Source organism: Erpetoichthys calabaricus, chromosome 9 (assembly GCF_900747795.2).
Source record: "Erpetoichthys calabaricus chromosome 9, fErpCal1.3, whole genome shotgun sequence".
NCBI classification, from domain to species: Eukaryota; Metazoa; Chordata; class Cladistia; order Polypteriformes; family Polypteridae; genus Erpetoichthys; species Erpetoichthys calabaricus.
The window spans coordinates 151,312,185-151,456,363 of NC_041402.2; the positions used below are offsets into that span (position 1 = coordinate 151,312,185).

Here is a 144,179-nt window from a genome sequence, read left to right on the forward strand (position 1 = left end):
TTGCAGAAGCACTTTCGGATATGTTTACACATATTGGTATCCCTCGCAAGGTTCTCACTGATCAGGTTACAGCCTTTATGTCTCACATCATGAAGCAGTTATGCATAAGTTTCAGAATTAAGCAGTTACACTCCACAGTTTATCATCCACAAATGAATGGCCTGACTGAACAATTTAATAAAACCCTAAAACAGATGATTTGGCAGGTAGCCCATGATGATCCAACTTCATGGGATACTATGGTAACTTTCCTCCTGTTGGCTGTTCACAAGCGCCCATTTGGATGAGTCCTTTCAAACTATAATTTGGCTGACAACCACACGGAGCATTGGACATTTTGGGAGGACTCACGAAACACCCCCTGGGGAAGGTCTGTTGACCAAGTCATTTCGCTGCAAGAGCAGGTTGCCAGATTGTCCTCTATTGTGGTGGAACATTAGAAGCGCGAGCAGGAGGCACAAAAACGTAATTATGACAAAATGAATAAAGTCCACGTGTTTAAGAAGGCGGATCGCGTGCTGGTGTTGCTGAATGGCAAGGGCTGGCAGTTATAGAAGAGCATATGTCCCCAGTGAATTATAAAGTCATAATTCCTCGGCGGCAAACACCCATACAAATTTTGGATGTTAATCTTTTAAAGGAGTAGCACGACCGTCACAAAGTCCTAGTCATGGCCGCAGCGGTCCCCCAGACTGAGGTCACTATTGGGGATGATTTAACTGACACCTAGAAAGTGGAATTGCTATTGCTGATCAAGGGGAACTCGGACGTCTTCTTGGCAACACCTGGCCGGACGATGATTTCAGAACACAAGATTGCCACTCCACCAAGTGTTACTATACAGGTGCCCCCGTATCACCTACCAGAGGCAACAAGGAAGGTGATACACAAGGAAGTCCAACAGATGCTCCAAGTAGGCGTTATTCGGCCGAGCAAAAGTGAATGGTGAAGCCCAATCAAACTTGTCTCAAAGTCCAATGGTTCAGTTCTGTGCTGATTTTAGGCATTTGAATAAGATTTCCAAGTTTGATGCATACCCAATGCCGCATGTAGATGAACTGTTAAAAAAGCTTGGGCAGGCTTCACATATCTCCACCCTTGATCTCATGAAGGGCTATTGGCAGGTCCCCTTTGAGGAGACTACTTATGAAAAGACCGTATTCACCACTCCACATGGGTTGTTTGAGTTTACAGCACTCCCTTTTGGTCTCCATGGCACACCGCTGACCTTTCAGCGAATGATGGACCAGATCCTGCGTCTCCAATCTGCTTACGCGGGTGCCTATCTTGACGATGTGGTCATTTTCAGTAATGACTGGGAATCTCATCTCATCCACCTTCGGGCGGTGCTTGACAGATTATGGCTGGCGGGGTTGACGGGCAACCCTAAGAAGTGCAAGCTGATCTAATAACCATGCTGTTCCTGTTTCATGTTGAATAAAGCTGGTTTTGCTAAAGTACTGAGCCTCAGCCTCGTGTTTTGGGGTGCAAGACAGGGACTCACACGTCACAATATATATGAGCTTTTGAAAATTTTAATTTCTCCTTTTGGGCAAACAAAATATTATCTAATCTAATCTAATTTGCAGTTCCCACTTAACATAACCTGCTAATCTGCAAATCTTTGGGGTGTGGAAGAAAAACAAATTACAAATACAATGATCAGGTGTGTGACCAACAAAGGATGCTCGATGTTATTACAGCATATAATTTGAGTGACAGTCAAACAGGATTTTCTGAAACAGCCCTCTCTATGAGCTCCAATTTAGGCATCAATACTCAGAATACTCATTCTTCTAAAATGTTTACTTACTTCTTGGAAGTTTTCACACTTTCTTGCTATACAACACTGATTTACAGTGTATTTAATCCTACTTTTTTGATGCTGATCAACAGAAAAACACACCTTAATACTAATCTGAAAACAGTTCTCTTCATAGTGGTCTAAATTAGTTACAAATGTAAAACACAAAAAAAATTAATCGCATAAGTGTTTACCCGCATTAATATAACACCCCTAAATCAATCACTGGTGTAGCCAATTGATTTTCAAAGTCAAAGAATTAGTTTAATGGAGTCCTCCTGTCTGTAGTCAAGGGGTTTCAGTTGATCATAGTTTAAATGCATCTTATCTGGAAGGTCCAACATGAGTCAGTATGGTGGCCTAATCTATGTAAAGGAGAGAAAAAGAAGTCTAGTGCTCTGTTCATCATCAACACCTTTCATGACAAAATAATACTTTAAATAACTGATTGGAAAAAACATCTAGAATACAATTCCTGTATGAAAACAATGCAATTGGTACAGGGAACATAGTTTAAGATCCCTCTAAATTAAATTATACTTGAAATGAATCATCAATTCATTATTGACTAAACATAAAGAACCTGCAGCCAAAGGTTCATGCATTGACCCTACTAAGCACCACATACCTCTACTGCCCCTTCCTGGTGCCACCCAAGTTTAATCACCTCTACAGCTTCATGCCCCATATTAGAACCGGACACTGTATATACATCCATCCAGCCATTTTCCAACCCGCTGAATCCGAACACAGGCTCACGGGAGTCTGCTGGAGCCAATCCCAGCCAACACAGGGCATAAGGCAGGAACCAATCCCGGGCAGGGTGCCAACCCACCGCAGGACACACACAAACACACACACACACCAAGCATACACTACGGCCAATTTAGAATCGCCAATCCACCTAACCTGCATGTCTTTGGACTGTGGGAGGAAACCGGAGCGCCCGGAGGAAACCCACGCAGACACGGGGAGAACATGCAAACTCCATGCAGGGAGGACCCGGGAAGCAAACCCAACTGTATATACAATGTGTCCAAAATATGAGTACTCCTGAAAAAACAAATAAAAATAAAAACTTGAACATCCATCCATCCATCCATTTTCCAACCCGCTGAATCCGAACACAGGGTCACGGGGGTCTGCTGGAGCCAATCCCAGCCAACACAGGGCACAAGGCAGGGAACCAATCCTGGGCAGGGTGCCAACCCACCGCAGGACACACACAAACACACCCACACACCAAGGCCAATTTAGAATCACCAATCCACCTAACCTGCATGTCTTTGGACTGTGGGAGGAAACCGGAGCGCCCGGAGGAAACCCACGCAGACACGGGGAGAACATGCAAACTCCTCGCAGGGAGGACCCGGGAAGCGAACCCAGGTCCCCAGATCTCCCAACTGCGAGGCAGCAGCGCTACCCACTGCGCCACCATGCCGCCCAAACTTGAACATAAACTTTGAATTTATTGTCGGGCAACATAATTGCTACAAAGGAACTGAAAAACAAACTCATTAAAATAAACACCTCCAATAATCATCCAATAATGTAAGTCACTACATCCATGTAATTAGGATCATAAATGGCAAGTCTTCTTTAAAACTGCTGTTTCATTGTAGAATGTGTTTTGCAGCAAACAAATGTGCCCTTATTTTTCCTGCATTATAGCTGGAAGTACTTGCCTAAATAGTAGGGTGGCTTATTTACTTGGCCACAGATCTGTTACCAACAGTAATTTGGATTTGGTCATACTCGCATAGTTGTAGGTAACCAGTCTAGTGCATGCCTAAAATAGAAATTGTCTCAAAAATGCAGATACACCAAGTGGTGATGCAGTAAATGGCTGTAGTTAATCAAACAGATGGATTCTGGCAACTTTTAAATATGTAATATGGGTCACTGACACTTTGACCTTGTTAGGCTGGTGCAAGTGGGCACCTCTGTTGACATACAGTGGTGTGAAAAACTATTTGCCCCCTTCCTGATTTCTTATTCTTTTGCATGTTTGTCACACAAAATGTTTCTGATCATCAAACACATTTAACCATTAGTCAAATATAACACAAGTAAACACAAAATGCAGTTTTTAAATGATGGTTTTTATTATTTAGGGAGAAAAAAAATCCAAACCTACATGGCCCTGTGTGAAAAAGTAATTGCCCCCTTGTTAAAAAATAACCTAACTGTGGTGTATCACACCTGAGTTCAATTTCCGTAGCCACCCCCAGGCCTGATTACTGCCACACCTGTTTCAATCAAGAAATCACTTAAATAGGAGCTGCCTGACACAGAGAAGTAGACCAAAAGCACCTCAAAAGCTAGACATCATGCCAAGATCCAAAGAAATTCAGGAACAAATGAGAACAGAAGTAATTGAGATCTATCAGTCTGGTAAAGGTTATAAAGCCATTTCTAAAGCTTTGGGACTCCAGCGAACCACAGTGAGAGCCATTATCCACAAATGGCAAAAACATGGAACAGTGGTGAACCTTCCCAGGAGTGGCCGGCCGACCAAAATTACCCCAAGAGCGCAGAGACGACTCATCCGAGAGATCACAAAAGACCCCAGGACAACGTCTAAAGAACTGCAGGCCTCACTTGCCTCAATTAAGGTCAGTGTTCATGACTCCACCATAAGAAAGAGACTGGGCAAAAACGGCCTGCATGGCAGATTTCCAAGACGCAAACCACTGTTAAGCAAAAAGAACATTAGGGCTCGTCTCAATTTTGCTAAGAAACATCTCAATGATTGCCAAGACTTTTGGGAAAATACCTTGTGGACTGATGAGACAAAAGTTGAACTTTTTGGAAGGCAAATGTCCCGTTACATCTGGCGTAAAAGGAACACAGCATTTCAGAAAAAGAACATCATACCAACAGTAAAATATGGTGGTGGTAGTGTGATGGTCTGGGGTTGTTTTGCTGCTTCAGGACCTGGAAGGCTTGCTGTGATAGATGGAACCATGAATTCTACTGTCTACCAAAAAATCCTGAAGGAGAATGTCCGGCCATCTGTTCGTCAACTCAAGCTGAAGCGATCTTTTCACAAAATTACTTTTTCACACAGGACCGTGTAGGTTTGGATTTTTTTTTCTCCCTAAATAATAAAAACCACCATTTACAAACTGCATTTTGTGTTTACTTGTGTTATATTTGACTAATGGTTAAATATGTTTGATGATCAGAAACATTTTGTGTGACAAACATGCAAAAGAATAAGAAATCAGGAAGGGGGCAAAAAGTTTTTCACACCACTGTAAATGGAAGCAGAAGCCACATAGCAGCTGTGTTTATTATGAAGTATATAAAGTGACGTAAAATAGTTAGATACTATTAGATACCCTTGGATGCCTGTGATCACTGAAAAGAACCATGCCAATGGGTCAGGGTTTCATTTTGCTAAATGCCAAGCTTACGATGAGCTGCAACAGCATTTCAGAAAAAAAAAAATGAAAAAGGTCATTACAGGAATTAGATTGACTTAGAAATGGCCCGACTAAATTATCTATCCATCCATTATCCAACCTGCTATATCCTAACTACAGGGTCATGGGGGTCTGCTGGAGCCAATCCCAGGGCGCAAGGCAGGAAACAAACCCTGGGCAGGGGACCAGCCCACCGCAGGGCACACACACACACTACGGACAAGTTAGGATCGCCAATGCACCTAACCTGCATGTCATTGGACTGTGGGAGAAAACCGGAGTACCCAGAAGAAACCCACGCAGACACAGGGAGAACATGCAAACTCCACGCAGGGAGGACCCAGGAAGCGAACCTGGGTCACCTAACTGCGAGGCAGCAGCACTACCCACTGCGCCACCATGCCGCCCCCGACTAAATTATGACTTTCCAAAATGAAACACTGCAAGTTCATCAGCTGCTCTGAGACAGGAGATTGCTCTTCCTTAAAAATCTTATTCACTGAAAATCAGATAGTAAAGTAACACCAGTCAGGCACTGCTGAAAGGGCACATTTTTGCAAAAACAATTAGTGTCTCAAATGCAAGTAGTTAAAAATAACTGTTACATGAGTGTCATCATTTACATGAAATGTATGTTCTTCATTAAAGTGAAGGCAGACTTCAACTTGCTGTTTATGCAGTGTGACAGATTGAGGTCTCCATGACCCCTTGAACCCTCAGACTAGACGTCAGACACCAGGTAAAAGTCCAAATAATGGTTTATTAATAATAATAATAATAATAATAATAATAATTGTGCACAAAGCACCCTCCTCTCCACAATACTCAATAATAATAATAATAATAACAACAATAAACAATAATCCTCCACACTCCCAGACGCGTTGCCACCCTTCCACCCAGCTCAGCTCAGCGTCTGGGATTTCCCATCGTCCTTTTATATTCCCTGACCCGGAAGAGTTTCTGCCCAATCAGTCCACAGTTCCTTATTCCTTCCGGCTCAGGGCAGACAGTCCTTTTCTTCAACCCGGGAGCACATCGTATCTTCCTGTCACGTGACCATGATGTACTCCCGGGTTATAGGGCACATAAGAGCCTCCGAGTCCTCCTACAGCGACTCCTGGTGGCCCCCAAGGTATCCAGTAGGGCTGCGTATAAAAACTACATAGTCAATGAGGCCCTGCTGGAACTCGGGGGACGTTCACGCTGTTGGGAGAGCTCCTCCTGGCGGCCTGGGGGTGAGAACCGGAATTGAAAACCGGCAATCCACCACAATTCCCCCCCCCCCTTAGCGAAGCCAACTGGGGCGAAGCGACCAGCCCCGCGAGGGACGTCCTCCTCCAGGAGGACGCGTTAGCCGGACCTTGGCTACGTTGTCTAGGCTCCCCAGCGAACCTTGGGGGAACGGTGTATCTTCTGTCCCACCGCTCCCCTGTCCTCTGGGGACAACTTCGCCACACGTGGCCCGGCCGACGACAGTTGTAACACCGACGATGTCCTCCTGGTTGTCCCCCTCTGCGAGACCAGAAACATCTCGGGAACTCCGTCAATGTTTGCTCCGCCCTTTCCTCCGCCAAGGAGGGTTTTACGGCCACTTTGCTGCTCTCAGCCCTTCTCTCTGTCTTGTCAGGGGACCCGTGTTTCAGTTTGTGGATCTCCTGCTTATTATGGGGCTTGTGCACAGCGTGAGGTTCTCTGTGGAGAAGAGAGAGCCTCTTTGCTGTTTGCACGCCCGTTGTTCTACGCATTATAGGAGGCGGCGTCATTAGTACCACCTCGTCCCGGGTAACAGCACTTTTCAGCTGCCCCGGTTTGATTGGCACTTCCTCCGCCCCTCCAGTAACGAGCGACAACTCCCTCATCACGCGGGTCGGGGTCTCGAGGTCCGTATCGCTCCGGGAAGCCGTCTCATACCGCTGTCCCAGTTCGATCGGACCTTCACCTGACCACTCAGTCACCATTCCACAATCTATTGTCGGGTTCACAGTGCTTTGACACCCGCTACTAATTAAACGCGGTGCCGGATCACACTGTGTCCCTTTATGCTGTACGGCACAGATTTTATTTCCCTGAACCGCCCTTTTAATCTGGGGTATATCCACAGTTTGGGTCTCTCTATTAGTAAAAGAGAGCCCTTTTTCTGTCTGAACACCCTTTGATTTTTTATTAGAAGGAGGCGGCGTCTTCAGCACCTTATCGCCCCGAGAGACAGTACCTTCCAACTGCTCCGGTTTGATTGGCGCTTCCCCTGCCCCTTCTGTCATTATCCCACACTCTCGTGTAGGGCTCGCAGTGGTTTGGCACCCGCTACTTATCAAACGCGGACCCATTTCATACTGCGTCCCTATTTCATTATATACGGTACCGGCATTTCCCACCTGTACCGCCAAATCATATAACACGGGACGCTCTCGACCAAACCGCAGTAGGTATTCATCCAGCTTTTTTAACGCGCTTCAGCTGCTGCTCCCAACTCTCCAACAATCTTCTGTATTGTTGCCACAATCTGTAAGAAACTGTGCACGGGCTGAAGCAACTTCTCCAGCTCGCGCACATCAAAAAAGTTATTTAATTCAGCCGGAGGCATGCTCAAGAGATCACTAGCCTTACCCTCCGGCTGGGAGCCAATGAGCACGCCCGCTGTCGGCACATGCTCTGACGGGCTTTGTGGAGGCTTCTGGGATTTGGAGTTTTTTTCGTCTGAGGGCCGGGTTGCCTTCTTTGGCAAACTGCCGTCTGTCTTTATTAATTTGTCGACAGATCGATCAGCTACATCCCGGCCCTCCTTACCTTCTTGCGGGTTGAGCGGTGCTTCGCTCGCCTCCCCCTTCCTTTTCGGAAAAACCAAGTCCGTCTTTTCCGGGTTGAAGACGTAAACAGCTGGACACGGACCTTCTCCTTCGGGGTGGGTCACGTGTCCGTTGCCAGCACCCGACATGCGGAAGTCTTTCTCGCTCGACTGCTCCACTGATGTGAGTGCACTACTGCCTTCTGCATTCTCTCCTGCCTCCCGCAGAACCTCCGGATGGACCCTTGGGAGGTATGCGCACGGGACAAAATGCGTTATTTTAAATAAGTTTTCAAATTCGCTCCCGGCACATACCTCATTTCCATCATCCTCTTCCGTATGCTTCTCCCGAAGCACGTAGCCGCTCCGTGGCTCATCATGAAAGCAGGCAATGTTGAGCCTTAGACCTCCGCTGTTGCTGGCGCTCTGCTTTGTCTTCTTCTTTCCCATGACGTCCCTGGTAAAGGTGAGGTTTGGCGATTTTTCTGCGTGTCTGGACGCTGCCTTCTCCGGGTTCTCTGCCCACAGTAAAATTTATTTATGTACAGGTCCTCTGCCAAAATCGACGGCCAGAGACTCCTGCCGACTACGCCAACTGTGACAGATTGAGGTCTCCGTGACCCCTTGAACCCTCAGACTAGACGTCAGACACCAGGTAAAAGTCCAAATAATGGTTTATTAATAATAATAATAATAATAATAATAATAATTGTGCACAAAGCACCCTCCTCTCCACAATACTCAATAATAATAATAATAATAACAACAATAAACAATAATCCTCCACACTCCCAGACGCGTTGCCACCCTTCCACCCAGCTCAGCTCAGCGTCTGGGATTTCCCATCGTCCTTTTATATTCCCTGACCCAGAAGAGTTTCTGCCCAATCAGTCCACAGTTCCTTATTCCTTCCGGGTCAGGGCAAACAGTCCTTTTCTTCAACCCGGGAGCACATCGTATCTTCCTGTCACGTGACCATGACGTACTCCCGGGTTATAGGGCACATAAGAGCCTCTGAGTCCTCCTACAGCGACTCCTGGTGGCCCCCAAGGTATCCAGCAGGGCTGCGTATAAAAACTACATAGTCCATGAGGCCCTGCTGGAACTCGGGGGACGTTCACGCTGTTGGGAGAGCTCCTCCTGGCGGCCTGGGGGTGAGAACCGGAATCGAAAGCCGGCAATCCACCACAGCAGTCACCTCATCAAGTACTATAACCTGATTTTCTGGTATAAGCTTCCAATATAAATGGAAAGTATGAAATTACTGGGTGTAATGCTATAGGAGAATTGTGCTTTTGCAGTATGCTAAATATTTGTGCATCTTGTTTTATTATAGTTTATTTTAGTATTATTAAATAATGGCTCTTAAACTATATGACCATGACTAAAACTATGTCTTAGAGCTCATAATCTGATATTCTGTAATCAATATGTTCTGTAACGGAAATAGCGAGCACATACACATGACCTTGTTTGATTACTACTATCCATAAGGTTGTTTTTCAGGAGTGTTGAATTTTGGAAGTAGAAAAAATTCTAGGGTGTATGCAAAATAGACATAGACAAGAATTATAGTAAATATAAATTGTTAAGGATTGTGATTGTTTATTAGAATGTATATGATTTAGTTTAGATAAAGTAACCAGTATTTGTATGCTTGTAAGAATATGTGAAATGGAGGCTTGGGACTTTAAGAATAACACGTTTGATATTTAGCCAAAAGTAACTTAATTAAAAATCAACCAGACCATGGGAACTTATTGGTTGTCCCAAAGTTTTGTCTGATGCAATAACTTACATAAGGTGATTAGCAAGACACTATAAATTCAAAAGACTTTAAAAGGCATTATAACTGCCAGGAAGAGAGAAGACATCTGTTGTTTTTGCTATCTACTGTCCCAACGCTTACCAGCATCACAGCTGAAGAAGTCAAATACTATAAAAGCTAAAGTGGCCATCCGATTTGAATCTTGCAAGTTGTATGTCTTCATATCTAACATTTATGCCTGGTTTTTCTGCAAATAAATATAAGCAATGATTAGAATAAAAGTCTGGGTATCACCTCTCTGAAGTTGTCTCGTTGTTTACTGACGTCTAGCAATAACTGATGACTGGTAATATAAAGCCATGTTTATTCATGGTAAGTTCTTTCAGAAGTAGTGATGTGACCCAACAAGTGAAGGCTTTCAAACAAGCTCTTGGTTTCAGATAAGATGGTGTAGCCCCTTTCAAAGAAAAGCTCAGCAGAAGTAGCCTTTGCAGCGGCTCCTTGCTTTTGCTATGATATTCTAGAGTGTAACTGTTTTGGAGGAAGTAATGAGAAGACGGACTGACACATCTACAAATTCTAGTAGGCACCCCTCATGAGCAAGCTGCTTCTTGCCCCTGCTAAGGTGTCAATGCTGCTTTGCTTTGTATTTGAGGTTGTCTGTGCTGATTAAGTGTAAAATAGACACGTATTGCAGGACATCCATGTGAATAAAGGTTAACAATTTAGGCATTTCCAGTATTGACTTGTCCACCAATATAAAAAGAACCTCATAGGTTAAACTGCCTGTTGTAAACACTTTTCACAATAAAACACTGGGTTAACTATATTATATAAGGAATTTTGCTGGATATGCTCATTCGCAATTACCACAGTGACCCATTCATTTTCCAGGTTAATAGAATTCAAACACATTACAGTTGAAAATAAGTGGCTAAGTATTCTTGATGCTGCGTATAAAGTTATCACTCATTGATGTTACTGTTTATGTTTCTATTTAAAAAAATGAAAAATAGCTGGGAGGCAACAATACTGAAATGCTACATTTATACTCAACACAAATCAATTTTTAAGCAATTAACTCAAATAACAGATTGTTTGCAAGAGCTTTTGTCTCACTGTAGTATGTATTGTAAGGTTTCAAAACTCTTTTGGGGCTCCCCACAATGGGACGACATGTTAAAGAGCGTCCCAAAGTGCAATCACCGCGTCTATGGAAGACAACCTATTGGTTGCTGGGGCAAACACGGCTCCCAGCGCTGGAACAGTTCGCTGTGAAAACAAATTCGAAAAGATCTTGGTCGAGCTATGAGCATCTGCCGTCGATGGGTGATGCAAGGAACATTATAAATACAGGGAACGGTATTACTTGGCCACTAACATGACCACGACCCTGCCTAATTGCTGTGTCTGTGTATAGGAGAGTGGCAGATCCCGCTAGAATAAATAACTGTGTTGTTCCTGTTTCAAGCTGAATAAAGTTGAGACTCAGCCTCGTGTTTTAGTGTGCAAGACAGGAACTCACACGTCACAGTATGTAGTGTATTTCGATAAGATACTACATCATCTTTTGTGGTTCCTAGAACTCCCATAAAATCTCCTTCTTAGTTCAAGTTCAAGTTCAGATTCATTTACATTCTGATTTATAGGAGCTTGTTTTTCACAATTTTTTTCCCAATTTCTAGACATATTTTTAAGGACCATCAAAAACAGGCTTTCTTAATATAATAATATTAATATTATTTATTGAAGTTGTAGAACAAAACTGGCTGAATTTCCTTCACCTCAAGTTTAGCAAATTCTCTGTGCTGTTCAGGAACGTTGCCAAACTCCGCAAAATGTATTGAAGTCAATGGGAAAAGATAAACTAAACTAGTTCTGAGTGGATTAAAATGGTGCAATAGTCTTTTAAGTTCCCCTCATGTGCTAGAGAAATGTTTGTGAACTATGCTGGACTGATTCACTAGTTAACAAGCATTTTGCTACTGGGATTCTTTTACCTTTACTTTAACAAATTTCACTTGCTGACTCCAAATCTGAAAACCGTTTTCATCCAGCATGTCCCGTTTTTTAGTTATGATGTTCCAGGTCTTGAACAACTAGGGTGACTGGACAGTAAAGGCGATGCATTTCAGCATTTAAGAAATAAGTTTGGTGTCGAGAAAAGTGAAGCCAAAATTAAGGAAGGTGTTTTTGTTGGCCCTGAAATCCGTGAACTGATGCTTGACGAGGAGTTCAAAAGGAAACTGAAGCCAACTGACTCAGCACCCTCATTCATGCAGGTTGTCCAGAATTTCCTTGACAGTCACAGAGAAGAGAATAATGCTGAGCTTGTGGAGAATATGTTGAAAGTATATTAGCTTACGGGAGCCAGAATGTCAGTGAAGATGCATTTTTTTACATTCTCATCTTGACTTTTTTCCACCAAATCTAAGCAATGTCAGAGATGAGCATGGGGAAAGATTTCATCGAGATATAAAGGTGATGAAAAACTGATATTGGGGAAAATTCACTCCGAGCATGATGGGTGACTGCTGTTAGTTCTTGCAAAGAGTGACAGATGTGCAGTACAAGTGCAAAAGCGAGTGCCTCCAACATTTTTGGGCACACTGACCTCACTTTTATATTGAGGTAAATTGACATAAATATGCTTTAACGTGTCTCTGGTATCCTCTTCTGGTTTGTTTTCAGAATAAACACATCAAAACAATTTTGGTGGGACAGAGTCCAAACTCCAGATATCGTGTTGATGTATTACATTGATATTCAAAAGTGTCAAAACGTCAATGATGTGGATTTCAAAAACCTGATGTGCTAGCTTAATTCCAATTTCATATATCAAATCAGTGTAAAAAACTTAATAAAGAGCTGCTCTGAAGTTCCCAGTAGCAAACAAAAAATATATTTTGTAGACCAGTGTATTGTGGCCACAAATGTGGCCCTAACTCTAACCACTGTGCCACTATTCCTCCTTGAGATAAAATTAATAGAATTAAATATCAGAACAGTACAATTTCTTGCAAATAATAGCAGACAGGAATATGAATTCGCAGATACTTGCTCCCCACAGATTCGATAGCAGGTACCCACCTCTGTCAAACCGAAAAGAACAGTTTATTTTTTCTCCCCAATACATATTAAATACAGGTCACATAAAGTCCATACAAAAATACTTCACCTTTAGGACATATTTTCAATTTCCTTCTGTTTGCATGTTTTCTGTTTAAACATATTTGAAAGATTTGCAGTAATTTTTGGCCCATGACTAGGATCAGCATTATATACTCTTTAGGAGGAGGCAGGGTCCCATCCAACATTGGCTGCTACAGTTTTGTGATGTCACCCTGGCCTTGCAAAGAATCATGGGGCTTTGGGGAGAAAATGGTAACTTGGTCACACTGCAAATTTCCAGGAAAATATTTGGTAAACAAGGTCAATAGCAAATAAATCATATTTACTTTGGTGTATTCACTGATCAACGCTAGTTATTGGTTACAAAAACCTAGAAAAGCCATTATCAAGCATACATTTATCAAATAAGATAAGCCTTAAACAAATTGAGCAATTCAGAGGTTCGAATGGAAGCGAGTAACTTGTTCCACCTCCAAGGAGAGACACATGAAAAAAGTCTGGATTGAGATTTGATACCATGCAGAGGTAACAAAAAATGGTATCAAGAAGACCAAAAATTTACAAAGGGTGTTACAGACTCTGATTGGACTTCTGTGCTTGTCACGGATTGTCCATAAAAAACACCATGTTCAAGCATAGGGGTGTTCATATGTGCACTTAGCACCAGGACACCCTAGGCCTCAGTTCGATGATCGACTTTGTGGTCGTGTCGTCGGACTTGCGGCCACATGTCTTGGACACTCGGGTGAAGAGAGGGGCGGAGCTGTCAACTGATCACCACCTGGTGGTGAGTTGGCTCCGATGGTGGAGGAGGATGCCGGTCAAGCCTGGTAGGCCCAAACGTGTTGTGAGGGTCTGCTGGGAACGTCTGGCAGAGCCCCCTGTCAGAAGTAGCTTCAACTCCCACCTCCAGCAGAACTTCGACCATGTCCCGAGGGAGGTGGGGGACATTGAGTCCGAATGGGCCATGTTCCGTACCTCTATTGTTGAGGCGGCTGACCAGAGCTGTGGCCGTAAGGTAGTCGGTGCCTGTCGTGGCAGCAATCCTCTAACCCGTTGGTGGACACCGGCGGTGAGGGATGCTGTCAAGCTGAAGAAGGAGTCCTACCGGTCCCTTTTGTCCTGTGGGACTCTGGAGGCAGCTGATAGGTACCAGCAGGCCAAGCGGAATGCGGCTTTGGTGGTTGCTGAGGCAAAAACTCGGGCATGGGAGGAGTTTGGGGAGGCCATGGAGAAAGACTTTCGGAGGAGATTCTGGTCCACCGTCCGGCGTCTCAGGAGGGAGAAGCAGTGCAGTGTCAACACTGTGTATGGTGGGGATGGTGCGCTGCTGACATCGACTCGGGACGTTGTGGGTTGGTGGGGGGAGTACTTCGAAGACCTCTTCAATCCCACTGACATGCCTTCCAATGAGGAAGCAGAGCCTGGGGACTCGGAGGTGGGCTCCCCCATCTCTGGGACTGAGGTCACTGAGGTGGTCAAAAAACTCCTTGGTGGCAGGGCCCCGGGGGTGGATGAGATACGCCCGGAGTTCCTCAAGGCTCTGGATGTTGTAGGACTGTCTTGGTTGACACGTCTCTGCAACATCGCATGGACATCAGGGACAGTGCCTTTGGATTGGCAGACCGGGGTGGTGGTCCCCCTCTTTAAGAAGGGGACCAGAGGGTGTGTTCCAACATGACTAAAACTATGTCTTAGAGCTCATAATCTGATATTCTGTAATCAATATGTTCTGTAACGGAAATAGCGAGCACATACACATGACCTTGTTTGATTACTACTATCCATAAGGTTGTTTTTCAGGAGTGTTGAATTTTGGAAGTAGAAAAAATTCTAGGGTGTATGCAAAATAGACATAGACAAGAATTATAGTAAATATAAATTGTTAAGGATTGTGATTGTTTATTAGAATGTATATGATTTAGTTTAGATAAAGTAACCAGTATTTGTATGCTTGTAAGAATATGTGAAATGGAGGCTTGGGACTTTAAGAATAACACGTTTGATATTTAGCCAAAAGTAACTTAATTAAAAATCAACCAGACCATGGGAACTTATTGGTTGTCCCAAAGTTTTGTCTGATGCAATAACTTACATAAGGTGATTAGCAAGACACTATAAATTCAAAAGACTTTAAAAGGCATTATAACTGCCAGGAAGAGAGAAGACATCTGTTGTTTTTGCTATCTACTGTCCCAACGCTTACCAGCATCACAGCTGAAGAAGTCAAATACTATAAAAGCTAAAGTGGCCATCCGATTTGAATCTTGCAAGTTGTATGTCTTCATATCTAACATTTATGCCTGGTTTTTCTGCAAATAAATATAAGCAATGATTAGAATAAAAGTCTGGGTATCACCTCTCTGAAGTTGTCTCGTTGTTTACTGACGTCTAGCAATAACTGATGACTGGTAATATAAAGCCATGTTTATTCATGGTAAGTTCTTTCAGAAGTAGTGATGTGACCCAACAAGTGAAGGCTTTCAAACAAGCTCTTGGTTTCAGATAAGATGGTGTAGCCCCTTTCAAAGAAAAGCTCAGCAGAAGTAGCCTTTGCAGCGGCTCCTTGCTTTTGCTATGATATTCTAGAGTGTAACTGTTTTGGAGGAAGTAATGAGAAGACGGACTGACACATCTACAAATTCTAGTAGGCACCCCTCATGAGCAAGCTGCTTCTTGCCCCTGCTAAGGTGTCAATGCTGCTTTGCTTTGTATTTGAGGTTGTCTGTGCTGATTAAGTGTAAAATAGACACGTATTGCAGGACATCCATGTGAATAAAGGTTAACAATTTAGGCATTTCCAGTATTGACTTGTCCACCAATATAAAAAGAACCTCATAGGTTAAACTGCCTGTTGTAAACACTTTTCACAATAAAACACTGGGTTAACTATATTATATAAGGAATTTTGCTGGATATGCTCATTCGCAATTACCACAGTGACCCATTCATTTTCCAGGTTAATAGAATTCAAACACATTACAGTTGAAAATAAGTGGCTAAGTATTCTTGATGCTGCGTATAAAGTTATCACTCATTGATGTTACTGTTTATGTTTCTATTTAAAAAAATGAAAAATAGCTGGGAGGCAACAATACTGAAATGCTACATTTATACTCAACACAAATCAATTTTTAAGCAATTAACTCAAATAACAGATTGTTTGCAAGAGCTTTTGTCTCACTGTAGTATGTATTGTAAGGTTTCAAAACTCTTTTGGGGCTCCCCACAATGGGACGACATGTTAAAGAGCGTCCCAAAGTGCAATCACCGCGTCTATGGAAGACAACCTATTGGTTGCTGGGGCAAACACGGCTCCCAGCGCTGGAACAGTTCGCTGTGAAAACAAATTCGAAAAGATCTTGGTCGAGCTATGAGCATCTGCCGTCGATGGGTGATGCAAGGAACATTATAAATACAGGGAACGGTATTACTTGGCCACTAACATGACCACGACCCTGCCTAATTGCTGTGTCTGTGTATAGGAGAGTGGCAGATCCCGCTAGAATAAATAACTGTGTTGTTCCTGTTTCAAGCTGAATAAAGTTGAGACTCAGCCTCGTGTTTTAGTGTGCAAGACAGGAACTCACACGTCACAGTATGTAGTGTATTTCGATAAGATACTACATCATCTTTTGTGGTTCCTAGAACTCCCATAAAATCTCCTTCTTAGTTCAAGTTCAAGTTCAGATTCATTTACATTCTGATTTATAGGAGCTTGTTTTTCACAATTTTTTTCCCAATTTCTAGACATATTTTTAAGGACCATCAAAAACAGGCTTTCTTAATATAATAATATTAATATTATTTATTGAAGTTGTAGAACAAAACTGGCTGAATTTCCTTCACCTCAAGTTTAGCAAATTCTCTGTGCTGTTCAGGAACGTTGCCAAACTCCGCAAAATGTATTGAAGTCAATGGGAAAAGATAAACTAAACTAGTTCTGAGTGGATTAAAATGGTGCAATAGTCTTTTAAGTTCCCCTCATGTGCTAGAGAAATGTTTGTGAACTATGCTGGACTGATTCACTAGTTAACAAGCATTTTGCTACTGGGATTCTTTTACCTTTACTTTAACAAATTTCACTTGCTGACTCCAAATCTGAAAACCGTTTTCATCCAGCATGTCCCGTTTTTTAGTTATGATGTTCCAGGTCTTGAACAACTAGGGTGACTGGACAGTAAAGGCGATGCATTTCAGCATTTAAGAAATAAGTTTGGTGTCGAGAAAAGTGAAGCCAAAATTAAGGAAGGTGTTTTTGTTGGCCCTGAAATCCGTGAACTGATGCTTGACGAGGAGTTCAAAAGGAAACTGAAGCCAACTGACTCAGCACCCTCATTCATGCAGGTTGTCCAGAATTTCCTTGACAGTCACAGAGAAGAGAATAATGCTGAGCTTGTGGAGAATATGTTGAAAGTATATTAGCTTACGGGAGCCAGAATGTCAGTGAAGATGCATTTTTTTACATTCTCATCTTGACTTTTTTCCACCAAATCTAAGCAATGTCAGAGATGAGCATGGGGAAAGATTTCATCGAGATATAAAGGTGATGAAAAACTGATATTGGGGAAAATTCACTCCGAGCATGATGGGTGACTGCTGTTAGTTCTTGCAAAGAGTGACAGATGTGCAGTACAAGTGCAAAAGCGAGTGCCTCCAACATTTTTGGGCACACTGACCTCACTTTTATATTGAGGTAAATTGACATAAATATGCTTTAACGTGTCTCTGGTATCCTCTTCTGGTTTGTTTTCAGAATAAACACATCAAAACAATTTTGGTGGGACAGAGTCCAAACTCCAGATATCGTGTTGATGTATTACATTGATATTCAAAAGTGTCAAAACGTCAATGATGTGGATTTCAAAAACCTGATGTGCTAGCTTAATTCCAATTTCATATATCAAATCAGTGTAAAAAACTTAATAAAGAGCTGCTCTGAAGTTCCCAGTAGCAAACAAAAAATATATTTTGTAGACCAGTGTATTGTGGCCACAAATGTGGCCCTAACTCTAACCACTGTGCCACTATTCCTCCTTGAGATAAAATTAATAGAATTAAATATCAGAACAGTACAATTTCTTGCAAATAATAGCAGACAGGAATATGAATTCGCAGATACTTGCTCCCCACAGATTCGATAGCAGGTACCCACCTCTGTCAAACCGAAAAGAACAGTTTATTTTTTCTCCCCAATACATATTAAATACAGGTCACATAAAGTCCATACAAAAATACTTCACCTTTAGGACATATTTTCAATTTCCTTCTGTTTGCATGTTTTCTGTTTAAACATATTTGAAAGATTTGCAGTAATTTTTGGCCCATGACTAGGATCAGCATTATATACTCTTTAGGAGGAGGCAGGGTCCCATCCAACATTGGCTGCTACAGTTTTGTGATGTCACCCTGGCCTTGCAAAGAATCATGGGGCTTTGGGGAGAAAATGGTAACTTGGTCACACTGCAAATTTCCAGGAAAATATTTGGTAAACAAGGTCAATAGCAAATAAATCATATTTACTTTGGTGTATTCACTGATCAACGCTAGTTATTGGTTACAAAAACCTAGAAAAGCCATTATCAAGCATACATTTATCAAATAAGATAAGCCTTAAACAAATTGAGCAATTCAGAGGTTCGAATGGAAGCGAGTAACTTGTTCCACCTCCAAGGAGAGACACATGAAAAAAGTCTGGATTGAGATTTGATACCATGCAGAGGTAACAAAAAATGGTATCAAGAAGACCAAAAATTTACAAAGGGTGTTACAGACTCTGATTGGACTTCTGTGCTTGTCACGGATTGTCCATAAAAAACACCATGTTCAAGCATAGGGGTGTTCATATGTGCACTTAGCACCAGGACACCCTAGGCCTCAGTTCGATGATCGACTTTGTGGTCGTGTCGTCGGACTTGCGGCCACATGTCTTGGACACTCGGGTGAAGAGAGGGGCGGAGCTGTCAACTGATCACCACCTGGTGGTGAGTTGGCTCCGATGGTGGAGGAGGATGCCGGTCAAGCCTGGTAGGCCCAAACGTGTTGTGAGGGTCTGCTGGGAACGTCTGGCAGAGCCCCCTGTCAGAAGTAGCTTCAACTCCCACCTCCAGCAGAACTTCGACCATGTCCCGAGGGAGGTGGGGGACATTGAGTCCGAATGGGCCATGTTCCGTACCTCTATTGTTGAGGCGGCTGACCAGAGCTGTGGCCGTAAGGTAGTCGGTGCCTGTCGTGGCAGCAATCCTCTAACCCGTTGGTGGACACCGGCGGTGAGGGATGCTGTCAAGCTGAAGAAGGAGTCCTACCGGTCCCTTTTGTCCTGTGGGACTCTGGAGGCAGCTGATAGGTACCAGCAGGCCAAGCGGAATGCGGCTTTGGTGGTTGCTGAGGCAAAAACTCGGGCATGGGAGGAGTTTGGGGAGGCCATGGAGAAAGACTTTCGGAGGAGATTCTGGTCCACCGTCCGGCGTCTCAGGAGGGAGAAGCAGTGCAGTGTCAACACTGTGTATGGTGGGGATGGTGCGCTGCTGACATCGACTCGGGACGTTGTGGGTTGGTGGGGGGAGTACTTCGAAGACCTCTTCAATCCCACTGACATGCCTTCCAATGAGGAAGCAGAGCCTGGGGACTCGGAGGTGGGCTCCCCCATCTCTGGGACTGAGGTCACTGAGGTGGTCAAAAAACTCCTTGGTGGCAGGGCCCCGGGGGTGGATGAGATACGCCCGGAGTTCCTCAAGGCTCTGGATGTTGTAGGACTGTCTTGGTTGACACGTCTCTGCAACATCGCATGGACATCAGGGACAGTGCCTTTGGATTGGCAGACCGGGGTGGTGGTCCCCCTCTTTAAGAAGGGGACCAGAGGGTGTGTTCCAACTACAGAGGGATCACACTCCTCAGCCTCCCTGGAAAAGTCTATTAGGGGGTTCTGGAGAGGAGGGTCCGTCGGATAGTTGAACCTCGGATTCAGGAGGAACAGTGTGGTTTTCGTCCTGGTTGCAGAACGGTGGACCAGCTCTACACCCTTAGCAGGGTCCTAGAGGGTGCATGGGAGTTCACCCAACCAGTCTACATGTGTTTTGTGGACTTGGAAAAGGTGTTTGAAAGTGACCCTCGGGGAATCCTGTGGGGGGTGCTCCGAGAGTATGGGGTACCGGACCCCTGATAAGAGCTGTTCGGTCCCTGTACGATCGGAGTAAGTTGAACCCGCTTCCAGTGAGAGTTGGACTCCGCCAGGGCTGCCCTTTGTCACCGATTCTGTTCATAACTTTTATGGACAGAATTTCTAGGTGCAGCCAGGGTGTTGAGGGGGTCCGGTTTGGTGGACTCAGGATTGGGTCACTGCTTTTTGCAGATGATGTTGTCCTGTTTGCTTCATCAGGCCATGATCTTCAGCTCTCTCTGGATCGGTTCGCAGCTGAGTGTGAATCGGCTGGGATGGGAATCAGCACCTCCAAATCCGAGACCATGGTCCTCAGCCGGAAAAGGGTGGAGTGCCCTCTCAGGGTTGGGAGCGAGATCCTGCCCCAGGTGGAGGAGTTCAAGTATCTCGGGTCTTGTTCATGAGTGAGGGAAGAATGGAGCGTGAGATCGACAGGCGGATGGGTGCAGCGTCCACAGTGATGCGGGCTCTGCATTGGTCTGTCGTGGTGAAAAAGGAGTTGAGCCGTAAGGCAAAGCTCTCAGTTTACCAGTCGATATATGTTCCTACCCTCACCTATGGTCATGAGCTATGGGTAGTGACCGAAAGAACGAGATTGCAAATACAAGCGGCTGAATTGAGTTTCCTCTGCAGGGTGTCTGGGCTTTCCCTTAAACATAGGGTGAGAAGCTCAGTCATCCGTGAGGGGCTCAGAGTAGAGCCGCTGCTCCTCCGCATCGAGAAGAGTCAGATGAGGTGGCTCGGGCATCTGATCAGGATGCCTCCTGGACGCCTCCTTGGTGATGTCTTCCGGGCTCATCTAACCAGGAGGAGGCCCAGGGGAAGACCCAGGACACGCTGGAGGGACTATGTCTCCCGGCTGGCCTAGGAACGCCTCAGGATTCTCCCGGAAGAGCTAGAAGAAGTGGCCGGGGAGAGGGAAGTCTGGGCATCTCTGCTCAAGCTGCTGCCCCCGCGACCCGACCTCGGATAAGCGGAAGAGGATGGATGGATGGATGGATGTTACAGACTCAAATCAAATGTATGTTTTTATTATATAGTAGTAATAATAACAATATCTCACTACTCAAAGGAAAATGTGGGGAAGACCTGGAATCGAACCAACAACCTTTTGATTTGAAAGCAGCTGTTCTTACCTCTAACCTAGCCATGCAATTGACAAATGGGATTCGGTTTTTACTCATTGACAGCATAATGTAAATTGAACAATTTCCTTTTCTTTGGTTATATTCTTGAATAAAGGTGTACTTGTTTTATTATACCTTTTGTCTTCACACATTATACACTTCACGCCAACATTTTATTTATTTCTATAACATGAAAAAGCTTCTGTTTTAGTTATGTGTTCAACATTTTTGCATCGCATTTCCTGTCATTCTACATTTCCCCAGATCATTGTAGACATGGAACACATATGAAATGTATGTATTCCAAATAATGCCATATTTTTTACCCTATAAAACTCCAGGCACACCCAGATAAACAGACCATCTGGGAGAACATCAGCAGTGTCGGTGGTGGATGGGATAGCAGGTTGCTTGAAGCTTGTGCTGATTGACACATTTGCAAAACAAAGACGACGATGAAGTGGTGCGAAGGAATTTAAGGTGGTCCGGCATTACAACTTTTTTCGTAGGCTTAAGGAATTCTGGTGTTAAATATAAATACTGACTGACTGAGAAAATATTAGCAAATTGGATGATAATCTTTTGAGAGCTTTATGTGTGAACTAAGGAGTAACCACCATGCATTCTCTAAGCATACTTATTCAGAGCAGTTTTAGAGGGAAGATGGAGACTCATTCAGCATTAATCGGGCACATGGCAGGAACAATCTCTGGATAACAGGCCAGTCCATCACAGAGTTAACTCACTCGCACACAAATACTCACTAGCTACACCAATTCAGCTAACCTGCATGTCTTTGGACTGTGGGAGGAAACCCTTGTGGACACAGGGAGAATATGCAAACTCCACACAGGACACACCCAGGATGTGAACCCCAGTCTCCTTGTTCTATGCAGCAGCGCTACCACTGTGGCACTGTGCTACCCTAAGGAGTAACATAAAATGTAAAGTGTTGATAATGTTGGCTGATAATGTGCATCAAATCCATTCCAATATATTTTCATGATCAGAATAACAATATGTTAATAAATGCAAAGTGCATGTGTGTATTTGAGAGAGATGTTACAGGAGGCATAAAAGACATTGAACCATAAAATCAATTTTCATTCCACCTAAATCTAAATATTTTTCCACACACAACAGGGCCATCTGACAGACTACGCCAGCGCATTGCAATGAATCTGCATAAATATCTACATTTGATAACACTAACCCAACTTCACTTTATATAATTGCCATGATTGAAGATTAGTTTCAGTATGAAAAACAATTTTTGCTTCCTGACCTCCACAGCTCCTTTTCTAATATAATAGGTAAATTCTTTTTTTATGGCAAGAATCACCAAACACAAGGTGACTTTGTTATAATTAATTTATTGTAGGAAACAGCGTATGAAAAAGATGTTATTGCTTGTTTCTGCATCATCATCAAAATAACTATCACTGAACATGGTCATTAATCATTCTAAGTAACAGACTAAATGCTGCTTATCTGAAAATGTATACAAAATGACATCTAATCTAAACATTTCATTGACTGCATAGAACATATTGTATGGAAATATCCAAACTACGTAGACTAAGAATTTAATACAAAGGCTAACAGGCTAAATTCAGTCCTTTAAAAGGCACATTTGCCTTTTCTCTTATTAGTTCTCTTCTTTTCATTTTCTCTATGTTACTCTTTCCATTTCAGTTCTTGCACTGTGTATAATATGTTAAGTGATTAATGGCGGGAGATAATAGGGGGATCTACAACGTGTAACAATAGACAGTGCTTTCCTCGTGTACTTCCACAAATGGAATAATGTCAAAGCGTTCAAAATTATTCATAGACTATTGTTCGTTACATATATAAAATGAGGCACAGATTTTATAAGTTCAAAAATATTTTAAATGGCCCAAATACACAAAAAGTCTTCTTTTATGGGAGAGGATAATCCTAAACCTCTGACTTGAGAAGTTAAAAGTGACTGAATAACCTTTAGAAATAAAAAAAATGTATTTAGATAAGCTAAAGTCACAGAATGACAACCAAGGGGAACAAAAAACAAAACTAGGCAAAAAGGGTTTGCCTAAAAATTCTTCCAAGACTAATAAAACAAAATCTGCAATCCAGTAATCAGAATCCAAGAACAAAGCAAACATTAACCACAAACCACAAAAATCCAAGAAAATACAACGACAATCCATAACCTAAAACTAGAAATGATGGAACCAACCTCCTCAGACTCAGTTTAAAGGCTGAATTTGGTCCCTTAGAAGTGACATCAGGGTGGATCTGCTGAGAGAACACAAGGAACATATTCAAAACTGTATAAACATGATAATTACAAATAGCAATGTCAAAGATAAACAATGACGAAACAAAACCAAAAAATAATTAATATCAAAAGATGAAACCATATTTTTAAACAAAAAAGATATAAACTTAGGATAGGGCAATAACCCTGACTGAACCACAGCACTAGTGACCCTAACCTTTGCTCTGAAGGAGCTTTAGGAAATTATATGGAATTACTTAAAGACAGAATACAGAACCTCTTTTAGAATCTGTGGTGATACCTCTTTGAATAAGTGGAAGCATGGCTATAAATCCCCCTGTGTTCTTATGGTTTCACTGATCCTCCGAATGTTCAGGAGTCAATAATAGACTAGTTTTCCTTCCTTAAAAGGGCAATATGGTCCACTTCTTTGAATGAGGGACCGTGCACTGGCACCTAATTTACTGGAGGTTATAAATGGCATTTTTCTGGTATTCTCAGATGCCACCTCTAAAACAGAAGCAAGATCCCAATTCTTCCACCTGGAAGCATGTACTGCCCTCTGTCATTGTTGATTTTTGGTACTAAAGATTTCTGTTTAGCATTTTGGCTTTAGTGATTCTCTTAATGAATGTCTGGTTGTGATTCTTTTTTTTGACAATTTTCACTTAAAATCCATCTCCTGATTTCTTCTTGTCAGCTGTTTTCTAACAGTGAAAAGTAGGGTTAACAAAGCAGATGGGCTTGCCTATGTTGCCATTCGGCTGATCTGTTAGGTCTTTGGTCTGACATGTATTAGTTATCACATTCTTTATTCCATTCCCACCTTTTTGCTATGGCAGTACACTTAGCTTAACTGTATGCATGATACGATGTTCTAGTAGGAAACTGTGAACAAAAGTATGCAATTAGGGTAAAAAAAAAAGATAAGACTATAGGTGGGCTATGTTTCCATAGCATCCTACTTATGAAAGAACAAACAAATAGCACCACAGGAAGCCAGCTGCCAGGGGTTATGAACAACATTACATTTAAATAGTCATTGACCCCTTGTTATATTGGAGATTATCATGTCACGAATACACCATGGAACACATATTTTCCTTGATGATTCTGCCAAAAATAGGCCCTTGTATGTTGTTGTCCTCATCTGTGTAATTGGAGGTGTATGTTGAGGTTGTATTTCCACTTGGGGCCAATAAATTGAAGCACTTTGATCTGGTAGCTAAATCCTTGATGTAGTATGTGTCTAGTTAGCTATATGGGCTGTGATTAGAGGGTCCACACATAAATGGTCAGCTCTGGGCTGAGAGAACAAGACTAACGAAATACAAGATGACTAGTATGTTATCACACTGGAGAGACTGAAGAAGCTTTATTTTAGTGTTCATAGAATGCACAGTTTAACACCTTTCTCTGGAAAACTTGGCAAAGTATTCTCCTAGGTAGATCATAAGCCTGTTGTGTGAAAATAAGTGTTTATTTTTGGTATTTCTGCTTTTTTTCATGAATTTCATCTTCCCTTAAATCTTCATTTTGATACATAAAAAGCCAGTTTTTACACAATAACAGGCATCAAGTCTCTTAAGGATGTCATCATAAATACTCTAGTAATATTCTTTTCAATTCCTGCTTAAATATGTGCACTATTTCCTTCAAGTATAGCCTTTTGGAATTGATAGCATTATCAGTCAGGACCCAGTAACAAAGAATACCTAAAACAACTTTGGGACTAACTTGCCATTATGTCTTTTGAGTCCCAAAGAAAACAGAAATCTTTGCCCTTACTCAGGCTTTGGTGGTTTCTTAGTTGTACGTTTAGACTATAGACAGTTATTGGTGCCACCAGAATATGAGCTCATAAGCTGTTCCTGAAATTGGCAAAGCAAGCTGGGGTCCTGACTTTGCCCAACTGCATGGAACATTCTCTCGATATACAGAGCCACCTGAAGGGTGTGGCCAGAGAAGGGCAGCAGCACAAAGAAAGTGCTGCTGGAGGCGGAGAACATTAGAACACTCTAGACGAGAACAGGCCATTCGGCCCAACAAAGCTCGCCAGTCCTATCCACTTATTTCTTCCAAAAAAACATCAAGTCGAGTGCAAAATTGGCTGAAACACAGGAAGCAAAGGATTATGGTGAGAGGAACCTTTTCAGAATTAGGTAGTGTCAAAAGTGAAGACCATCATGGATCTGTGCAGGTCTCCATATTACAAAAAAGGACATGGTAGCACCATAGAAATTCCTGAGATCAGCAACTAAGCTGATGCCGGGAATACAATGTATTAACTATGAGAAAAGAGTGAAGGAGTTGAATCTTTACAGAGAGGACATGACTGAAGTGTTTAAACTTATAAAGAGGATTAGTATGTTATGTTAAAAAGGGCTGATCAATGAGAACAAGGGTACACAGATGGAGACTTGTTAAGAGGAAACATATCCCAAATATTAGAAAGTTCTTCATTACACAGGGGCCACAAACACATGGAATAAGTTACCATGCATTGTGAATGGTAGTAATACTTTGGGGTCTTTAAAACATGTATTGTTATTATAGAAAAATTAGGTCATTAGGATTCACTTTGTTAGGATGATTTGCTTCCTCTTGTCAAAATTGTTCAAGTGCTCTAATGTTTTAAGTTTGGGAGCTACTTCTGTAAATGTGTAAGGTTGGAGCCATTAGAGGATGGACAATCCAAGCCCTACAATAGTGGGTCTGATGAGGAGAGCCCACAGATGGTCTCTTCATTACCACTCCACATATGTGTGAGTGCAATAATGATTTAAACTGTTCTAGTGTAAAGTTTATTCTTTCACTTTAAATATGGCTTGTAGAATATGCTGTAGGGGCCAGAAGCTGTTGAAATTTTTGAAATATACTCAATTATAAAAAAACAGGTACATGTCTGTTACATGTATGGTTGACAAGAAAAGCAGCCAAGGTGGCTTACAGAAGGTGAAAGAGATAAAACAGTTCCATTGATATACTGTATTGTACATATCCTGACAAGTTCACACAAGGCAGTTGGCTAGGCTTCATTAGTTTCATTGTAGTATTTAATGCATTTTCTCGGATCCCTTTTCTTCATTCATCTGCCTGAAACCACTACCATACAATTAGAATAATATGTACACTATCAGTAACTATCGATCAAGTCATTCACTTTTCCATTACCGTATGATGGGGAGTCCATGTAAATCCTGAAAGCACTGGATACAAGATAGTAACCAATGATAAATGGAGTGCCAGTCTTATGAAGAACACACTGAATTATTTCGTATTCTTACTATATGTTAATGTGCATGCACAGGCACATGGATTGAAGGAACCATTGGATTGGTTGCCCAACTTACAGTTGTGAGATCAAATCAGTACAGAACCTTTTTTCTGCTCAGTAGTCAGGTGTTGTTTAATAGTTGTAGGGATGTGCAAGATGCGCTCCCAAAAGTTTAAACCCACACATATTTAAAGGTAAAAATACAAAACTTTGACAAGTGTCAAAAATTCTAATTGCTACTTGCTGATGGCAAACTCTAATTAATGGCACCTCTTTCAATCAGATTTGATTGTAGGGATTTTACCTGCGGGGCGGCACGGTGGCGCAGTGGGTAGCGCTGCTGCCTCGCAGTTGGGAGATCTGGGGACCTGGGTTCACTTCCCGGGACCTCCCTGTGTGGAGTTTGCATGTTCTCCCTATGTCTGCGTGGGTTTCCTCCCACAGTCCAAAGACATGCAGGTTAGGTGGATTGGCGATACTAAATTGGCCCTAGTGTGTGCTTGGTGTGTTTGTGTGTGTCCTGCGGTGGGTTGGCACCCTGCCCAGGATTGGTTCCTGTGTTGGCTGGGATTGGCTCCAGCAGACCCCTGTGACCCTGTGTTCGGATTCAGCGGGTTGGAAAATGGATGGATGGATGGATGGATTTTACCTGCATATCTGTGTGCTAATGATACTCACTTTCCAAGTGATGACAGCTGAAGGTCACAGTGGACAATACGTTTTCAAACAGTATTGACACTGCCAGTTTATGATTGAGAGCATTGCTAGGTCTAGAAACACCAGCATGATTTGCAAATGACATTTCTTGCATATTTTATGCTATTGTCTACCTAACAATGAAAGAGTACATAAATAGCTGTACCATTTGTGCCAGATAATCCAAAGCCTGCAGCCACTTTTGAGAGTTTAACAAGGAGTGTCCATCATATAGTGTATATATACAGTATATCACTCTGCAAATATAAAAAAGGAATACATTATCTGGAATATTTTATCTTAAAGGCTGGAACAGAAGTACTGCTGAGCAAAAATATTATTATTAGTTGACAAAATCATAGATGAAAGTGATCTCTTATCCTTGTAAAGAGACTCCACGATCAAAAATCTACTCAGTGCGATTTCCAGGACCCCTATTGAATTATCTGAATATATTTCCATTTCTAGATGTACATTGGCTCACCATTTTGCCAGGGAAATATTAGAAGAGACAGTAATAGTGATAAAATAAGTTAAAAAATCACAAATAATGATTGTAAATGGAGAATGCTTTTCCCTTTAATTTTTACATCATATATTGTAAAAAATATTCAACAGGTCGAAGAAGATGAGTCCCATGTGAACTTTCAGAAATCCAACCCTAGCTTAGAGAATAACAGAGATGATATGGTGACCATTGGCCCCAAGTTATTTAGTAAAAGTCATCAAGGTTTTTGCATGCTTTGTTGTACTTGCAAGACAAATGGCAGGTAGTTTTGATTCAGAGAAATACTGGCTGTTAAGATGGTTCATCTGTAAGAAAAATCAAGATTTGAAATATATCATGCATACTGTATTTGACAGGAGTACCTAGTTTCATTAGGAGAACATACTCAATTGAAATGAAGACGTTAAGCTCCACTTTCATTTTCTGCTTTTGAAATAATAATAATATAATATTAATAATAATAATAATAATATAATAATAATGCATTTTATTTATAGGGCACTTTACATTAATAGTAAATCTCAAAGTGCTACATAAAAAAGTTTAAATAAAGGCAAAGCAAGATAAAAACAGAGATAAAATCACAATAATTAGTAGCATTCTTGTAAATCACATCCAAATCACATCCAGTTCAGCAAACTATAGACCAAGTTCAAGCCAAATGCATATCCATCCATCCATTTTCCAACCCGCTGAATCCGAACACAGGGTCACGGGGGTCTGCTGGAGCCAATCCCAGCCAACACAGGGCACAAGGCAGGAACCAATCCCAGGCAGGGTGCCAGCCCACCGCAGCCAAATGCATATCTCCTTTGTAAATCTTAATTCTGCAACAGATCACTCTCCATTAGTGATGAGTCAAGCAATTTACGTGAAATTGAATTTGCAGATAAACTCAGGCCTTCGTTTTGCAAAACAACTCACAAAATAAATTGAATTTTGCTTTCAAATGAAATTCATGCCATTCACAAACAAAGAAAGGCATTTAGTTCCTGTCCGGAAATATGTCCATGCATTCATTTTGCATATGTCTGTCTGTTATTTAGTATTTAAATAAAGTTCTCTATTAGAAAAAAAAAGGAGTCAACACAAGTATAAATGTCTTCAACTAGAAATAGGCAGTTCCTAGATTATCAATGGTGATTTTCCATGCTGCGGGTTTTCCTGTGGCGGAACATCACCAGAGAGGATACTCAGTACTTAGTGATGTCTATGAATTGCAGACTTTAAGCAGTCATTGCATGCAAGGGATATGTGACAAAGGACTAAATATGACTGCTTTAACAGGCCTGCCATTGCTATGTCCCAAACATTTTGGTTCCCTGAAATGGAGGACCATGTAGATAAAGTGTTGTAATATCATCATGCTTTGTTCAAAATGTATGAAAAATACCCTTAAAGTCTACAATGTACACTTCAATCACGTCCGATTTGTTTGATTTGTAATTTTAAACTGTGGAGCAGAGAGGTAAATCAATTTGTCCCAAACATTATGAAAGTTACTGTATTCAAAGTACCGTACAGTCGAATTCTTACTTGCATGTCCAACAAACTTTAAATCTGTCACCACCCTCTAGTGCCATGATAAACACAAATGTATTAAAATACATACTTTCACTTTATTTACTAGGAAACACAAATCAGCTTACCTTTACCTTTAGATTGCCCGACTAAATACCTCCAAGTTGTTGTGTAATCAATGAATCCATTCCAAAAATAGTACATACAGCAAGCATGATAAATATACAAATAGATGGATATAAATAACTAAAAAGTCAAGAGCAAATGACAAATTTTTCATAAATAAAAAGTAAATATAGTGATAATTATCATATACCTATGCCTTAATAATGGATTTCCTAATTATAGTAGGAGAATAAAAGCCACACTGGCATGTTGTAGACATGCAATCTGTTCTTGCCTCAGGTGTGGCACCTGCAGATTCACACATTTAAAATCCATTTTAGACAAGAGCTCACATTGTTTTTAGTGTTGTGTAAAATGTTATAGTTTGTTGCATTTTGTGTCTAGAGATCTTTACTTATTGAATTGAATCATGAACACTGCCTCTAAGCTTTGAATAAAACAAAGAAAAAAGTTCAGGAACTATCTGGCTCCTGATTTATTTTTATACCATTGGCCACTCTCTGGCACCTGCTGAAAATCCTGTTGTTGGTTCTTCCTCTCCTAGTTTTCTTGCTTTTGGTTGGACAGGCTGTGTGTCATACTTTCTGTGACTACTGCACTATGTCAGGTGAACCAATTTACAAGCAGACTCGTAGCTTAGGGTTTAGTGCTCTCATGAGCTAATGGCTCCTGTTTCTCTTTAGAGGAAGCAAACTGGCGACCAGATTCAGCTCCATATTTCATCACTTAGAATTTAGAAATTTAGTTCCCATAAAATCAGAATAAAGATCATCTCTCTTTACACAATGAAAAATGGAATTACAAAAGAACTAAAGTGTACATATTAGTAGAATGTGCAGAACACTAAATCAAAAAATTAAAATACAAAATCGGGCAAAGATAATATAGGACCTTATGATGACAATCTACATTTTTAATTATTCTAACTTTGATAAAGACTTTGAAAAGAGATTAAAAGAAAAGCAATAGTGTCCTCAGCAACATGCTTACTAAAAAATAAAAACAGCTGCACATCTTATAATTAATTCAAAGCTTATTTAACAGCTGCTCCAAAAAATAATAAATGGAGCCCCAAGTCATGTCTGATAAGCTCCTTGGCACAGCCTTATGCTTCTCCCAAAGTTAAATTCTACATTTATGACAACATTATCAGCAGTACAATTTTACTCATACCCTAAATATGGTTACTTAAGATTTCAATGGCAACAATAGATTTTGTGATTCTTTAAAGCAGGCTAACCTTGAACTACAAAACAAACAATTGGCAATATTCCATTTGGGTGGATGGATGGAGTTAGTCCTTGAGTTCTTAAACCCTGTGCTGAACAACTTTCTGTCATCCTCTGTCACTTCTTTAGCCTATCACTAAGGCTTCAGAAAGTACTGTGCTTATGGAAAAGAACCTGTATTGTTCTAGATCAAAAAAGGCAGATGCCTCTTCACCTAACGAATACTCACTAGTTGTACATCTCACATCATTAAGACCTTCGAGAGTCTGTTCCTGAACTATATGAGTTCTCTTGTGAAAGACCACTTGGACCCACTGCAGTTTGCCTATAGGACAAAGATTGGATTGGAAGATTTAGTCTATGCATCTATGTATCTGTTGCAATACATGAGTTGTTGTCTTGCACCCCAAACACGAGGATGAGTTTCAGTACATTAGCAAAACCAACTTTATTCCACTCAAAACATGAACAGCTAGGTTATTTATTGTAGCGAGATCTACCATCCTACTATATACAGACACAGCAAACAGGCAGGGTTAGGGCCAGGTCAGCGGCCAAGTTATAATGATCCTTGCATCACCCATCAAGCGACCGGCGCTTTGCATGTGGTGGCAGTCAGCTTATAGTTGTTTCTGTGGAGCTGTAAATCTGCATTTGCCTCAGAGACAGACAAGTAACCCTCAACAGATGCGGCAGACGCGCTTCTGCATGTCAATCCATTAGGGAGAGACTCAAAAGAGTGCAGAAGCAGAAGTCTCACTCTATAAATATACTCTATATGCACTTTTAAAAATATATAATAGTTTGTTCTCAGGTATTGTCTAACCAAAAAGTTCTCTTGTTCCTGCATATGGCCCGAGCAAAACTGTTGGAGAGCTAAGCAGATGCAAATTTTTCCATCATGTAGCACCATATGAAGGTGATGTACCGTTTTAAAAAAAGACCAGTGGAACTACTTGCAGAGGAACTAAGAGCAAAAGAGATCTGGTTACTGAGGAAAGGTTTTGACAACTAGTTGGACTTCTTATAAAAATCATAAACCATAAATGAAGTGTTAGCTGGAGCCATCAGAAGCCAGTAATGTAACATCTCAAGGGTCTTAAGGGCAAACCCTAACTCGGTTGTCTGCTCCCCTTCATCAACTGGCATAAAATGATATCCTGTGCCATTGCCTAGACAGTGAAGAGCAGTAAGTGTAGTTGAACACATTCTATATGCCAGAATTATTTTGCTTTATTCTTTTCTAATTTTAATGATGTAAGATGAGGATAAATGGGATATATTTTGTAAAAAAGTTCATGTTTAAAACAACAATGCTTTAATTTGTTAATTACACCGTATCTGTGAAGCATCTTTGCTGACTGATAAATATCAAATTTAAAATGGATATAGGCAAGTTTTTCATAAGTCTCCAGGTAGCTTGTATAATTCACCCTGGATATGCTGAGTATGCCTTTTCAAAATGCTGGGGTTGCTCCCTTGGAATCAAGAATGGAAATGTTTTGGTGGGTTCAACAATTTATCTCTATATATAAAATCCAACATGTGTCTGTCTGTCTGTATGTCTGTCCGCTTTTCACAAGAAAACTATTTAATGGATTTAGATGGGTTTTTTTTCTATAATTTGTTTGTTGAAAATTAACAATTTAATTGTTAACAAGAACAATAAAAAATGTGTTTCTTCTTTCTAATCCTTTTTACAGATTATTTCTATCACATATACGTACAAAGTTACAACTATTTTAAATTGCACATGGACCTTATGGACACCCTGTATTAAGCTAAATTTGTTGAAATATTCCATATGTCCATGGTAAGAAATAATAATACAGCAGTTTGAGGAAACTACTGGCATATCACTAACAGCCTTCAGCTAGGTGGAATGTGACTGGCTCCAACTGGTTAGAAAAAGTACCAGAAAGACTTCAGCCTATAACCTTGATAGGGCCAATAGACCTGTATAGAATTTGAGACCAAAATAACAATAATGGCTATTTTCAGTCCTAAAATGCCAAAGTTCTGTTTCATTGATCGGTCCCTTCTGGGAATATTGTTGAGAGTCTGTTATGGAATAGAGCAGAGAGTTAGTTGTTCATAGTAAGTTCACAAGGACTACACTGGAATTGTTTGTGCAACAGAAATAAGAGAAAGGCTAAGAATGTACTATACATGTATATGTTAGTTATGACTTTATACATTTTTTAATTTTGATTTATGTATTCTGTACCCACATTAACCTGAAATTGCTACAATACTGTACTGTTGTGACAGACACCCCTACTTTTGAAAATGAGTTCCGTCGAGTTCAGATAAAATGTGAACCATTAACATTAGGAAAATTTGTTGACAACTACTGGCAAGCAGGAAAGTTTTCCAAAGGACATGAAGTGCAGTTTATAGGCTATATTAAGAAAATATTATCAATGTGGAAGACTACTGTATATAATTCTTCCCAAGGTCATTCAGGGCTATTAAGTGGGCCATTAAACACAGGGAGTCCAGGAGTGAATTTTTCCATTAATGAGACAGGCAGTTCAGGTTTGTTCTGTTACTACTTGGCCCCTACACATGACTTTCACATTTTTGCTGGATCTCTGCCAGGTACAAAAGTTCTGTGTTTACTCTGTCTGTGTCAAGGCATCATCAGGGTGTATTTGGGAAAGCAGCGTGGGATTCGCATTTGTCATTCTAGTTGGTAAGCACATTCTTTACCCTAACTCTACTGTCTTAGGAGGTCCACTAAAGGCAACCTTGTCTGATGGAGTTGAGAATCTGGGTGAAAGCAGAATCTTACTGTGAGTCATAGTCACTCCAAAATGAACAAAACTTTAGAGTCTAGGGTCAGAACAATGTTTCATTGAAGAGTTGGTAGGATAATGCAAAAATACCATCACAAAATGAGCTGGAAACTGTGAAATCTCATTAGCTAGGAACTGATGACAGCAGAGTACCGATGAAATTCTGGTGTCAGTTCTCAAAATAAAAGCATGATCACTGAAAAACACATATATCATTGTTCAGTGTAGTGGCCGTGCTGAGCAGAAGGTGTGGGATGAGTGAGAGTGAGTTCAGCAGACTTCACCAGAAAGTGCTCCAGTTGCAGCTCATACAGGCAAACCCTGCACACCTGAGGACAGGAGCCAAGGAGCTACTTCTCAGGAACTTTGTAATCCAGACATTGCAGGTTCATGGCTGACCATTGTGAGTTATCAAAGTGCAAAATGTGCAAACTGGGAAAAGTCATGTGGGGTGGTCATGTACTATGGATTGATGGTATTTTGTACCTATTTTTGTATGGCCACGGCCATATTATTTATTGTTGCTATGTCACATTGTCAGTCCTGTTACTTGAAGATCATGTGACTTGATGCTCTGAGTATTGGATTGAATTCAAGAATTTACAATTAATAGTGCAAGTTAGGGGAAAATAAGCCAAGCTAGGGTTAGGGATTTGTGCAAAATTCTTGGTACTGATGGTCCTTTTGGTGTTTTAGATGACTTCAACCTTGTGCTATTTTTTCCACCAGAGAGTTTTCCTCTTATCTGTACTCCTTTCCCCTGATCAATTAACCAACTTAAAATCTAGTATTGGAAAAGGGAAAAGTTTTTAGTTTCAAAATTAATCTTGGTCAATCAATGGTCAAAGTCAAACAGATGTGTTTGGCATGATCTTCCTCCCGTTAAAACAGAGATTAGATTTTGTACAATTCTGAACAGTAAAGAGCTTTGATTTATTGGTGCAGCATGGATTTTGAACTAGGAAGAGTAATCTTGAATTTTGTTTGCCACATTTGTAGGCCCTTCATTTTGCTGGGGGCAAGCACTCCCTGCTGACCCCGCCACTGCCTGTTATTATTGGGGATGTATTTTTCTCTCTTCTTGTGTGCAGGTATCACATTGTCAGTTTTTGAACATCACACACCCCTCCCAACTGCCCAAAGATGTTCGGTAAATTTTATAAATAATATTTTTATCACTTCAGGTAAAATCCCACTGGCTCTTAGAAGCAAAGTCGTTAGGTTTAGGAAACAGTCCATTATATGCATGCTTGCATAATGCTCATACAGTATAACTACTGTATATTGCCACTTGTAAAGACTGAATATAAAATCATGTTGTTGAATTCAGCTATAAAGATATTTAAAAGCTACAGGTAAACCACAAAAAGTAGAGTGACCACATATACAGTAATCAAACAATGTAAGGAACTTGTTCAGCCAATTTACTCTTTCCCAGTTTTATTCCACCAAGATAGCTCAAGAAACAACTCTAACTAAACTGGAATAAAGCAGCATTTGTGTTCTCTATGGCTATTCTCAATTAGAGTAACTACAGTATTTTTATTTAGGATGCTGCCAGATATGGCTGCCATATTTGCACAGTGGTTAACACGGCTATGTCAAGATGATTTCAAATCTTTCACAATTCATGTGGAGTTTGCATAATCTCGCCAGGCTTGGATGGGTCTTATTTCACAATAGAATATCAATTTCTTTTCACATAACATATATAGGCAGGTTAGTTTGAGTGTTAAGTCAAAATTTGCCTAGTCGTGCCAAGTTAATGATGTGGTAATGAGTGGGCTCTGTAATAGGCTGTCTTGTCCTCTGTAATGATGGGATAGGCTCTGGCTAACCTACAACACTGTATTGAAATGAGTGGATTTCAAAAATAACTGAAAATGTTATTGCAAGTAACAGAGTTTTAGTTAATAAGAAATTACAGATATATTATTGTTTTAAATACCTTAAATGAATGGCAAACAATTACAGAAATTATGTATCTATAGTGTATTACAAGTTTAGAAGGGCTGCTTGTGCATTTTAATATTTATGATATAACAGAAGTACAGAACGTACCCAGTAAGAAATTTACTGAACATTGACATAACTAAATCAGTTTGATCTGTATACCTTTTTTTTAGGAAGTCTTACCAACAATTTGTTAAATTTCGGCTCCCCATGCAGTTTGGACAGCACCACAGGGTAAAGAAGACATGCAACATCAAGCAAAAACTGAGTAGCAACTGTGAGGCTGATGCAATAGTCAAAGGCACTATCTGTTTTCCCACCTGCGTTTCCCATTATTGGTGCACTGAGCCGTTGCCTGCTGGTCCCAGGTTAAACCACTAGAGAAATGTTTTTTTTTTCCTTTACCCTGTGATGCACATGAGGATTCTTAAAAAAAATTTCAACTCTGACAAATGCATTTTAATGTCGGGGAAAACAGTCTTGTTGCCATATTTGTTTAAATGTCATAGATTTAGAAAACGTAATCAGCTCTGGATTGAAAAAAATGCTGTGGATTCTGTTCTTTTTACAATTGCACATTTCTAAAATTGCACGCTTGACTTTTACTAAAGGAAACTTCTCAATCAATGGTTTATAAAAGAGATCAGTCTTTTTTAGGGTGTATAACAGGTAGACATTTTAGATAAGAGCACCATTTTCCAAAAAGTGCTTTGGTAAAGCATTTTCTGGCAGAATAAGACTTGACATAATCATGTCAGGAACCAAAAGTATATCTGAACATCATGCTTTAATTGGAACACTCAACAAAATAAATCTTTATAATGGTTACAACGTATGAAATAATGAATATCAATGTGCAAAATATAGCACTAAAGTGTAAACTGTTAACTGTTAAATTCCACTGTTCTGTGATGTTACAGGAGCAGACACCTTATCCTTATCTGTGAGCACGTTATTTTAGATGGAACCTGCAAGTTATTATTGATTCAGTTTGGAAATGTGAAGGAGGTGTTAGAGGTGTGTCTGGCTCTAATGATTTTTCATAGTAATAAATTGCCTGTAGTGTATTTCTATTCATTATACAGAGATTCTACCAGACTGAAACATGTTGCACTTCAGTGTTTTGTATATTAAAGATTACTAATGTGCAGGAGCATATTGACAGGAAAAGATGAAGAGACAAATGCAGTCTAATAAAAGCTACTATATATTCTCCTTTTGAAAATAGATAATAAAATAGAATTGGATAGAAATAATCTATTTTATTTTGATATATCTTGTCTGGTTTCCTTATATATTTAATCTAGATTGTCTGCCTTGACAAAAAAACTGCTAAAAGCTGAAATTCAGAATAACATTTATACAGAGTCATTGAAATTACTGTATTACTAGTATATCAAATAAAAATATAAAAAACAGAAAATAACTACAGTATGTTCATCCACATACAACTTTAATTTGTGATGGGCTCTTTGATCAACATTTAGCTTGCAGTTAGCTAATTATATCCATTCTATTAGATAGATAGATAGATAGATAGATAGATAGATAGATAGATAGATAGATAGATAGATAGATAGATAGATAGATAGATAGATAGATAGATAGATAGATAGATAGATAGATAGATAGATAGATAGATAGATAGATAGATAGATACTTTATTAATCCCAAGGGGAAATTCACATCACATATTATGTGTTAAATATATTTTATGTAAAGGGCAATGTACTAGAGATATTCAATCTTACTCTCTTCCACTGGATAAAGAGAAACACATAAAAAGGATCCAACTCTTTGGGGAGATTAATAAACTAGTGTAGTTTAAGAGAAAATGCAAGGTAGTCTAGCTGCAGGACAGAATGTAATGTATCCATCATTATTCTGAACCATCTTAATACAAGTAAGGGTCACAATAAATCTGGAGCCCACCCCAGCATGATTGGTAGTGCAAGTGATCTTAATATGAAAATTGCTGCAGGGGCATTGTACAATGGCTGACCCTGCGCTCTGATCCCCAAAGGTCATGCAAAAAGACAAATTTTCCTCTCGGTATACCAAATCAAAGTATACCTAATCTAATGGGTTTAACTTTTTTTTTTATTAATCACTAATTTTGGCTTCTTCTCAAGATCAAGATTCCTGAAACTGCTTACAATAAAGTGAATCTGAACATATCATGAATTACTTAGTAGATTGTTAATGAGTCCAAAGTAGAGGAAAAAATATACGGTGAATGTTATGATGAGTCATTTGGACAGACAGATGATTGAAATAGCTAGTTACAGAACCAGTTTCAGCTTTAGAAAATTGTCAATATATGGAAAGCACTAGCAGGAAGTGAACCAGACCATTCTTAGCAGAAGCAGAGTTAGAAGCTGGGACCCTGATGACTGAACAATGTTTCTGCTATTGGCATGCCCTACTGAGAGAGAGTCATGTAGTAGATATGAGGATCTTCTGCTCTTTAAGGTCATTTGAATTTTTTTTCTTGTTATGTTTTCTTGAAAATAATTTTTTAAAACTTTTTCATGTTATTTTGGTTGTACCCTTCATGGTGTTATTCAGTGGTACCATTTTACTGCACGGTGTTTAAATTGTAGACATAATGTTATTTAATGATGAGTATTTGTGGATGCTCCACAGCGCTTTAAGTAACATTCAAGAGAAGACAAGGGCAGCACATCGGCATATTGGTAAGCAGTTCTGCCTCACAGTAAGGAGATCAAGGTTCATGTCCTTGGTTATCACTGAGTGGAATTTGTATTTTCTCCCCATCTCTGTGTGGGTTTGCTACAGATGCTTAAATTTCTGCACACAGTCAAAAGACATGCAGGTCAGGTAGATTGTCAATGCTAAATTGGCCCTATATTATGCGTATGTGTTCCCCTGCAGTGGACTGGAACCCTGTCCAGGGAATTACTCTTGCCTTGCACCCAGTGTTTGCTGGGGTCAGCTCCAGCTTCCAGTGACCTTCCTCAGGATTAATCAGACTTTAAAAATGGTACATCTTGGTATTTAAAAAAAAAAATTTCAGGTTTCTAGCTTAGTTGGTTTCTAAATCTGATTTTTGGTTTACGCTTTCAAGAAAAATTCCCCTGACTGTTTTACATTTCTGATTTTTGGTTTGGCAATTTCAAATCCCTGCCTTTTAGCTTTCTTATTAGTTATTTTATTGTATAATCAGATCACCTGTGACATGCACCTAACACAAAACATACCAACTAACCTCTTAGGGTCATTTTAGATGAGAGATAGGAAGAAATGTCAAAACCATCTGTCTGACTGTTACCTGTAACCTCTTATCTGTCTCACTGTCCATGCTGTATCCCCCTCAGGACTGCTATGGCATGCTGATTGCTAACTGGGCCTCTCTTTATTTTCAAAACTTTTCTTCAGCCTAGTATATTATCACTAGAGGACTTCACAAATGCATCCCCATGTGCATCTCCATTTTAGGCAACAAATGAACAATCTAACCTCCTGGCCAATTAGTAACTAATAGTCCAAGAGACTGACTTTAAGCTTTCACTCACAAAACTAATTTATTTGTGTCAAAACCAATAACAGTAAGTTTAAAGTGAAACTTAGAATCATACAGCCTGGGTGGGTTAAAAGTCCATCCCATTAATAACAGCAAGACAGTGGTAAACATTCCCAGGTAGATTCTTTGAAGATTATGTGTTCTCAAACAAAGCAAAAGACATTACTATCACACACACACACACACGCACACTCACACACACACACACACACACACACACACACACACACACACACACACACACACATTTTGCACAATAAGCACATAAAACAGGACAGCATGGCTCACATGTTCTCATATTTGCTAGAAGGGCATGCTGACATTTTACAGTTCCTCAAAATGCATGTAAAGTATGTGAAAAAACAAAATGAAGGAAAATGTTACAAACATCATTATCATTCAAGTTTGTAAGCAAAAAACTCATCCCACACCCAGCTTAAGGTTAGTTCCCTGGGATTTAAAGCTCATAAATAACCTAACTACACAAAAAACACTCTGAATTCCTACTTTGCATTCATATCTCTCCCAGAATACACTGTACTCCTATTCAGCTTAACCAAATTAAAGGCCTATCACCTGACATACAGTATGTCAGCTGAAAAGGTTAAAGTATCCATTATACATTAGTGAATACATTTTTTATGTTAAACCTACTCATTGGAAACAGTAGAGCAGATATTTATTGGAAGTAATATGTTGGGCATGTGAAGGCAGAGAACAAAGATAAAAAAGACTAAAAGCTTGTATGGGAGGAGCAAAGTTTTCCAGAATAAAAAAAAAATGATAAAACTTACAGCAATATCATTTTAGTCACCTTCAAACTACTCGCCTTGAAATGTAATATACTTGTCCAAGCATTCTTCCATTCCTGTGAACATTTCCTGTACAGTAATAATAATAATAATAATTCATTACATTTATATAGCGTATCCCTCGCTATATCGTGCTTCACTCCATTTTATATGTAAGCATATTTAAATATATATCGCGGATGTTTTGCTGGTTCGCGGATTTCTGCGGACAATGGGTCTTTTAATTTCTGGTACATGCTTCCTCAGTTGGTTTGCCCAGTTGATTTCATACAAGGGACGCTATTGGCAGATGGCTGAGAAGCTACCCAACTTACTTTTCTCTCTCTCTTGCGCTGACTTTCTCTGATCCTGACGTAGGGGGATTGAGCAGGGGGGCTGTTCGCACACCTAGACGATACGGACGCTCATCTAAAAATGCTGAAAGATTATCTTCACGTTGCTACCTTCTGTGCAGCTGCTTCCTGAAGCGACATGCTGCACGGTGCTTCGCATACTTAAAAGCTCGAAGGGCACGTATTGATTTGTGCTTCTTTGTTTTTCTCTGTCTCTCTCTCTCTCTCTATCTCTCTCTCTCTTTCTCTGCTCCTGACGGAGGGGGTGTGAGCTGCCACCTTCAACAGCTTTGTGCCGCGGTGCTTCGCATACTTAAAAGCCAAACAGCCCTATTGATTTGTTTGCTTTTCTCTATCTCTCTGACAGTCTGTGCTCCTGACGCGCACTCCTTTGAAGAGGAAGATATGTTTGCATTCTTTTAATTGTGAGACAGAACTGTCATCTCTGTCTTGTCATGGAGCACAGTTTAAACTTTTGAAAAAGAGACAAATGTTTGTTTGCAGTGTTTGAATAAAGCTCCTGTCTCTCTACAACCTCCTGTGTTTCTGCGCAAATCTGTGACCCAAGCATGACAATATAAAAATAACCATATAAACATATGGTTTCTACTTCGCGGATTTTCTTATTTCGCGGGTGGCTCTGGAACGCAACCCCCACGATGGAGGAGGGATTACTGTAGTCCTCTTTTGGTGCAACCCTTGTGTTTTTTCTTGGATTTCTTTCACAGTAGCAAATCTTATTCACTCACTCTCAGTTTTAATCTCAGGAACAATTTTAATTTTGGGTGGTTGTGCAAAGCAACAACCATATTGTTTTCTGTCAAAACTTTTTTGTAATTTGCAAATGCATTGTAATGCAGCAAAATTATATATTATTTTGTCATTGACTAACAGTTTGTCCACAAGAAACAAACTCTATGTGAATAAGTTTGTCAATGTTAAAAATGAATTCATCATTGTTCCTTGAAAATCTTCCATGCAGATAAACAATTGCTGAAGTCTCCTGAATACTGTAGAATAAGCACCAGAAATCCACACTCAATCAATTCAGTATGATGCCATTCGGCAGACTGATTAACCAGATTGTAGGCATATATTACCTAGCGGCACACTCGATAACTATACCCTATGCCCATGCTATTTACCTGTTCCAGCAATTTTTGTATCCCTCGTAATATGTGTCTTTTTGGCATAATTCCATACATTTTGGAAATATACTGTAGATATTCAATTACAAGTTGAGTGAGGAGTTACAATAAGAATCATTCATGGGTGGGTTTGCTAGTTTATTGCAGGGACAAGTTACACAATTTATAATTGCCAATCAAAGAAACTTTCACATCATGCGAGAATATCCGAGTAACCAAAGATACAAAAACAGGATCTAAATCTAGACCCCTGGAAATGCAAGGAAACAGTGCTAACCACTCTGGCACAATGTCACATTTGTTTTTATTAAGTTTTCAAAATCTGTTAATTTGCATTGAATAGGTGATTGTTAAAGGGGATAATAGGAAAAACAATGTGTTATTTTATAAGCAAAAACTTCAAAAGACTTTTATGAATTTTTTTAGCTAACCTACTCATTTCAAGTTTTTAAATTAAATCCATATTTTCAATCTAGCTGTGGTTTTTATATTTGACTCTAAAACTCTTCAAAATGATTTTAGAGTGGATTCAAACTAGATATTTTAAGACCATTTTCCCCCTCAGGAACAAACCCTTTATTACTATACAAGAAAAGCAAATAACTTCCAAAGAAAATAAACCATATTTCAGAAGATGTTTTGCCTACTTAGGAATGCATTATTTTCTCTCATTATATTGGAATATCCGCAAGTTCAGAAAAATCCTGTCTTTCATATACCCCAGGGTGTCACTGCCACATTAACCTATGTTATTTGAGAAATTGTTTGAGCTATGCATCTTACTTTATTCATAGTCTCCTGTTGTTTGTCACACATAGCCATCCATGACTTGAACAGCTTATATTATCTTTATAAAAGAACGCTTTTAGTTGCTTCAGACCTTTTGTCTTTTTATGTTCAGATGTATTAGTCACAGTAGACTGGAAAAATGCTATTTTCTCTTTTGCCCATAGCTTAAAAGAATGACAGAAAGTGATATATTACATATTGTCATTTTTTAATCAAACATTTTTATTGATAAAGAGCAACAGCATCAGAAAACATAGCCACATTTGATTCTGAATAGAAGCAAAATGAAACAGTTGTAATAGCAATAATAATAAGCAATAGGAATAACTCCACTCAGCAAACACTATATCAACCCTGTCCACACACCACCTCAGCCATGTAAGAAAGTGTAACTGATACTGAGGAGAAAATGAGACATCCGCGCATATTGATATTTACATTTTCCCCATGACACATATTCAGAGGCTATCCCATATTGACACAGAGAATTTAGCTTTAATATCTCAAATAAAATGTAGCTGTAAAATTTATCATTTTTACATTATTCATTTAAAATAATGTTTTGCAATTTTTTATTTAAATAACAACATATGATAACTAAACACAATTAAGAAAGAAAAACATAGCAAGTACAATAATATGTTCTGAAGACATTCCATAAAATAATAAGCAGCATGACACCATCACCCAAATCAGAGTGCTATACAATAACAGAGCCACATCTAAACTGCTTTCACATATAAAATTAAATAGCAAATAAAACTGGGAGATTCATGCCAAGATTTTACATTCTTACTTTACTATAACATAAATGAGTTGTTGCCAAATTGTAAGAAAGATCTGATTTTGGTAAGGAAAATTTGGTATCATTTTAGGTGTCTACTATATGCATTTGTTTGTCATGATAGAGTCGGAGGTGACCCTATTTTCCCATTTTTTACTCTTTACTAGCCATGGTGTCTGTCAAAGACAGGTAATAGAAGAATTAAAAAATATTTTCTAGCTCTTTCCCTATGTGTACTTTGCGTGCCTTTCCTTTGTGTTCACATGTGTATGAACCTCTCTGCAAAGGCACTCCCTCTCTCGAGCTCATTCCTGTAATGCTTGCACCTTTATTATTATTATTATTTTTAAAATTTTTATTTATTTATTTTTATTTATTATTTTTGAGGTGCCTTTTTCACTTCCTGTCTACTTTGATACTAGTCTGTTTTTGAAGACAGCCCTCTCAGAATGCCTCCTACGCCTATACTCCTCCTTGTGCGTCTGAAATTCGCACTTCCTCTTTCATCGTGTCACCAAAGCCAAACTGACCAATCAGATTGCTCTGACAGACTGGACACACAGATCTTAGTGTGTTATTATATAGTAGATTATGTAAACTTTACCAGAAAACACAAATTCCAAAGTCCTTATATGTTACACAACCTTTTATACAGTACCTATGCCCTCAGACAACAGATGAGGGAAAATTACATACAGTGTTTTATTTATGTATTATAAATAATTTGCCCACAATATAAGGAAGCAGATTATAAATGATTGTTGATAAATTAATATTAATACGACCTGGATTAAATATTATCAGGTGGCATGCTGTCTCATCTTATTTTTCCTCTGCATGGAGTGGCAGAAATTATATCTCTTCTACATTGGTGATACTGAGAGGGAAGACAGATGAGAAACAAGACTGAGGGTGAGCCTTGTCTTTATAATGGTCCAGATTCCTTGGTATACCTCTGGACCAGTTGGTGTAAAGTGACTCCCCTGGTTCATCCAACCCTGTTTCAGCATGACAAGGACAAATCGGTTCAAAACAACTCTCTTGTTTCATCCAATCCTATTGAGAACTTCTTCGAAAAGGTGCACAAACTGCTTTTTCAAACCTGCCCGCCAATCTAGGCTTCCCTCAGGGACGATACATTTGTAACCTTATTCAAACTAAAAGAATATAAATTGCCACTACACACACCTGGTCCACTTTGGTTAACTCAACAAAATGTTACCTGATCTGGTAAGGTCATAAATGTGTTAAAGACAAAACTGGTTAAACACTTTCTTCCTTTTTAAATATTATACAAGTATAAGACGTTTTACAAATAAAGGCATGGACAATATTTATCAACCTATATGCTAGATCACTGGTCTACAAAATATATTTTTTGTTTGCTACTGGGAACTTCAGAGCAGCTCTTTATTAAGTTTTTTACACTGATTTCATATATGAAATGGGAATTAAGCTAGCACATCAGGTTTTTGAAATACACATCATTGATGTTTTGACACTTTTGAATATCAATATAATATATCAACACGATATCTGGAGTTTGGACTCTGTCCCACCAAAATTGTTTTAATGTGTTTGTTCTTAAAACAGACCAGAAGACAATACCAGAGACACATTAAAGCATGTTTATGTCAATTTACCTCAATATAAAAGTGAGGTCAGCATGCCCAAAAATGTTGGAGGCACTCACTTTTGCGCTTATACTGCACATTCGTCTCTCTTTGCAAAAACCAACAGTAGTCACCCATCAAGCTCGGAGTGAATTTTCCACAATATCAGTTTTACATCACCTTTATATCTTGATGAAATATTTCCCCATTCTCATCTCTGACATCGCTTAGATTTGGTGGAAAAAAGTCAAGATGAGAATGTCAAAAATGCATCTTCAGTGACATTCTGGCTCCAGTAAGCTAATATACTTTCAGCATATTCTCCACAAGCTCAGCATTATTCTCTGCTCTGTGACTGTCAAGAAAATTCTGGACAACCTGCACGAATGAGGGTGCTGAGTCAGTTGGCTTCAGTTTCCTTTTGAGCTCATCGTCAAAAATCAGTTCACGGATTTCAGGGCCAACAAAAACACCTTCCTTAATTTTGGCTTCACTTTTCTTGAGACGAAACTTTTTTCTTAAATGCTGAAATGCATCGCCTTTACTGTCCAGTCACCCTAGTTGTCCAAGACCTGGAACATCATAACTAAAAAAATGGGACATGCTGGTTTTCAGATTTGGAGTCAGAAAGTGAAATTTGTTAAAGTACAAGTGAAAAAAATCCCAGTAGTAAAAAGCTTGTTGACCAGTGATATTATTTCCATTTTTATACTCTACCACAGCATTATAGGTATCTATTATTCATTAACACTCTGAATGTTGAAAAACAATGAAAAATAGCAATAACATACTTCCAGAGACCTATTTTTCTAAACGATGATATATTGTTAATTACATAATCGGTAAAATGTTTATAGCCTGTTAATAGCTACTGTAATTTATAATGGCTGCCTAAAGGGTGACTGAAAATGTGATTATTTCCGGTATAAGAAAGCACAGAACAAAACAGTCTCATTGAGTTCTGGGATGACTGAATCATTCAAGTTTCTGGGCTCAAAACCTTAAGTGGGACAATAACATCACATGCATTATTAAAGAAAAGTGTCAGCTGAGGAAATTCAATCTCCCTCAAGCAATACTGGTCCATTTCTACACAGCTATCATCAAGTCCATTCTGACCTCATCTATAACTATCTAGTTTGGTGCTTCTTCTGTTCAGGCTCAGGCCATCTGCAATGCATTTTCAAAGCCTGTGAAAGGATCATAACTTACTGCACATTGAAGTTCTACATGAGTCCAGGGTAAGGAAAAAGCCTGCATTGCTGATCCAGCTCACCTAGGGCATCATCTGCTCCAAAGACTTCCCTCTGGCAGATATCTTCGTGCAGTGCAATTTAAAACAACACGTCACCTAGACAGTTTTTTTCCATGTGCAATTATCCTTACTAATCAGGTCTGAGCTTCTTCTCAGTATTTATGTATACCTCTTCACTAGACTGCCTGGACAGTTCCATCCTACTATTTCTTTATTTTTTTGTATTGGCCTTGTATGTTGCATGATATTTTATCATTTTATATTTTATCTTATAATATTTATCTTTTGAATTCTGTTACTATTGTATTTTGTATTCTTTTGTATTCTTATATGTTGCACCAATAATATCAAAACAAATTCCTAGTGCACTAGTGAATTCTGATTCTGATTCTAAGTAGTGTGATATACAGTGCATCCGGAAAGTATTCACAGCGCATCACTTTTTCCACATTTTGTTATGTTACAGCCTTATTCCAAAAAGGATTAAATTCATTTTTTTCCTCAGAATTCTACACTCAACACCCCATAATGACAACGTGAAAAAAGTTTACTTGAGGTTTTTGCAAATTTATTAAAAATAAAAAAAACTGAGAAATCGCATGTACATAAGTATTCACAGCCTTTGCTCAATACTTTGTCGATGCACCTTTGGCAGCAATTACAGCCTCAAGTCTTTTTGAATATGATGCCACAAGCTTGGCACACCTATCCTTGGCCAGTTTCGCCCATTCCTCTTTGCAGCACCTCTCAAGCTCCATCAGGTTGGATGGGAAGAGTCGGTGCACAGCCATTTTAAGATCTCTCTAGAGATGTTCAATCGGATTCAAGTCTGGGCTCTGGCTGGGCCACTCAAGGACATTCACAGAGTTGTCCTGAAGCCACTCCTTTGATATCTTGGCTGTGTGCTTAGGGTCGTTGTCCTGCTGAAAGATGAACTGTCGCCCCAGTCTGAGGTCAAGAGCGCTCTGGAGCAGGTTTTCATCCAGGATGTCTCTGTACATTGTTGCAGTCATCTTTCCCTTTATCCCGACTAGTCTTCCAGTTCCTGCTGCTGAAAAACATCCCCACAGCATGATGCTGCCACCATCATGCTGCACTGTAGGGATGGTGCCAGGTTTCCTCCAAACGTGACGCCTGGCATTCACACCAAAGAGTTCAATCTTTGTCTCATCAGACCAGAGAATTTTCTTTCTCATGGTCTGAGAGTCCTTCAGGTGCCTTTTGGCAAACTCCAGGCGGGCTGCCATGTGCCTTTTACTAAGGAGTGGCTTCCTTCTGGCCACTCTACCATACAGGCCTGATTTGTGGATTGCTGCAGAGATGGTTATCCTTCTGGAAGGTTCTCCTCTCTCCACAGAGGACCTCTGGAGCTCTGACAGTGACCATTGGGTTCTTGGTCACCTCCCTGACTAAGGCCCTTCTCCCCCGATCGCTCAGTTTAGTTGGCCGGCCAGCTCTAGGAAGAGCCCTGGTGGTTTCGAACTTCTTCCACTTACGGATGATGGAGGCCATTGTGCTCATTGGGACCTACAAAGCAGCAGAAATTTTTCTGTAACCTTCCTCAGATTTGTGCCTCGAGACAATCCTGTCTCGGAGGTCTACAGACAATTCCTTTGACTTCATGCTTGGTTTGTGCTCTGACATGAACTGTCAACAGAGGGACCTTATATAGACAGGTGTGTGCCTTTCCAAATCAGGTCCAGTCAACTGAATTTACCACAGGTGGACTCCAATTAAGCTGCAGAAACATCTCAAGGATGATCAGGGGAAACAGGATGCACCTGAGCTCAATTTCGAGCTTCACGGCAAAGGCTGTGAATACTTATGTACATGTGCTTTCTCAATTTTTTTATTTTTAATAAATTTGCAAGAATCTCAAGTAAACTTTTTTCATGTTGTCATTATGGGGTGTTGTGTGTAGAATTCTGAAGAAAAAAATGAATTTAATCCATTTTGGAATAAGGCTGTAACATAAAAAAATGTGGAAAAAGTGATGCGCTGTGAATACTTTCCGGATGCACAGTATGTTACAATGGATTTTTCTTAGTATAGTGGTGTCCCAACTGGTATTATTCCACATTCAGCTGGTAAACTGTTAGCAGTGAATTTTGATCTAGGGTATTTAAGAGAGATATAAATATTTTCCCCAAAGTGGTTCGAGTGTAGATCATTTCCAAAACATGTAGAGTAGCAGATGAACATTACTGAAAGGCTGAATCTTCCCAGAGCACATTTTAACAAGTTTAAACAATTATTTAAAAATGAATGATGAACAATTTTAGTTGAATCATGGCATGTTTTCCACATATTAAACAAAACTGTATTTTGTGAATGGCATCCCTTTATTGAATTTTTCATTGAAAGACCTATTTGCCATTGTTCCCTGGGACCATGAAGAGGTAAATTCCTTGAAATGTGTTGACATACTGTAGACATGGTATCTAGATCTTCTTTCAAACTAGCCATTATCCCCTCAGGGATGCATACATATACAGTAGATGTGAAAGCTTAGTTAGTCTGGATAAGGTTGCTTTTGATTAAGTTTCTAAATGGTATATAGAAGAAAAATTGTGTAGCTGAAAGATTAAACTTGTATCATAACAAAGAAAGTGAATACATTATAAATATAGGGATCTCTACATGTAATATGTGGCCTCCATAGCGATATGCTTACCTTAAAATTCAAAACATTGAATTTCTTTCAACAAGAAAGAATTTTATGTGTAACGGAAACATGTAAATACCAAAATTTCAACATAAATACAGTAGAAAAAGTATGTCTAGTGTCCAGTGCTGTAGTGATGCAGATTTAGTAGATGTCCATTTTGTGATATGTTCTGAGATAGTTAGAAAAAAAAGATTAAACAATAAATAACTAATTTAATTTATAATCATGAATCATAGTTGAAACATTCTTTTTTCACAATTTATCTTACCATATTTTTCTTGTAAAACAGAACTTGAATCACTAGAAATATTGATCTAACAGAAATCCCTCATGTACAAAGGTTGATTTTAGTTTTTTAATAAAATCAGCTAAAGCTCTAATGAATGAATGGCTGCTATTGACATAACTGTGCAAATGTAAATCAACAAACTGGAAAAGAGACTTGGAAATAAAACCATTACCTTAAACAATATCGTAGGTCTACCTAGAGAATTATGTATTTTGGAGAAAAGACAAAGAATTGTAGTATCTGCATAGGGGAGGTGACTTTGATACTCATTTATTACAAATTGAAGCCTGGATCTTCAAGTGTAATACATCAACGCGCCAAGGCCTTAATGAGACCCATGAATTAGCCTGTTACTTTTAAATAGGTTGAAAAAGCAGCTGATGCTCTGTATATGATGATGATTCAGTTCACAGAACATCTTGTCTTGCCTTTAGCGATGTTTTTTCAATATTACTTGAGGTAGTACTCTCCTTCACTTTAGCTTCTATTGTTATCCGGTTATTGGACTTAAATCTATTTGTTTATTTGCAGGTGTTTATACACCTCTAAATGTGGTATTTCCAGTGATTCTAGCAATCGTTTTTGTTCAATAAAGGTATGAAAAACAAGACAAATTATGATGAAAGTCAATATTATAGATTTTAAAAGTATTATTCATCATTTAGCCTTTTTTAAATCTTTTATATTTTTACTTGGTTGTTTATTGATTTGGAGCATCACACTTCTTGGCTTTTATGTCAGTGATATTCTTCTGTTGGTTAGAAATGTCTTAGAGGATTTACCATTTGGCCGGCACGGTGGCGCAGTGGGTAGCACTGCTGCCTCGCAGTTGGGACACCTGGGGACCTGGGTTCGCTTCCTGGGTCCTCCCTGCGTGGTGTTTGCATGTTCTCCCCGTGTCTGCGTGGGTTTCCTCCGGGCGCTCCGGTTTCCTCCCACAGTCCAAAGACATGCAGGTTAGCTGGATTGGTGATTCTAAATTGGCCCTAGTGTGTGCTTGGTGTGTAGGTGTGTTTGTGTGTGTCCTACGGTTGGTTGGCACCCTGCCCAGGATTGGTTCCCTGCCTTGTGCCCTGTGTTGGCTGGGATTGGCTCCAGCAGACCCCCGTGACCCTGTGTTCGGATTCAGCGGGTTGGACAATGGATGGATGGATGGATGGATTTACCATTTATTTTTCTTACATATGAGGAATTGTCCAGATATAAAATTAACTGGAGTAAATCAGCCTTTCTTCCCTTAAATTTTTCCAAGGAATCATTATCTATCCACTCCAGTCCCTGTTGTAAGGTCTTTTAGATATCTTGATGTCACTATGAACCCCATGTTAAAAGATATCACTATATTAAATTTTCTCTGAGTTTTGGAAGATGTTAAACAAACACTTGTTTCTTGGAATAATCTTGCCCTTTCATTTTAGTCAAATCTATCTATAATTAAGATGAAAATCTTACTGTGTTTGAGTTAAGTGAGTGCAATGCTAGCTGCTTCTCACTCATCCTGATTTTGGACCGATTTACTTTTTTATGGACTTCACATAACCCAAGGATTAACCATTAGGTTCTCATCAGGGCTAGGGTTACATTAAACCTTTATTTTGTATCCCTTATCTCATCCTGTCATGGTTTTCCTCCAAATCCAGTCTAGCTGTCTCCTTGTCTGTTTAATTTTTTTTAGTCCCCACCCAATGAAGTCTAGCTAAAACAAATAACATTTTACTATTTCATATACACCTCACATTTTTAGGAATGTTAAGGCACAATTGCATTTTGCACAGACATGGTGTTAGCAGACCGTTGTCTTTCATAATAAGGCTCTTAATGTTGGTTGGCATCCCATTTCTTTTTCATGTTTGTCTGCTTTGGATATTCATATTCCTCCCCTCTTATCTCATCCTTGATTTATTTCTTCAATCAGTTTTCAATTCAAACCGGTCTCATCTCCATGGTATCTGTACCCCTCTTCTGCCTTAAGCTGGGATTCCATTTTTAAAGAAGTCAAAAATTGCTCTAAACTTCTAATCACCAATTTATTCATTATAAAATTGTCTTAAGGATTTATGTGTTTTAGCAACTGACCCAGATTGTAATTTATGCTCTCTTTAAGTGCGTGGATCCTATTTTTATATTTTTGGTCCTGTCCTCCTGCTTCATCATTGTGGTCCTCCATTTCTACTTCTCACACTCATTTTGGAAATTTATATTCCTTGTACTTCTTCTCGTCCATTACTAAGAAATTGATTTCACTAAGTTCTTTTGCTGCTACGATTCTCCTGGTATTTTGATGGAAAAACTAAGACTAATGTTCTATAAACACCTGTGGGAACTTATTTTATAACTTAATTCTTTTACACCTTATATCTGCTGCCATTATTTTCTCTAGTCCATCTACTATTTCATCTTTAGAAATAATATCGAACTAAGACCTCCACAGGTCCCTGAATGATTTCATAAATAGAACCCTCCAACAGAGAGTTGAAATTACAATTTATTTCAGTGTATGGACTCCCAGTTGTTTCAGGTTGCATGCCTGTTCCCACTCTTGATTTTGTCACACGAACACTCCATCACTAATCCCTGCTGACTTTGTTATTTCTGTATGGGGACACTTGATTGTTTTGTTGAAAGAGGGTGTGGAAGCTCCTTTGTTAAATCTTTATTTTGATTAATCAGGATGCAGCTGCATTTTACCAAAATTACCAAAGTTCAGCAGCTCTAACATAAAAAATGGGATTCACCAAAAGCCTGACATGCCGAAATGATTCCACAGATAAAATATCTTAATTTTTAAAAGTTTTAGTTAAAATTCAAAGTAAAACAGTTCACACAAAAAAGAAAACATTTAAATAGCAAACACAAGAAAAGTTCTTATTTAAGAGAAGTTCTGTTCAAAGCTTAAATCTTGTTACATTTCTAATCATTACAAAGTCACTTCTAAATGTTTCTGAACCATTTCAGCAACATATCCTCAATTACTTTCTCTGTTCACTGGAATGGAGACCTGCATGAAGACCTTTGGCAAATCAATATATTCATCATCATTGAGACCACAGACTTGCAAATCTGATAAGACAAAACTTCTCTTAAATAAGAACTTTTCCTATTTTTGCTATTTTCATTTTTTCTTTTTTGCATATTTTTTGTGTGAATCCCATTTTTTATGTTAGAACTGCTGAACTTTGGTAAGTTTGGGAAAACGCAGCTACATTTTTGTCAGAAAACTGTATGCCTATCCCATTTCTATGTTGAAAATGGGTCTTTTAAGTCCCTGAGTACTGGAACCTGTTCTAAACAACAACTGACTCAATTGTCACGCTGTATCTTAATTATTGCAATAAAGTTCTATCTCTTACTAATTTACAGGGAGAAAAGACCATTTCTATGGCTATGAAAGAAATTTATATTCTATTGAAATTAAGCTTTAACTTAACCTAAAGCATTACTTTCACAGATTGGCTCTTACTCAGGATGAATAGGGAAGCCTGCTACTAGAACAGCATTTTTTTTTTCTATTTTCTCTATTTCTTTCTTTAGTTATCTCTGTGTGGCGTGGGGTGTATGCTAGTGGGTTGACGACTTTACTCTCTTTGCTCTTTTTTGGTTGTTCCTTTTTCTGTTCTTTAAAAATTAACAAAAACTTGTTGAAGAAGGGAATGCTGGTCCCAAAAAACATAAGTGATTCCACTTTAGTGGTTACCTTCTTCTCAAGCTCCATTTCTTTGAGACTTTAGTTGACAAGTTGCTAGCCCGACATCTGGCATCTCAGAAAAAGCTACTGTATTAAGATGGACTTCTACTTTAACGTTTTGATGCTTGATGATTGATACAAAGTTTTTCAACTGTTACTGTCTGTAATTTAAATACTTTGAACTACACTGCTCAAAAAAAAAATCAAAGAAATACACATTGGATCTTGATGAACGAATTAATCAAGTGTTAAATCTTTAGTGAGTAATACTGTGCAATTCGTTCACAATAAAAATGATGTAACAACGGTCAGTGGAAACCAAAATCACCAACCCATTGATAGCTGGATTCAACATCACACCGAATATCAAAGACAAAAACTGAAAACACCAGCTGATCCAACTTGTTTGAATTTCATCAAGGCCACTCATAACGTGACTCAGTAGCATGTATGGCCTGGTTATGCTCCTGATGAGAAGGCGGATGGTATCATATGAGATATCCTCCCAGACCTGGATCAGGGCATCAGTGAGCTCCTGGACAGTCTATGGTGCTACCTGGTGGCATTTGATGCACTAATACACTGTGTGGGACAGTCAATGGCATCAATTCCTTCATCATCCAGGAACTTCCTACACACTCTGACATGAGGCTAGGCATTCTCCTACACCAGGAGAAACCCAGCGCCTACTGCACCAAAGTAAGGTCTGACAATGGTTCTGAGTGTTTCATCCCTTTACCTAACAGCAACAGTCAGGGTACCATTGCTTAACATGTGGAGGTCTACATGACCTTTCAAGTATATGCCTCCCCAGACCATCACTGACCCACCATCAAACCAGTCAAGCTGGATGATGTTGAAAGCTGCATAACATTCACCACAGCATCTCCAAACTCTTTTGCATCTGTCACATGTGATTAGTTTGAACTTGCTGTCATCTGTGAAGAAAATGGTGTGTCAGTGGTGGAGCTGCTAATTGCGGTACTGTCTGGCAAATGCCAATTGATCAGCACGGTGATGGGCTGTGAACACAGGTCCCACTAGATAATGTCAAGCCCTTATGCCTCCATCATGGAGTCTATTTCTGACAGTTTGGTCAGAAACATACACACTAGTAACCAGCTGGTAATTTTGCATGGCTCTGGCAGTGCTCCTCCTGGTCTTCCTTGCACAAAGGAGCAGATACTGGGTGGTGCCCTTCTACAGCCCTGCTCAGCTCTTCTCATGTAATGACCCATCTCCTGGTATTTCCTCCATGATCTTGGGACTGTGCTGGGAGACACAGCCAACCTTCCTGTGGTGGTGGAGAAGCTGGACTACCTGTGTAACCTGAATTGTCTGCAGCTACCTCCTCATGCTACAAGTAGTAACAAGGACACTGGCAAAAAACAAAAGTAGAGAAGAATCAGTGAAGAAGGATAAGGAGAGAGCAACTGTCTGTGGACACCACCTGTAGAATTATTTCCTTTTTGGGGGTTGTCTTGCTGTTGCCTCTCCAGTGCACCTGTTGTCACTTTCATTTGCACCAAAGTAGGTGAATTTGATTCACAATCTCTTATGCTTCCTAACTGGACATCTCTGAAGCTTAGCTGACTTGGTGTTAGACTGTGATGATTAAGTGTTTACTTAAGGAACAGGAACATCTCGAAATACCCTTTTGATATCTTAAAATGCACAAGTAATCAATATGAGATTTTTTTGCATAATATACACATTTCAGAATTTTCTCTTCTATGTAAACAGCCCAAACGAAACAGGATACTTCAATCAAAATTGAACTACTCAATGGTAGGTAAATCTCACTTTTAGTTTAATTATGAGTCTTCAAATCCTACCTGTGTGAAGTTTTCAAATCTGATTCTGAAAGCTAAAATGTTTTTATTCAAAGTCTATCTCTGCTTGATATAGTTAGCATCATCTCCTTGAGCTGTACTGTATCTCTAATGCAAGCAACAATGAATGAGATTTGAAAATTAATGTCGCTAAGGCTATGTGGATATGTGATATTCAATTTCAGTCATGAAAGGCATAGGCAAAGTGCTTGTTACAGAAATGAGACTGTATTTGAATACAGTCAAGTAGCTTTATGTACAGAGGTGAAACAAAAACTGACAAAAATATGCTTTCTTGATTAATTGTTATCTCCTTTGTTTAAATAGAGGTTGCACTATTGGTGTAAGCATAATACCACATGTCTGAATTTATGTCTGTTTGTACATGCTGGTTGCTGAGTTTTATACATTTTATTTTTATATTCCTTGCCTAGAATTTATAGCCATAGCATTATAATAAAATGATTTAGAGCATCCTCTGCAATTCTTGTAAATATGGCACCTCATATACTGTATATGAATTTTTGACTTTTGGGAACATTTCTCCTTAAAGTATAAACCCCTTTTCAAAAACAGCAAATTCTTTTTAATATTGACCCACAATATAATGTGTAATTTTCTGTCACTACTTTACTTTGCATATTGTTAAACTTGCCAGATTTTGGGTACATACTGCAGATCACAGTTGCAATGCACTTGCACCCAGGACTAAGGTCATCTACCTTCTGTTAATAGCTCTACCAGATTTCACCAAGGTGTGAGAGTTCTTGTAGCGTTCCTATTGGGCCTCACTCCTGATTGACCTAGCTGAGAAAGGAAATCGAATAGAATACAACAAATGTGCAGGCAGGAAAATAAAGTTAACAAACTTTAATCATATTATTCAAAAACCTAGTTTTATAAACAAAAGCAAGTACAGTGTGGCAATTCACGATACAACCTAGATTGTCCTATAGTTCTTTAAGAAGGCAAAAGTCAGTAACACACCTATCTAGGTGGTACATGTGTTCAGCTTCAGCTGTTTAAAAACTATGGTAGTAATTCAAGGCATTCCTAGTTTGACGGCGCCCCCCCACCCTCTCTCCTCTTCTCTGATTAGCTCATTTATCAAATCTTATATAACTGCACCTAGGCACAATTCTGTTACCAATTTCGAAATTCAGCCACATTGGAGCTCAAAAGCGTCTGATATACCATCAATAGGCTATAGTGAGGCATGCTTGTATAACTTAGAAATGAGAATTATAAAAATTTTACTTGTGCAATTATAAACTTCATAAGTGCAAGTTATTCTGTTTCAACCATGTTCATTTTCATGGCAACTTGCCTATAGCATATTTTGCCTTTTTCCGCCATTTCTTCTGTACTTTTCTTATCATGCATGAACTTTTAAGACCAATTTCTTTCTCCTTTCTTTTTTTATTCTTTCAACTATCTTTGCTAGGTTTCCAGTACGCTTGCTGTTTTTTCCCTCTAGGAGTGGCACCAAACTGGAGATGTCCCATTCACGAGAAGCAACTTTTTAGGATTGACCACCCCAGTCCAGCCGTATTTAATAAGTTTTACATCTCAGTGTTTGCTGTGATGCAGTTTTGTTTGGGGATTTGTTCCTGTCTGTTTTATATCTGACAGATTTCCTCATTGGAGGTTGTCTGTGGAATGATGAACAGGTGTTTGGGAATGGTGGTCTTCAATGGGCCAAGGGGTGATCCTGGTATTGCAGAGCTTCCAGGAGTAGTGCTAAGTAAAGATTTCCCTACTCTACATTAACTAAGGAAAAGGTAGCTAGGAAGGTAGACATGGTAATCACTAACACTGGTGTCCAATCACAGATATCACTCCCAGTGCCAGCCAATAATAAATCATTTTCAATTGCTAAAAGTGTTGGCCAATCACTTTAAGTCACTGCCAGTTCCAGGCAATCAGAGATCACTTTAATAAGTTTATGCAAATAAGGTGTTGCCTTTAGTGAATTTTTAAGAACTATTTCTTTCTCCTGTCTTTCTTTTGTTTCTTCATTCAGACACCTTTGCTGGCTTTCCAGTACGCTTGCTGCTTTTATTCCCCTATGAGTGCCTCCAACCAGAAGAAGTCCCATTCACGAGAAGTGACTTTTTACGAGTGACCAGCGTTGCATCATGGTGTGTTATTTCTTTATATTTGATATTTGACAGACTTTCTCAATGGGAGGTTTGTGTGAGCTGTGTGTTTCTTATGTTGAATGATGAACAGATGTTTGAGAATGGTGTTCTAGATATGTGGGGTGTGCTTCAATAAGCCAGTGCCTGATTTTAGTTTTACAGAGCTCACAGGAGTAGTTTTATATAAAGATTTCCCCACTCTTCATTAGCTATGGAAAAGGTAGGAAAGTATGAAGAAATGGTAATCACTAGCACTGGTGGCCAATCACAGATATCACTCCCAGTCCCAGCAAATCACAGATTATTTTCAATTGCAAAACAGTGTTGGCCAATCACAGATCACTTTAAGTCACTGCCAGTTTTAGCCAATCACAGATCATTTTAATAAGCTTATGCAAATGAGGTTTGATTTCAGTGAATTGCTAAGACCCATTTCTTTCTCCTGTCTTTCTTTTTTGTTTTCTTCTTTCAACCACCTTTTCTAGCTTTCCAGTACGCTTGCTGTTTTTTTTCCCCTATGAGTGCCACCATCCTGGAGAAGTTCCATCCGCAAAAAGTGACTTTTTACGAGTGACCCCTCCCCTAGTCTGGGCATATCTAATAAGCATTGTATCTTGGTGTTTTCTGGTTTGCAAGTTTCTGTGCTGTCCAATTTCTATCTGTCTGTCTGTCTGTCTTTCTGTTTGCTATCTGACAGACTATCCTGTCTGAGTTTCTTTACTGGATGATGAACAGATGTTTGGGAATGGTAGTGTAGAAATGTAGGGTGTACTTCACTGGGCCAAGGCCTGGTCCTGTTATGCATATTTGATGAGCAAGTATACAGAAGAATTGGCTTTTAAAAAAAATGTAAGGCGCTGTTTTAATTAAAAAAAATTTATGTCTTCATTTTATTTTAAATTTATTATCTTGAGTACTCACTACAATGACATTTCTGTTTGCTTGCAAGAACCACCATGCTGTCACTCTTCTTGTATGGCACTGAGTCTCGCTCCATAGATTATGTGAAATATAAAATTACAAAATTTTGTAATAGCACTGGCAAGTTGTATCAGCCTGGGGATCGGTTACCATCAGTATAAGCTTACATTTCATCATATAAATGATCAGCTTCAGAACCAGCTGCAGGAGAGGCTTGAAAAATGGCAATTCTTCCAGAATCACATAAGAATTCCAACTACTGGTTCAATAGTCCTTTTAAAGACAACGAGTTAACTGAAACAGCATTGAAAACAGCAAAGAATTAATATTGGCATTCACCACTGGGAAGCACCGCAGTAACGCTGTGCTATACTATAATAGGCAGTAATGAGCAAATGAGCCAATTTTCACTTTGCATGCAATTTTGCAAATCTGGGATGTACAATTTGTTTCAGATGCAATTTTTTCACAAAAAACACTAAAAAGAGTTTTTTGGCGTTTATATATGAATTTTGGATAGTGGAAACAAAGAAACATTGCTCCTTATGGGTTTGGCAATGCTGTACTCAAATGTTGAACCTGTCAATTTCACAGAAAATAGTTTCAGATGCGGCACGGTGGCGCAGTGGGTAGCGCTGCTGCCTCGCAGTTGGGAGACCTGGGGACCTGGGTTCGCTTCCCGGGTCCTCCCTGCGTGGAGTTTGCATGTTCTCCCCGTGTCTGCGTGGGTTTCCTCCGGGCGCTCCGGTTTCCTCCCACAGTCCAAAGACATGCTGGTTAGGTGGATTGGTGATTCTAAATTGGCCCTAGTGTGTGCTTGGTGTGTGGGTGTGTTTGTGTGTGTCCTGTGGTGGGTTGGCACCCTGCCCAGGATTGATTCCCTGCCTTGTGCCCTGTGTTGGCTGGGATTGGCTCCAGCAGACCCCCGTGACCCTGTGTTCGGATTCAGCGGGTTGGAAAATGGATGGATGGATGGATAGTTTCAGATGAAACTAAATGGGGAAAAGACGTGTTTTGTTAATGCGATATGGCTAAAGACAACCCACAATGAGACAAAACAACATTCAGTTAAACAAAAGCTGTAATACAGTCAGAAAATGAAGTTGTTGTAGAAAGTAGCTAACGGAAAAAAGACTACTCTCAGTCTTCCCATTCAAACTATGTGTGCAGCTTGCCTCCCATCAGCCACAGTGCACTCCTGCTGCCTGATGGGAAGTGTAGCCCTGTCATCAGCTACAATGTTGCAGATCAACCAAAATTATAGGGAGGTAAAAAGACTTTAGTTGTATTAAACAACATTCTTCCTAGCTCAATGGTGCAGATTTGGTCATTTAACAACATTGTATCACAATTCTTTTTGCAAAGCAAAACAAAACAAAACAAATTCAATTTTGCTCAAATTGCTGGCTAATCAGTAACATCAGGCTAAAAGTAGCCGAGGCCCTGTTGGGCCCCCTGATGTCTGTGTTAACTGAACAAGTAGCCTGGTTGGTTGAATAAGTAAAATGGGTTTATAAATTAAAGTTGAACATGAAACTATACATTTGGACATGCATGTTCTACCTTAAGTTTTTTTGGTGATTCCAAAAAGTCACTAAATCATTTTGTGCCATTAGAATATTTTTTACAGTTCATGTTGTTTTATTTTTGGGTGTTCACCAAGACAGGAGTTTTGTACAATAAACACTGATTAATTTAGTTTGCTTCTCTGGAGATACACTGAATGTATGCCATGACTCAGCCAAGGTTTTATCCCTGGCTCAAGAGTGTTTTTCTTGTATTTAATATTTTTGTTGTTTTGAATTATTGTTTTTATGTTGTGTTATTGATTGTTTTTGGTTTTGTTGATTGAATATTGTATTATTTATTAACTATTTTGCATTTAATATATGTGTTAGCATTCTCTGTCTTCTGACCTGCCTTCCTGATGTGGTGCCTTAGAGGGCAGGGCCACCTAACGTTGCAGATGATGTAGCATTTACCATGGAAGCTTAGGCACTCAGATTGTTTCCTGACTTTTTGTTTGTGCTTTTCTTTTTGGGATTATATTTACTGGTTTTCATCACCAGTCTCTTAATTTAAGGTACTGTTTCTGTTTTTTGCTTCTAGGATTTGTTTGCTTTTAGGTTGGTAAACATATTTTTTGCTTTCTTTTTCAGAACCTGCTTTAGTTTATGTATAATCATTTTTTTTAATTTCTAAAAATATATGTATTTATTAAAGAGTGTTTGTTTTGTTTTCTTGGGCCAAAGGTTTTTTTTTAATGATGTTTCTCTCTCTTCATTTGGCTATTTGTGACTTTTAGTCTTTGACCCAATTTCTGGGCCTGTGCAGGCCATAAGCGTTTCTCTTAAGTTTGTGAGAAGGCTACCCTGTGTGGATATACTGAGCAAGCTGAATCAAAAAAAGCTGGGAAAACAAGAAAAACTCAACTTGCATACATTGCCCAAGTAAAGTCTCTGAGGCTACATGTTGCCTTCTTTTGCATCTGTCATCTTAGCATGATTTAAAATTCAATTTTGTTCTTCTCAGGGAGAAAACTTCAAGACAAGGCAACATTTTTTATACTTACAGAATCATAAACACATGCATACATATAGAGGGGATCATGCTGGTGCAGTGGATTGTGTTTTGAACCCCATGACTAGGACTGTAGTAGGCTGTGTGAAGTCTGTACATTTTTCAATATCAATACAAGTACTCTGATATTGCTCCCATAGCCCAAAGACGTGTAAGATAGGGTGTCAGGCATTTCCAAACTGGACCTGTGTGAGATTGGATTCAAGGTTGGTTCCAGCCTTACACTCAGGGCTACTATGACCCTAAATTGTAGTAAGCTTCTTTATAAATGTTATGTCATTTTTTAATGTCATTGAAAATATTTTATACATGGAATAATATATGGTAGATGCTTAATATGAGCATATACTGTTAAGGAATATTCAGCTTTAGTGTGGTCAGATTCAGTGTATTAATGTACAATACTGTGACAGCAGCTTTCTAGGAGGATTGCTCTTAATCCCATCGTAAACTGATTTTTAGATGAGTGCTTCTCCTAGAGATTCATCATAAAAACCAAGAAAGCAATTCAAACAAAGGCACACAACACTTACATGTTGTTAAAATAAAAGGTTTTGAAGCTAGGCCATTTAATATAAGAGCCAGATGGTGTGAAAGATTTAAAGCACTCACAGATTTTATAATGTGAAAGTGTACAGCTTCAAATAACAAGGCCTACCAAAGACATCCCTGTAGTTCAATCGGTAACTGTTTAGGACATAGTGTATAATTTAATAATTGCCAATTTTTATATTGATCATGCCACATTTCAATCTAGTGTTGGGGTCTGTTTACCTCACAAGCTTGTCTGTCAAACTCTCCTCCCTCCTCTTTCTTTTACATGTCTTTGCTGTCTGTGTTTTCATTTAGAATTAGATGGGGGAAATACATATATTTTCGTGCCACAGAAACTAAAGCTCTCCACAAAGTGTCAATGGGATTGTCTCACATACTACCACAATTAATAGTACACTAAATAGCGGGACCCCCTTCCCATGGGCTCACCACCTATGGGAGTGGCCAAGGAGGTCGGGTGCAGTGTGAGTTGGGTGGTGGCCGAAGGTGGGGACCTTGGCGGTCCGATCCTCGGCTACAGAAGCTGGCTCTTGGGATGTGGAATGTCACCTCTCTGAAGGGGAAGGAGCCTGAGCTAGTGCACGAGGTTGAGAGGCTCTGCCTAGATATAGTCGGGCTCACCTCGACGCACAGCTTGGACTCTGGAACCAATCTCCTTGAGAGGGGCTGGACTCACTACCACTCTGGAGTTGCCCCCGGTGAGAGGTCTCCAAGCAGGTGTGGGCATATTTATTGGAGCCTGTACATTGGGGTTTACCCCGGTGGATGAGAGGGTAGCCTCCCTCCACCTTCGGGTGGGGGGACGGGTGCTAACTGTTGTTTGTGCGTATGCACCGAACAGCAGTTCGGAGTACCCACCCTTTTTGGAGTCCCTGGAGGGGGTGCTAAAGGGCATACCTTCTGGGGACCCCTCGTACTGCTGGGAGACTTCAATGCTCACGTGGGCAATGGCAGTGAGACCTGGAAGGGTGTGATTGGGAGGAATGGCCCCCCCGATCTGAACCTGAGTGGTGTTTTGTTATTGGACTTCTGTACTTGTCACGGATTGTCCATAACGAACACCATGTTCAAGCATAAGGGTGTTCATATGTGCACTTGGCACCAGGACACCCTAGGCCTCAGTTCGATGATCGACTTTGTGGTCATGTCATCGGACCTGCGGCCACATGTCTTAGACACTCGGGTGAAGAGAGGGGCGGAGCTGTCAACTGATCACCACCTGGTGGTGAGTTGGCTTCGATGGTGGGGGAGGATGCCGGTCAGGCCTGGTAGGCCCAAACGTGTTGTGAGGGTCTGCTGGGAACGTCTGGCAGAGCCTCCTGTCAGAAGTAGCTTCAATTCCCACCTCCGGCAGAACTTCGACCACGTCCCAAGGGAGGTGGGGGACATTGAGTCCGAATGAGCCATGTTCCGTGCCTCTATTGTTGAGGCGGCTGACCGGAGCTGTGGCCGTAAGGTAGTCGGTGCCTGTTGTGGCGGCAATCCCCGAACCCATTGGTGGACACCGGTGGTGAGGGATGCTGTCAAGCTGAAGAAGGAGTCCTACCGGTCCCTTTTGTCCTGTGGGACTCTGGAGGCAGCTAATAGGTACCGGCAGGCCAAGTGGAATGCGGCTTCAGTGGTTGCTGAGGCAAAAACTCGGGCATGGGAGGAGTTTGGGGAGGCCATGGAGAACGACTTTCGGACGGCTTCGAGGAGATTCTAGTCCATCGTCCGGTGTCTCAGGAGGGGGAAGCAGTGCAGTGTCAACACTGTATATGGTGGGGATGGTGCACTGCTGACCTCGACTCGGGACGTTGTGGGTCGGTGGGGGGAGTACTTCGAAGACCTCCTCAATCCCACTAACGTGCCTTCCAATGAGGAAGCAGAGCCTGGGGACTTGGAGGTGGGCTCCCCCATCTCTGGGACTGAGGTCACCGAGGTGGTCAAAAAACTCCTTGGTGGCAGGGCCCCGGGGGTGGATGAGATACGGCTGGAGTTCCTCAAGGCTCTGGATGTTGTAGGGCTGTCTTGGTTGACACGTTTCTGCAACATCGCATGGACATCAAGGACAGTGCCTCTGGATTGGCAGACCGGGATGGTTGTCCCCCTCTTTCAGAAGGGTGACCGGAGGGTGTGTTCCAACTACAGAGGGATCACACTCCTCAGCCTCCCTGGAAAAGTCTATTCTGGGGTTCTGGAGAGGAGGGTCCGTCGGATAGTCGAACCTCGGATTCAGGAGGAACAGTGTGGTTTTCGTCCTGTTCGTGGAACAGTGGACCAGCTCTACACCCTTAGCAGAGTCCTGGAGGGTGCATGGGAGTTTGCCCAACCAGTCTACATGTGTTTTGTGGACTTGGAAAAGGCGTTTGACCATGTCCCTCGGTTGCTCCGGGAGTATGGGGTACCGGACCCCCTGATAAGGGCTGTTCGGTCCCTGTACAACCAGTGTCAGAGCTTGGTCCACATTGCAGGCAGTAAGTCAAACCCGTTTTCAGTGAGAGTTGGACTCCGCCAGGGCTGCCCTTTGTCACCGATTCTGTTCATAACTTTTATGGACAGAATTTCTAGGCGCAGCCAGGGTGTTGAGGGGGTCCGGTTTGGTGGACTCAGGATTGGGTCACTGCTTTTTGCAGATGATGTTGTCCTGTTTGCTTCATCAGGCAGTGATCTTCAGCTCTCTCTGGATTGGTTCGCAGCTGAGTGTGAATCGGCTGGGATGGGAAAGAGCACCTCCAAATCCGAGACCATGGTCCTCAGCCGGAAAAGGGTGGAGTGCCCTCTCAGGGTTGGGAGCGAGATCCTGCCTCAAGTGGAGGAGTTCAAGTATCTCGGGGTCTTGTTCACGAGTGAGGGAAGAATGGAGCGTGAGATCGACAGGCGGATCTGTGTCCGCAGTGATGCAGGCTCTGCATCGGTCTGTCGTGGTGAAAAAGGAGTTGAGCCATAAGGCAAAGCTCTCAATTTACCAGTCGATCTATGTTCCTACCCTCACCTATGGTCATGAGCTATGGGTAGTGACCTAAAGAACGAGATCGCGAATACAAGCGGCTGAAATGAGTTTCCTCCGCAGGGTGTCTGGGCTCTCCCTTAAAGATAGGGTGAGAAGCTCAGTCATCCGGGAGGGGCTCAGAGTAGAGCCACTGCTCCTCCGCATTGAGAGGAGTCAGATGAGGTGGCTCGTGCATCTGATCAGGATGCCTCCTGGAAGCCTCCCTGGTGAGGTGTTCTAGGCCTGTTGCTCTGACATCACATGTGATGAAGACCATGGAGAGGCTGCTGCTTCACCACCTTAGGCCACAGGTTCAACACGCCCTTGACCCTCTGCAGTTTGCATATCAGGAGAAGGTGGGAGCGGAAGATGCCATCATCTATATGCTACACCGATCCCTCTCTCACTTGGACAGAGGCAGTGGTGCTGTAAGAATTATGTTTCTAGACTTCTCTAGCGCCTTCAACACAATCCAACCTCTGCTCCTTAGGGACAAGCTGACAGAGATGGGATTAGATTCATACCTAGTGGCATGGATCGTGGACTATCTTAAAGACAGACCTCAGTATGTGCGTCTTGGGAACTGCACATCTGACATTGTGGTCAGCAACACAGGAGCGCCACAAGGGACTGTACTTTCTCCGGTCCTGTTCAGCCTATATACATCGGACTTCCAATACAACTCGGAGTCCTGCCATGTGCAAAAGTTCGCTGATGACACTGCTATCGTGGGCTGTATCAGGAATGGGCTGGAGGAGGAGTATAGGGACCTAATCAATGACTTTGTTAAATGGTCCGACTCAAACCACCTACACCTGAACACCAGCAAAACCAAGGAGCTGGTGGTGGATTTTAGGAGGCCCAGACCCCTCATAGACCCAGTGATCATCAAAGGTGACTGTGTGCAGATGGTGCAGACCTATAAATATCTGGGAGTGCAGCTGGATGATAAATTAGACTGGACTGCCAATACTGATGCTCTGTGCAAGAAAGGACAAAGCCGGTTATACTTCCTCAGAAGGCTGGCTTCCTTCAACATCTGCAATAAGATGCTGCAGATGTTCTATCGAACAGTTGTGGCGAGCGCCCTCTTCTACGCAGTGGTGTGCTGGGGAGGCAGCATTAAGAGGAAAGACGCCTCACGCCTGGACAAAACTGGTGAGGAAGGCAGGCTCTATTGTTGGCATGGAGCTGGACAGTTTAACATCTGTGGCAGAGCGAAGGGCGCTCAGCAGGCTCCTATCAATTATGGAGAATCCACTGCATCCATTAAATAATGTCATCTCCAGACAGAAGAGCAGCTTCAGCGACAGACTGCTGTCACTGTCCTGCTCCACTGACAGACTGAGGAGATCGTTCCTCCCCCAAACTATGCGACTCTTTAATTCCACCAGGGGGGGTAAACGTTAATATTTAACATTATACATAGTTATTGTCTGTTTTTTTCACCTGTATTATTATCATTCTTTAATTTAATATTATTTATTGTATCAGTATGCTGCTGCTGAAAAATGTGAATTTCCCATTGGGATTAATAAAGTATCTATCTATCTATCTATCTATCTATCTATCTATCTATCTAGGCACGTCCAACCGGGAGGAGGCCCCGGGGAAGACCCAGGACATGCTGGAGGGACTATGTCTCCTGGCTGGCCTAGGAACGCCTTGGGATTCTCCCGGAAGAGCTAGAAGAAGTCTCTGCTTAAGCTGCTGCCCCCGCGACCTGACCTCAGATAAGCAGAAGAGGATGGATGGATGGATAAATAGCGGGAACAGTCCTTGTCTAGGAAAGATGTGGTAGGCCAAGAAAAATATCTGAAAGGCACAGCCAAAAGCTGGTTAGAATGATCACAGACAAACAACAGAGCACCTTCAGAGAGCTACAAGAACATCTGGCTGCTGATGGTGTCCTTGTACATCATTCCACAGTCCAGTGCACTTTGCACTGGGAACAGCTCGGTGGAAAGGTGATGCGCAAAAATCCTTTTCTGAGTACTCACCACAAGAAGAGTCACATGAGGTATGCAAAATCGCATCTGGACAAGCCAGAAACATTTTGGAAAAAAATACTGTGGACAGACTAAGGTAGAGTTATTTGGTCACAACCAGAGGCGCTATGTATGGCAAAAAAAAACAAAAAAAAACACACAGCATTCCATGAGAAGAACTTGCTGCCTACTGTAAAATTTGGTGGAGGGTCCATACTGTTATGGGGCTGTGTGGCTAGCACAGGTAATGGAAACCTAGTTAAAGTTGAGGTCCACATGAATTACTCCCAGTATCAGGAGATCCTTGACAAGAATGTTCAAGAGTCAGTCACAAAGTTGAAGTTAACATCAGGGTTAGACGTTTCAGCATGACAATGATCCAAAGCACCGTTCAAAACCTACCAAGGAATTCATGCAGTGGCATAAGTACAATGTTCTAGAATGGCCATCCCATTCCCCAGACATGAACATCATTGAAAATGTGTAGATTGATTTGAAGAAGGCTGACCATGCTCGAAGCCATCAAACCTGAACCTTTACTGGAGGCATTTTGTATAGAGAATGGTCCAGAATACCACCGGCCAGAATTCAGGGACTTGTCAGTGGCTATAGGAGGCATCTACAGGCTGTTATTTCAGGAAAAGGAGCCTATACTAAATATTGATGGGATTATTCCTTTGTGGTGCCCAAATTTATGCACCTGCCTAATTTTGTTTAAATGCACATTAAATTGGTTCTGTTGGTCCAACAACAAATATTTCACAACTGAAATGTTGCTGTTTCCATAAGGTATAAAATATGTTAAAATGAAGTTGCTGCCTTTTACATGCACTGTATATATCATCCATCCATCCATTATCCAACCCGCTGAATCCGAACACAGGGTCATGGGGGTCTGCTGGAGCCAATCCCAGCCAACACAGGGCACAAGGCAGGAAACAATCCTGGGCAGGGTGCCAACCCACCGCAGTGTATATATCATTTGACCCAGAATTCACACTTGGATGAACGGGCCAGTTATACTACACATTTATATGGTGATCCAATATGTCCTCAGGCTTATTTGGGTTTGCATCCACAGTTTATGAAACACTGATTTAGAGTATAGGAAAAAGGATTGGACTTGCTAGCCTTGGGTGGCCTGTTTAAGCAAATTGTTTTTGTGCTTTTTTTGTTTATATAAATTCTATATTTCTAAAGATTAATCATTTACTTTGTCTCTTAAGCCAGAAATTTTATGTTTTACTATATCCTCTGAATGACATTTTTGTGCATTTTGAACATTTAGAGTATTTTTTGAACTTGATAAGCCAGTTCCTCATTTTGAGCCTTTGCAGACCGAGGCCTGTCTGTGCAGTTGGGAGAAGGGTGTCTGGGATGAAGCCTGTATCTAGGCAAGCCAGGGAAGACTTTGATTTGGTTTGTGGATCTTTTTAGAGGTCTTTCACCCTTTTTACCATATTTGTGTCACCAGTTCACTAAACCTATCTTTAAGTGGCCTCATTACTTCCCACATGTCGTCAGCTACTCTAAACTGGTCCAATGTAGATGAGTATGTGTGTATACATGGCGATGGACTGGCACTTTGTTCAGGGTTCTTTCTTTCACTATCCCTAATGCTTCGAGAATAGAGTCTGTAAATTATAAACCTTACATTAGAATATACTGTATTTATCCATAAAAATGAATGCATAAGTGAATGGATAAAAACTGTCCTCATCTGGAAAGATTCCTCCAGGCATAATATGGTGAGGCCACCAGAAGCAGCTAGTGAGCAGGTGAAAAGCCTAACAGGCCCATGGAGGCCTTTTTCAACTTCTTACTACTTTCTACTTTCACTAGACTTTGGCCTAGAAAGTCCTAGACAAGGAGAGCTAGCAAAAACAATAGTAATGTTTCAAAAAATACCACAAATGGAAGGATGACTGTGAAACTTTGAGTTACTGCCAATACAGTAATCGAAAGAGAGTAGTAAAAAATTAGAGCAAAAGGGTTGAAATCCAGTAATCATAAGGTAAAGTAAATGCAAAATACAAGAGTGAACTTACCAACATCAAGCTTTAGCAATGTATCCCATTTATTTATGATATCCCAATTATTTATCAGGCTGGGGTCAGTTCTTAAATGGAGATGGACAGTTGGCCCCGCCTCTTGGGGAACCATCCACAAAACACAAGAAACGGAACACATATTTCCACATAGAAACATAATACGCAGAACTAAAATATTAGGCACTTAAAATAAACAACTATTATCTATATATATAAAAGCCAAATACCACTGACTCACTCATCATGAAATCTCCCATTACCCTTGGCCTATAGGAGCTCGCTAAGAAACGATTTTAAAAATTTCATGGTCCGAGAGTGTTCTGTCTGTATGTCTGTCTACTCTTCATGAGAGAATTACTTAATGGATTTAGATCTGGTTGTTTTCTCTAATTTGCTTGAACTTTCCAGTTGATTTTGTGACTTCTCTCATCGCACTAGTGCCATAGTTCGCTTGCAGTACTGGTGGCTGTGGGCTGAGAACAGGGGGAGTGGCCTTCCTCATTCACTCACCAGCCTCTGTTCGAGTTGGTCTACGTCTCGCCACATGTAGAGTGCACCTTGCCTCCGCTTAGCTAGTGATACCTGTTTATTCAACAGACATTATCATCTACAGATTGTTAAGGAGTAACGTTTGATGTTTTTGAGAGAGAGATCAGAGCTAAATGTGTTTTATAGGGTAGCTGCTGATTGCCAGAGACATCACGGCCATGTGCCTTTGTCCCCATGCGGGGAACGCTTTCCCGTCAGAGCTGAACACGATCAGATATAGTGCCAACGTCTATTGATTTTTAAAGTTTGTCCTGTTTCATTACTATGTGGGCGAAGCCATGGAGTACAGCTTGTAAACATATAAAAATCACTTTAAGTTAAACAAAAAGGACATAAAAAAGAAACATAAACAGAAAATACAGAAGCTGAACTGGTAGACACATAACAAATATGTTATTTCTAAGAATATGTTCTTTTGTAGTAGATACCAAATGAATTTCCTCTTCTGGGCAGCAGTTTTCTTTTATCTTAGAGAAATATTGCCATAAACCCTAAACATGTTTGGTGCTTTTCAAGGATAGTATGCTTTCAGTATGACTATGTAATATTTTTGAAATATACCAAATAAACTTCAAAGAAAATGACTGCCAATAACTGTGGTATTCATTCATTCATTTTATTACTTGCTCACTTTGTTTAAGATCACAGTGAGACAGCGTCTATCCAGCAATCCCCGGATATAATGCAGGAACCAGCTCACACACTCATATTCACTTATTATGAATAATAATAATAATTAATTGCACTAACATAGTAACTTTCTAGCTACACTAAGCACCTTACATACACACCACTTCAAGTATCACCAATGTGCAGCTTCCACATGGATGACGCGATGGCAGCCATTCTTTTGTCAGTACACTCATCACACTCAGTAGTTACCAATTATGTGTTGAAGGGGTGAGAGAGATGGCCAGGGGATGATTAGGTGACCGGAATGGACACGGCAGTGATGCTCAATTTGGCCAGGACATTGGGGTACACCCTACTGTTTTTGAGAGATGCCCAGGGATCTTTTATGACCACAGAGAGTCAGAACATTGGTTTTATGTTTCATGAAGGACAGCACTGTTTTTTTTAGCACAGTGTCCATGTTACTACACTGGGGCATTGGAATCCAAACACAGACCACAGGATATGCCCAATGTTCTCCTCAGCAACTCCTTCAGCAGTAACCTGACCTTTCCTGGCTGGTCTCCCATCCAAATACTGGCCAGGCCCAGACATGCTTAGCTTCAGGTATATTACCTGTTCTGAAGTGCAGTTGGAATGGCTGTTGAATGCATGGTGGAAATTAAGTGAATTTAAAGGATTCAGACCCATGGTTCTGGAGCTGTTAGGCAGCAGCATTAATCACTGGGTCACTTTTCTGGCCTTTTGTAGGTGTATGAACACAAATTTTTTGAAAAGGATTTTCATACTTTTGAAGTACAGTGTTAAGCATAATAATTTTTCAAATAGTCAGTATTTCTGGCTTTTGAGGTAATAATAATGGCAATATTTGTAATACATTTGGTACTTAGGAAAGTGAGAGTGAAAGTGTTGCCATTAGAGTCTGTAGGTCAAAATGAAATGGATGACTCAAAAGAAATAATAATAGGTGAATGTCCAACTCATAAAATGTTCTAATGCTGCAGGAGGTCTGTAAATAACATTATTATATTATTGCCCTCAAGCTTGTGTGAGAAATAAGGTGTACTGACTAGCAGAAACTAAGCATAAAATGCAGCCGCCTGAAAAAAGAAGAATTCCTTGATCCAGAGATGTACTGTACCCATTTGTTACTGTTTGGATGAAACTGCAGTGAATATATTGCACAGTAGGTCATGTGTCTAATTAATATTTTTAAAATACGTTTGTGGTTGTTGAAAATACTGTTTTATTTTCCAGCAGCTGAACCTGCGCCCATTGCTGTTGGAACCTACTCTAACTCCCCCTGTGTCCTCAACTGGGAAATGTGCTTTAAAATGTAGACAAATTAAAATACAGTTTGTTCAAGATTATCCACTGCATGTCAGATGTATTGTGTCTTGGATAAGATGTTTTCCTAAAATAATGCCAACATTTCTGTCAAGTGACTATTGCACAAATTAGCTACTTTTTGATGTTTCAGCATAGAAGAATGTTGCTTATTTTGCTTTTGAGAGACAGATTTAACATCTTCCATATGCCTCTTTGTGCTTACTCTGTATTTATTTCCTTACGGTCACCATTCATAACTCCTGCTGGGAATGTGCCTTCCAAAACAGACAGAAAGAGAACACAGAAATTTTGGAAGATGTCCCAATTAATAAAGTAGCTGTAGATTTATGTGATGCAGGCAACAAGGCCCATCAATTTAGTAATTGATTTGTCTCGTGTGAAGAGCCAAGATCAAGATGCAGTCTGCATATGACATGAGTCTAATCTGGCAGGAATTGTGACATATTGAACCTGTCACTCAGATACCAGAGCTTGTAGTTCATGCCTAAAAAAAGGCTGGGCTTTGCCTTCTGGGAATATTCAAAGAATTGTGTTTCTTGTAAGCATATTACTTTGAAACTGTTAGTGCTTATCTCTAGAAGGGAAAAGAAAGGCACAGCTTGAAGAGCTGTGAATAACAGGAAGATTGTCAACTTAGACTATGCCAGCAAAACAAATTTAGAAATTAAACAGGACATACAACCCCAATTCCAATGAAGTTGGGACGTTGTGTAAAACGTAAATAAAAACAGAATACAATGATTTGCAAATCATTTTCAACCTATATTCAATTGAATACAATACAAAGACAAGATATCGAATGTTCAAACTGATAAACTTTATTGTTGTATTGCTAATCTTCACTCATTTTGAATTTGATGCCTGCAACATGTTCCAAAAAAGCTGGGACAGGGGCATGTTTACCACTGTGTTATATCACCTTTCCTTTTAACAACATTCAATAAGCGTTTGGGAACTGAGGACACTAATTGTTGAAGCTGTGTAGGTGGAATTCTTTCCCATTCTTGCTTGATGTATAACTTCAGTTGCTCAACAGTCCGGGGTCTCCGTTGTCGTATTTTGCGCTTCATAATGCGCCACACATTTTCAATGGGGGACAGGTCTGGACTGCAGACAGGCCAGTCTAGTACCCGCACTTTTTTACTATGAAGCCACGCTGTTGTAACACATGCAGAATGTGGCTTCGCATTGTCCTGCTGAAATAAGTAGGGACGTCCCTGAAAAAAAGACGTCACTTGGATGGCAGCATATGTTGCTCCAAAACCTGTATGTACCTTTCAGCATTAATGGTGCCTTCACAGATTGCAAGTTACTCATGCCATGGGCACTAACACACCCCCATACCATCACAGATGCTGGCTTTTGAACTTTGTGCTGATAATAATCCGGATGGTCCTTTTCCTCTTTGGCCCGGAGGACACGACGTCCATGATTTCCAAAAAACTATTTGAAATGTGGACTCGTCAGACCACAGCACAATTTTCCACTTTGCGTCAGTCCATCTCAGATGAGCTCGGGCACAGAGAAGTCGGCTACGTTTCTGGGTGTTGTTGATATATGGCTTTCGCTTTGCATGGTAGAGTTTTAACTTGCACTTGTAGATGTAGTGACGAACTATGTTAACTGACAATGGTTTTCTGAAATATTCCTGAGCCCACGTGGTAATATTCTTTACAGAATGATGTCGATTACTTAATGCAGTGCCGCCTGAGGGATCAAAGGTCATGGGCATCCAGTGTTGGTATTCGGCCTTGCCGCTTACGTGCAGATATTTCTCCAGATTCTCTGAATCTTTTGATGATATTATGGACAGTAGATGATGAAATCCCTAGTGTCGTACACGGCTGGGCGTCAGACCCGGCCGGGACGCCTGGAAGGACTTGGTGCTGGCATATTTGTCCTCCGGGCCACGAGGGGGGCAACCGCCCTGGAATAGAAGAGGCCCACGGAAGGGGAGCAGGGAGGCTCAAGACCGTTGGGGCCTCTGCCAGGGGGTGCCCTGAGCCTCATGGAGTCCGGGACTTATTCACTTCCGCCACACCCATGGAGGACAATCCTTCCAGGGTCACCCGGAGTGCTTCCGGGTGCTCTCCTGATGCTTCCGCCACACCAGGACGTGACGTCATGGAGAGCACCTGGAGCTCATCCGGGTGAGGATAAAGGGGGCCGCCTCCCTCCTGTCATTGAGCTGGAGTCGGGAGCAGGAGCAGGACGAAGCTCCTGGAGAGAGTGTACAGGAGGCCCCAGGGACAAGGAGAGAGAAGGCCCAGGAGAAGGGAGACTGGGGCTAGAGGCACTGTGTTGTTGAGCGGGACTGTGAGTTGTGTTGTGTGGAAGACAATAAAGAGTGTAATTTGGATAAAGATGTGGTCTCCGACTGGTGGTGTCCGGGCAATTATCACACTAGATTCCTTGCACTTGTACATTGAAAAACGTTGTTCTTAAACTGCTGGACTATTTGCCCACGCAGCTGTTCACAAAGTGGTGAACCTTGCCCCATCCTTGCTTGTGAACGACTGAGCCTTTTGGAAATGCTCCTTTTATACCCAATCATGACAAACACCTGTTTCCAATTAACCTGTTCACCTGTGGAATGTTCAAGACAGGTGTTTTTTGAACATTTCTCAACTTTCCCAGTCTTTAGCTGCCCCTGTCCCAGCTTTTTTGGAACGTGTTGGAGGCATCAAATTCAAAATGAGTGAAGATTTGCAAAACAACAATAAAGTTTATCAGTTTGAACATTCGATATCTTGTCTTTGTATTGTATTCAATTGAATATAGGTTGAAAAGGATTTGCAAATCATTGTATTCTGTTTTTATTTATGTTTTACACAACGTCCCATCTTCATTGGAATTGGGGTCTTTTTAATTAAACCAATACTGTGAATTCAAAAAGTTTTCAAACCTTTTCACTTTATGCACACTTAATTGTGTTGTAGGTTTAATTTTAAATTGGTAAAATTGACACTTTTGCCCATCAGTCAACACTTCATAATCCCTAATAACAAAGTGAAAAAATATTTTCAAAAATGTTTGCAAATTTATTAAAAATCAAAAACAGAAATATCTTACTCATGTAAGTATTCAGACCTTTTGCTGTGGCACTCTAAATTGGTTTTAAGTGCAGCCTGTTTCTTTTAATTATCCTTGAGTCCACTTGTAACAAATTGAATTGACTGGACATCAGTTAGAAGGGTCACACAGTTCACACTGCAGCACCAGGACAAAAACCAACCCATAAAGTCCAAGGGACCCTCTGTAGACCTCAGTGATCAATTTGTGGTGAGCCACAGACCAGGGCAGGAGTATACAACCATTTTAAAAAGATTTGAGTGTTCCCAGGAGCACAGTGCTCTCAATAATTGTGAACTGGCCAAGACATAACAGAGTTTCAGAAGTCTTCTGCTGAGTTGGGAGAACTTGTTGGATGGACGACCATATCAGCAGCACTCTAGACTATAAGGCTTAGGACAGCATGTTTGGATTTTGCCAAACAGCATTTAAATGACTACGAGATCATATGGTAAAAGATTCTTTGGTCTGATGACACTAAAATTGAACTGTTTGTGGGGAGCCCCAAGCAATATGTCAGAGAGCAGACACTGTTCATTACCTGCCTAATACCATCCCTGTGGTGAAGCATGGTGATGGCAGCATCACACTATGGGGGTACTTCTCAGTAGTAAGGAAAGGGAGGCTGGTCAGAATTGAGGAGAAGCTCAATACAGCTAAATACAGAGAGAAAACCTGCAAGCAACCTCAGACTGGGGTGACAGTTCACCTTTTAGAATGACAATGACCCAAAGCGTTCAGTCAAGACAATGCTGTAGTGCCTTCAGGGCATGTCTCTGAATGTCCTTGAGTGGCCCAGACAAAGCCCAGACATTAACCCCATAGAACATGTGTGGAGAGACCTGAAGATGACAGTTTAAAGACACGTTCCAGTCCAAAAGAGCTTGTGATGATCTGCCCTGAAGATTGGGATAAACTGCTCCAACCCAAATGTGCAAAGCTTGTAGAGGCTTATCCAAGAAGACTCAAAGTTGTAATTGCTTCCAAAAGGGGCTTCTAACAATACTGAATTAAAGGTCTGAATACTTGTATGAAGTACAAATTTCAGCTTTTGATTGTAATATATGTGCAAACCTATCTGAAAACATGTTTGGACTTAGGCATTAGGGGTTATTGAGTTTAAATTGATGGTCAAAAATGTCAAATTTATACATTTAAAATTAAATCCACAACACAACAAGGACTGCAAAAAGTAAAGCATAGAAGAATACTCTGAATACTTTCTGAATCCACTATAGGTGGAATTTAGAAGCTGTTGAAATTTAACAATAGACTACGTGGATATCAATTTTCAGGCAGGCATCTTAGAATTTATTTGTCCTATGACAGTTGTCATGAGTGAAGGGTTGGTGGTACATTAGTCAAGATATCAAATCAAATGGAAGTGATGGGTGCAGGCAGAAGTCAGGGCAAAAAAATGATTATGTCGCGGTCTCTCTGTCTCGCCCCCGCTCTCTTTATTTCTCTCTGTTTAATATTGTTGGCATTAAGTGTCATTTTTCTACTTTAAATTATATGTCAAATACTTCTACTGGATGCAAATTCACAGTTTTTCTAAATTTCTTGTCATAATGTGGTATATATTCCTCATATGCAGATTTGTGACATTCTTCTTCTTAAACGATGTTCTGTATTTCCTTTCTTTGTTACAAACAGCAGTTTTTTCCAATGATATTTTTCAAATGGTGTGCAGATATTGTTTTATAGTGTTGTAGGTAAGAGAAATCCATCATACAGTTCTCTAAATCTTTTTGGATAATGCAGCCTGAAAATAGTAGGCATGTAAACATCTTATACCACTTAAAATATTGGAAAATGGTATGTGCATCTATCATTTAGCAACTATTTATTTTACTTTAACAGCGTGTGCTGTCACAAGGCCCTTGACAGAGCAAACAGGATTACAACAAGGCATTAAATATACATACTGAGCAGTACAATAAAATACAACTGCAAAAAATGCAGCACTGAAAGATGATAAAAGACACTTGAATATATGGCAGATTTCACCAATCAAAAGGAGCTATACAAATGAAGTGCCATTACATTATAAAACTAAAGAGTAAGTTTAGAGGGCAAAGTAGGAAATGTGGTGTACTGATTAAGGCTTTGGACTTCAAATCCCATTATTGACAATGTGTGACTCTGAGTAAGTCATTTCACCTGCCTGTGTTCCAATGGGGGAAAAAAGAAATGTAGCCAATTCCTAATATTATAAGTTGCCCTGGATAAAGGCATCAGCCAAATAATAACTAAGTAATAAACTGATAAACCGGGTTGGGGGTAACACGTTAAAATAATGTGCATTAAGTAGTCAGATTAATTTTTGGAGTATCGCAATACACATTTTATTGAAGTAAAAATGCCCGTGTCACTAAAAAACAACAGATATGCATTACCGCATCAGTAATTTCTGTGTTATTTCACAAACGTATTGCATTTTTCAATAACATTGTGTTCTGGCCATCTGGTGACAGCTAGCGAGAAAGAGGTTAAGCCTGTGCACAGCATGCAGTCAAGGGATGAGAACTGAACAAAAGTTATTCTGCATGTGCTGAGAGGTTAGGGTCACAAGGAGACACTGAATATTGCAGCACCACTGGGTGTAATGCAAGAAGCAAACGTGGTGGATGGTACACCGTTCATTTGTAGGACACATGTGTACCTCCAAGCAGAAAAGAGTGTTTTACGCGTAATAAAGTAACAGATAAACTATAAATAAACTGTCAGTTTAGTTTAAATCCAGCTGTTTGCTATTGATATGTTGAAACAGTGTGATCAAGTGGCACAGCAGCCAGTGTTCCTACCACAAATCTTTGGGGGCTTGCTAGGGTGATGGAAAAAGTGGATGGAGGTTATTTACTTCACAGCACATGAAAAACTGAAATAATTTATTAAACACAGGACAATTGCCATCTGTTTTTCTGGTTAGTTTCATGAAAGTTCATAAATGGATTTAGGATTTAATAACAAATGCTGGCCAGTAAAATGTGCATTTTTTTTTACAAAAAAACAAAAAGTAATGTAATTGTAATGGACTGTTTGTAACTAATTACATTTTATAAGTAATATTTAATACTTTTAGTTACTTTTTTGAAAGTAATGAGTAATGTAACTTAGTTCATTTTAAAAAGTAATTAGATTAGATTAGAGGACCTTTATTAAACCCACAGGAACATTTAGATGCTTACAACAGCAGAAATGTAAAAAACAAGAATACAGACTAACGGCACAAAAATACATCCAATCAATTAATCAATTGATAGATGAATAAATAAATGTATATTCTGCAGATATTTCAAAATGAACGTAGAGCATGTTGGGTGAAAGCATTCAATTTCCTGACAGCAGTAGGTAGTAAAGACCCCCAGAGGTGCTTCTTAGCACACTGTGGTGGAATGAGCCTGTAGCTATAAGTGCTCCAAGAGAACGTCTCTGTGAGGGGATGGAGGGGATTTTTCATGACAGCATCTAAATTTGCTACCATCCTCTTTTCCACAATAGCTTCCACTGTGTCCAGGGTTCGCCCTGTGATCGAGCATAGTCATTCTTCACCATGTTCCTGAACATTGTTTGCACTCTGGTAGGCTCAACTGGCAGAACTGGGAGAGTTTAGAGAACGCATTTGCTATTGTATAAGGAACAGGGAGTGTTTAATGGAGCATTGCTGGTAAGGGCTCAAGCCACTCCATATGATACTTGGAGCTCGATTTGTTTATACAGGCCTATTGAGCATAGGTTGTTTGCTGCTTTTTACACGCTTGTTGTCTTCTTCATTAACCCTGATCTGTTAATATTTATTTATAGTAAAATACCTACTTGTTTTACTCTTTTTGTTTCCTTGGTTATTTTTTGAGCTCAGGGATAGCTACAATCTAGAACATTACAACACTGGAAAAACGGAGATAAAAACAGGTCATTCAGCCTAACAAACTCATCCATCCCATTCGGTTAGATTGTCCAACATAAAATCAAGTCCCTAAAATCCTACCCTTCACCACCATGTGTCTGTGGTTCTCTGTGTGAAGAAAAAGTTTTGTAATATTTGTGAGAAATCTGCCCTTCACGAGTTTCCAATTATGTCCATGTTTTAGTGACACAAAATTTATTTTAAAATAACAACTGGGAACCACTGTACTAATTTCCGTAATAATTTTAAACACTTCAATCATGTCACCTCTAAATCTGCTTGCCTACACTAAAAAGATTCAGTTCCTCCAGTCTCTCCTCAAAGCTCATACCACTTAGTTCTGGTATCTGCCTAGTTGCTCTGCTCTGGACTTTCTCTACTGCTGTTATGTCTAATATGGAGGCCAAAATCAAACACAGTACTTCAGGTGAGACCTCACTAGTATGTTATATAAGCATAACCTCCCTTGACTTGTACTTGTGCTACATAACCTAACACTCTTTTAGCTTTCTTGATCATTTCTGAACACTGTCTGGATATAAATGGTGATAAGTCCACTATGATTCCTAGGTCCTTCTTTAAAAGGTATACTTTCAAGTTTCAGACCTCCCATTGTGTATTCGAATCTACACCCTATATACTGTATGTATCCCAATCATGTGTGTTTTTAGCTCCCCTTTTTAATGTGTAATTCATTTATATGATGGGGTTGTATTTGTTGTTGTAATCCTACTTAATATTGAGAACAGAATTGAAGAACTTTTACAGGCTCCTTAGACTTATCAATTGCTGAGGTGAGGTAAACTCTTGTCAGTGGCTGTAGACATGACAAATACCAAGGCCTAGTGATGGCTATTATATCGAGCCGGTCCACAAGGTTTGGACTGCTACATCTTTACATTGTGTTTTTGTCTCTTATCTTCACGTTCCTATCCTCTAAACCAATGCGCCTGGAAAACAATCTTGTGTCTCTACACAGACTTCTCTCACTTATTGACTTTTTTGTTGACTTGCCTTTAAAAGAAAATATTTGTTTCAAATGATAACATAACTGACAAAAGCACATATCACATTCTGAAAAATCCATTTAAATGTTTACTTCTAGAGTAGTTTACTTAAATTTTTTGTTACAGTGAGCCTGCTCTGAAAGAATGAATAAAGGTTCCATTTATATTTAAGTGCTAAGGTCAAACGGAAAATTTAAAGTGCATTTTAGAGTGAAAATGCAGGATCGTCAGTGATACAAAAATCTCTGTTTCAAGAAATCTTTATTAGTTGAGCAAGCTGAAGCACAGTAAACGGAATTTGCCACCTGTCTGATTTTTCTCAATTATTGCACATTGTGCACAATGAATGTTTTCAGATTGACAACAAAAGAATGATATTAAATGAAGTCCAACTGTGAGAGAAAAATGATAGAAGATTTTGCTACTTATTTTGTTTAGTTATTAAGAACACTATAGACACTCCTTGGGATTTTTATACTCCAAAATGGTACTAAGAGAGAAATAAATAGGGAAAAAATATATGTTGTGGAGAATGGTATAGCTAACTCATTTACATAAGGTAATTGTCAAGTTGGTCCCCTGAGAAACATAAAAGGTCTCCTATCAGTTGTGGTCACGAACTGCCTCTTGCTGCACATGAGAGGTCAGGCTTTTAAGGTTCACTTCGCTTCTGTGGTCTTCAGTGAATGCCACTACTAGTATGTGTGTTGCACCCACTCACCCTATGATATAAGCGGTGTCACAACCTCTGTGCAATTGTGCACATGTGTGAGTGTCCTTTGCGGTACAAAGGAATATATACTGTAACATGCCTTATGCTGTAGAATATATTCAGACCAGGAGACCTGGATTAATTATCACCAAAATGTAATCAGTCTCCGTATCTTTGTGTTGAAAAGTGAATCCCTTTCAAAGTATGCCAGGACCTTTTATTTTTTTAATATACAAATTCAGTTTGAAAGGTAATGTAATTAACACACCACTTTGCTAAAGAAAAAAACTCATCTTGATCAAAAACAAGAAATGTTTATTTGATGTATCGCCTTTCAGAGAGTGTGGTGCAATGTTTTTTTCTGTTTTATAACTTTCTGCTCATGTATTGTTTGTGCATGCCCATATGAATTTTTACTTGACACTTTGTGTATGTTACGTTAAATAGTAAATCAAAATTATTCCATATGGGTATGGGCATGAGTGTGCCCTGTCATGTGTCAATCAGTGTGTTCCTTGACTTATGCTTATTTTCTTTTCTTGTTTCTTTTTTGTTCATTGTAAAGTATTACTTTTCAAGTATTTATTTTATTTATGTAATTTATGTTTTCATTATATCCATGTATTGAGTAGTGTTCTCCTTCATTCCTTGCATTTTGTGGATGGATCCCCAAGAGGTGGGTCCACACGTACATCACTGCTAAGTAACTACCTCCTTCCTATAAAGGCAGGGTGGGAAGCAAGTCCCTTTGCTGTTCATTGATTGTTTTCCTGTGTTTTTAAGAGTGCTTTTTGAGTAGTGATAGGCAAACCCCATGTAGTTTGCTTTGCTGTGAGTTCGCCTAAATTGCAAAAATATTGAGGAATTTCACCAAACACCCTATTATGCATTTACGGGAAGGATGAATTGAACTAGTATTGATGGGAATATAATGGAGCAATAGTCTTTAAAGTGCTCCTGGGGACCAGGGAAGACTCTACAACTATGTCAGACCAATTACTGCAGCCAAAAAGTGTCACCTGAGCTGTGAAGCAGCAGTGCCAACCACTTTGTCATATTGCCTAAAACAACACAGACACTTATGGAACTATAAGCACAAACAGCATATAAGAAATAGCTACAAACCAGCAATAAGCAAAACAAAAAATATATATATATATATCATTGCGCTCACAGAGTTTCAATCTTTGGGGCACTTTTAGTCCATGCCATAGAGCATTTTTTGCCATTGTATTTCGACTAGCATTAGTCATGTGGAGTGGTGGCATCCAAGCAGCTGGCATGTCTTTTTTGTTTCCAACTTATCTGTGCAGATGCTTTGCACTTTTTTCTTCCATCAAGAAGATTGAAACGTCTTGTAAATAACAATAAATCTTGCATTATTATTATTATTATTTCACAGGGCCTAATGTATTTTCTGACTTGAGGAGCAGGGGCGGAAGGGCTTCTTTAGGGTTTGTTCGGCTAGCCACATGGCTAATTGTATACACATTCAGCCGACACAAAAAATCAATCATGTAGTGATGGGAGTTCAGCATTATATATCTGGCAGCAGTACTCATAATATTCTCATTATAGTCAGGTAATATAACCCTCAAATAAAAATAATGCAAGTTTGTTTTTTTTTTTCTTTTCTAATGCATGCGGGATACAAATATAGCAGGAGTAGCACATGGGTAGTGACATCGTGCATGCGTGAAGCAGATCGGGGAATGATGTAAAATGTGCAGAGCTGGAATACTCTTACAGTACACATGAATGAAAGTTTTGTGTATGGCTTTCACAGTAAGGTGCTCCACAAACCAGTGCAAATAGTTGATGTTTGTAGAATCATTAATATGAAAAGCTTATTTTTGTTCATTAGGAATAGCTTGCTTACCTATGAAATTCTGGCCAGTTTGTAAAACATTTAGAGTTCACTCCTTTCTAAACTTTTTATTTGCATTGTTACTACATAAATACGTTTGCATGGGATTTTTAACTGGCTAAATGATTAGTAAACAATAAAAAAATAGAAGATTCAAGTATGAAGATGGAGGTCTCAGAACATTCTAGTAGTAAGTGAAAGTTTCCAGAACTTTCTAATATTAAGTAGTATTGTCAAGAACACTATCAATAAACACTTGTTAAAATTCCAAAATACAATATAAGGATGGCCGATGGGAAAAATGTAACAATTTCAGATCAAACAAATTCAGGCATTTCAAAACATTCAATTCCTAAAGGGGGGGTTTGCCAAGAAAAAAGGTAGATAACGCCTGGCGTAATGACATACAAAATGTGATCACATAAACTATGTGCCAGTGGTTTACTGTATTTAAACAATTACTTTGATTAACAGGTTTGCTGTTATCCAAAATCACGCAGTTTGAATACTGATAGCATTAACCAAGAATCTAAGATCATGCTTTACTTCATAGCACTGGATTTCTATTAGTGGAAGGGCCTGACCAGGTGGTACAACATTTTAGGGAGCCTCAGCTTAAAAATGTTTGTGAACGTCTGTTACAGAGTATATTGTCGAGTTCACATCACCATTGACAGACCGGCGTCACATCCAGTGTTGATTTCTGTCTCACACCCAACACTGCTAATATCGTTTCTGGCTCCCCATTAGCCTAAAGTATAAATATTTCTTTGTAAACAATTGAGTGAACACCATTCTTAAAGTACTGAACATTTATTAATGCATCACTTTTCTAACACAACAATTCCATCACAACAAGATTTGTATCCCAATTTGTTTTCCTTAATTTTAAATTTAATTTATTAAGTATTTTTTATGCTCTTAATTATGTTTTCTTAATCAATAGGCAATTAACTAAGAGGCATAAATAAAGTAACCAACAGATTAGTACCTCATGAAGTTCTCTCCTCTATTCAAACTTTTATCCCATATTAACAGTGACAGAGAGTTATTAGCCCTCTCCACTCTAAAAAAGCAAAAGAGGCTAGAGGAGTAAAACATAATAATTGCAGTAGTTTCAAGGCAACCAAGGCAGATTGTAGTATATATAATCTATGTTAAAAATGTATTCTTTTGAGCCAGACTCAAGTTCATAAGTGTACTGGGCTGCAGTAGCTTCTCATCCTCATGTTATCTCCTTTTTGGATTAAGAGAGTATCTTACTGATGCATTGTAGAAACAGTGGTAAATTTTTAGTATGGTGAAGTTGGTGAAGAGTCTATAGGTAGGTAGACTTCAGTTTTGGATCACAATTTTTTCACCTCATTGCATTATTTCGTTGTAAAATATTTCATAGGAATCGCATGTCTCATATCTCATCCTGGGTACAAATTCGGTGCCTGATTGCTGTCTTTGTGAATTTTCTTCATGTGTCTTTATGAGCTCTTATGTGGGTACTTTTTTCTCTTTCTCCAAAAGACATGAGCTAATTAACACATTTAAATTGACCACATTAAGATGTATACAGGAATGGGTTCTTGGACAGCCAGGGTTCATATTTGCCCCATGCCCAAAAGGTCCTGGGACAAATGGGGTGTCGTAATTTAAGAGCTAGCTCTCCTCTCATGTGAAGGCCTTGTGTCCTAGAACCAATCCTGGCTAGGCACAGCCTGTGTTCTCAAACCTTCTACCAATCAGTGCTTTACCCTTGGCCTTGGGCTTAAACAAACGTGGCTTTTGTCCTTGTAGACCCCAACCTGTAGTTAATGTGCTTGTTCAGATGAACACAAATTCCTCCTATATCTGGTTCTAACCTGTTATGCAGTAAGCAGATCAACCAAACAAGTTTTTATTATAGACTAACTGAAAAATTACAGTGAAAAGTTTTTTCTAGAACATTTTTTAAGACATATGTTGTCACTACAAGAATACCAGAAAAAATGACAAGCAGTTGTTCAAATTCTAAAAAGTCTATGCCTTGGCATGAATACATTCTACTGTATTCCAACCAACCCCTTTGGGTGAAGCGCCTCATTTCAGAGCTTTAGTCATTGCTTGCATTCCCTGAATTCCAAAGCATTCCATAGTCCAACAACTTATTCTGTGTAGTTGGACATGAGACTTGCTGGTGTAAATTTGAGTGATGATAATAATGTAGTATATAACTAATAAAAGTCTTTTCATATAAAAATAAAAAATGAAGCTGACCTCACTTTATACTAACAAACACTCCAGACCAAGCAGTTACACAATTATGAATATTATCTGTCTACCTTCCTAAGGTATAAAGAGGAGTCTAGAGAAAAAAATCATTATTGCATTGAATTTTAATCTCTTCCTTCCATGGAGTTTAATATTTATTGATCAGCCTCTGTTTATAAGCATATCAAGCCGACCAACCAAACTGCATGTGAATGCTCTTTGCGTCACAATCAAAGCATGTAAAAGATAAAAATAAAAGCATCCAAATCAATAACTCTTGTTTGTCTTAGAAGCCAAGTGTCCATAAAACACAAAAGAATACGCCCCTCAAAAGCAATGTCACATTTTATGAGTGCAATCAGATCATCCATCTTGTTTTGTAACAAAGGGCATTAGACAGAGAAATAGTGGCAAAGGAAGTCTGCTGCTTGATCTTTTACTTGTTTCTCGTATTTTGCCACTTGCTCCAGCTCTTTCCTTTTAGATTTCGACAAGGTCAAAATTTTAGTTCAATTCAATTTATCGTGATCATAACTTACAGCACAATTAAATGTATTCGCTGTCAGTGCTGGTGATGCAGAAACTTAAAAAAGTGTAATTGTAAGTGTATTTGCTAGCCAAACTAGGCCTTCTCTTCCATACCTTTCCCATTCCATAGTTTCTGTATATACTGTAGCAAACCTAGTGCTGATGAAATCCTAAAAGGCAGTAAAATCTGAATATAAGCTGGGCAACAAACCCTGGGCAGGGCACCAGCCCACCACAGGGCACACACACACACCAAGCACACACTAGGGACAATTTAGAATCGCCAATGCACCTAACCTGCACATCGGTGGAGGAAACCCACGCAGACACAGGGAGGACCCGGGAAGCGAACCCAGGTCTCCTAACTGCGAGGCAGCAGCGCTACCACTGCACCACCGTGCCTACCCTATTTCAAGATACAAAGGTTATTAATTAAAAACATAATGCCCCCCCCTCCAAAAGAAAGGAATAAACATTTGAAAAAGGGATTTACACACAGCAATTCTCCTAAAAAGATGTCAACTACTTACCCTGCCAACATTGAGACATTACATTTTTTGTACAGCTGGAAACCTATCTTATCAACAAATCCTCTTTTCACAGATACATCCCTGAAGCAGAGATTTGGCAGCACTACAATGAGCTGTATGCAGCGTGCCAGTCCTATGGGATCTGAGGGGAGGGAAGGGACATCAGCAGTTCAGGGTGCAAAGGCCTTATTTGTCCAGTTGCCAAAAGTTGGCCTGTGTACTGTTTATTGAACTATTGTAGTTTTTACAATTGTCACAACTGTGTTTATTGTTGTTATGAGATTCTTCATTTTGGGCCCAAATACCTTATAAAAGACAAATGGGGATTTGTTTGGTAATGAAGTGGATTTGGATGGCAAATCATCTATGCATATGGATTTTCCCTTCAGCCCTGATCAATTTACAGAAGCTTCCAGAAATACAGTTATCTGGAATTTAGTTAGGATATGTTATTTTTCTGTCCGGAGGTGTTGGACAGAAATTAACATTTTCTTCTGAAGCTGGTTGCACTTCATCGGTTTGGGGGAGGAAGCATTTTCCACTTTTTCCATTTGGAGAGGCTTTTTCTATATTATAACAGAGCTGAGGAAGTTAAAACAGGTAATGCAACTCTCTAACTAATTTCTTACCTAAACCTAAGAAACAAGTTTTTATTTAAATTTGGTGTGCAAGTGTCAGCTTATGATGGGCCACATCAGCTACTGGGTATCTTTAATAATATAATAATAATTACATTTATATAAGAGCTGTTCTATCATTCAGTCCACTTATTTAAGGCTTCCCTTTAATTAAAAAACCTTTTACAAGAATGATTATTTTTTCATTTCTACGCTTTAGCTTATGAATACAAAAGTCAGCTTACAATGCCTAGCCATTAGGAACTTTTTAAGATATTCTTATAATATTAAAAAATACTGTTCAATTACTTACATTTAACTGGGGGTTTTATATATCCAGCAATCCAGAATTTGGATATTAAAGAGACAGAAACATGCTTGGCAATACCTTTAATTAAGCAGACATTATATTTTCCTTTGTAGACTGGTTGTCTTTTTATAATTATTAAGAGTGAATTAAGGAATTAATTAACAGCCATAAACTAAGGATGGCTTTATTGGCAAAACCTGAAAGGAAATAACTGTTTTGAGGTAGAGAACTTGATAATTATTGAAAATACAGACATACAGTAGCATAAAATTGTATTAAACAATTACATTTAATTACATTAATAGCATTTTTAGCAATTGTGCTTCCAAACCAACAGTTTAACATTACTGATGTATATAAATGAACAAAGGATTAATAGTTGTTAAGGAATAAAACATCAGTCCAAAGATAATTTTAATAAACTAAGGTTTATTGTTTATAATATATAAACTGTAGGTGCTATCTCAACTAGATCAAATCCATGACATTTTATATTATTTACTTAAAGAATACATATTTAAACTTTAAAGTTATATAAGTATAACTATGAGACTCTTCAATTCCACCCATGGGGGTAAACGCTAACATTTAACATTATACAAAGTTATTGTCTGTTTTTCACCTGCATTATTATCATTCTTTAATTTAATATTATTTATTTTATCAGTATGCTGCTGCTGGAGAATGTGAATTTCCCATTGGGATTAATAAAGTATCTATCTATCTATCTAATATAGTTTATTCCTTTAAAACTATGTACAGTAGGTAAGGAGATAGATAGATAGATAGATAGATAGATAGATAGATAGATAGATAGATAGATAGATAGATAGATAGATAGATAGTATATGTATTTGAATGTATACATTCAGCAATATATTTCAACCAATATATGTATATAAAAATATCTAACTTTATAGTCAATAACATGAGGTTTCTTAGTCTTTTGTAAGGACAGATAAAAGCACATAGAAGAAGGTTTTTTAGGTTTCACTGCAACTTGTGGGTTGGGTTGGAGGCTTTTTCATTTCCATCCCATAATGTTTCCTTAAGTCTATCTCCTCTCCAACCTCTCCTGCACAGCCATTTCTAAAATCAAACTTTTTAAAACACTTTAAGTGATTGGCGAACCAGCCCAGGACCACTGTTGCCAGAAACTGTGCTAACTACTACACCTTCAAATGGTAAGCCCCTTGTTTCTTTTATGGTACTATACAGTATATACATTACCAGCCAAAAGTCTGTTATCAGATTGACATGTTTTTGATTGAAATTAAAGACTTTTTATAAGAGGAAAAGAGGAAGGCCTAAAAGGAGGTTTATGGATGTGGTGAGAGAGGACATGCAGGTGTCACAGAACAAGATGTAAAGGACTGAAACATATGGAAAAAGATGATCCGCTGTGGCAACCCTTAATGGGTGTAGCCAAAAGAAGAAGAAGAAGATCAAGATATCATTAAACTGATTTTAAAATTTATCCAAGACATTACTAGTGTTTTCAATGGCTACTACTGTCAGAAAAGACTGACTTGTAATTTATTATTCCCAAATGAATGCAATGCCCCATTCTCAGAAGCTATTCCAGCAGCCAAGATCCTGCTTTGGCCTTTGCTGTCTACAGAAACACATCTCAGAGACTGGGAACCTTGAAACCAATGGATGGAGAGATTCTGTTGTCACATTGGACAGCCCAGCACAGGCTCTACTCTAGAATGCCCAGGAGGAGGTGGGCGGCCACCTACTTTAGTCTGGAATACCCTGATTAGAGTTGCTGATTAGCTGTGCCTATTTATTCCACCTCCGTTTGGTAGTCATTTCTACATAAATATAAGTAATACAATAATTATGAACCATTGCTAACCCTGGTCTATTCTGTTCTTTTATCAGGATCCTGCTGTGTCACTGCTCTCCTTCCAAGCTGTTTCCTGCCCATGGAAAGACATGTTGGATACCGGGAGCCTTGCAATCAAGTTAAATCAGATTTGATGGCCCGGCACAGACTTTACTGTAGAATGCATGGAAAGGGTGGGTTGGCTAGTTGGCCAAAGTCTCCAAGACTGTGGCTGTATCCAAATTTATCTTTGAGACTTTGTCTATTATAGTTGACCATGGATCCCCTTAGAGGTTTATTTTTTTCAGAGATGCTGCTAACTGGAGTTACTTGTTTTAGTCTCCTTGGTTGTCAATTTGCCAAAGCTCAGCAACTTAATTAATGGAGAGTATTGTAAGATTTCATTTATGTTAACCAGTTTTAAACCACTGTGTTTCCTAAACAAATCTGTGTCTCTATGTGTATGTAATTAATAATTTGTAATGTCAATAATTTTATATACCTATGAACTTGACATACTTACTCTGAGTCTGCACTCAGTGAAGAGCACTTTCAAAGTCATTCAGTCATTCAGTCATTTTCCAACCTGCTATATCCTAACACAGGGTCACGGGGGTCTGCTGGAGCCAATCCCAGCCAGCACAGGATGTCTTTATTATAAATCAAATCTCCTGAGAGAACTTCATGAGCTAGTTAATAAATGTTATCTACTGTATTTTACAGAAGTGCGGATTCTGTCTGTTACATTGTCATTTTTATAATCCATTGAAACCTGGGCAGACATATTTCCTTGTGAAAGATTTGAGTATTAATTTTAATTAAAACTGTGCAGGTTTATGGTATATTTTTCACCAACAAATTGGTGCTGTCTACTGAGAGTAGTGCAGCAGTTCGTAAGATTTTCTAAATAGATTTTGGTTCAGAAAAAGGCAATATAGTATTACACCTCCTCCTAGAAAAAATTGTATTATTCACCCATCCATCCATTTCTGGAACCCTCTGGCACATGGCTGCAGAGAGCTAGTAGTAAAGCAGGACAGATTTCATCTCTACGAAGGACATCAGACCATTTTGAGTTACTTATACACAAGCCCCTACTAATTTCACACCAGTTAAATTTATAGGCATCAGTCAAACTAAGTGCATGACAGGAAAGTGAAATCCCAGTAATTTATTGTTCCCCGTATCAATAAATAATATGCTTCATCATTAAAGAAAGCTATTACTGATAACTAGTAGTCTTGATTTCTCCTTCTATATTAATATACAGCCTATTCATATTTAGTTTAACAGGTGTATTCAGATGGAAATGACAAAGCTGCATGCTGAAAGTATTATACATATTTAAATTGCAAATTAGTATGACCCTGTACTTTAGTTATTTCAGGCATACCAAGCATTTAACATTAATATGTACTTTAAATTATAGGGTCCATATAAAACACCAGGAAATTTATTGAAAATTATACTTCCATGGTTTTTACAATTTATTCAAGTCTGCTAGATGGTGTACTTTAAAGTGCAATCCAGTCAAGAATCTTTTGTTTTTCTGGATTAATAAAAAAATCAAAGCATATTCTACTAGATATTGTTGGACTGCAGAAGCACTTGTGCATATAAATTATAATGAAATTTCACTCCCATTAATGGCTTTTCTAGATGGCATTGTGACATAAAGACACTTCATTCAAGAGAAGGGAAATAATTAAAATTCCAAATTTGTGAAAAAAAGAAAAAACAACAAAAGGACATAAAGCCCTTTTATGCATTGCAAGTGATGTTTAGTCATACCAATCAAAGTAAATGCAGAACCTGGCTTCTCTTTAGAGTCTTTGGTAATTGTTTCTGTTGCATTAATAAATATGCATACAATTTAAAAAAAAGAAATATGTATTTGGCTTAATGTCAATCAAAAGAAAAACATCTTAGCAGAGCAGCACTGCAAGCTCTCAAAATTGAGGAATTATGCAGTTTTAAACCTTTATGCTTCTAGTGCCTACAAAATGTAAATGAATATACCTTTTCTTACTTTTGAATGTTAAAAAGAAACTGCAATTGAACAGTTCTTATATTTGATTACATTTGATTACTGAAATCATAGCTGCATAAAGTTTAGGGTAGGTGTGAATGATGTGTCCAGAACGAACAAACAATGCTCTATGAAATTCTCTGTACATAACATTCTTTGTATGACCACAAACCCACATAAGTTGTTAATTGGTGGAAGAAGTTGGCAGTTGTGGCTTTCACTGCATAAGTACACTTTGTGGACACTTTTTGTGACTGAAGACAGAGAAGAAAATTAAAATTAGTCAAAACCTTTTATTAATACATACCAGGCAAGGGTAAAATGTCAGAGAAACACAGTCCTAGGACACCGCGCTTCATCTGCCTCGAGCGCAGATGTCCTTGTTCTTTTATACCTTTCTAATCTCCTGATCGTTGACCACGTAAGCAAAAAATAGCGTCCTGACTCATTGTACTTTTCCAATTTTGTAAAGTCATTACCCTAAAGGTATATTTTCTTGTCACACACATCATCAAAAGAAACTTCTAGAAAGTATACATGCTTCTTGTCACGTACGCAAAACACAAACAAGTTTCATCACTCTGTCCTATTTTCTATACACACATACATTTTGTTCAATTACATCTTTTTATGTTTTTACACTCCTCCCTTTTTGAACAAAAATGATGTGGGCCTATACAATTCTATTTTGAAATGGTTGATGAAGGGGAAGGGGAAAAAGAAGTGGAAGAAGCTATACGAGACATGCGCTCCTCATGTAGCATATATGCCCTTTCCATAGAGGCGGTAAAGTACTTAGATATTATATAGCGAACCAAAGGAATAATACAACAACCAACCAGGAGGAGGAGACAAAATGTCACAACCAAAGAAATGAAAACAGATCTTATCCATTGTCCCCAGGATCCGAAGGAGGATGTAAACCACTGATCCCAAGGATTTGTAATGCCAGAATTAGTGGAAAGTTCTTTAGAGAGAGCAGTGAGGCCTGCCAATGCACGAGTTATTGATCCATCTGGCGCGGTATTATTTGGAATATATGTACAACAAGCATCACCAAACATAGCACAGACACCTCCCTTTTCCGCAAGTAACATGTCCAGGGCTAGACGATTTTGCCAAGTCATCAGAGAAGTACGATCAAGCTGTTCATGTGTGCCTTCAATAGCATCTTTGGTGAAGTTAAGGAAACGTTGTTGGTTATAATAAAGGTAATTAATCCAGTCTACATTCTTATTAATAGTAATTTGGGGTATGATAGATTCAAAACCGGCTGCGACTTGATCCCTAGCTTTAAATCTGTCTGGGACACCCCTAGGGACTCCAATAGCATCTATGTATACTCCAGGGCCATGTAAGGAGATATTAGTAGGCGTATGGAAAAGGGAGCGGGTATGTCGGAAATAAAAAGGAGGTGTGGAATAATATGGGGAGTGAGAGGGAGGTAAGGATAGAAGTCTAAAAGGCATAACTAATTGGATTGGAGCACAGGTACCAGACCAGTTAGGGGGAAGGGTGGCAAATAATTTGGACCTACTGCACATCCACCAAATATCTGATCTAGGAGTGGTTTGGGAGAGAAGAAAGGAAGACAGAACGGTGTTCAGAGAAAAGTTAACCTGAAAAGTTTTGAGAACAGAAAGAAAATGGTAATTCTCCTACCCATGTCGTTCCATAAGATTTGAAACATGTATAATTTCCTTCGTGAGTTTGAAACATAGGGGTATCCATGTGACGGGTGGGGGGAAAAAGAATAGATAGATTAGAACACTTTGAACCAGAGAGGGGTTTCTTGGAAGTAGTGAATAAGTACAGAAGGCAGGGCAACCCCACGGGGTCAGAAATGTTAGATAATGGGAAAGGGACTGTAGCTAAATGGGGACGGGCTGCAGCGCACGCATAACAATGAGAACGATTAACTTGCTTAGCTGAATAGAGAACCCACTGCAACCATCTATTCTGATCTCCATAACCAGTTTCTACTGAAAAAGTGGATGAAAGGGTGGAAATATTCATAATCTTAACAGGAGAAAAATCTGAACCAAAAGTTGGGGAGATGGGTGTGTGTGCCAGAGAATGAGGGGTGTTAGTAACAGGATTGTCAATCTTAATTAGAAATCTCCCCAAAGGGTCTGTTCCAGATACATATGCCCCTAATACATAAATACCTGAGTCATGTAAAGAGGGGTTCTTCAAAGTAATGATCAAGGGGTTACAATGGTTGTCAGCACATTCATGAGAGGCATGTCCTTTTATGATAGAAAACCGATTTTTCAAACCGTATTTTTGGGCCTCAAAAGGTTGATAACCCCAGTCCTCAGTTCCAGTGTTAGCAAAAACCCATTGCCAGTTGTCGCAGTCACTTCCCCTCATACACACGTATTTGTCAGATCCGGTCCACTGGGCTTGTCGACCAGTCCCACAGTTGATAATAGAGCAGAAATCAAACTGCACTGATGTGGTAATTCCCAACGGGAAAGTCAAGGTGACCAGGGCAGTAGACAAGGGAAAGGAAAAACATAGTAGCACAGCAATCAAGGGTGCCATTTCTTGCAATGTGAGGCGTGAATCCAGGCAGGCAGTCCTTCAACTTTCACGGCGTGTGGTGTGGATAGAAGAATTTGGAAATGATCCTCTCCACCTAGGCTGATGCCAGTGTTTCCTCCGAGTATCTCGAACCAGGATCCAGGTGCCCAAAGGAATTGGTAAATCCTTGGAAAGGGGGCTGGTCCTCCAGGCTTGATTAACCTGCTGGTGGATTTCCTTCAACGAGGTTCGCAAACCTGCAAGACTAGAGAGAAGATCATTGTCCACAGTATGCAAATTCACATTACAACGATGCCAACGGGCATGGGACGTCCGGTAAGAATCTCAAACGGCGATAGTCCCAGTTGTCGGTGTGTCCGTCCCCTTAGTCCCATTAAAGCTAAGGGTAGTGCATCCGGCCATGATAAATTAGTTTGTTCACAAATTTTTGCGAGTTTAGCTTTTAAAGTGCCATTGCATCGTTCTATGATGCCTCCGCTTTGGGGATGGTATTCACAATAGCCAGGTGGTTAATTCATTTATAATGGAGTTCACAAAATGAGTGCCATTATCTGTTTGTAACCTTTGAGGGATACCCCATCTTGGAATAATCTCTTTAATTAGTGCTTTTAGCTACTGTTTTGGCATCGTTGTGTTTTGAAGGGAAAGCCTCTATTTATCGGGAGAACACATCGACAATCACAAGACAATATCGGTACCCTTTAGACGGGGTTAGTTCAATGAAATCCATTTGGAGGTGTTCAAACGGACCCATTGGATTAGGGGTAACGGCGGGACTTACCTGGGTACCTTTTCCCACATTAAACTTTTGACATATTGCACAGCATCTGCAAAATTGCTCTGCATATGTAGAGAAACCTACAGCTTCCCAATGTTTTTTAACATCTCTTTTACAATTGCATTTCATTCATAGAATAAAGTTTTCTTTCAATTGTACTTTATTCACAGAAATCTCTCACGCGAGGTTGTGCTTAAAGGTTATCTATGCAACATACTTAAACGCGTCTTTTCCTTCATGCTTATTATTACAAAGAACATTCTGACTTAACAAGGAAAACACACGTGCTTGAACCTTTATTCGTATCAAGTGTGCTGACCACTGCGTCACCATGCTCTTCCTTTATAGTACCTAAAATACACAATTTCCATTCATATCACAATTAGACACATTCCGCTTATCGCCAAAAAACTTGTCTCCCTTCTCATGTAATATTATTAAAAGAGTATTTTTCCTTCAAACTTGATCAGGGTTTAAAAGGAAAAATATTTTGTATATTTACAAGCCTTAAACGAAAGTGGAGACATTCATTTGCGTTAAACCAATTACACAAATTGATAATTATCTTTTTCAGTTTTTTTAGTTAGAGCTCTCCAGTACTGGTCTTAAATCCCCTTAGTTTCCATAGTGCTCCATGATCATGGCAGACTCCAAAAGCATACCTGGAATCTGTATAAATTGTTACGATCTTCCCTTCGGACAGCTGACATGCTTGAGTGAGTGCTACGAGTTCAGCTGTTTGTGCACTTAGCTTGATGAAATTCGATTTGCTTCCAGCAGGCGGTCCCCTTGGACCACTGCGTAACTAGTTGAGATGTGAAGTTTTGGCTTGTACTAGGATAGAATGTACAGCGTGAGGCACTTTAACTGTTAGGGGGCTCATGAGAACTACATCCGTGCTTGCTAATACAGCTTCTGTTGTTGCAGCCACAGCACGAAGACACGGAGGAAATGCTGCGGCCACTGGATCCAGTTTTTTAGAAAAAATAAGTCACCGGTCTTTGTTTATCTCCATGTTGTTGCGTCAGTACTGCATTCATAAATCCCTGCTTTTCGTCCACGAACAAAGTGAATGGACGAGAATGATCAGGCAAACCTAGCGCGGGCGCAGATAGAAGAGCAGCTTTGAGGTTACAGAGAGCCTTCTCAGCCAGTTGTTGCAACGGCTGTGCTCTTTCAGTAAAATTTAGAACCCACTGTCTGCAGTAGCCCAGAATACCTAAAACAGACATAACCTGTTGTTTTGTTTAGCTGCAGCTTAACCTTAGAAACTTTATGGCCATTTTTCCTCCAGAAACAGCAACAATTTCTGAGTATGAATTGTACAATTTTCTTCCGTCGCGCTAGTCATCTACATACTGTATCAATGTACTACCTCTTTCCGGCCAAAAGCCGTCCAAATTTTGGGCAAGAGCTTGTCCATAAACACAAAGGGCTTCTCTGTATCCCTGAGGCATGACGGTCCATGTCCATCGGCGGTACCGCGTTTGACGAGATCGGGATGTACGGCGGAGATGCCAGCCTCTGCTTCGGGAGACAGAGGATATTGGGCACGGTGCGGGCGGAAGGAGGATTTCGGGTGGATCACCAGAGGCTCACAGTGGGCTATCCTTTGAAACACTACTTTAGTTATTAAATGGTCAGGAGTATCAAAAATACCTGGAGTAACTTGTAACCAGTCTGTTCTTTCAAGGCATTTTTCCACCCATGGTCCTATTTTCTCCCATTTAACAGTGTGTGATTCAGCTAAGGAAAAATATGAGGCACTATTTTGCCAAGATAATATATGTGCTGTGAGCATGTAAAATGAACAGAAGCAGCTGCCTTTGTGGATGAAATAAAAACACAGTAGATGTGAAGGGTTTCGGGGCAAGTACCAGAAGTAAGGAAAGATTCTAGCCAGGTGGTGTCTACTTCTATAGGGAAGTATTGGGCAGTACAGTGTAAAATGTCAGGGGCCTGTAAATTGGGAAAAAGACAAGGGGAAAAAGAGTGTAGGGCTTTGAGGAGAATGGTGTGTGGGGAAATATCTAAAGTCCATGCTGCAAAAGAGGGTTTGGGATAAGGGGTAATTTGACACAACAAGTTGGGGGTTGAACAAGGTATGTCCGCCAGGACGTGACTGGACTTGAAGAGGTTTTGATACTTGAAGAAGGTGAGGTTGTCCAGAAGCAGTAAGCACAGTAACAGTTTCGTTCGAGGTAGGGACCTTTGCCAGCGAGCGAGTGGCACCAGTGTCGATTAAGAAAACAGTCTCAGTGCCATCAACGAACAATGTCAGTAAAGGATCAGTCTCTGAATTATGGGTGAGCAAAGGTAGTTGAAAAGAGTGGCTGGAGGTCCCAGCGTTTTCCCATGGCCAGTATTGTTAGTCAGAGGTGTCAGAGAAAATAGGTGGAATAAGGGGAGGTGGGGGCTGTTGCTGTCTGTGAGGGCACTCCCGACGAAAATGTCCAGTTTCACCACAAGCGTAGCAAGAGTAGGAATTAACATTGGGATTAAAGGGAGAGGGAATAAAAGGATTCTTAGTGTGGTCAACAGGAGGAGCTCTAAAACCACCTCGTCCTCTTTTCCTCGTCCTCTTCCCCTTCCTCTTAAAGCCATATCCTCGACCTTGGTCAGGAGCATTCCTGGTATAATAGTTCATCTGTGCTGCCAATAATTTGGCATGAGAGTTCGATTCGGCATGTTCAGCATGTCGTTTGACTTCATCAAACGTGGCACTTTCCCACTCAGTACAGGAAGTGCGGACCTTGTTTTGTATATCAAAGTGCAAACCGGAAACAAAAGGTGGAACTGCAGCTCGGGTGCGGTCATCAGCATTTCCCAAGCCCGAGTGATTAGCCATAAGGTCTTGAATCCTATGTGCCCATTCATCAACCGTTTCGTCTCTCTTTTGTTTTGCAGCAGAAATAAGGGACCAGTCCGTTCCTTTTTTATATTTTTCTGCAATATTTTGTCTCAACGCCTCCCATTGTGGGTTAAATTCGCCTTCTCCACCTATCCCCTGTCCTCGAGTTAAAGCTGGGTCCCATACCCATGGAACGTCATTGCGGACACCCCTGCTAACAGTGGCCCATGTGGTCCCAAGCTTTCGACGAAGTACCTGGGTCCATTCAGCAGCATTAGGCTTATACATGCTATCTAACTGATCAAGTTGTTCAACAAATTTTAGTCCTCCTACTTCCTTTGGATCTGGAAGTGCATTCACGACATCTTTTAGTTCTTGGATGTCCCAATTCCGATTTATCATAACTGTTGTGGGATTTTGGGGTCCAGCTGGATGGGCAGGGTTATAATGGGGATTGGGAACTTCTATTAAAGGGCAAGTAAGTGAATGTGAAAGATCAGAAGAGTAAAAAGTTGGAGCTGGTTTGTGAGTGGAGGTTTGACTTCGAGTGCATTTGGAGACGGGGGTTTGTCTAGTACAGGGTGGGTCATAGTGATCTGTGCCTGGGGAATCATCAGGGGAAACTTCTGCTAGTTGTAGTGCAGGGGGGGACAGTCGGAATGGGGAATAGAGGAGGGGATAATAGAGGTGTCTGAGGTTGGTTCTGAGGAGGGGAAAAAAATAATAGGATAAATCTAAACCTGTCTTCTTTTCTATAAATTTTCTAGGAGACCCATTTTTACGGGGCGTCTGTTGATCCTCCGAAAATAATTCTTCCAGCATTAATGATTTTGATCCCCCTGTGCGGCGATTAACAGGCTTACTGTTATAAGTTCCCATTATGTTCCCTTGCCCTCCCGGGTTCTGTATTTAATTTTCCAACTATATACTGATTCGCCTAATCCCTTGTACGTATGAATCAGCGAGGCATTAAGTGTGCCACTCACTAAACCTAACTGTTCCCTTCTTAGTTTCAAGGGGAGACACCTCCAACTATCGGTACTGATCCAATTTCCCAGGAGAACACGGTTTTGTTGCTTATTCCGTATGTAGATTTATTTATTTTTCCATAGCGCTACATATCTTCCATAGCTACATATCTTCCATAGCGCTACGTGTCATTCCGTTCCTAACAGCAATCCTGCAATCTATGCTCTTTTCGGTTTATATTTCCATACCACCCCGTTACTCGTCCCGTTAGCCTGTCCGCTCACATCCCCGGATTCCAGCTCAGGTGACTTCGTGTCCGATTCGGTTCAGCAGAATACTACATCAATACGTCCAGCCGAGTCTAGGATATGGGTGAGGCCAGTATCCTTTCGTCAGACCTTTCGTATGCGTCAAACTGCTTGGGTCAAGTCTCCATCACCTTAAGCAACCCGTTGAGATATGAGTATGACTAGACGGTCAACAGGAAACTCGCCCTCCCGTTATTTAAAAAATAAAAAATGTTCGGAAATCCCCCGGTGCTTACCCCAGCCTGGAAGTGTGCAAGCTCTGTCTGGAAATCCGTTCAGTCACCGTGGATGTAGCAAAGAGGAGACCAGGGGCTCCTCACGCAAGAACTGTTTCAGGACAGGGCAGTCCTAACTTTTGCCGGAGCTGCATGCTCTGCTGCCGGAGCTCAAGTTGACGGCAGTCCGCTGGTAAGACGGATCACTGAAATGGTCTTGCTGGAGGAGTCGACCGGCCGTCTCTTGCCCCACGTCCGGGCGCCAAAAACTGTGGACACTTTTTGTGACTGAAGACAGAGAAGAAAATTAAAATTAGTCAAAACCTTTTATTAATACATACCAGGCAAGGGTAAAATGTCAGAGAAACACAGTCCTAGGACACCGCGCTTCATCTGCCTCGAGCGCAGATGTCCTTGTTCTTTTATACCTTTCTAATCTCCTGATCGTTGACCACGTAAGCAAAAAATAGCGTCCTGACTCATTGTACTTTTCCAATTTTGTAAAGTCATTACCCTAAAGGTATATTTTCTTGTCACACACATCATCAAAAGAAACTTCTAGAAAGTATACATGCTTCTTGTCACGTACGCAAAACACAAACAAGTTTCATCACTCTGTCCTATTTTCTATACACACATACATTTTGTTCAATTACATCTTTTTATGTTTTTACAACTTTCAAAATTATTTTTGGCTTAAGGACTTACCCAGCAGTTGTTGTAACTTACAAACTTTACTTTTATATAGGTCCTCCAAAACAAACAACATGTTTTTGGGGGTTATTCATATACTTTGCTTGTCCTACCATTCCCAAAGGTGCACCTTTTAGTTCACTTGGTTACTAAAGATCTTCAGAACTGGTGTGTGTGAATATGTCCCATGATGGGCTGACAATATTGAGGCAGTGTCAGGTACAAAGCGGTAACAGGGAAGAAATGGGTTCATGTTCATTACACATATAGTCACACACCCAAATTCATGCATAGTAGGCCGATTTATAGGTAGAAAATAATACTCTTTAATGGAGGGGTTCATTAAATGGGATTTGGGAATAACAAGTTTAAAAACAGGATTGAATACAACAAAGAAAAGCCTGAAGCCTACAAAATATAACAGGGGAGAGGGGAGCCATAAAGATCCCTGGCCAAAAACAACAAAGCTTTGACTTGAAACATTTTAATTAAATTTATTAACTAATTAAAAAAGATCAAAAATTTGAAACGTTTTACAAAATCCAAAAGTAAAAAAAAAAATATCTCAAGATAACAAAGTAAAGAAATACAAAAGGAGACCTTGAATTAAATGCTAAAACTATTACAAAAATAATATTTGGCAAAGAAAAAGTGTCAAGTCCAAAATCCTTAATAATTATCTTAAAAATAAAAGCAAAGGGTTAAAAGAATACTCCACTCAAAAAAACATATATGTTATTTACCCCCTGCAGTTTGTAGTGATGATTGATAAAAATTAATCTCAGAAAATTTGTTATAACAGAGATTTTTTTTTTCATCTAGATCGGAGATAGACATTGCTGTACAACGGCTAACAATATGAAAAATGTCCAAAGATAAAACAAAAAATAATCTCACTTTACTCATGCCACATAATCCATAATTTCAGTTATCCAGCCATATGCTCAAAACATTTAAAATGCATTACATTTTTGCTAAAATATTTTTAAATAGGAAAAATCAGTGCTCATCATAAACAGGGCACAGAAGTCCCATTCGGACCGCCCTTTGGAATTGAATATTAGACTCCTGACTGAATGTTTTGAGTATTCTTGGGATTTGGAGACAGTTACAAAGTGAAACAGGACAAAGTGAAATGTTTTGTAAAGCTAAATTTGTTTGCAGCTTCAAGTAGCTTTTGATTCCCATGGGAATTGGCCTTGACTTGGTGATAATGTCTTAGTGAACTTTTTGTTCTGCTAGCAGAAACAAAGGTGGAGTGGCTGCTTTATATTTCACTTTTTAAAATAAGAGTTATCTCAGTACAGTTTGTGCTTTATTGCAAAAATTGAGTTTTCAGTATCTTTTCTGGCATGTTTGTAAAGAACTCAGCTCAGTTGCCGAATGGACATTTTGAAAGGAGCCACAGACACTTTCCTGGTCATTTGAAAAGTAGCAAGAAATCTTTCTGTTAATTTTTCAATAAGGATATTGTGAGATTTTTTAGGTCTTTTGAGACCCTTTCCAACGGTGCTGCACGCAGAAGTGTGATTGACGTATCTGTCGAGGGTTGCTTGTCTGTCACCAAGGCAACCGCAGGTTTGCAGCATCACCAAGGCAACTACAAGTTCACAACTTCCCTGCATAACATGTCTGTCACCAGATGGGTGATGCGGGGAACATTCTAACCTAGCCACTGACCTGGCCCCGTCATTGCTCGTTTGTTGTACCTGTGTGTATTGCAGTGGCAGCTCCCATTTGAAAAAAATACCCTGACTGTTCCTGTTTTGATTGGAATAAAGTTTGTTTGCCTGAAGCCTTTGGAATCAGCATCTTCTCTCGGGTTCAAAACAGTGACTCCCACATCACAATATATAATCTGGAACTAGGGAACTGGGCGTCAGGTAAATTAATATTTTAAATAAAGAATAGTCAAGATCTTTATTTATTTATTTTTTTATCTTTATTTATCTTCTACGTGGTGGTGTGCTGGGGAGGCAGCATAAAGAAGAGGGACGCCTCACACCTGGACAATCTGGTGAGGAAGGTAGGCTCTATTGTAGGCACAGAGCTGGACAGTTTGACATCTGTGGCAGAGCGACGGGCGCTCAGCAGGCTCCTATCAATCATGGAGAATCCACTGCATCCACTGAACAGTATCATCTCCAGACAGAGGAGCAGCTTCAGCAACAGACTGCTGTCACTCTTCTCCACTGACAGACTGAGGAGATCGTTCCTCCCCCACGCTATGTGACTCTTCAATTCCACCCGTGGTATGGGGGGTAAACGTTAACATTATACAAAGTTATTGTCTGTTATACCTGCATTTCTATCACTCTTTAATATAATATTGTTTTTTTATCTATATGCTGCTGCTGGAGTATGTGAATTTCCCCTTGGGATTAATAAAGTATCTATCTATCTATCTATCTATCTATCTATCTATCTATCTATCTATCTATCTATCTATCTATCTATCTATCTATCTATCTATCTATCTATCTATCTATCTATCTATCTATCTATCTATCTATCTATCTATCTATCGTTATAAATGTCTCTATTAGCTGGATGTCCTTTATTACAACAAGGTTGAAGGAGACCGCCATGTGCATTGGTCAGTTCACCATGGCAAGACTAGACAATATAACAAAGCAACGATCTTAAATAAATTAGGTTCACTTGTATAACAGAGTTATGAAGCACATCAGTTTGCACCAGTCAGCATACAGATAAATGGTATAGCCTTTTGGATACCTGTATCATTTGTATATCTAAAGGTCCCAAAATAGATATCCAGATTAAAAGTCTTTGGCATACATTTACCATATATTTAAAGAGCCATTTCTTAGCTATAAATTCTTACTGAGAACAAAAATAAAAAGTAATAATTGACATTATCTCATTGTTACCTTAGTAATGTGCAGTAAATGACTGGTATAGAATGTCTTAGTTAAACAAGCAGGCATGTTCAGAAAGACTTTATACAGAAAGTATTTTCCCTAAAAATGAGCCATTTGGAAATTGTCACATGGAACTGAAAAAAGACTTAAAAATGCATTAACCCACCCAGGTTTTAATTTTTTGTATCGCTAATATTTGCTGTTACTGGTTATTATGCAAATAAATACATATGTATAAGCAAAAGCTTAAATCAGTGTCTTTATCTAACTGATTTCTAGTGAACTGAGTGCTAAGATTGATTATTCCTTGTTGAACTGCCGTCCCTTAAGGGCTCAAATGAAGACTCTCTTGGTGGGAAACTGGGCTGCAGTAAAAAGTGCAAATTGAAGGCAGTCTGTGTCAGTGAGAAGCCTGCCATTAGATTTCCCTAGGGTTGAACACCTGTGGTACAATATGGACAATGAGACACGTAAGGTAAGAGTGTACAGGTAACACGTTTATAGCTAGTTTTCAGATTTCTTACTGTCCCCTATTAAGAAATGAGGATAGTTGGTATCTTTTGTGTTAGGTGCATGTCAAAGGTGATCTGATTGCACAATAATCATCATACCACTGTTATTTAAGAAGGCTACGTGCAACTCTTTCTAGTGTACAAGGATGCTATAATATGTCTTCAAAACAGATTTAGTGTTAAGCCCTCTGTTCTGTTTTCTCCTACTTCATTTCTGGCTTTGGGTTTTCGATTTGGCTTCTTGGATGTATTCATTTCTGGGACTAACAACCTTTTGTTTGTCTATAGCCTTGTTTCAGCTTGCGTTTATTTTTGCTGATGTTACTCAGTCAGTTCTCCTTCATATTGGATATTTGCTCATTTCCCGTATCTGTAAGAGTATCACTCAATAGCATGCCGCATATAAACCCACCCCAGTCCTGAACCAGTCAACAACTACAGGAATAATACAAATGTATATCTTGTTGTAGATGGACAGAAAATAAGTCTGTGAGGACAAAGGGGAGAGAAGGTAAACGAGAAGCTAAGTAGGACAAACAGGTTTAGTAGAAAATAGCAAATACTGGAAGAGTCAAAGAGGTCGAGGTGCAGTATGGGAGAAAGAACTATAAAAGTCATAATGTGGCTCATGACTTAGAAATTGTCAGTAGTGTTATAGCTTGCTTTGGGTCATCATATATCATATTTTACAAGGTCATGAGAGGAGTTGTACATAAAAGAAACCCCCATCTCACAAGATGGTAACAGGTACCTTCCTGCCTTGAGTCGTTGATGGACTAAAATCAGGAAATATATAAATGTGCTGGCCCTAAAAAACAATACATTAGTAAGCCTCTTGAGAAACTCTATAACAGTTAGTGTAGTTAAGTAACTTCATTAATAAGGTCCCTAACTGCAACACATTTCTATTGGGGCAACATACTCCATGACATCTAGGCTATGCGAGACTGTTTTCTATTGACTTTAGCATAGCCTTCACCACAATTGTCCTCACAAGACTTGCAACAAAATTACAGAATCTGGGTCTCAGTGCCACCCTATGCACATCTATGCATTACTTTTTATCTGCCAGACTCCGAGGGATTAGATACTGAAGTACACCTCCAACACCATTACCCTGAGCCTCATCAGCCACCGAAGGGGTATTCTTACTCCCCTGCTGTATTTGCTATACCCTTGATTGTGTAGCCAGGCACAGCTCAAATACCATTGTAAAATTTGCAGGTAACACAGGTGTGATAGGCCTCATCAGCAACAACAATGAGAAGCCCTAGCTAGATAAATTAGTTGGCCTGTCACTATGGTGTCATAAAAACAGTCTATCTGTTAATGTCAATAAAACAAGCTCATAGTGGATTTTCTGCAGGGAGAACTAGAAGAGAAGTATTGGGTCCACACCTCTGTTCATTACTTGTACTTCAGTGAAGAAGGTTGAGTATTTCAAACATCTAGGAATCAATATCAGGAGTGACTTAACATGGGCCCCACACCCAGACATTCTGGTAAGAAAGAAAAGGCAGTGCCTTCATCATCTCATACAACTGAAGAAATTCAGTGTCCAAAAATTCAGTGTCCACTTTCTACCATACGGCCATTGAGAGCATACAGTCAGAATGCATCACTTCGTGGTATAGAAAAGGCTCAGAAAAGGACCATACAGCACTGCAGAAAATTATGTGCTTGGCGGAGGGTATAATGGGCATATCACTAACATCCTTATAGGACCTATATACAGAAAGGTGAATTACCAATGTAGCCAGAACCATGAAGGACCCCTTCCACCCTTTGTACAGCCAGTTTAAATGGCTAAAGTGCCTGCATTGCCTCATATCAAGAACAGAAACACTGAGAAAGAACTTCACTTCCCAGGTGATAAAATTAACAAATGGTCATCATTTCAGGCATGCCTTGAAATTGTAAAAAAAATTAATCTATTATTTATAGTGAACTATTGATTATTTAATAATTTTTTTTAAAATGTGTGTACCTCTAATGTGTATATATGTTATTGTACAATACTTGAGTATTCTTAATCTGTACCTTTTAATATTTAATATTTTTAAGGTATACTTTTTAATTATATTACACAGTACAGGCTCACTGAGCTGCATTCCCTATATATATATACCCATGTGTGCATGTGTGACAAATAAAATCTAAAATCTAAATCATTTTTTGGTTACTGGGGAAGGATCCTGCTAGTTGAACTGGACAGAGCTTTTTAAAAAATGTTATGTTATGGTGCTACCATTCTCTGCATTTTCTTTAATAACTATAATACGAACATCATCCGTTCACTTTCTCCTCCCTAGATCTTTTAATTTGGAAATGTAGGACAGAATATGGAGCTCTAGAAAACCCAGATATCAATATGTATGCTCATTTACTTTAACAGGTACATAATATCCTACTATATCCTAATATCCTATCCGTCAAGGCTGCCCTTTGTCACTGATTCTGTTCAAACTTTTATGGACAGAATTTCTAGGCACAGCCATGGCGTTGAGGGGGTCTGGTTTGGTGGGCTCAGGATTGGGTCACTGCTTTTTGCAGATGATGTTGTCCTGTTTGCTTCATCAGGCCGTGATCTTCAGCTCTCTCTGGATCAGTTCACAGCTGAGTGTGAAGCGGCTGGGATGGGAATCAGCACCTCCAAATCCAAGACCATGGTCCTCAGCCGAAAAAGGGTGGAGTGCCCTCTCAGGGTTGGGAGCAAGATCCTGCCCCAAGTGGAGGAGTTCAAGTATCTCGGGGTCTTGTTCACGAGTGAGGGAAGAATGGAGCGTGAGATCGACAGGCGGATCGGTGCGGCGTCCGCAGTGATGAGGGCTCTGCATTGGTCTGTCGTGGTGAAAAAGGAGCTGAGCCGCAAGGCAAAGCTCTCAATTTATCAGTCGATCTATGTTCCTACCCTCACCTATGGTCATGAGCTATGGGTAGTGACCGAAAGAACGAGATTGCGAATACAAGCGGCTGAAATGAGTTTTCTCCGCAGGGTGTCTGGGCTTTCCCTTAAAGATAGGGTGAAAAACTCAGTCATCCGAGAGGGGCTCAGAGTAGAGCCGCTGCTCCTCCGCATCGAGAGGAGTCAGATGAGGTGGCTCGGGCATCTGATCAGGATGCCTCCTGGATGCCTCCCTGGTGAGGTGTTCCAGGCACGTCTAACCGGGAGGAGGACCTGGGAAAGACCCAGGACACGCTGGAGGGACTATGTCTCCAGGCTGGCCTGGGAACGCCTCAGGATTCTCCCAGAAGAGCTAGAAGAAATGGCCGGGGAGAGGGAAGTCTGGGCATCTCTGCTCAAGCTGCTGCCCCTGAGACCCGATCTCGGATAAGCAGAAGATGATGGATGGATGGATGGATAATATCCTAGTATGGCACCTGACCTGCTCAGGACCACAAAGCACTGATGAGGATGAATAATTTGGGTTTTACTTGTATCGTATTTGTTGTCTTTTTTTTGGTATTATATTACTGCTACTAGTATGTGGAAACAATGCAAGAAGGAATTTGTTCTGCCAGCGAATTTGCAAATGAAATGAGAGATGAAAAAAAAAAGCTTAAAGCTAAAAAATATTCAGTAGACAGAATTAACTGTTGTCAAGGCCAAAACAGTAACTAATACTAAAGTCAAAAGGAACTGCAAAGGGATTGAACGTCTAAATTCACTTTAAATACAGAGATGTTTTTAAGTTATCTACAAACTCAGGTGATTTTCTTCCCCCACGGTGGTGGTTTGTAAAATGTCATCCCAATGATGTCACATCTGAAGCCTCTAAAAGCAGGCCCCTCAGTAACCCAGCATAATATTATAGTAATAGGAGTCTCATAGTAAACAGAAGATCCTGTCATAACAGACAAAAGTGCATAAATAAAAATGTAAAAAAAGTTAGCAGAAAACAATGTAGCAATGAAATAATGATGGAACAAACAATCTATGAAGTTACAAAGGGAGGGTTTTGCAAAAATCCATTAAATGTGTAATAGATATTTAAAGACGATTCAGTCGTAAGAGAATTTCACTTCAACTGAAACATTTGCCTAACACCTCAAAGTAATTCGTAACCATCCGTTACTTATCTATCACCTCATTCAGTTGGCATTAAAGTATGCTACGCTCTTCAAGAAAAATGAGCTTTATGTACTTCTTACATTTACATGTATTTATTTGGTTGACACCTTTATCCAAGGTGACTTACAATAATTATGATACAATTGGTTACATTTCTTTTGGTTTTCCAGTTGCAGCACAATTAGGTTACGTGACTTGCTCATGGTCACACGGTGTCAGTAGTGGGATTTGAACTCACAACGTCTAGGTTTGAAGTTCAAAGCCTTAACCACTACTTCTTCATGTACTCTTTGAAGATGGCCATTTTAGAGCTGCCTCCATCAGCTAGGTATCTTTTAGAAGAATGAGAATTTACTGATGTAAGTAGAGATAATACAATTATGTAGGAAGTTGTGGAGAAATAATGCAGGAAAAAAGAGGAAAAAGTGATATCCCAATATAACTATTATAGCACACAGCCTTTTCACTCTCAGGGGTTCACGTGGTCTCCAATGCAGTGCAGTTTTCTTCTTTTTGGACCTTGGCTACATTGGAATAAAATCAATACTTATTTTGTTGCTTTTTGTGCTTGTAATGCACTTTGTCGACATGGCTGCCTCATTTTTCTAGCAATCCACATGACAGATGCTGCATCTTGTGGGTTACATGTTTTTTTTCCCACCAAATAAAGTTCTCTTTATAAGGCTACTCACATCTACAGTTATAGCCAGGATTATTTTAATGACTCGTTTCCTAAAGATAAAAAACTAAAAGAGTTCCATTGATGTCATACATTAGGGTGGTTAAGCTGTTAAAGGCTGCAATTCCCTCTTCATGTAATCCAATCACATGTGAACATCTCTGATTGCTGATTCCTTGTCCATCTGCCTTCTGAATTGGCATTTAGACAGCTAATATCTCACACTGTACAGCTGCAGAAGTATTGAGTGATTGATTGGCTTTCTGATTTAGCATGCCAAGTCAGGTTTGTGCACTTTCAGTAGTATTTAACACAAATCATTGTTAGGATGTATGAGGTAATTGATTTCCTTTCTCTTTTCCAAATACTATTAGTCAACATCATTTATTTTACAATTTATTCAGTACATTTGCATAAGGCTGGCAAACCTTTGCTCAATGGTGTACATCAAGCACTCTGTGGATGTTTTTCTTAAAAATGATATCAGCCAGTAAAAAGTTAACCTTAACTTCAACAATCATCCTGAAATATAAGGGAAGGTGTTTTGTCGTAATAAAGTTGATAATGGTAGCCAAGACTTAAGGCTTCATTTTGAAATGTTAGTTTTGATAATTGCTTTATTTGTATAATGCCATATGAAACATGCAAATGTTACTCAAACTGTCCCCCAGTAAAACAAGAAAACAAATGAAACATTTAATAGGTTGTAATTCAGATTATCACCTGTACAACATAATACCCCACACCATCAGTTCATTACAAATGACTGCATTCAGTAATACATATGTTAATATAGCCCAGCCTCAGGCAGGTGCAAACTCCTGCCACTCATGCTACACTCACATGTTATTCTAATCAGTCTCATGCAGTTAAAAGAAATTTAAAACTAGAGAAGAGTTAATTTAACAAGATGTCTGTGTTTCTGCCTACAGTGCATGTACTTCTCTGTAATTTTCTGGGAATGCGTGTAGCCATCCGTCCATTTAACGAGTCTAACAGATCCACTCTTTGGACTGTAGGGTGCTAAATGTTATCTGGATGAACTAAGGGAAGTAAGAAAGCATCATTTCCTGTCCAGCCATGTCTCTGATACACCTGATTACCATTGCCTCCCTGAAGGAGCAGCTGCACAGTGCTGGAGGTGCCATGGGGAAGTGTTCAATCTTGGTAGGACACTAAGCCTCAACATATGGGTGATTTTAGAGCAAACTCTACTTGTTATATATATATATATATATATATATTTATAACTATACTTGAACTGCAGGTCTGACATTGTGGTCAGCAACACAGGAGTGCTGCAGGGGTCTGTACTTTCTCCGGTCCTGTTCAGCCTATATACATCGGACTTCCAATATAACTCGGAGTCCTGCCACGTGCAAAAGTTCGCTGACGACACTGCTATCGTGGGCTGCATCAGGAGTTGGGAAGGAGGAGGAGTATAGGAACCTCATCAAGGACTTTGTTAAATGGGGCGACTCAAACCACCTACACCTGGCCCCTCCTGGACCCCGTGATTATCAGAGGTGACTGTGTGCAGAGGGTACAGACCTATAAATACCTGGGAGTGTACTTGGATGATAAATTGGACTGGACTGCCAATACTGAGTCTCTGTGCAAGAGAGGACAGAGCCGACTATACTTCCTTAGAAGACTGGCGTCCTTCAACACCTGCAATAAGATGCTGCAGATGTTCTATCAGACGGTTGTGGTGAGCGCCCTCTTCTACGCGGTGGTGTGCTGGGGAGGCAGCATTAAGAAGAAGGACGCCTCACACCTGGACAAACTGGTGAGGAAAGCAGGCTCTATTGTAGGCATGGAGCTGGGCAGTTTGACATCCGTGGCAGAGCGACGGGTGCTCAGCAGGCTCCTATCAATTATGGAGAATTCACTGCATCCACTAAACAGGATCATTTCCAGACAGAGGAGCAGCTTCAGCGACAGACTGCTGTCACTGTCCTGCTCCACTGACAGACTGAGGAGATCGTTCCTCCCCCAAACTATGCAACTCTTCAATTCCACCAGGGGGGGTAAACGTTAACATTATTCAAAGTTATTGTCTGTTTTTACCTACATTTTTATTACTCTTTAATTTAATATTGTTTTTTGTATCAGTATGCTGCTGCTGGAGTATGTGAATATCCCCTTGGGATTATCATCTATCTATCTATCTATCTATCTATCTATCTATCTATCTATCTATCTATCTATCTATCTATCTATCTATCTATCTATCTATCTATCTATCTATCTATCTATCTATCTATCTATCTATCTTGTTTTACCTGATATTAATGAGCCCATTTCTGGACCGCAAAAATGTTTCATAGTCAATTGTTTTGTACACTGAACAAAGGGTATCAGAGTGGAAGAGAGGGAAAACAGTAATCGAGCTGCAAATATGATCCTGGAGACAGCAGAGAGGAAGTGCAAGACTGATGTATACTGAATTACCAAAATTCATGGAAACTGTTAGCCATGCTGGTCCTCATTCACATTCAGTCTGATACACTGAGAAAGCAAAAACATGGTATGCCCTCTGAAACCTATATTTAGGGCTCGATCCTCATAAGGGGATACAAAAGTGCATATGCCTGACAAGCCCCAATAAGGGCAGATATTGTATGCAATATACATGTGTATAAAAAACAGGAGGAGAATGGACATCCTGGATAAGATAGGGAAAAATACATTACCTGGACAGGACGTCTGCACAACAACAAAAGCAAATTGCCCAGCGGATTGGAAAAATAGCTTTGTATCCAGCCGGCAGGAAATAATGGATGGACCAGTGGAAGCTGAGATTCGGGAGAGGTTCTAGCCCCAGTACACCAGGTGGCTGTGGTCCTCATATGGCAACCTAGTGAGGTCACCTGCAGGGGTTCTTAGGAATTGGAGTCCGGAGGCGTAGCCCTGTCAGAGTCTCTGGATCTCGTTAGAGAGTACTGTCAGGGAGGATTCCCTAATTTCTTTATAACCTGGAAGGCATGTAGTGGCACCGGAAACATTCCTGGGTCTGACATAAAAGGAGGTCGCTGCCACACATCAGGGGATCAGAGTTGGGAGGTGGCGGATAACACTCAACAGAGGTGAAAAGGAAGAAGATTTATTCTTTAATTGTGTGTTTTCATTGTACAGTACTTGTCCAACTCGTCAAAGAGGTACTTGTGAAGAGAATAACAGTCCTTCATTTTATTGTATAAATGTGTGCTGTGCTACTGTGTCTGTGGTCTGGGGCTCTCTGGCTCCCCTTGTGGTTACAATATAGATACATATATACAGTAATCCCTCCTCCATCGCGGGGGTTGCGTTCCAGAGCCACCCGCGAAATAAGAAAATCCGAGAAGTAGAAACCATATGTTTATATGGTTATTTTTATATTGTCATGCTTGGGTCACAGATTTGTGCAGAAACACAGGAGGTTGTAGAGAGACCATATATTTATATATATATATATATATATATATATATATATATATATATAGGGGAGTCAAAAGTCAGTTATAGTAGACAAATTTAGACACAGTCAGAGTCCTAGAGACCTGAGCCAACTGGCTACCCACCCAATCCTGGGCATTCTATAGTAAAGTCTGTGCTGGACCACCAATCTGATGACAGAATCTTTTCATCTGTTGATTCCAAGGCCTAATTAAATACAATATTGAAATATTTCATCTTGCCTTCTTGCTCCAAATTTAGAGATGTCTGCCAAGAGAAATTTTGTTGTCTTTTCCATATCCAGTTGTGATATTTAAAGTATAAGTCTGATATTCCTCAATTCAAAGTTATTTCTTCACTAATATAGATAGATAGCTAGAACTTTATTTGTCCCCAGGGGAAAAGTTGGCTATTTACTGAAGCTCTTTAAATAAATATATACACAGACTTTGGTCTGAACACACAGCAGATCGACTAAAAAGCAAGAAAATTAAAAAGACAGAAAACTTCTGACTTGGCTGTCACCGTCAAAGTGAGGCATTATGCAGGCGTTTTGCTGTTGGGATAAAGGAGCCCTGTTTGCGATTCTTGACAAAATTCTTCTGAATAACTTGTTGGATAAGAGTCCTCAGCGTTAATGTTTCAGAGAGTGGATATGCAGTATTGTTCATAATGTTTTCATTTTGATCTGTGCTACGACCTCTAGGGAGTCCATAGTGTATCCCATATGCATTTGCATTGCAAAATTGTGTTCTGAAGTTAAGCATTTTTCAGGAATTTTTAAAAATTTCTTGCCCTCACTAGCGCTTTACAATGGAGGCTTATGGGGTATGGGCACCACCGGAAAAGAAAAGCCTAAAAACTTACAGATGAAGCAGAAAAAGTTTCAATATATAAAAAAACATGCCTTTCATGTTTCTAATGCATATCTGTGACAACAGAAGGAATTTGGAAATAATAATTTTATTGCATTTACCTGGTATATTGTTCTTTGTTAAGGATATGTTTTCTATTTGCTTGTGCACATTCTCACATAAATATGGAAGTAAATCAAAACAAAACCAACCATGTGGCACAAAACGTTTACTGTGATTTCAAAGGGAAATTATGCCCTCTGAGGTTGTGAAAGATTATTGTGGAAGAAGACAAATGCTGAGATGGCATGCATGGCTGGTTTTCTTTAAAAATGGATGAATCTCATAATATTGGTGTTTATGCCATGTATAAACTATTTAACAATGAATGTGCAGTTGCAAGATGTGGATCAATATTTGACAACTGATTTGGATGCCCCATGACCCATTTTCCTCGAATGTAGAGCACCAATGAGATTATTTTAAAAATTTATAGAAAACGATACCTTATAATACAATTTTCCATGGCAAAAACACACCGTATATGCAATGTTTGTGAAGAAATAACTTTGGCTTGAAAAATACCAAAAATATCATTTAAGATAAAGTTGTGTAGGAGTCACCAGCATTCTTTTGAAAACCAAACATTTTATAGTAAAAAGGGTTTGGGGTAAATATACAAAATAGGTTACACCCTACCATCACAGCAGATCTCTGGGAAAATTAAAAAAGATGTGGATGGAACTGGGCAGAGGTGTACTTTCTATTATACTGTACTTCACCTTTTAAAAAGGTTAAGACTGTTCAAAAATATCTGAAGGGTAATACTATGTACTGTATCTAAATAGGGAATTCTGACCAGTCATTAGCATTTATTGTACACCAGAGCTCCAAAGAGACAAGATGGATTTCTCAGGTTTTTTTTTTTAACTTTACAAAGGCATAGTTAGTAGTGAGTTCTGTTATCCTTGAATATCTGTGTGGCTTTAATACTGATAGACTGTCTTATGATATTGTATAATTCAGTAGGCAATGGCTTTTCTGTCCTTTAACATGGTACTCAGAGTCTTTCATCTTTTCCTACTCATATACTGCTGCAGGTATTGGAAGTGGCAAAATGAAAGCAAAATTTAAGAAGACGGAGTTGAACTGATAATGGATTACCTGGATGGCAAATTTACTGCAATTATTTTTATCATGTAAATAAAGATGGGCAGGGAAGGGCACTACGGTGGTCTTGTGCTAGTTCACCAAAAGCTTAGACAGCTGCCTGTTATAGCACAGTGTCATTAACTTATTGGCAACTTTTACAAGTAAGAAATCTCTACAGAAACAACCAAAAAATAGCACCATAGTAAGCTGACCAGCGATGTCAAACCAGCATGCATTAGTGGTGAAGTGGCTTCGGAAAAAGGAGGCTAATTATGACATTTGTTTGCAAGATGCTGCTGATTTATGCTTCATTCATGTCCGTACGGATATAAGCAGACAAAAAGAAAAATGTTCCAGTAAGCAAAGAGTGATTTAAAAGTTGTATACCCCATATTTTACAACCCATGCTTTAATGCAAATGGGGTCAACTTACATTGCAGTAGATCATCCATCCATCCATTATCCAATCCACTGAATCCGAACACAGGGTCACGGGGGTCTGCTGAAGCCAATCCCAGCCAACACAGGGTGCAAGGCAGGGAACCAATCCTGGGCAGGGCGGTAACCCACCACAGGACGCAGTAGATCATGCTTTTGTGAAGTTAAAATGGGATGAAGGAAGCAGACATTCAGAGGCAAGATATATTAAAAGAACCCAAAAATAAGAATAACAGAGTATAATAAACAATATTGGTGCAATGATTATCTCAATCCATACTTCAAAAATTCTGTGGGCATCATATATTACTGCTACCTCAAAATGCTTGGAACTAAGTTAAACTTTCACTCAGGTCTCTTCTATAATGAAACCCATTTTGCAGCAATTCACTTCAATACTCCATTTCAAATGGAGTTTAGGAACATGTTGTTGAGGCATTTTCATTCTGTTATAGTGTGTAAATTATGGAAGATTTTTTGTGCAAAATTAAATGAAATCAATGTGTTAACTAGATTGAAATATAACATATGTACACGGTGCATTTAATTTTGTCATGGTTTTACCTTGTCATATTAAAAAAAAAATGTAGCAAATGATCAATTGCTTTTCACTATGCCATGCAATTTTCATTTGAAATAATCTTCCATAGTAAACAGTGTCCCAAGGTCTTTGTGATCCAGATTTTTCCTGCTGTTGCTTGTTTATGTCATGCTCAATACGAATGTAATCATTTCTGTACAGTATGTAGCCATCACAGATATTTATCATGCGTGTTGTTTTAGCTTAAATTTTGCTGATATATTAATTTTATTATTTTCCTTTTGAAATAATTAGTTAGGGTACAATACATCTGTTTTTAATGGTAAATTTTAACAATCTGGCACCCATTTGTGTTTTTTTCTCATTCAAAAAAACAAATAAAACATTTCCATTAATTTCTTATTTGTTTGACACTATAAACAACTGAAGAAGGGGAAGCAGTAAACATGAATTCACAAAAATGCTATTTTTCATTAAAGTATTTACATTTTTGTAAACAAGGAAAAAAGCATAAACTTTAAACTGCACATTTTCTTCATCATTTTGTATTTATTCTGTTTCACTTTCCATTTAATTACTGCTCTTGTTAACGCTAAAGCTGTTAAAAACTTTGTGCAAATACTGATAAGTTTTTTTTTGTTGTTAATAAAATGAAAGGCACTAAAGCTTACACTGTAGTTTCTCCCAGTGTGCTCGTGGAAATTCTTATGGGTACTGCGGTTTTCTTCCCACATTCCTAAGACGTGAATGTTAGATTAATTAATGATTCTAAATTGGCCCCGTGTGTTACAGTTACAGTTCTATAATTTTTCTGAAGCCAAAGAAATGACAGTGAAAGACCTTTTCCTTTGCATGGAAATGAACAGGAAAAACTACATTTTACCTCATTTGAGGCTACCACTTATAAAATTAAATAAATAAGTATACCATTTTTCAGAGCTGCCAGAATCAGACAAAATATGACTTTCACTCATGAAAATGGTTGTATGGAAGTTTTCCAGGCCAAAATCTTACCAAAGCACCTATATTCTTAATTGTGCTAAATTGATATTCCATAATTAGAACCTTATGGATCAATCATCTGGAAGAGTGCTTAGGAGGTGACCTCCTTTAAAGGAGGCTTTGGGCTTTGTGTGCTTTTAATATATGTATATATATTAAATATATATATATATATACAGTATATATATATGTGTGTGTGTGTTTATAATTATAATTGTGATTTATAAAAACATATTGTAAATAGTCAAGTATACTAGATTGTAGGAAAGCTTGGAATTGTAAACTTCAAATACAGAACAGCTAAAAACACAGAACTGTCAGCATTTCAAAGGTGTGCTTAAATTATTAATCTTTAGCTCATAGGTCTGAGGAAAGTGTAATGCTGGCATAATGGATTAGATGCTACCCTTTGAACCAGATGGCTGCTTACTCAGTCACAATCTAAATCATCAGCTCTGAGTCACTATGTGAGTAAGAGGAAGTCAATTAACACGCCTATTCTCCATCTGAAAAAAAAAAAATATATATATATATATTGCTGCAGTGGGTTGGCACCCTACCCAGGATTGGTTCCTGCCTTGTGCCCTGTGTTGGCTGGGATTGGCTCCAGCAGACCCCCGTGACCCTGTGTTCGTATTCAGCAGGTTGGAAAATGGATGGATATATATATTGTGTTGGCCGGGACACCCTGCTGCATATGTTCCTGGGGAGCAGCCATGGGCTCCTCAGTACCTCCCCTGGGACGCTTGGTGGCTGCCTCACTGGGTTCCATAGGAGATGGAGTGCTCCACAACCCTGTGGGGATCTGATGTGGCCACCAGGGGGTGCTGCATGGATCCCGGAGCCAACCTGGACTCCTTTACATCCCTGCCCGGAAGTGCAATTAGCAACAGGTGATCAAGCACCTGGAGCACTTCCGGGTGGGCTATAAAAAGGGCCAGCATCCACCACTCAGAGCCAGAATTGGGAGGAAGAGGACGAGGTTACCTGGGAGGAGTGGTGGTGCCAAAGGATAAGTGTTTTGTGTTGCCTTTAGTGCTTTTGGGAGTGTGTATTGCATGTGGGGTTCACGGGGAAGACGTGCCCCACAGGTGAAGAAAAATAAAAGTCTTGTGTGTTTTTACACGTGCCTCTGAGTGAGTCTGTGCCGGGTCGGGTGCTATATAGCACATTTATCAATAATATATACAGTATATGCAAATATATATATATATATATATATATATATATACAGTTCATGTGAATGTACAGATCCATGGGTGCTCATTATAGAGAAGAGCTGTTTAATATAAGGATGTTTGTCGTCTCAGAATAATGTAAATCCATTTAAAGTTTTAAAAGAGGTTGAACATGAAACTTTTGCTTCTGGTTCACAATGGAAAGTTATCCTCTGAAAACTGATAAACAAATACACTTTAGGTTTATATGGCATAGTGAAATTATCACTCTGCATTCTGTTTTTAATTATAGAATACCAGAAAAAAATCTGTTTAGTATATTGTGTAGTGCAAAGGCATTTTTTCCAATTCAAACCTTCTATGATGAATGAAAACTTTGGACGCCGTTTTCCCTTGCCCGGACGCGGGTCACCGGGGCCCCACTCTGGAGCCAGGCCTGGAGGTGGGGCTCGATGGCGAGCGCCTGGTGGCCGGGCCTGCACCCATGGGGCTCGGCCGGGCACAGCCCGAAGAGGCAACGTGGGTCCCCCTTCCCATGGGCTCACCACCTATGGGAGGGGCCAAGGAGGTCGGGTGCAGTGTGAGTTGGGTGGTGGCCGAAGGCGGGGACCTTGGCGGTCCGATCCTCGGCTACAGAAGCTGGCTCTTGGGACGTGGAATGTCACCTCTCTGAAGGGGAAGGAGCCTGAGCTAGTGCGCGAAGTTGAGAGGTTCCGGCTAGATATAGTCGGACTCACCTCGACGCACAGCTTGGACTCTGGAACCAATCTCCTTGAGAGGGGCTGAACTCTGTACCACTCTGGAGTTGCCCCCGGTGAGAGGCGCCGAGCGGGTGTGGGTATACTTATTGCCCCCCGACTTGGAGCCTGTACATTGGGGTTTACCCCGGTGGATGAGAGGGTAGCCTCCCTTCGCCTTCGGGTGGGGGGACGGGTCCTAACTGTTGTTTGTGCGTATGCACCGAACAGCAGTTCGGAGTACCCACCCTTTTTGGAGTCCCTGGAGGGGGTGCTAGAGGGCATACCTTCTGGGGACTCCCTCGTTCTGCTGGGAGACTTCAATGCTCACGTGGGCAATGACAGTGAGACCTGGAAGGGCGTGATTGGGAGGAATGGCCCCCCCGATCTGAACCCGAGCGGTGTTTTGCTATTGGACTTCTGTGCTCGTCACGGATTGTCCATAACGAACACCATGTTCAAGCATAGGGGTGTTCATATGTGCACTTGGCACCAGGACACCCTAGGCCTCAGTTCGATGATCGACTTTGTGGTCGTGTCGTCGGACTTGCGGCCACATGTCTTGGACACTCGGGTGAAGAGAGGGGCGGAGCTGTCAACTGATCACCACCTGGTGGTGAGTTGGCTTCGATGGTGGGGGAGGATGCCGGTCAGGCGTGGTAGGCCCAAACGTGTTGTGAGGGTCTGCTGGGAACGTCTGGCAGAGCCCCCTGTCAGAAGTAGCTTCAACTCCCACCTCCGGCAGAACTTCGACCATGTCCCGAGGGAGGTGGGGGACATTGAGTCCGAATGGGCCATGTTCCGTGCCTCTATTGTTGAGGCGGCTGACCGGAGCTGTGGCCGTAAGGTGGTCGGTGCCTGTCGTGGCGGCAATCCCCGAACCCGTTGGTGGACACCGGTGGTGAAGGATGCCGTCAAGCTGAAGAAGGAGTCCTACAGGACCCTTTTGTCCTGTGGGACCCTGGAGGCAGCTGATAGGTACCGGCAGGCCAAGCGGAATGCGGCTTTGGTGGTTGCTGAGGCAAAAACTCGGGCGTGGGAGGAGTTTGGTGAGGCCATGGAGAACGACTTTCGGACGGCTTCGAGGAGATTCTGGTCCACCATCCGGCGTCTCAGGAAGGGGAAGCAGTGCAGTGTCAACACTGTATATGGTGGGGATGGTGCGCTGCTGACCTCGACTCGGGACGTTGTGGGTCGGTGGGGGGAGTACTTCGAAGACCTCCTCAATCCCATTAACATGCCTTCCAATGAGGAAGCAGAGCCTGGGGACTCAGAGGTGGGCTCCCCCATCTCTGGGACTGAGGTCACCGAGGTGGTCAAAAAACTCCTTGGTGGCAGGGCCCCGGGGGTGGATGAGATACGCCCGGAGTTCCTCAAGGCTCTGGATGTTGTAGGACTGTCTTGGTTGACACACCTCTGCAACATCGCATGGACATCAGGGACAGTGCCTCTGGATTGGCAGACCGGGGTGGTGATCCCCCTCTTTAAGAAGGGGGATCGGAGGGTGTGTTCCAACTACAGAGGGATCACACTCCTCAGCCTCCCTGGAAAAGTCTATTCAGGGGTCCTGGAGAGGAGGGTCCGTCGGATAGTCAAGCCTCGGATTCAGGAGGAACAGTGTGGTTTTCGTCCTGGTCGCGGAACAGTGGACCAGCTCTATACCCTTAGCAGGGTCCTGGAGGGTGCATGGGAGTTTGCCCAACCAGTCTACATGTGTTTTGTGGACTTGGAAAAGGCATTCGACCGTGTCCCTCGGGGAATCCTGTGGGGGGTACTCCGAGAGTATGGGGTACCGGCCCCCCTGATAAGGGCTGTTCGGTCCCTGTACGATCGGTGCCAGAGCTTGGTCCGCATTGCCGGCAGTAAGTCGAACCCGTTTCCAGTGAGAGTTGGACTCCGCCAGGGCTGCCCTTTGTCACCGATTCTGTTCATAACTTTTATGGACAGAATTTCTAGGCGCAGCCAGAGCATTGAGGGGGTCCGGTTTGGTGGGCTCAGGATTGGGTCACTGCTTTTCGCAGATGATGTTGTCCTGTTTGCTTCATCAGGCCGTGATCTTCAGCTCTCTCTGGATCGGTTCGCAGCTGAGTGTGAAGCAGCTGGGATGAGAATCAGCACTTCCAAATCCGAGACCATGGTCCTCAGCCGGAAAAGGGTGGAGTGCCCTCTCAGGGTTGGGAGCGAGATCCTGCCTCAAGTGGAGGAGTTCAAGTATCTTGGGATCTTGTTCACGAGTGAGGGAAGAATGGAGCGTGAGATCGACAGGCGGATCGGTGCGGCATCCGCAGTAATGCGGGCGCTGCATCGGTCTGTCGTGGTGAAAAAGGAGCTGAGCCGCAAGGCGAAGCTCTCAATTTACCAGTCGATCTATGTTCCTACCCTCACCTATGGTCATGAGCTATGGGTAGTGACCGAAAGAACGAGATCGCGAATACAAGCGGCTGAAATGAGTTTCCTCCGCAGGGTGTCTGGGCTTTCCCTTAAAGATAGGGTGAGAAGCTCAGACATCCGGGAGGGGCTCAGAGTAGAGCCGCTGCTCCTCCGCATCGAGAGGAGTCAGATGAGGTGGCTTGGGCATCTGATCAGGATGCCTCCTGGACGCCTCCCTGGTGAGGTGTTCCGGGCACGTCCAACCGGGAGGAGGCCCCAGGGAAGACCCAGGACACGTTGGAGGGACTATGTCTCTCGACTGGCCTGGGAACGCCTTGGGATTCTCCCGGAAGAGCTAGAAGAAGTGGCCGGGGAGAGGGAAGTCTGGGCATCTCTGCTCAAGCTGCTGCCCCCGCGACCCGACCTCGGATAAGCGGGAGACAATGGATGGATGGATGGAAAAAGAACAGCAGTGTGCTTTTCATCTAAAAACTATTGCAAACATTCGATTACACTTGTTGGCAGAGTTATGCATAACATTGAAGTTTCAAAATACTCTAATACCCTCACTGGATCTGCCTAAATCTAGAGAGGAATCACAGGAACACAAACTAGACTTCACTGATTAGAATGCCCAGTATCATCAAAAACCTCCTAGAGTGTTATAAAACCTTGATGTATGCAAGTCAGAAGGGCAATAGGATGACCACCAATTCAAAGAACTAGATTATGAAAGATTAAGGTGTGTGTGTGTGTGTGTGTGTGTGTGTGGGTGTGTGTGTGTGTTCCAAACTGCACAGGGGCCAACATACTTCTTAGTTTTCCACCAAGTTTTCAGATTCACAAATCAAGGCTTTAATTTTAAATCAGCAAAAGGATGAATATAAGAATATATATACAGTACAGTATATGAATATAGTAAAGGGGACTCGGGTGTTATGATCTCTTTGTTTATTAGACATACAAACCCCTCATACAGCAGTTTACATTTACAAACTAAAGCTGCTTCCCAGAAAATGTCCCTCGTTTTAGCATGTTAAGCACTCATGTTGTTTTCTAATGTTCTTTCTTATAACATTTCTGTAGCTGAATTTTTTATTTTAATTAATAGGTTAAGTGCTTTTTGTATAAAAAATAAATAAGTAAAACATGAGCTTTACAGATCACAACAGCAGATAAATTATTAACAATAATATAACAGTGCCTGACAAAAAAAACTTGACTTGAAATGCTGAATGGAGTCATGCATGACAGCAAGTTGTTCTACTACAAATTGTTTCATGCTCTCGAATAACATGTCCATATTGATCCAACAGTATTACTGACCTCAATATATAGAGACTTCTTCCTGAGAATTGAAACTTCAGAATGTGACCCTCTCCACACAGATTGCATCTTGACACCTTAAGATATAAGCAGTGACTTAGAATATACTAATGTCAAGGATATGAAAGGTTAAGAATGAGAATGAGGGGGGATAAAAACAACAAGCTACTGTAGCACATATACAGTACATCCACCGCAGGCCCCTACTGGCTCCTGTTACTTGTTACAGACATATTCTATGGAGTGATGAAGTTCACGGTCACCACTATGTGGAGCTCTGACCTGCTGTTCCTGGAAAGCGATAGATTTACCCAGTAGTTTCCAGTCCCAACTATTTTAATAATCAGTTAGACATTTCCCTCTAATTAGATAGCCTTTGTTTGTTCTGTTATGCGAGATTTATGTTCATATGAAACTTAGAAATATTCATGTTTGTGATTTTTTTTTGTTATTTTGTTACTTATTTCCTACTCCTTCCCTGTATTATTAACTTAATTAATAATTCCACTTGTTCATGTTTGACTTTGCTGGTACAGTGGAACCTTGGTTCACGACCATAATTCGTTCCAAAACTCTGGTCGTAAACCGAGTTGGTCGTGAACTGAAGCAATTTCTCCCATAGGATTGTATGTAAATACAATTAATCCGTTCCAGACCGTACGAACTGTATGTATATATATATATATATTTTAGTTTTTAAGCACAAATATAGTTAATTATACCACAGAATGCACAGTGTAATGGTAAACTAAATGTAAAAACATTGAATAACACTGAGAAAACCTTGAACAACAGAGAAAACTAACACTGCAATAGTCCGCGCTATAGTGCTAGGAATTGCTCGCTAAAAACACTTTTTTTAATGAGTTTTAAGCACAGGGGAAAAAATGAACATTTGAAAAATACGTAATTTAATAAACCACCAAGAAAAGTAACATTGCAACAATGCAGGCTATGAACCGATCACTGTAAATAGAACTGAAAACAAAAACAAGCCTTCTCTACCTTATGTGTCCCTCGCTCGCTCTCTCTCTCTCTCGCTCGCTCTCTCTCTCGCTCGCTCTCTCTCTCCCTCGCTCTCTCTCACTCGTGCCTGTGTGTGTGTGTGTGCGTCTCTCTTTTGCAAGCCTGGAGCACCTGTGTGTGTGTGTCTCTCTAGCGCGCTCCTGTGTGTGTGTGTGTGTGTGTGTGTGCGTGCCTCTCTCTCCCGCGCCTGTGTGTGTGTGCGTGCATATCTCTTTTGCGAGCCTGGAGCGCCTGTGTGTGTGTGTCTCTCTAGCGCGCTCCTGTGTGTGTGTGTGCCCGCCTCTCTCTCCCGCGCCTGTGTGTGTGTGTGCATGCGTCTCTCTTTTGCAAGCCTGGAGCGCCTGTGTGTGTGTGTCTCTCTAGCGTGCTCCTGTGTGTGTGCGCGCCTCTCTCTCCCGCGCCTGTGTGTGTGTGTGCGTGCGTCTCTCTTTTGCGAGCCTGGAGCGCCTGTGTGTGTGTCTCTCTAGAGCGCTCCTGTGTGTGTGCGCGCCTCTCTTGCGTGTGCGCGGCTCTCTCTGTCTCGCGCTGCCTGTGTGTGTGCCTCTGTCACTCTCGCTGCCTCTCTCTCGCTGTCTGTGTGTGTGTGTGTGTGTGCGTGCGTGCGTGTGTGTGTCGCGCTCTCTCGCTCTCGCTGCACAGGAAATGCACAGGGAGAGACTGAACATGTACAAACCGAAAGGGAACCTGGCTTGTTCGTATACCGAGTGTGTGGTCATGAACCGAGGCAAAAGCTTGGCGAACTTTTAGGTCGTAAACCGAGTTGTACGTGTACCGAGACGTTCGTGAACCGAGGTTCCACTGTATTATTCTAGGTTCAGTAGCAACCCAAGAGCAATGAGTGAATAAGTGGACAAAGCCAGCCAGGAGGGTGCAAAGAAAAAGGTGATCAGTTTGTCTGGTAAAGCCACGGAGGCTCAGCTTTGGAGCACATGCCTTCTTACCAGTTGGCTCACTGCTTGTTTTATCAGAAATTTTGAGAAAGAAGTTGTAAAATATGACAGCTTTGCTTATTCGTTCCCATTTTTAAGCATAACTGAAGCTACAAGAAAACAACTCTCTTAAAAGTTACAACTGGAAATTAGAATATTAGAAATATTTTGATGACAACAGGCGATTTACCCCCAAAAGAGTCTGCCAAGCCTTTGCACCTAATTTCTCCAAAACAACATCAGTAGGTTTTTAAAGTCCTACTTTGTAATTTATTCCATGTGACTATGGCTCTAAAAGACTTTGCAATGTTTGTCTGAAATTTACCTTCTTTGTCTGTAAGAATGCCGCAGTTGCTGTACCAAAGAACAAAATGTGTCTTGGCCGATTTCGCTCTTTCAGATCTCAGTGGGTTGTGAGGAAGGCCAGCCAACTAAAATCTCTGAGACTGATTCTGAAGATGACTTGAATGAGCCCTAATAAAAAAAGAAACATTCTCATACTGTGAATAACCTCCTATAAATGTTGTAGGGTTACTGTGTGTGTCACCTGCTCTCTTCAGATTGAAATACTCTAAAGAGTCCAATTAGAAGAGCAGCTAGATTTCAAATCCAGGTCTGGTCACTGTTTGCCCATCTGACTACCTGTCTTTTTTACCCTCATCTCAAACATATGCTTGCTATGTAATTTGATGACTCTGAAGCTGGCTGCTTATGAGAGAGTATGAGTGTGCCCTGCAATGAATGGACATAAAATACAGAGTTGGTTCCTGCCTGATGCTGCCAGCTTTGACACCAAGGTTTCCAATATTGAAGGAGGTTTGATAACGGATGAGTTATGCTGTGTTATGTTACCTACTAAGAATGTATCAGCTCAACTGGGTAACCACATTTCTAGACTCAAATCTTGGAATGGTCATCAACTGTGTGTAGTTGAATATTCTCAATTTGTCTTTTGTCTGGGTACTCCAGTATCTTCCCAAACATTTTCATGTTTGGTTACCTGGTAAATGCTAGTAATGAGCAAAACAAACAAATTTCAATTTCTGCATATTTCTGAGACATTTATTTTGCAGGCAATTTCGCAATTGCAAAATGTGAAGCTCACTAAAACATTTTTAGGGGTTTTAAAGGAATTTGTTTGGGGTTGATAGTAGGGAATACCGATCCCCAAAGTCTTGAGCAAAGCATATCATTTGTACCTCACTCGTAATATCATTCTATTTATGTCTCTCGATCATATTTCCACAGAGGTGTGCTGCAAATTGTCCACATGAAGACGTGCATAAAAGCACCATCATGCACATTACTGGACGATTTCACTGCACAGAAAGCCACTACCAACCCCCCCCCCCCCCCCCCATGCAGTTACCTAGCAACCACCTTTTCCTAGATGAGGATATGCACACTTTCCATGGCTTTTTTTTCACTAGATATCTTTATTTAAATACTAAATGACAGACAGACACGTGTGAAATGAATGCATGACAACGCTTCCAGATAGATAGATAGATAGATAGATAGATAGATACTTTATTAATCCCGATGGGAAATTCACCAGCTACCCTAGTTCCAGTAATCACCTAGTGTGAATGGCAAGAATTTTGTTGAGAGCAAAACACAATTTATTTTACTTCTTTTTTTTGGTGATGCTGAACGCTGAGTTTCACTGCAAATTCAATTTCATATGATAATTGATAATTGTCCAAGTGTCGAAGTTAGCATGTGAGTTTAATCAGGTGTGGAAAATGGGCTCTATAGCACCCCTTGAACCCACCAGACAGACGTCCAGGACACACGTTTAAAAGCACCAAGAATACTTCCTTTAATATTCTTCTATAAAGTGCACAGAGCACTGCACTCTCCACACTTCTCCAATCAATAATCAATAATACAAATCAATAATAATACATACTCCTCCAACTCCCAGCTGCTCCGTCACACTCCCACCCAACTCCAGCTCAATCTTCTGGGGTTTCCCAGAGTCCTTTTAAAGTCCATGACCCAGAAGTATTCCTTGTCCGGGTCAAATGCCTTCTTCTAGTATCCCGGAAGTACTGCGGGCTTCCGTCCACGTGACCCCGAAGTACTTCCGGGTTGACGTAACTGTAATAGTCCCCAGGTTCTTGGTGAGCTCCTCCTGGTGGGACCCACAGCACCCAACAGGGCTGAAGAGACTGACTCCATGTCCCAGGTTGCCCTGTAGGAATCCGAGGAACCATTTCCGTCCAGGGGAGCTGCCATCTAGCGTCCCGGGGGATGTAGTGTCCTGAACATGCTGCTTTTCTTCCTTTCCTCTGATGAGGGACATCCAAGCCAGGCTGAAACGCCTGCCGTCCTTCACGCTGGTTATGGACTGGTATAACATTCTGAGTTTCTCCCTAGTTGGTACCTATATGCTTTATGGAAAAGCTTATGTGCCTTGCAATCTTGTAACGGACTAAGTCACTTTAAGAAACTGTATGAAAAAGTGGGTCTCATTGATTGAATCATTTGCAAATTCCTAGAAAAATGAATGCCATCATAATTATTCACAATAATTTTGTATTAGTCAGCCATGCACTGAATATTTTAGATAGTCTCCCTTTAGAAGGTAATTGCTACTAGAAATTCTGCATTATAAAATACAAGGTTAAAAACCAAAAGTACCATACAAACATAATCCAGGATTACAAAGAACATTTATTTGAATCAAAATAACAGTAGTAACAAACTAGAGCAATAATGTCAGATGGCAAAGCAGAGTAAAGTTAAAATCCCTCACAGAAGAATTAATAAATCTCTCAGCTCCAAGTTCCCTCTACAAAAAATGCTCAGCCTTTACTTATAGGTGAATAAGCTCCAAGAAATAGACTTGAATCTTACTCTCCACAGTATGATTGGTATGGTTCATGAAGGAGAATCAGCAAATAAAAAGAAATCCCAAAACTGTCAACAGATAAACTGTTCGGTGGGTCTCTAGGGAACGGCATCTCATGCCCATCTTAAGCATTTACTGTTGATTGATATGCAGGTGAAAAAAATGAGAAAAAAGCATTATTCCTACATGCTAGAATGGTGTATAAACCTCTGCCTGTGCTGAAATGCAAATTATAACATATGTAATTCTAGGAAATGATATACTCAAAAGTGTAAGTACAGCATGTAATTTTAGTAAAACAGCACTTCCAGGGTAATTCCTGGAGAAATTCGAGACTGCTCTTAAAGGTCAGGCTTTATAATAGTGGCATTAAAATGCATTTGATAAAAAGCTCTCTGCCTATGGGATATATAATAAAAGGAAAATAGTTGTTAATGATAACATTAATAAAATGTAGTAAAAAATGAGCCTTCGGAAACCTTACTTTGACCAAGTTAATCAAATAATTAGACTAATTAGGTTACTGTGAACTGGCATAAAGTGAAACCAGTACCTCAAGGGAGAAAGTACACTGCACTGAAGCAAAACCAAAGATGCCCCACCACTGTTATACTGTGCAGAAAGAACAAAACTTATAATTAACATTGACTTCTAATATTATTAATCAACAGGCCAGAAAAGGCAGCAGCTCCCTGTTCCCCTAAATGTCATGTATGCATTAGAAAATGTGGATCAACTCCCTGTTTAAGCAATGCCAGTGACATAAGTTACTGTGTACTATTTAAAAGTTCTTAGAAACTTTTACCCAAAGATGCCGCAGCATTCGAATATAAATATTTCTATCAAGGGGTCATCTAGTTATTATTGATTTAATTAGGCCAGGATTTCTGTTCTTACCTTGATCAGAAAAAAAAAAGATAAAGCCAATTAATAAGTTATAGTGGAAATTCATCAAAGCTTCTATGTCTTACATGAAGACCCAAGAAAAAATTATTTGCTACTTGTGTACTCATTAATTTTTTGAACTCATTTAATCAAAATTAATTTTATAAAATGTTCTATTAAAAGTACAGCTTCTGCATCCAGAGTCTTGGAATCATTTAAAATTTACTTGTTATCTCCACATCAATGTGTTTTTTCTCTGGCTAAAAAAGAAGATTAAACACTGGGGTTCTGGATATACAGGGTATGCCCTGTTTAATGTCAATGAACAGTCAAAGAAACAGTGTGCCAAAGCACCACATCAGAAAAGTACAGGCAGCTAGTTGCCAGGTTCAGTAATAGCTGCCGCGTGGTTCATCACTTTGGTAAAAGGATTCACTCTGAGTGCTGACTTCTGGTCCTTTTCCAGGTTATATAGATGGGCTGGAGAAAGAAGAATCAAGATCATTCTCCTGGAAGTGACATTATATGACTTCTAGTTGGTGTTCTTTCATTCTAAACTAGGAAATAGACAAGTGGTTATTTCCAGTGTCACACCCTTCTTAACTTTACCTCTATTATTACCCTGGCAAGAACCCGTCAAACACTTTTGAAGGTCACATGTCGAACAACCATTAGTTTTCTACTGCATCACAGAGGCATGCAAGGTAGGTTTATTGGCAAATTTAAATTGGCCTGTTAACGACTGGGTATGAATGTATAAGTAAATATGCCCTGCGATGGACTGGTGTCACATCAACGGTTGATTCTTGCTTTGAGCCTGTTGTTTTAGGGACAGTCTGTGGCATCCTGTAATTTTAGATAATGAATTGAAGGCTGGGTGAACAACAGAATATAAATTTGTTATTTTTACATATTAAGCTAATCTTGTGGATATTTTTAAGATTTGCATCTTGTGATTTTGTTTCAGAAATGTGAGGATGAATTTCCAGTGAGCCTGTCATTTGTTGAGGGTGTTATATGATTTTAAACCCCACAAAGGCTGTAACAACACCTCTAGGCCCACCTATGTCTCTTCCCATTCACTCCTATAGTATAAAAACACTACCTAAAAGGGAAGTCATTAGATTAACTTTTCTGTCAGGATCTGGACTTTGTTTTAGATGTATACAGCCTTTCCCCAGCCCTCTAATAAAAATGGATATATCGTTGAGGTGGTTTTTGAAGTTAAAGAAGTTAATGGTCAGATTTTGTTTAGGACACTATTCAAGAATTTATTTTTGAAATATCTTTTTTTACAGCTCCATTTTGTTTTTGTCTTTTCCTCAATATTTTTACATTTTGTTTTATGTCTTGCATTTTGGCTAAGCTTACATAAAATATTTTATTACTATTATCTCTTTCATTATACTACTGCCACTCTATGCAGTCAGGACATTTTCATTAAACCAAGATGCCATATTTTTGAGCTACTTCATTTGTAGAGCATGGGAAAGACGCTATATAAATAAAATGAAGTATTATTATTTTTATTAATTATCTTATAGCAGTTGCTATCGGCTATTAAATGGGATTACACTTGCTTCCTTAATCATTCTCACATTTTGTTGTCTTATTATTTATATAGCTTTATAAAAATGCACCATTTGAATTTTTCTCTTTATGGCAGAAAAAAATGTAATTATTCTGGATTCAACCTCCCTATTCCTTTAGTGACTGGATTGAATGAATCTAAAAACAGGTTATCAGATTGCAAATATGTATAGCCTAGATGAGGATTTTTCCAGAACTATCAGGTTATGGCTGCCCCTCTGGGAAGGAGTGTTTGAGCATTTCATTTAATTCCAAGAGCATTATGTGGGTCATCTTTTGTACCAAATCTTTTCAATGCAAAGTCTTGAGGAATCTGGATACCACCAATGATGACTGGGGGAATATGGGCAGGGGAGAAGGTCATGATTAAGATGGACCTTCCTACGTTTCTTTTATTTGTTAATCTTCTTCAATTAAAGTTTGAGTATGGTGAGACTGCTAATCAATGCTGATGCTTCAGGTGTTTTGCCAACTAAAGTCACCTGATGGACTTTTCAGACCTTAGGAACTACACCGTGTAATGGCCATTCTCTATAAATGTGGGTTTAGTATCAATTTGTTTTTTAAATTTCTGTTTCAACTAGGTCATATTTTTAGTTGGATTTTAGTTGGTCATATTTTAGTATTGAATTTTGGTAGCTATAAGATTTAGAAATTATTTTCCTTTTTTAAAGCATTTTATTGATTTTATTAACACCAAATGACATTCCATACAAGCAAGTCAAGTTTAACAAAACTAGGTTTGAAACAACCCCCATCCATGAGAAAGAGAGCTAGGCCAACAAAGTAAAACTTTAAACTAGTAAAAATAAGTAAATAGATAAATTAATAAATTAATAAAAATAAATAGAATAAAAAAGAGGGGAGAGAGTCTGCTTCCTCAATTTAAATGCTTATTCTAAAATATTATTGATTAGATCCTGCCAGGTTGTGAAAAAGTTTTGTACAGATCCTCTAAGTGCGAATTTGATTTTTTCCATTTTCAAATAGTATATAACATCAGTTATGCCCTGACTTAGAATAGGTGAGTTAGAATTCTTCCAGTTGAGAAAGATAAGTCTACGTGCCAATCGTGTAGTAAAGGCAATTACAGTTTGTTTGCCCTTGTCCATTTTAAGCCCATCTGGAAGTACACCAAACACAGCTGTTAATGTGTTAGGAGGGATTGTGACACCAAGGCTGTCTGAAAGGCATTTAAAGATTTTAGTCCAAAATGATGTTAATTTGGTTCACACTCAAAACATATGGCCCAATGAGGCTGGAACTTGATTGCAATGTTCACAGGTTGGATCTTGCCCTGGAAACATTTTGGACAATTTTAAACAAGGCAGATGTGCTCGATAATTATAATTTTAAGTTGAATAATTGTATGCTTTGTGCGAATGGAGCTCAAGTGAATTCTCTGCATTGCTACCTTCCATTCCTTTTCCGATATTTTGAGTGAGTGATCCTTTTCTCATTGTCCTCTTGGATCTTTGAAAGCGAGGGACTGTAAAATGGTTTCATATATTACTGAGATGCTGTCTGAGTCCTGACTCAAGACTGATCAATATTTTTTCCAGAATAGAGGTAGGTGGGAGGTAAGGAAAATTGGACAGGTTTTGTTTAACAAAGTTTCTAATTTGAAGGTAGTGAAAGAAATGTGTTGAAAAGTTACATTTGCAGTGTCATTGTTCGTAGGATGCGAAGATGTTGTCTATGTACAGATCTCCAAGTGATTTAATCCTGAATGTTTTCCAGACATTAAAAACTGCATACGTTTGAGAGGGTGGAAAAAGGTGGTTCTCATGGTGCTTTTCCTGTTTTTCTAAAAGTATTTTTGATCTAGTTTTAGTCTATATGAGTTTTAATTAACAGTTTGTTATTTTTGAGTATTCTTTATCCCAATGTGCTTATATAATTTAATAATCCATACATTAGTTATATACAATAAATTATATATTTAACATGACAATAACTCATGTGACATTGTCCTATTTCAGTAATTGAAGCATGACAGCATTAATGCATAATTAAAAAAAGATGATACAACCACTACCTCACCTTTCTGAGATGTCATGGGGTTAAAGGGGTAAAACCTCTGGGAAGGGTGGCTCCTTGCTGCTGACTCTGCAGTTGGTTTCTTGGCACCAGTAGACGGCGAAAAGGCAGCAATGCTTTGCAGGTTTTAACATCTTCATGCTATGAAAGTTTTAAAGTAGGTGAAGTAATATTCATGCTTCCTAATTCACTAGATCATATCTTAATGAGCTGCTCTTGAAACATGCAAAGTGACAAACAAACATCAGCAGCACGTGTCAGTAACATAGTTTTCTCCTCATTGGTTAGTCATAAGCATAATATGGTCTAAAAGAAGGAAAACGCAATGACTAGCAATGATGTCAGATTTTCATATAGCTTTTGTTTTCATTTTTTAATAGCCCAATACTAAAAAGTGTTAAAATGCCCATATCTAGCACATTTAATACTGACTGGAGCAGGTAAGAAGACTGAGTATCAGTTTAACCTTCTGACATTACTTTACAGCACATGCAACAATGCCTGGCAGCCAATTGACTTTTCAAGTTGCCCTAAACCTCAGTCATCATATTCATAACTGTAAGGTCTGTTTTTGTCAAAAATTGAAAGCAAAACATTCAACAGATATTAAGAAAATACAGGTGCCTTAAAAATCTGTTTATAGTTTTACAGCATTCATGGAAAATGGAGCTTGCTTTCTAGCATCTGTGGAATAATGTTGCTTCAAGTTATCTTAGATAATACCCCATGTGTTACGAACGACAGTGAATGAAGTGCAGGTTAAAAGTCCCCTTAGATAGATAGATAGATACTTTATTAATCCCAATGGGTATCTATCTATCTAAATAAGGGGACTTTTAACCTGCACTTCATTCACTGTCGTTCGTAACACATGGGGTATTTAGCAATTCACTACGCAATGAAATACAAAATAATTCAGAAATAGAAAGGAATCTGTAATCCTTAGAAAATGACTGAACATTTAATATATACGGAATCAGTCAATGAAAATAAAACATGAAAATTATTAGAAGGGTGATGTATGAACAAAAATATGTTTCACATTGTTGCATCATCAGTTGAATAAGACCTAAATAATATTTGTCTGAACAAAATTCCCTATTTGTATACATTCTCTATTTATTAGTTCTTTGTGTATAGATTTGTTTCTCATGCCATTAACTTGACATTTAACACGCTGGTTCTTCTCATATAACTTTTGGCCTTATTCCCCAAAGGGAGTCCCAGGCTGCAGCAAGTGCTCGTAACTTCACTGAAAAATCAAAAACATTGGGATCACCAATCATATTTAATTTAAACACAATAGTTTTTCTCACTATAAATATACACGGCTTTAACATTTTGGATAAAATTCCAGGCAAAGCTGGGAAAAATATTGTAGTTTAAAAAAGGAATTTAAAATAGTATAGTATGAAGTATCATCAATGAAAACACCACCACACAAGTTTTGGTAGTTGTGTAATAGCTAGCAGATTTGAATTTTAACCAAGACAATTCAGGTTTGATTCCAACCATTATTAACTTTTTCTTTAATTAAGTATTTCTGTCAATTTCATCACAGCCCCAAGCCACCCCTGGTGGGGTCATATACATATGTTTCCTGAATTATTTATTGACATTTACCATTGTAAGCATAATCCCACCATTACACCTGACATACATTGTTCCTGTGTCATTTCTTAAGGTCCAGTAGTCTGATTTTTGATCTCTGGTACTTTTTGGGGTCAGGCTGAGTAGTCACCAACCCAAAGCTGACTCATACCTCATAATGATTTGAGATTACCAATAGTATCGATCGTATCTGTCTGGCTTTGGCCGGACCACTCCAGGAAAGTTAACTTGTCCCAAAGACACTCTAGCATTGTCTTGGCTGTATGCTGGAATGTAAACCAAACTGTGGTTGTGCCCACTCTGGAGCAGGTTTTCTTCAAAGACCTTTCTGTATTAGCCTGCATTTATGCTCATCCATTTCTGAGCAGACTTCCTGCCCTGGCTGAACAGGAAGGTTCTGAATACTTACCTGAACTTTTGATTTTTAATAAATTTGCAAACCTTTCTGAAAACATGTTTATACTTTGTCAGTACAGATTATTCAGTGTAGATCAATGGGTAAAAATGGCAAATTATCCTTTTAAAATTAAATCTAGAAGACAATAAAGTGTACAGAAAATGGAAGGGCCTGAATATAATTATATTATAATATAATATAATTATGCAGTGAAGCAGAGAAGCAGTCTGCCACAGTCTTTGTGCGCATTGTGTTAGAACACTAAGGGTAGGCGGTGGCTAGGGCCTGGCATCCAGCCTAAGTCTCTAGAGGGTGGTTTATCTATTGTGTGCAGCTGTTATCTGAAATGTGGGTTCACAATAAGAGTTAAGCCCTTAGAGTAGTACACCTGAGGATCAAGTGTGCAGTATTCCAAGTGTTAAAGTGCTCAGCTGTAAATGTTACAAGTGATGTCCCACTCGACTTGAGGGAAGGAGATATTAATTTAGCTGCAGTAGACAAGATTTTGTTTTAAATGAGCTTTCTGTATCAGTAGGAAAACGGATACTGATGCCACAGATAGGAAATAGCTGGGTTGGAGCCTCAAATATAGGTCCCATGACCTCCAGGTACTACAATTTCTCCCCACACTCCAAAGACATGCAAGTCAGCTAGATTAGTGATGCTAAATTGTCCTCTGATGTGTGTGTATGTTCACCCTGTGATGGCTGGCAACCTGTCCAGGGATTGTTCTTGCCTTGCTTCCAGTTCTTGCTTGGATAGGTTCCAGGTTCCCCACAATTCTGGAACCAGATGGATTGATGGATGGATGGAGCTGGATTCTACAAATTCATGGCATCTGATCATCAGATATCCTTTCACCAGGGAGGTGGGAGTGCAACAGGGCTCACATGGAAATAACATTATTGTTTACAGTTTACAAACATGATACATGAGTGGTGTTACTGGAATGTTTCTTCATCTCAGTAGGATCTAAGCATGTTTTTCACACTATTCAGAGAGAACAAAATAGTTGTGATGGAGTTTATGTCCAAGAAATTAACTGACTTGCAGCATGGAATTCATGCCTCAGTCATAGTTCAGCACATATAATCAAGTTTAGTCAGATGACATAACATTTTTAGGTTAAGTCCTCACTCCATTAGTTGCCATTTTCTCTCAGTAGAATAAATCCTTTTGCAGGAGGCATGAAACAGAGTGCTCAAGGAAGTGGCAATGATAAGGAGAAGCTATGTATGTGAGGAAGTACCTGCAGAGCTGTGTGTTTGCAGCTACTAGCTGACTACCAGCTTGTTCTCTGCTGGCTTGGCTTCCACCAGGATAACATTAAAGGACTCACAAAAAAGCTCTTTTCATACTTCTAGTGTCCAGCACTCACCACTGGTATCTGACTTTAAAGGAAATATAAACCAAGTGACTCCTTTGTGTTGTGTGTCACGCTTCTCAACTAGTGGTTTCCCCAGTACTCATGCTTTTAACCCAAGAGGATGAAGCCTTCCAGCTACTACCACTTCCTGTAAATGCACCACATCCAGAGAGCGATTGAAAGAATTTTCTTCTCCAGGTATTGCATGTTTGGTTCTTTAGCATGCAAACTTATTTATTATTTCTAATTCCTGGGTGCTGTCATTTGTAGGATGAGAGACTTTATGTTTCTGACTTCGTTCATAGCACCTTCTGTCAAGTGGAGTCCAGACTGATCCGTCAGGACTCACTTTAACAATAAGCGTACAAATTTCAGGACCCATAATGGTGTTGCTTCCTAAAATTTATGAGCATTCTATCAGAACTTCAAATATCTCAAACTGAATATGATTTGATTCAAACCTAGTTTTGTAAAATTTGACTTGCTTGTATGGAATGTTATTTGATTTTAACAAATTCAATAAAATGAAAAAAAAAATGAATATGTAAAGTTTTTCCATCCTTCTGAAATTCAGTTGGAAGCAATTACTTTGTATCCCCAATCATTTGGCTTGATCAGTCATCTTCAAAGATATTCCAATTACGAAATTTAATGAAAGAATCAGACTCAGGAATATTGTGTATTGGTTGTTAATATAAATTAAGTTCATTTCAGGACTGCGTGAATCCATGGTGGTATCAATCATGTTTTTTGATACCTCTGAATTTCTCTTGTGCATTTTTACTGTATGTTGTGATGACAGAGCATCCTGATGTGTTTGGTTGAGTAGTTTCTCCTTCCCTACTGGCCTTAATCCATTCAGAGATGGTCCCACTTAATCTTTTGTTCTTTATTTCGCCTTATACAATTTCTTGTATTAAGAATTTGTTAGTTTTCGCATACCCCTTGGGGTCAGAGCGCAGGATCAGCCATTGTACAGCGCCCCTGGGAGCAATTGAAGATTAAGGGCCTTGCGCAAGGGCCCAGCAGAGTAGGATCTCTTTTGGCAGTGATGAGGATTCGAACCGGCAACCTTCGGGATACCAGCACAGATCCTAAGCCTCAGAGCCACCACTCCGTCCTGTTTCAAGTTACAAACAGCCACCACTTACCCTGACAGCATTGAGAGCAAGGCTGGAAGTGTTTGAGATGGTGCTCGGGCACACTCATAATTACACCTTAACTGATTCAGATTCTCCAGTTAACCTCCTACAATGTATGATTTTGTGAGGTCTTGACTTCCTAGAATGAAACTCCATAAAGAAACAATATAATGTTGAAACTTCCCACAGTGGCTGGACTCAAAACCAGAACTCTGGGGATTGTGATGTTCTAGCAGTAACCCTTGCACCCCCATGCCCTCCGCAATGTGGCACTGATGTGGATAAAGGAAAATGAAGAAGGAACAATGTTATGAAGGTGTGATGCCCTGAACAATGGAACCCTTATACAGACTTAAGACACCAGGCATCTGAACTTGTAACCAAATGGAAGAGTTGGTCAGAGAATGTGACACAGACCAAAACTGTTGTTTGTAAAAACAGAACTTCTGGTTTATTCCAACAAGTGCTAAGTATTGCAATTATTAAGCACAGTTCACTTCAAAGATTCAAAAATAGGCAAAATTAGGTGAAAGTGAGTATACACAATATACAGTATAAAGTGGCTCTAAATCTAGCGGTGAAGAAAAAGAAAAAAAAACAAAAAAGGATCTTCTTCCTCTTACAGTTACACAGTTCGAAAGGGATGCAAAAAAAAACAAACAACAAATATCAGGCACAAATAATAAAGTGCACCACCAAAACCCAGATTACCTTCACACAAAAATCCTAAAATGTCAGAGATGTCTTTGTCTGTATAGAAAAGCATGCACTATACCCCTCACTGCTCCTCTGCTTAGCAGCTTAGTAATCGCAAAGGGATGTGAAGATGGCCAAAGATGACCTCTGGTGGTATGCTCATCTGTTTCATACAGTAAATTGTTCCTGCCAGGCCAGGCTTCTCATACTTATACCTGGTTAATCCAGTCACTGAAGGATTAGAGATGTCCACCATACACAACTCACTGATTAGGCAAATACAGTTTGTACATTCTCATAAACCTTCATTCACGCATGCAAGCAGGTATGCACTTTAATGTTTCTTGCTTCCTCCCACTCGTAAGTAGTTCACTGAACCTTCTCAACTATACAGATGACTCTATTCTTGTCTATACGCATATGCTGGCAGCTAAGCTAACACTTTGCTTCTTTCCCCTTTAGCGCTTCACTATTGCCTGGCATCGGTCCACTCAAACCCCAAATTGTGCAATTGACGAATAGGCCTCCAGAGAGCAAGTGACAACAAGGGGAACCAAACGCCGGAGCACAAACTTGTAGCAGATAAGCACATTTACCACAATAACTACTTACAATTTTATTGTAAAGCCATAAATATCTGTTAAATCTCATTTTTATATTGTTTAATTTTATTTAAAAGCAAATAACAATCCATACAATCAAATCAAACTTAACAAAACCAAAACTCAACTCCCACCCAAAAGAAAAAAAGATAGCAGTGCCAGTCAACACAACAATTCAAAGCAATATCTGTTAAATCTCTTTCAGAAACTAATTTGTAACCTGTCACTGGAGAAATAGTGGCTTGCTCAAGGTCACAAGTGTGCTGGGGTTTGGATTTAGCTAATTTAACTACTCGACCACAGATATTAAGAAAAAGTGCAAGTAAAATATACATAAAGCCTTCTTTTCCTTGGCATTCATTGTATTACATTTTCAGCTATGTCTCAGTATAGGGAGCATGAAAAAATAAAATCCACATCCAGTCATAAATTTTTGTGCTCAATATAAAGTATGCAAATCATCCTTCTGTGAAACACATATCTAAATATATTCTCCAAAACACTAAGAAGCACAGCTATGAAATCAAACTTAAATTATCAGCAGTAAAGAGAGAAGAAAACATTAAAAGAAAGCCACGAGTCCTCACAAAGACATCTGTCATGGACAATGAAATGCTTTCAATCTAAAAGAAGGAGTCACAGCTCACAATATTGGGAAATGCTTGCCAAGTCTTACTAAAGAAACAGGAAATAAGTGTAATCCCCCAAGATGTATAATAGTGCATGATGCTGGCCTGAAGACACTCAGATGCTTTTGTGTTGAGCAGAGATCAGCTAAGCAGCATGCTTGTGGGTGGGCTGGCTGTAGGGAATATTAAAATCAGTTGTCTCTAGTATATCAAGTAACAGCCAGTGGCATCTTGTGAATGAGTCGTGTGCGGCAGGGCACAGAGTCATGAAGATGAATAATGCTTTTTTATCACCGGCTTGCAGATTCATTGGTTCACTCCCTGTCTGGATTTGAATGAACCCAGTAGGAAGTTAACAAAAAAAGAAGAAGGCTCCTCTTTGTATATTCACCTCTGAATTTGTTTTAATGTGCTTTAAAAGAAAGTCCATCCCAGTACATACAATATACAGAGTGGAAATAGTATACAAATCTTTGGGAATAAAATTCTAGGATGGATAATGTTGTTCATCAGGTTAATGCACCTTGTCCACTGTTACTAAGATGAGGTTTTAGCTTCTCATCACCCTGACACAGAAGAAACAGACTTAGAAAAAAAGTTAATGATGACCATACCTGAAGTTTTATGTACAGTCGAGTGTTTTAAAATGATACTTGAAACAGCATGATTAAGACAAATTTCTGTAGAAAACGCTGACTGACTAAAAAGCTGAACATTTTTTCATCCACCTTTCTTCCTGCCACCTTTTAATCCTTCATTTTATTTTTTAATCTGCTAAACTTCACAGAAGGATTCTGGGAAACAGGATGGGGTACCTTTTAATCACAGGGGACATTCAATCATTAAAATCTCATTTCAAGCTGTTCCTGATTGTGTTATAATGTTACCTACAACATGCACCTAGCACAAAAGTTACCAACAAACCCCTTAGGTTCTTTTCCAAATTAGGGATAGGAAGAAAACTCAAAGCTAGCTATACTATAGTTATCTGGAACCTCTTACCAGTTAAGTTTTAGCCAGGGTTCCTTCCCTTGCTTGTGCTTATTTTCCTTCTTCATGCCCTTTTCATTGATTTTTGTTTGAATAATTTCCGTTAATATTGCTCTGTTCATTTATCATGGAATCATGCTGCTTCTTGTATTACTAATACTTAATAAAACGAAGGCTGTGGTGTGTAGTCCCTGGCAGTTCATTTAATGCACTTTGGTGAAGATAGGATTTTAGTTTTTGAGTATTGATATTCTCATTGGATTGTTTGTTTTTTGGGCTGTTTTGCTTTCTTTTTCATGATTTTGATTTAGTATATTGTATTGGGGCTTGCTTGTTTTTGGATTGCTTGTTTGGCAACTCCTTTTGCCTCTTTTTGCCCTCTTGAGCATTCTGTTATATTTTCTTATTTTTTAAAACAAACCCTCCTTTTATAATGATTATTTTATTGCCTATCTCTTTACAATGCAGGGGGTGATGGTAATCCAGCCCTTCTGAGACATTTTGATTATACTTTTGGACTTTGCTTACATATTGTTGAGCCAAAGCCCATTTTGCTTGGTATACAGGATGAAGCCAGCCAGTTTAGGAACAACTGCAGAGAAGTGAACCTTTTATGGACATTCTTGCTTGGATTCTGGCCTGCTTTGTGGTAATATTTTGGAGACCTCACACCACTTTGGCTATTTTGTGTGCTGCATGCATAGGATTACTTTTCTCACTGATCGTGTGGTACATCACATATTTCACCTATGGTAACTGTTCTAATTTAGCAAAAGTCAAAGAAAAATTTTTAGTTAATGGGACCAGGGGCCTCATGCATAATGGCGTGCGCAGAATTCACATTAAAACATGGCGTACGGACAAAAGCGGAAATATGCATATGCACAAAAAAATCCAGATGCATAAATCTGTGTGTACGGCAACTTCCACATTCTTCCGCTCCATAAATCCCAGTCAGCATGAACAGTAACGCACGTGCACGCGCCTGCCATCCCACCCCATCTCCTCCCAGAATTTCGCCTCCTTGAATATGCAAATTAATATAAATAGCCCTTAAGTTCAGTGTTCTGTGAAAAGACAGTGGCAAAAGCAGAGGGAAAAGAATTTCAGCGAATACCAAGTGGCGGCAAGGAAAAACATACTATTTGTTGGTTTAAATAGTGGTATAAACAACAAAAGAAAGTTGATCGAGTGACATAAGAGTGTCAGAGAAAGTTCACAAAGCTGCACAGTGCCCGAAATAAATAAGAAGTGGTCAGATATCAAAGTCGTGGTGAAAAGGCGAGTTGTAGCCCATCGTATGAGTGCCTTATGGAAGCTTATTAGGGTACAGAGAAAAGAAAAAAAATAGGGACACAGTGGGAAAAAAGCTTGAAATGTCAACTTTAATCTCAAAATTTCCACTTTGATCATGTAGTTTATTTTGTCATAAAAGTAGAATTTCATAAACTTCATCATAAAATCATTTAATTTACTAGTTTCTCAAATCCCATTGTAACTAAAGTAGCACGTTAAATTCTTTGTTTTGTATGTGTTCTTCTATGTGCCCTACGTGTGTGAATCATTATGTGCTTCTTAAACTGGCTTTCTCTTCCTCTGACAGGACACAGAATACATTAATTCATGATATCACGGCTTGCTGAACAATTCTAATACTAAGATGTATACTTGATATCATTTTCATGATGATAAGAATTAAAGCATGTATTAAACATGGGAACCAGGTGGAGCAGTGATAGTGGTAATGACTGGTGCCCTGTCCACAACCCTCAATTCCTGTCCTTATTTTTCTTTCTCCAAGTATCTAATCACCACACAATCAGCTCTGTAATAGATGTAAAGCCATCTGTAAGCTGAGAACGCCTATCCTTCAAAACTTATAAGGAACATTAAAATATTTTTGTAGTACATGTTTAATTATTCTACTCATCTATCCATCCGGGGTTGCGCTAATCCCAACAAACATACAGCGCAAGGCAGGAACAATCCCTGAAAGGGGCGCCAGCTCATCGCTAATGCTTTCCACTGTGTCCTCACGTGTTTAATTATAAACAATCTAGATTATTTAAATTGATGTTAAAATTTTATCTGTATAATGTAATTAACATACTTTGCTACATTTCATCATAAAAATTATATCAAGAGCTCCAAGAAGATAGTGCTTGGAAATCTAAATCGACTTAGAAGCCAGTCGTCATCATATGTAAATACGCACTTTATAAAGTGGCTCAGGTTGTTCAATATTATAACTGTATTGCAAGTTTAAAGTGAGGTATTGTACTTACAAGTGAAAACGGTTCTACCTGGAGCACTTGATGGACTGATTAAGTGCATTTAAAGTTCTTGGGATGAAACTGTTTCTGAATCTGTAAGGTCCCTACAGGAAAGGCTCTGAAGCGTTTGCTGTATGGAAGTGTTTCAAATAGACTGTGCGCAAGGCTGAGCAAGCATGTGCTTGATGCTGTATACCGATAATCCTCTTTCCGATCAGCTGCTCTAGAGCTGTGATACCTCACTCAGATACAGTGAGATAAATACTCAGAGTGGTGCAGTGAGAGTAACAACACTAAAGCAGCCATGGTATTTGGAATAGTTTAGCCATTCCATGGACCGTTATATTGTTACAGGTTAGTTACAATCAGATGCCTTAAACTAATAAACGATATGCGGTTAATTTCACTGTATTTGATAAAGACGCTTCAGAGATTTGGATCTAAAAAAGAAAAGGAATCCACACTGGAACAATAGCACTGCTTTGATGCTGGGTGCCGCCAGTTTGCAAAACTGAGTGGAGAATTTGCGTATGCCAGGGATTGACCTGGCGTGAAAATGTGTGTGGCCTTTATGCCAAGTTTAGTTTTTATACATCGTGATTTGAGGGTAGAAACGGGCATATGCAACATTTTTGTACATACGCACGGTTTATACATGAGGCTCCAGGAGATCAAAAAAGGCCAAAACTACACATGACAGTAGATGCCAGAAAGGAAAAAAGATCTTTCAAATTAACCAGAAAACAATAAAAATCAGAGGTTGCTAGTCAGAGCATGAGTCAAAAAAACATTAAGGGAAACACATTAATTCAATCCAGACTCAGATAGAAAGTAATGCCTGTGGTGACCCTTTAAGCAATGACGGTGATGACATCACGTGCCAGGCACTCCCAGGGTATCCTAGGAAAGCAAGTCTGATGCGAGACCTCCAAAACGCCATTGCTCACAAGAATTCAACATTGCATTGCAGGAAGACAAAAAAATCACAAGTCTTTCAGGAATCAATATAGTAAGAAATAAGTGTCACAATTACAATTGAATACCTAAGGTCAAACATCCCAGTGAAGATGCATATTAGTACAAAAAGCAGTCTGTAAAAAGAAGAAAAAAATAATAAAATATACCAATCATAACAATAACTGTACAGCAGGCTGCTCACTGATGAAGACTATCACTCAAAAGCTGTTTATTTAAATCAAAACCAATTGTAGTATGTCTCAAGTGATGCAAAGACTCATACATCCTTGGTGGGTTAAAAATCTTCATGCAATCCCATCAGCAACAGCAAGATGCTGGTGAATAATCCATGTTGCCTATTTTGTTATTTACAGATTACATATCCCCAATCAAAAAATGAAAAGAAAATGTTAGAGAAATAGCTCTTTGCAAAAAATGTCAATTTTTTCACCACGCAGCGACAGAGAAGGAGTTGTCCTTTTTTTCAATAAAAAAACAAAATTAGCCCCCATCTCTTCCTGCCCATGAAAAGCACACACATGAAACACCTGGCTTACTTCTTTTCATCTCCCTTAGATGAGTGCACTGACATTTGAGAGTTTTCTCAAAATACATTGAAAGTATCTGCAGACAATGTTACAGAATCATTATCACAATCTCAAGGTTACTTTTGATTTTTTTTTTTTAATTTCATATACTTTATTACTCCCCAAATGAAAACTGTCTTTTTGTGTGACCTTTGGAGACCAGAGCTCAGGGTCAGCCATTGTACAGTACCCCTGGAGCAATTTTCAGGTTAAGGGCCTTGCTCAGGATTTCCATTGGTTTTAAAAGATGCAAAATCTGTATGCAAAACAAATCCCAGACTATGCTACATTCCTATTCAGCAGTCTAAATTCAGGCTAACACCTATCACCCATCAGCTAATAGCTGAAAACCTCAATGTATGCCCCAAAAGAAGTTGTATGGTAACATACATAGCTTTGGAATATGCACCTGAAGAAACACCAATATAGAGACAACAATCAGGCAAATAGTCAAGCTCTGTGTTCTAGAGCTGTAGTAAGGATGTTATAACTGACCACGGGACCAATATGCGCAATTCAGTTTTTTTCAAATGTGAGTTTTTTCCCATAGGGATAAGAAAAGCTCTTATATTGATCAAAATTAGCACCTTATTTTTCCAGCCGAGTCACCTATAAGCCCCATTTCTAATATGGACTTAATATTATGCTTGAATTTAGATCCAGGGCTTAACCAGGATTTAGAGGCACAGCTATAAGTCTTGGGCTACTTGCATCAACTGAACAGTGTCACCTGTTTTCTGCTTTACAAGGAGAAAGATTAATTTAATTAGAACATAAGACATTCTATTCATATAAGAAGACATCTCAAACTTGCTTTGTTAGTTAAAGGATAAGCTGCAGTAATATATTGCCCACCTTAAAAATGTAAAGTCAAAGCACAGTTCCCTACAAAAACCAAACACTAGACCAACGCAACCTAAATCAGAAAAAAGCAGGTGCCTCATAGTTATAGATATAATCTGACAAAACTGAAAAACATCTCTGACACTTCGGAAAACTCAGCATTGCGTTAAATCGTATAGGTTTTAGTCATAACACTGAAATTAAACGAAAAGAATTGCCTTCATTGTACACTAGACCCATGTGAACAAGCTTAATACATTTTTTCCTTGTCAGAATGTTATAATTTTGTTCCTTGTCAGAATGTTTCAGCTGTTTTTTCAGCATGTTACAACCTTAATAACAAAGCCTCTAGGGCTGTGTAGCTATGGAGAGATTATAATCCTGCCAAGACTCTTTTACTCATGATTTGTTACGCATTTTGCCTGAAATGACTGAAGCATCAATTACTGGACAAACACAAAAGGAAGACTTTTTGTTAAAACTTTGATGTGTTGAAGTGTTTGTTTCTGCATTGCTTATTTACAAGGTGCATCATGCACTCCTCTAGCAGTTTATATTCCTTTTGGAGCCTTAGCTGTAGCAGTTCAGTTAACCCACATTTGTAAAATGTGGTGTGAAATCAAACATCTTAACAGGTTAGCACCTTGTTAAAACAGTGAGTGAATCCAGGGCTTGAGTGCTAGAGTTGTAAAATCTTAAATATTAGGGTCAATCTATCATTAAGACTGGAAAACTGATACTATCTTATTTATTTGCATTGGTTTTCTAGTACTACACTGCACTTTAATTAAATGAGTTTAACGGGGTGACTTTTTGCCTCCTTTTTCTATTTCCACAAAAGAAAAGGGATTGATACAGATGTGTAGTGTGATTAGTGGAGAATTTTTAATGGTCACTGGAAAAACAGCTGTCAAATGTAGTAGAGTTCTTAACACAAAACACTTGACCAGTGTCAAAAACAAAAGAGAAAATTTAATTCACAATTGATAAGCGGGGAAAAAGTCAAAACCAAAACTAATCACCAAAAATTCAATTGCTCGAGAAACTAGGCTTCTCTTGCCTACAAGTCTATCCTTTAATTACAACAAAGTGCCAAAAGTAAAGAGCATGCTGCTTGACGTTTTGAGCATTGTTATAATTTCACATCTTATTACACTTCCTTTCCTGGACTTTCCTGGAGCTACAAACATAATTTGGTGTTGGGAGGTTTTACATCCAAGGACTCTAATTCTGAATTCAGAATTTTAATTAGACTTTTCATTTTGATGTTTATTATTTTTGTACTGTCTTTTCTGATGTTATATTTGTTTTGCCGATAGGCGTCACATTTTGCAAGCTTTGCCTCTCCCATCTCCATGTCTGTGCTGCTCATATGGTCTCCCAAGCAGTCATTCATTATCCAAGATAGGACCAAATATATTGAATTTCCTTTTAGCAATTTTGATTACTAGTTTTAGAAACAAGTTCTGCTTTTAGACTTTGATTTTCACTTTGCATTTTGTTTTTGATGATCCTCTCTTTTGTCTTAGGTTCTGACTTTTGCTTTTCCTCAAAAACTCCAGTTTTTTCTTGATTGTCACAAAGTTTTTGGATTAACTGTACCTTTGGCAGTCAATTAAATTATATTCCATTGCATGCCAGTAGATGTTACTGTATAAATCCTTACATAGGTAAGTTCACACAGATGTGTATCCAAGAAATTAATAAAATTAGCCATCCATAAGAGCAACCTGAACATTCCTGTTGGTGAATTAATCTGTTTCATATGTATGCTAGGTTGATGAGCTGTTCACTTGAAAATGGATCAGAAATGCTGCAAACCTCTCACTACACCATACATAAGACTGTTTTCAATGTAATTCATTTATTTTCAAATACAAAATATTCAAATCTTCAAATCTGAAACTTTAAAGACTGTATATGTTAGGTTTTATGAGAGTCACAAAAACTCCAAGTGGCAATGCTGAAGTGCAGCACTGATGATAACCACCTGCCTTTTTATTTCCAGATGGTCCCTTCAAATAGCCTGTTGAAAATGAGAGTGAAAGCAACTGCTAACGTGTAATTAGCAACAGACCAGGGTAAACACGTCGTTTAACAAACAAACTAAAAACAAAACAGGTTTCCCAAGAGACTGTTATCGTCTGTGAAAACCAGAGGGCTAAATTGTTACCGCAGTTGGACAAAAAGTGTAAGGCGTTATTTACTGAAAAACTTGTATTCAACTGGAGCCAAGACGTTTAGGCAGCGAATTGAGCCAAAACCAGAAAGACATGAATCATAAACTAGAATGACAGAACCTAAATCACTAAACCACACTTGCTCACAGATAAAATCCAGAATCTTGGACAAAGTGCTGCACTGGAATTTAGAAGTAAGTCTTTGTTATGCAAATTGTGGTGCTTCTTGGGTGGTGATCCGTAATTTTTTTTTTTTTCATTTAATTTTTAGTGGCACAACACCACCATTTTAGAATCTCTGCAGGTGGATAACAAATATCTATCTCAGGCAAATAAATAAAATTCCATCACACACATGAAAATAAACTTCAAAAATTCACCTTTCAAAATATTATCAAAAAATTATCTAAAGCAAAAATAAATTTTGTAAGCACAGAACAGAAAGGAACAGTATACGAAAGAGCAGAGCAGGCTGTTCTTCTTTAGAAGACTGTGTTCCTTTAATATGGGAAGTAACAACCTTCACATAACTCTGTGATGATCAACATGATTTTCGATGCTGTGGTGTGCTAGAGTGGTAACATCAATTCAAGAGAGGCCCACCAAATTAACAAGCTAATTAAAAGGGCAAGTTCAGTTATGGATTGCAATCTGGACCCCCTAGAAGAAGTAGCAAAGGAGAGAATTAAAACAAAACTGTGTGTCATTATGAAAATTGTTGCACATTCTCTCTGTGACACACTAACACATTACTTTTAGACAACAAATTATTCAGAAGTGCATCAAGAAACGCTACTGGGGCTCCTTTATACCGACAGCAATATGTCTGCATAGTGTTGTACTGTGACTGTGACTGCCAAGTCAAAAGTTTTGTTTCTTTTCAATTTTCTTGCTTTATATTTGTTCTGGTGTGTTTTCAGACCAAAGTGTGTGTATATGTATCTATGTGCTTATTTATTTATTTAAAGAGTTATCTATCTAATAGACCAAAATGTTTTTTTCAATTCTTAACATAGGCTTTTGTGAAATAATTTGACATACTGTATAAAAGAGGAAAGATAAATTTGCATTTTCTGATAAAGAATTCAGAACCGAATATGGAAAATGCTAAACAAACTGGTGAAACTGACAGAAGAAGAAATCTTAAGAGATGCAAAAAAACACTTTTCTATTTTACACTTGATAAGCTTGTATAGGATTGCTTGCATCAAATCTTCTACATTTTATTGCCTTCTTTGTAAGCTTGCAGATTAAATTTACTATTCCCTTATTTGAAATTTTTTTTTGAAAAATTAAACCATTGTAGAACTTAATGGCTTTGAAATGCAGTTGTCCTGTTGTGCATTACTGCTTACCCTTCATTATAAAACCCTTTATGTTTATACTTTAAACCTCCTTGATTCATTTCACATTGTTAATGGCACAAAAGCGCCACCTAGAGTTCAGACCGGTCTGGTAAAAAAATGTTGTGCCAGAGTTTTAAAATGGTATTAGGACTGGGAAATGAGACAGCAATAAAAACTAGAGAAGGCAGGAGTCCTGCACTTAATATACAATACCTCCAAAATGCTGTCCCAGAATCTTCATCGGAAACCCTTGCTCTAAGCTGTCAGCCTTCTAACCTGAAGCACTACAACTAGTGACTCAATGACCTCACGTGCTGCAACATCTGGGTGACACTTTTTCTTCCCAATAGTTAAGTCCTTCTGTCTGACTCAACTCCTGACTCCAATGATGGGGGCCCTATATAGTGACTATTTTTCAAGTAACTACTTTAAATGTTATAAATGGTATTCCTGCACTTCTGTGACCCATCCTCCAGGTGAACTTTCTTCCCAATACTCAGGATGGACTATGAGCTATAAACTCCTGGCTAACACGAAGTTGTTCTCTCTTACTTTTACTCACCTAGGAGAGTAATTCAGAGAGTCATCAATACTATTAATTTCTTTAGAGCTCTCTGTTGATATGGCCACATGATATAAAGCTGTCTGGGCTTTGCTTTCAGGGCCTCATAGAGTCCTGTGAAAGTTCTACAGTGCCTTTTGTAGGTTGCTATCCCTCTTACTCTTACATCTCCATTTTAACGTATCCATGATTGGCCTTGTGATGTACTGGCACCCAGTCCATCATTCATACCTGAATTCCTACTAGATAGGATTTGGACCACACAAGCCTAAATTGGATTAAGTGGGTTGAACAATTTTTAGATACTAAGCATGACAAAAAATTATACATTTTGCAAGCAATGTAGCAAATTTGATAATAATACTAGTTTCAGAATTCTTACTTATTTAGTCTCTTGCAAAGTAGGGA

At 39.7% G+C, this 144,179-nt stretch overlaps 1 protein-coding gene across 1 annotated transcript in view; it reads left to right on the forward strand.

The window, feature by feature from the left end:
- Nucleotides 1–942, forward strand: part of LOC114657666 (uncharacterized) — an 11,324-nt gene extending 10,382 nt beyond the window's left edge. The window contains exon 4 of the mRNA XM_028809540.1: nucleotides 731–942. Within this exon, the coding sequence (XP_028665373.1) occupies nucleotides 731–942 (212 nt within the window). The remainder of the gene's footprint in view (nucleotides 1–730) is intronic.
- The last annotated feature ends 143,237 nt before the right edge of the window (nucleotides 943–144,179 follow it).